This window comes from Cervus elaphus, chromosome 5 (assembly GCF_910594005.1).
Source record: "Cervus elaphus chromosome 5, mCerEla1.1, whole genome shotgun sequence".
NCBI lineage: Eukaryota > Metazoa > Chordata > Mammalia > Artiodactyla > Cervidae > Cervus > Cervus elaphus.
In genome coordinates, this window is record NC_057819.1 from 126,872,923 (window position 1) to 126,994,327 (window position 121,405).

The 121,405-nt window shown below is 54.6% G+C and overlaps 6 protein-coding genes, 2 long non-coding RNA genes and 3 other non-coding genes across 17 annotated transcripts; 5 read left to right on the plus strand and 6 right to left on the minus strand.

The window, feature by feature from the left end:
• Positions 1-10,680: 10,680 nt before the first annotated feature.
• Positions 10,681-29,658, plus strand: ST6GALNAC2 (ST6 N-acetylgalactosaminide alpha-2,6-sialyltransferase 2). 3 transcript variants are annotated; one of them, XM_043905425.1, is made up of 9 exons: positions 10,702-11,149; positions 15,020-15,083; positions 19,097-19,271; positions 19,898-20,066; positions 20,484-20,622; positions 23,030-23,133; positions 24,882-24,965; positions 26,689-26,788; positions 27,914-29,658. In XM_043905425.1, the coding sequence occupies exons 1-9, from the start codon at positions 11,025-11,027 to the stop codon at positions 28,079-28,081; spliced, it is 1,128 nt and encodes a 375-aa protein (XP_043761360.1). In that variant the 5' UTR covers positions 10,702-11,024; the 3' UTR covers positions 28,082-29,658. The 3 variants fall into 3 exon arrangements, with proteins under 3 accessions (XP_043761359.1, XP_043761361.1, XP_043761360.1); XM_043905426.1 differs by lacking the exons at positions 24,882-24,965; positions 26,689-26,788; positions 27,914-29,658 and adding exons at positions 23,275-23,320; positions 23,744-23,839 and having other exon boundaries at positions 10,693-11,149; XM_043905424.1 differs by lacking the exons at positions 24,882-24,965; positions 26,689-26,788; positions 27,914-29,658 and adding an exon at positions 23,275-23,804 and having other exon boundaries at positions 10,681-11,149.
• LOC122695480 (extensin-like) lies at positions 23,989-24,881 on the plus strand. The gene has a single exon (XM_043905429.1). The coding sequence runs from the start codon at positions 24,018-24,020 to the stop codon at positions 24,879-24,881; it is 864 nt and encodes a 287-aa protein (XP_043761364.1). The 5' UTR covers positions 23,989-24,017.
• On the minus strand, positions 29,396-34,034 carry LOC122695481. Its single transcript, XR_006341392.1, has 6 exons — positions 33,915-34,034; positions 33,308-33,390; positions 32,777-32,862; positions 31,125-31,221; positions 30,937-31,014; positions 29,396-29,930 (listed from the first exon to the last, which is right to left on the minus strand). It is a non-coding gene; the product is annotated as an uncharacterized LOC122695481 (long non-coding RNA).
• On the minus strand, positions 31,368-31,452 carry LOC122695879. The gene has a single exon (XR_006341616.1). It is a non-coding gene; the product is annotated as a small nucleolar RNA R38 (small nucleolar RNA).
• On the minus strand, positions 32,945-33,022 carry LOC122695878. The gene has a single exon (XR_006341615.1). It is a non-coding gene; the product is annotated as a small nucleolar RNA R38 (small nucleolar RNA).
• Positions 34,035-34,091: 57 nt separating the features above from the next.
• LOC122695484 lies at positions 34,092-48,100 on the plus strand. Of its 2 annotated transcripts, none has more exons than XR_006341394.1 (3): positions 34,092-34,147; positions 35,223-35,254; positions 39,687-41,193. It is a non-coding gene; the product is annotated as an uncharacterized LOC122695484 (long non-coding RNA). The 2 variants fall into 2 exon arrangements; XR_006341393.1 differs by lacking the exon at positions 39,687-41,193 and adding an exon at positions 47,705-48,100 and having other exon boundaries at positions 34,094-34,147.
• On the minus strand, positions 41,890-52,522 carry PRCD (photoreceptor disc component). 2 transcript variants are annotated; one of them, XM_043905433.1, is made up of 6 exons: positions 52,389-52,522; positions 50,075-50,246; positions 49,694-49,762; positions 47,267-47,347; positions 46,786-46,877; positions 41,890-42,391 (listed from the first exon to the last, which is right to left on the minus strand). In XM_043905433.1, exons 2-4 carry the CDS (start codon positions 50,146-50,148, stop codon positions 47,326-47,328), a joined length of 165 nt encoding a protein of 54 aa, XP_043761368.1. In that variant the 5' UTR covers positions 50,149-50,246; positions 52,389-52,522; the 3' UTR covers positions 41,890-42,391; positions 46,786-46,877; positions 47,267-47,325. The 2 variants fall into 2 exon arrangements, with proteins under 2 accessions (XP_043761368.1, XP_043761367.1); XM_043905432.1 differs by lacking the exon at positions 41,890-42,391 and having other exon boundaries at positions 46,400-46,877.
• Positions 52,523-52,639: 117 nt separating this feature from the next.
• On the plus strand, positions 52,640-62,401 carry CYGB (cytoglobin). 2 transcript variants are annotated; one of them, XM_043905431.1, is made up of 4 exons: positions 52,640-52,942; positions 58,061-58,292; positions 58,582-58,745; positions 61,135-62,401. In XM_043905431.1, the coding sequence occupies exons 1-4, from the start codon at positions 52,800-52,802 to the stop codon at positions 61,166-61,168; spliced, it is 573 nt and encodes a 190-aa protein (XP_043761366.1). In that variant the 5' UTR covers positions 52,640-52,799; the 3' UTR covers positions 61,169-62,401. The 2 variants fall into 2 exon arrangements, with proteins under 2 accessions (XP_043761366.1, XP_043761365.1); XM_043905430.1 differs by having other exon boundaries at positions 52,651-52,942; positions 58,582-58,719.
• Positions 62,402-83,180: 20,779 nt separating this feature from the next.
• Positions 83,181-83,253, minus strand: TRNAE-CUC. The gene has a single exon. It is a non-coding gene; the product is annotated as a tRNA-Glu (tRNA).
• Positions 83,254-84,320: 1,067 nt separating this feature from the next.
• RHBDF2 (rhomboid 5 homolog 2) lies at positions 84,321-109,146 on the plus strand. 2 transcript variants are annotated; one of them, XM_043905434.1, is made up of 19 exons: positions 84,321-84,442; positions 95,072-95,269; positions 99,327-99,492; positions 100,369-100,511; positions 100,960-101,155; positions 101,239-101,442; positions 102,316-102,444; positions 102,826-102,938; positions 103,094-103,288; positions 104,304-104,415; positions 104,636-104,710; positions 104,894-105,055; positions 105,552-105,661; positions 105,831-105,894; positions 105,989-106,083; positions 106,298-106,373; positions 106,508-106,608; positions 106,776-106,929; positions 107,770-109,146. In XM_043905434.1, exons 3-19 carry the CDS (start codon positions 99,349-99,351, stop codon positions 108,187-108,189), a joined length of 2,493 nt encoding a protein of 830 aa, XP_043761369.1. In that variant the 5' UTR covers positions 84,321-84,442; positions 95,072-95,269; positions 99,327-99,348; the 3' UTR covers positions 108,190-109,146. The 2 variants fall into 2 exon arrangements, with proteins under 2 accessions (XP_043761369.1, XP_043761371.1); XM_043905436.1 differs by lacking the exon at positions 84,321-84,442 and adding an exon at positions 87,332-87,454.
• An 863-nt stretch (positions 109,147-110,009) lies between these two features.
• AANAT (aralkylamine N-acetyltransferase) lies at positions 110,010-111,267 on the minus strand. The gene is made up of 3 exons (XM_043900805.1): positions 111,105-111,267; positions 110,656-110,810; positions 110,010-110,315 (listed from the first exon to the last, which is right to left on the minus strand). The coding sequence occupies exons 1-3, from the start codon at positions 111,265-111,267 to the stop codon at positions 110,010-110,012; spliced, it is 624 nt and encodes a 207-aa protein (XP_043756740.1).
• Between the last annotated feature and the right edge of the window lie 10,138 nt (positions 111,268-121,405).

The window sequence follows — 121,405 nt, forward strand, 5'->3', positions numbered from 1 at the left end:
CAGTATATATATATATATATATATATGTGTGTGTGTGTGTGTGTGTATGTAAGTTATTCCTCAATTTAAAATATGGTATGGCAAAAGCAATCAATCTAATTTGTACTAACAGAGGGAAAAGAGAGACCTAATAGGATTATCTCAATAATGCATTTGAAAAACTTTAAAATTCAACACCCATTTATGATTTTTAAAATTTTTAGCAAACTGGGAATGGAGGGGAATTTCCTTAACCTGATAAAATACAGCTACTACAAAATAAAGTCAGTAACAAATATCATTCTGAGTGGCAAAATATTGAAAACTTTCCTCCTGAGACTAAGAAAAAGATAAAGATGCCAGCTGTCATGACTACTATTCAGCACTAAACTGGATATCCTAACCATATCAATAAGCAAGAAAAAGCCATAAAATGCATAAAGATTAGAAAGTCATTATTGTCTAGCAACATGATTGTACATATAAAAAATAATCTAAAAACTACTGAAATTAATTAGTAAGTTTAGCAACATCTCTGGATACAAAGTCGCTTCAACAGATCTTTGTGTTTCTGTATGTCAGCAACAAACAAATAAGAAATAAAAATTTTAAAACAGCATAATTTACAATAACATCCCAAGGCATGAAACTCCCAGGAAAAAATCCTAAGGGAAAATGTGCACATATCTATACCGAAAATTATGAAACATTACTGAGAAATTAACGAACTCAAATAAATGGAACTATACACAAAGAGATATACTCAGAAACACTATAGATAGGAAATTCCCCAGTGGTTCAGAAGTTAGGACTTCTCGCTTCTACTCCAGGGAGTATGGGTTGATCCCAGGTTGAGGAACTAAGATTGGACCAGGCACTTGGCAAGGCCAAATTTTGATTTATAGATAAATCAAAGTAGACTGCTAAAAATAACACCCAGGCAGGCAGAAAAGGGTGGGGATTAGGGGCAGCAGGGAAGAACTGGGCTTCTCAGGTGGTGCTAGTGGTAGTGGTAAAGAACCTGCCTGCCAACGCAGAAGATGCAGGTTCTATCCCTGGGTTGGAAGATCCCCTGGAGAAGGAAATGGCAACCCACTCCAGTATTGCTGCCTGGGAAATCCCATGGACAGAGGAGCCTGGCGGGGCTACAGTCCATGATGGCACAAAAGAGTCAGACATGACTTAGCAACTAAATAACAACATGTATGACCACAGTGGCTAAGACTCTGAGCTTAGCAGGAAGTCTGATCCAATCCCTGGTTGGGGAACTAGATCCCACATGCTGTAATTAAGTAGTTCACATGTCGCAAGTAGGAAATTGCGTTCTGCAACTAAAAGATACCACATGCAGTAAGAAGATTAAATATTCCACATGCCACAACTAAGACCCTGCACAGTGAAATAAATATTTTTAAAAATATATGCAGGCATGTGTGCTAAGTCATGTTTGACTCTTTGTGACTGTAGCCCATCAGGCTCCTCTGTCCATGGGATTTTCCAGGCAAGAATACTGGAGTGGGTTGCCATCTTCCTGCAGGGTATTTTCCTGACCCAGGGATCGAATCCACATCTCCTATGTCTCTTGCAGGTGAGTTCTTTGCCATTAGTGCCACTTGGGAATCTGCTTGGCTTCACCAGTGTACCATATCTTCCACTGTGCCTGGTATCCTCCAGACCAAGACTCTATTTAACTCTTAGAGGAAAACAACCCTCTGGTCTTTTGCCAAGGATGAGGGGCAGCACGTGGTTGAAGAGTGTGTGGAAAGGAATTTCCTTAAATGTATTTCTATCAAGCCTCATTATAGTTCACACCCCTTATCCTATTTCTAGAGGTACAAAATGCCAAAAAATCCTAACCCCTTTGAAGCTTCTATAGCATAAATTAGTTTGGTTGTTGCCTCCCCACTAAAAGTTCATATGCAGCTATCTGGAGATGTTAAATCAGTTACTTCTTATCCTTCTGATTTCAATTTGCAGAAGTGTGTTGCTATGATCTCTAGTCCTCTCTCCCTCAACTTTGTGGGTTTATGCTTTCAAAAAATCCCTTTATTATCTATCATAGTGGTTTTTTAAGAGGGAATAAAAATAAATGCACGTGTTCAGCCTATCATCCTTATTCAGAAGCCTATGAGAAATGTTTAGTCTAGTGGTTTTCATTTTACTGTTTTCTTTTAAAAGTTTAAGAGAAGCCTTCCTGGTCATCTGGACACTGGTAAGTATTGCCATATGGTTTCAGTGCCCCATTTATATTGATGATGATTTACCAATCTCCTAAAATGTCATATTTTAACTTACTTCTACCACAATGTTTCTCAAACTAGAGGACAGGGCTTTTCTATATATATGTAGAAAAGTATCCTCACACTTTAAAAATTACTATCAGTGATATGGACCTGGGCTTTCCAGGTGACACTCGTGGTAAAGAACCCGCCTGCCAATGCAGGAGACATAAGAGCCTCGGGTTTGATCCCTGGGTCGGGAAGATCCCCTGGAGGAGGACATAGAAACCCACTCCAGTATTCTTGCCTGGGGAATCCCACGGACAGAGGACCCTGGTGGACTACAGTCCATAGGGTTGCAAAGAGTCAGACGTGACTGAAGCAACTTAAGCACACATGTATGATATGGAAACTGTGAAATCTTTTAAGCAGAAGAGAGGTATGTTTAGACCTCCATCTAAGTCACATTGGCAGCTAGCTGAGCAAAAGTTGAATTTGAGAGGACAAGATGGAAGGCAGATTGGTGATTAGAAAATAATTGTAACCCAATATTGTCCACTTATAGTAGGGGCGGGGGGATGAGCACAGATTTGAAAAATATTTAGGATCCAGATAGTAAATGGGTAGTAAATAGAGGGACTTCCCTGGTGGTCCAGGGATTAAGACTCCCAGCTCCCAATGCAACAGACCCAGGTTCCATCCCTGGTCAGGGAACTAGACTCCACATAATGAAACTAAGAGTTCCCTATTCCACTAAGAGTTTGTGAGCCACAACTAAAGATCCCACATGCCACAGCTAAGACCTGGCACAGACAAATAAATAAGTATAAATAAATAAATCTCTAAAAAACACTTTATTTTTTAAAACAAGGCTCTCCTCCCTTAAAAACAAGATAGCACATGGATTCAATTTGGATTCCAAACTAACAACAAAAAAAAAACCATAGTGAACTGTGTTAAGCATCATAGACAGAAAAATAGTAAATCACTGATTTATTTTGGAACAGTTAATTCATTATAATAAATACAGTATTATGACAGCACAATTGAGATTAATGATGAAATCACTTTTAAGTTTCATAATTTTAACATTTTTGTTTCGTATTATTCCCAGGACCAATTATAATTGTGCAAAATTTTATCAACTGCACTGTCATAACAAACAGACAAATTATCTATTGTTAAGACTAGTTCTCATTTCTGACAAAATAACATTTGTTTTCTCAAGAAGCTGACATTTTTCAAGGGATTGAAAAAAAATTCCCATTAATAGGTCTATAGAAAAAAACATAAAAAAAGAAACATTTTACATCTTGAAAAGCATTAGGCACTAATTGTTTGAATCACAAATGCTAATCCATGTTCTGACTGACCCAGAACATCCCAGCTGATATTCAAAATTTTGTCATCAACTGTATTTTCTTTTTGCAAGCTAAGTTTCTACTCAGCTTCAATTCAATGCATAAATTTCTCTTCTTATAATTTCTTGAATTAAAACTGGAACAATTTTCATCATGGCTTTTTTCATAAAATAATAATTAATCATCTAAAAATGGTTTTGATTGAAATAACAAAAACTAGTTTCTGATACATAATTAGAACATCTGATAAATTTTGATTAGGAACTTGCTTGAAATTCATGCCAATTCAGATACTGAAAAATAAATTAATTTTTAGTTAAAAAAACTTTTTTACAAAGATGCTTATAAAAGTTGTTTCAGAATGAAGAGCACTCGAAGTTTGATCTCTCAGTTCTGTAGAACATAATCTTAGGTGAAAAGTATGTATATATACTCTTCAAGATTTTAATTCAACTAAATGACATATTTCTAAGACAGCTAATGAAGTACATTTCACATGTAGACAAAAGAAAAAATTAACATTTTATTATGGAAAATTTCAAACATATACAAATTAGAAAGGAGAGTGTAGTGAACTCCTACCATGCAGCTCATATTAATAACAGTTAATATAAGTACTAATACAACATAATAGAAAAATTGGCAACTCTTAGCCAATCTTGTTTCATCTGTAGTCCTTATCCCCTTCCCACTAGGGCCCACACTCAACTAATTTAGGCAAATCTCATGCATGATTATTGTTTCATCTGCAGACATTTCAGTATGCATTACTAAGAGGTAAGAACTCTTTAAAATATTATTATTACACCTAAAAGAGTTAAGAATTTCTTAGATTCACCAAATATCCAGTTTGTATTCAAATTTCCCTGATTCAAACAATAAAAGTAAAGAATAACAAACCAACAGAAACACCAACATTAAGTTAAAAATCACGGCAGGGGATAAATTTCCACTATGACAGCCCAAGAAGTTCCACAGACCCACTCTGCAGTGGAGCTGGTGAAAAGTACAAAAAGATAACCATTGGGACTTCCCTGGTGGTCCAGTGGCTAAGACTCCACACTCCCAATGCAGGGGGCCCAGGTTCGATCCCTGGTCAGGAAACTAGATGCCACATGCCCCAACTAAGACCTGGTGTGGACAAATAATAAATAAGTAAATACATATATATATATATATACATATATTAAAAAAAAAAAAAAACAGAAGGCTGTGTTGAAAGGCAACTGAAAGGAGAGTGTAGAGTCCATGAAGATCAGGCTAATGCGTAAGTCAGCTAGTTTGCAGGAAAGAATCAGGGAGAGCAACAGGAGACAGTAACCTCAGGAGCTGTTCCTTCAAAGGAGCCTGAGTCTGTAGATCAATTTATGTGCCAGGGCATTGTTGAAAGCAACAGATCAACTGGCAATTAACGCATCTTGACAGCTGCATGTGGTCGGGGGAAGAGATGAAGAGGATCTAGCCCAAGTCACGGCTGACCCAGGGTGACAGTGGGCAGATCCCAAACGGCACTTCCCTGTGCATCAGAGGTTAACACTTCAGGGACCACAAAGATCAGTGGGAAAGAAAAAAGTCTTCAGAAGTGTGAGGAGAAGGAGGAGATGTGAACTGACACATTCTAGCGGTGGGTTGTGGTGGGTGAGAAGATCCTGCTTTCGCTGGCCGAGAGGGTGGAAGGTTCTTGGAGGAAAAACCCAAGGGGTCGTGGAGGGGGACTTTCCCCGGCCAGGCCATCTGGGAGGGCTTAGGAGGCCCTGTCTCTGCGGATGGATGTCCTGCAGGGTGGCCGTGGGCCAAGCAGATATGGAGTACAACCCATTTAGTAGGTTCTAGCTAATGAGAGAAGAGTGGACATCCATTTCTTGATCCCCAGGCCTGATCTCACCCGTAAACTGTGACTTTTCTGAGAACAGCGTTCATGGACTTTGTCGGTAGTGAGACCTGAAGGGATAAAAGGAGGACAAAAAGAAAATGGTAAAAGACCAAGTGAAATGTAGCATCTCAAAAAAAAATAGAATAAAGAAATGTGACATCTCCCAAGGTCCTGTGACCTTGGGTTACTTCTCAACAAAGTGGGGAGAAGGCGGTGGGTGAGGAGGGTGGCTTCATTAAAATAAGCCAGCCAGTCATAAACAAACAAGGGCGTTACAACAAGCCTGGGGGGGAGTGAGGCGGGGGGACCAGTACCCAGAGTTGCTACAACTCTAATGAAAATGTCCGGTTTCCAACAAAAATAGATGAGACAAGGAAATAAGCAGGCGTAAAAAACTAATAAACAGAAACCTCAGTTAAATAGAGTCAGGAGACAAAAGGGGAAAGCTTTCATGCCCAGCGAGGACAGCAGAGCCCAACAGGAAGAAGAAAGAGACCTCTTTCCTCCTGGCAAGGGCTCAAGTGAAAAGCCTTGGAATCTTTGTTTATGGTAGCCCTCCCAGATCCCGTTTCCTCTGTAAAAGCCACTTCCTTCCCTTGCCCTGGGAGACCCGCACATGGTCCTTAGTTAATAGATCCAGAATTCCGATTCTCTGCTGAGCTCAATGTTGTTTTTTTTTTTTTGGCCGTGCCAAGTGGCTTGCGGGGATGTTAGTTCCCTGACCAGGGGTCAAACCTGGTCCCTCTGCAGTGGAAGCACAGAGTCCTAACCACTGGGCCCCCAGGGGAGATTAAATATATTTATATATAACTCGTATCTGGACACACCTTTCCGCCAGCTACGAAATACAAAAAAGGAATCTGTACGGGACTAAAAATAACTGCATGCAGATGTAGAGAATGGACTTGTAGACACAGCAGGGGAAGGACGAACTGACAGAGTAGCAGTGACGTATACACGGTCAAGTGTAAAATGTAAGGAGGGCTTCCCCGGTGGTTCAGCGGTAAGGAACCCGCCTGCCACTGCAGGAGACGGAGGAGACAAGGGTTTGATCCCCAGATGGGGAAGATTCCCTGGAGCAGGAAATGGCAACCCACTCCAGTATTCTCGCCTGGGAAATTTCACAGACAGAGGAGCCGGGCAGGCTACAGTCCATGCGGTCGGGAGTCAGACACTCCTGAGCAACTAAGCACATGTGTAAAATAGATACCCAGTGATAAGTTACTGTATAACACAGGAGCCCAGCCTGGTGCCCTGTGATGACCTAGAGGGTTGAGACAGGGGAAGGGGAGGGAGGCTCAAAAGAGAGAGAATGTATACATATAATTATGACTGATTCACATTGTTACATGGCAGAAACTAGCACAACATTGTAAGGCAATTTTCCTCCGATTAAAAAATAAATTAAAAAAATAAAAATAATTGCGTGTGTACACAGTTGGGGCCAGTTCTGTACCCAGACGACACAAACAGACCAAAAAACCCAAGTGCCACTTTTAAAGACCGGATGTTGAGAACAAAAGCAGGGTACCGGGCACACGCCCTGCACACATCACCACCCAAGGGGTGGGCAAACCACCTAAGCCACCACTCCTCTGGCCCAACCCCTGGACACACCCCTACCCTGACCCCATGTAAGGAACAAGCGTGCCCCTCCTCGGGGATCAAGCAAGCAAGAGTTCCTTCTGGCCCCCAGTAAAGCTTTGCCTGAATTTCTTATCTGGCTTCTGATCAAATTTCTGTTGATTAAAGAGGCCAGGAACCCTGAGCAGTAACTGTTCCTTGTGCTATACAGTAGCTCAAATAAAATCAGTTTTACTGTTGAAATAGCTGGCCATCTGTTTGTTTCAGGTCCACACAAGAAAGCATGACTGTTAAACCGGAAAAAGGCAGTCAGCAGAAACTACCTTGTGGGCGTGGTCAGATGCTGGATTTAACAAACACCTAAAAGGAGTCCTAAAGATGACACTTTCATTTTTTTTTTTTCCAAAATTCAAATTCAGAGGCCGTCGCAGCAGGACTAGAACTGGAAAATGTCTGCTCCACTGTTCCACGGGTAATGGCGCAGGCCCTGGTGGCCTCCGTGGGACAGTTTCAGTGGGGAGGTAGGTAAAGAAACCAGCTTCAGAGAGAATTGGTAACAGCGTGGATGTCCCAACAAGAACGAGGATGAAAAGGAAAGGGTAGTTAAGAGTGTCAGCTCAACAGAGGTTTTGTTTGACTTTGTTTTGCTTTTTAGGATGAGCTCTTTGGGATATATTCATAGCCCAGGGGGGCTTCCTAGGTGGCAACAGTGGTGAAGAATCCACCTGCCAATGTAGGAAACACAAGAGACGAGGGATCGATCCCTGGGTTGGGAAGATCCCCAGGAGTAGGAAATGGCAACCCACTCCAGTATTCTTGCCTGGAAAATCTCATGGACAGAGCAGGCTAGAGCAGCCTGAGGGCTACAGTCCATGGGGTCACAAAAGAGAGGGACACAGCTGAGCGGCTGAGCACACACGCATAGGCCGGGACAAGGACCCTGTAGGTCGGGAAGGGACGGCTGCCAGAGGGCGACCCAAAGAGGTGGGAGCACACAGCAGAGAGGCCGGCTTTTACAGGAGGAGAGCTTGGGCGGGTGCAAGTGAAGTGGCATGGACATTAACACATTGGGAGCCCTCACCGGGTGAATCACATTTCTGCACACATCAGCAGATGGACTAACTGCCTTTTGTCCCAGACTCTCTTTCCAAGAATGTTGGTATACAGCAAACTGTCTTGGAAGATAAAGATAATACCCCCATCTGGAGCAGAGGACAAATTTTCTTACTTCCAGGCTAAGTTGTTTTTTTTTTTTTTTTTTCCTCTCTTTAAAAAAAGTCTTTTGAAAAGAAAAAAAAAAGTCTTTTGGCAGTGCCCTGTAAGGAGATCTTCATTCCCTGACCAGAGATTGAACTCGAATCCCCTGAACTGGAAGATCGGAGTCTTAACCTCTTCACCACCAGGGAAGTCCCTCCAGTATAATTTTTAATGCCTGCCTCGAGGGAAATGGCAGGTTTGCTTGCAGCCCATTGTAAAAGATTCTGGTTTCCCTTGTTCAAGGTTCCTCAGCAGTGGGGCAAACCCACTGTATGTGCAGCAAACCCGCTGTGTGGCCCCTTTTGGGTCCCTCTGCCTCACCTTCTTGGGGTCTGAGGAGCAAGGGGGCACCATCATGAAGTTCACGTTGCTCATTGTGCCACCAGTAATCAAGTCATTCATCTCTGACCCCAGAGTCTCACGTCTTCTGCCAGCATCCATAAAACTGTAGCAGGCTGACCTGTTAGCCTGATCACAGGGTAAACCTCAGACCCGTCACGTTCTGGCCAGGAGGTGCCTTTGTAATTGGGGGCCTGGGAAATTGAAGCTCCCCTCTTGGAGGTATGGCAGGGAGAAAGGAGGCTTGAGGTGACATCCTGGAACCCCTGTTGGGCAGGATGGAAGCTGGAGCTAACCAAGGACGGGGAAATGGCTGGTGTGGTGAGCCCAGCTGATGCCCAGTGGGTACCATTCTACTCTGGAATGAAACAGTCTGCAGCCAGCAGCTCCCAGCCAGGCCAGGGAGCGGGCAGCGTAGGGGAGGGGACACTGCACAGGCCGATCAGGGTGTGAATCCAGGTCGGAGTTCTGCTGGGCGGAAAGCCAGGAACACAGGAGAATCTGGGTTACGATGAAAGTAGCTCTCAGATTATGACCCCCAGGGGCCTGGCTGGAAAGGAAAGAAAGCTTCAGGGAGAGAACTGATGTGCTGGGAGACAGTGGAGAGGCGACAACACGGGAGGCTGCAGACAGGAAAGAGAACCCCACGTGGTAGATAGGAAGCTCTGGTCTTAGTGGAGTATTACCTTTTAAAAATATATATTAAAAAAAATTAAAAATATATATGTATATATTTATTTATTTGGCTGTGCAGGATCTTAGTGGCAGCATGCAGAATCTTTTTAGTGTGGCACTGGGGACCTTTAGTTGTGGTATGTGGGATCTAGTTCCCTGACCAGGGATCAAACCTGGGCCCCCTACATTGGAAGCTCAGGGTCTTAGCCACTGGACCACCAGGGAAGTCCTGAGGTACTTGCCTTTTAGTCACTGGAGGTGGACCCAAATCCTTAATACAGATGTGCTTGTGTGCATGTTAAGTCACTTCGGTGGTGTCTGACTCTTCACGACCCTATGGACTGTAGCTTTCCAGGCTCCTCTGTCCATAGGATTCTCCTGGCAAAAGTACTGGAGTGGGTTGTCATGCCCTCCTCCAGGGCATGCCTTCCCCACTGGGGGATCAAACCCCAGTCTCCTGCATTGCAGGAGAATTCTTTACCGTCTGAGCCACAAGGGGCTGGGGGTAGGTTTGGGACTTAGGGACTTAGAGGTCTGATGTTTTAATCAACCCCTGAGGAAATGGGAGAAGGTGCTGATCAAGGGATAAGTAACAGAGACAGGGATTTGGGGGATGGAAAACCATAAATATTAAAAGACTTGAAATCATCAGTTTAAGTCGGTCCGACAGGAGGGTAGCCAGGGGCGGCATTTTTTAAATAGTGTGAACTGAACCTGAAGGACCTGCTCCAGCCCTAGAGCAGAGGCTCCAGCAAGTTTTCCTGAAAGCCTTGCAATTAGACAGATACCTGTTGCTGCACCCAGGCTTGTCCTTTACATGAGGATTGGGGCACGGTTGGGGGTGGGTGGGTTGCAGGTGCCTGTCATCCTTGCATTTGCTGACAGTTCAGGGTCTAGGGTATTTCACAGGTTTCTGGGGTCGGGATGATGTCCACCAGAGAATACAGTTTCTCATCTACTGCTCACCCCTGGAAAGGCTCTGCTTCCAGGGCACGGGTGCCCGGGCTTCCCCGGGCCTTCCTGGTGACACCTGAGCCTCTGTTACACCTTTCAGGTGTCTCTGGGTTGCTGAGATCTCCAGGTTGCCCCGGGTTTGTAACAGGGACACATTATGACTGAAGGTTCTGGCCAGTCACCAAATGAGGGAGACGGACAACCTCAGCTCTCCCGTCCTTCCCATCCCGGGCAGGCCCCCTGCCTCACCCCCTCCAACTCCACCCGGGGTCTGAGCGGTCGGGGTTTAACCCTCCATGCTCCCCGCCCCTCCCACGGGCCTCGGGTACCAGGAAGCCGTGAGCCCGTGGAAGGGCGGGGTGGGCGAGGGCGCAGTGCGCGGCCCAGGCGGCAGGTGGCGGCGTCTCCCTGCGCCCCGCGGCCCCACGGAGCCCCCGGAGCGCGCGCTCGCCCGCCCTTGACCGTACCGGGAAGCGCCCTGCCCAACACCGGCGTCTCTGGGCTGGGCTGTCCAAGTTCAGAGGACAGACGGTAGCGCCTGAAAGGCGCGGGCAGCTCCGGGTGCCGGCGCGACACTCTCGCCTCCGGGACCCGCCGCACAGCCCCCAGGGGTGCGGCGGCGTCCGGAGCCCGGGAGCCCGCAGAGGGGGAGAGGCGGGGCGGGAGGCGCGGCGGGGCCGGGCGGGGCCGGACGGCCGACTCCGGGAGTCCAGCCCGGCACACCCGGGCCTCTCCTCTCCGCCCGGGTCGGTTGCCGACGGGACGCCCTCGGGCCGAGGCTGCATGGGGCTCCCGCGTGGCCGGCTCTTCTGGCCGCTGCTCCTGCTCGCGGCTGTCTGCTCCGGGATCCTGGTCGCCCTGTACTCCTCGGCGGTGGAGTTGCACCTGGGGCCCCGCACCGAAGCCAGGTAGGAGCTGCCGCGCGGGACCTGTCCGGAGGGCGCAGGGGACGCGCTGGGCGCCCAGCCCGGGGCCGGGCCGCCCTCTGGGGAGGCTTGCCGCGGGGACTTGGGCTGCGGCCCTTTGTACCCAGAGCCTCCACCCCGGTGTTAAACTCGTGCCACCGGGGGTCCCACAGCGGCTGCCGTATCCAAGAGGAGCTTCGCCCCTTGCGCACCGGAGATCCACTCCCAACAGCTTTCTGCTGACTTCCCTCCGGCCCTGCTTAGAAACCCTTTGTCCAGCTTTGGCTGGGACATCGGAATCAGATAAAGTCAGTCCCAGATTTCCATGAAGTGTCCCTCGCTAACGTCACATTTCTCAGATTCTACTTTGGGGGCAGGGACCCAAGTCTCCCAGGTCCGGCGCTGCGCGCGGCTCCTCAGCCAGGCGGCGGCAGGTCGCGCCTCTCCGGCTCGCTGTGGTCCCCGCCCTCCCCGCGCCCGGCTGGCTTCTCTCCTCCCGCTCTGTTCCGTTGTTTATTTTGATAAGCCCCGTCTGGGCGCGATCCGGTGAAGAGGTGGACAGGGGCCCGCCTTGGGCTCCATCCAAGTTTCCCTCCCCGAGCTGCTCCTGCTGCGCTCCGCTCCCCCTCGCTGACCCTGGGCACCTTCCTTTCACTTGTGCCCCAGGAGGAGAAACCTGAGAGCCTGCCTTTGGTAGGTCAGGGTTCCAGTTACTGAAGAAACCTTAAAAGGGATTTAGCTTTACTTCTGGAAGGTGGACCGAGCTGTGCCCAGCATCTGGATTTGTGAGGCCCCACAGGTACCTCCAGCCTGGTGCAGAGGCCTCTGGGCCCTGGCTTTCCCTTCCCAGTGCTTTTCCACACACACAGTCCTCACTAAAGGGAATGAAGTCAGAATGCGTGTCTGCTCTCAGGAATGGGGCTCTACAGGTGGCTCCGTGGTAAAGAATCTGCCTGCCAAGCAGGAGACCCAGGTTCAATCCCTGGGTCAGGAAGATCCCCTGGAGAAGGAAATGGCAACCCACTCCAGTATCCTTGCCTGGGAAATCCCATGGACAGAGGAGCCTAGCAGGCTATAGTCCATGGAGTCACAAAAGAGTCAGACACTCAGACAGGACTTAGCGACTAAAACACAAAACCAAAAACACTCAGGAAACAAAGTCAAAGGGCACCCAGTGTTGCAAAACAATATGAAACACGCTTGCCATTGATTATGTGTCCCCTCCGTTTAGAACCAAAGATGCTCTAGCTGGCAACACCTGAAGTTTACTTTGCCTCCTTGGAGTCAGACATTGCATAAGGATAAGGACTGAAAAGGACTGAAGGTATCAAGAAAGGAGATCCGTATCAGTTTTCTATAAAGATTTTTTGAAACACATTTATTTGAACATCCTTCAAAAGTAACTAATACCACTATAAATATGAAGTTGACTGAACATCCATTATACCTCAACAAAGCTTTTTAAAAAGACCTTTCATGTTTTAAAAATCTAGTACGACCTGTCCATATCCTTGATGTTTCGGTGATGTTTGCATTTTAGCTAAACCCAGGGGCCAGGTCCAAACTCAGCCTCATTAGGAGCTGGACAAGTAGAGGGGCAGGTGGGATGGAAATCTGAGCAGGGCGAGCAGGCTGTGTGACCCCCTCACCTGGGGATCAAAAGCAGCCCTCCCGGGCTACAGTGGGGAATCCAGGGGAAGCCGCTGTGCTGGGACCAGGCCTGGCACACTGGAGATGGGAGATGAGGCTCTCCTTACTGGTTAGTGGGTGGAACCGGTCCAATCAGTAGTTCCTGGGCTTGGGATTTCTAGACTTGTTTTAGAGTGGGTTGCCATTTCCTCCTCCAGGGGATCTTCCTGACCAAACCCTTTGTCTCCTGCATTGCAGGCGGATTCTTCACCACTGAGCCACGGGAGAAGCCTTATTCCCAGGGTGGTGTCTAAAAGCCTTTGGATTCTGGGGGAGGGTGTCGGGGGAGTCTCTTGAGCAGAAGGGGTGCTCTGGAGACGAGTTGGCCTTCCTGAGACCCGAGCGATTCAGGGCTCCCTCCTGTTTCTATTCCGCCCATTCAGCAGTTCCTCTGTCAGGTTCCGAGCCTGGCTGCACATTAGAATCACTGGGGAGGAAGGGATGACAGTGGGGGAAGGGGGGTTGAATCACTGGAGACCCAGAACCATCCAATCAGAATTCTGGTGTTTTTCAAAAGTTCCCTGGGGGTTCCTGAAGGCCACCTGGGCTGAACACCAAGGTCCCAGTTCCTCCTCCGAGAGGAGCTACAGGGTTTCGTGGTTGGCCGATTTGGGTTGAGTGGAGGAAAGGGGATCGCTCTGCTTTTTCTGGCCTGCTCTTCCAAAGTCTTTCACAACCCTGAAGGCAGGTGGGGTCCAGGCGCCCTTGTGGCTTAAATGGTCTTGGTGCCTGGAAGCAAGTCACTGGAAGCCTTTGTTTCCTTCGAAACTGCTGATCTCAGATCCTCCCCACCTGCTCCCTCTGGGTTGTAGGGGAGGCGGGAGGAGTCTGGGAGTAGCCTGACCACCCTCTTGAATGGATAGGGGCTCCTGTTCCTTCTTGTTTGCCCTCTGCCCAGGTGGCTCAGTGGTAAAGAATGTTACTGCTAATGCAGGAGCTACGGGTTTAATTCCTGGATCAGGAAGATCCCCTGGAGGAGGAAATGGCAACCCACTCCAGTGTTCTTGCCTGGAAAATCCTATTGACAGAGGAACCTGACATGTTACATACAGTCCATAGGGTGGCAAAGAGTCAGACACAACTAAGCGTGCGTGCACACACACACACACACGTGCAGGGACCACCTAGCACCTGGAAGGTGGGGGTGGGGCAGTAACCTAGACCCTTCCCTCCCTCCAGAAGGGTCAGGGTCGTTGCGGCTGTCACAGGGTCCCTTCCCTTTGCCCTTTAGGTAACAATAGCTAATATTTAGAAGACATTTCTTACAGAAGATAACACAGACTCTGTTTGAAGGCTCCCAACAACAATGCAGGCAGGACTTTATTGGGGCCCCTGCTGCAGCAATAGGAAGCAAAACCAGTACCAGGTTCTCTTGCTTGCTCCCTGGGGTTTGCGGGGGAGGGTGCGGTGAGTTGGTTCCTTCTACAGGGTGACAGTAGGGATGGGCCCGGGGGATCGGGCCAGAGAGGTGGCTTAGGTGGCCCACCCTAGAGGTGTCATGTGCAGGGCGCATGTGCATACCTGCTTCTGCTCAGATTTTGGTCTTTCTGTATCTCTTTGTTCATAATTTGCCCCAACTGCCACATGTACTCAGCTACTTTGAGTCCCTTGTAGTTTATTTTGCATTTTGTTGCTGGAGGAGAAGTTTGTCCAAGTGCAAGCACTGCAGCAAAGGGTCCCAGGCCCTAGCCTCTCAATCTGACCATCTTCGTACCTGCATGATCATCCCTGCTGACAGACACAGACACTGAGCTTCTAAGATCAGTGGCTTCCAGAGATCCTGGAACCCAAACCCACGGAGTCCGGCTTTGGCCCCACCCCTTTCGCCAGGTGAAGGGGGCCCAGGGCACCTGGGATCTCACACCTGTTTCTGGGGCCTTAACAGGGAGACCGCTCAGATGGTCACGAGCCCAGGGCGCTGGCAATCTTTCCTGTTTTGTATTTTCATCTCTTAACCACCATCTCACTCTTCCCATACATTCCACATTTCAGCCACTTGCCAAGGGGCTAGGCAGAACAGGTGATAATTATTTGTGCCCAAAGAGACAGAGATTAGCAAGAATCAGAGCATAGGGGAAAAAATAAAAAATCAGACCCTGATGGACAGTCAGGCTCCAGAGTTACCAGAGGAGCATGCTCCCCGGGCAGGTCAGACCCCGGCTTTACTTCCACCTTCTCCCCCAGGAATACCACGTCATCGTCTCAAGCTTTCTTCGGACCCAAGGCATCGAATTCTAGGACGAGAAAGGTACAGTGGTGGGCTAACCTGTGGCAGGGTAGGAGGGGAAAGAAAAATGGGAATGAGAACATTCTTGTGAGCCGGCTGGGCGGGAGCCCTCTGGAAACCCCTCCTCTTCTCCCCCCACCCCCTTACATCCCCCTCCCCACCCAGAGAATGGAGCGCAGAACTGAGGGGCCAGCCAGTCAGCACTCTTCAGACCTGACCACTGAGGTCCCTGCACCCCAGTAGCAGAGAAACATGACTCCATCTTTACTCCTTGGGGTATAGCCAGCAGAAAAGTTCTTGCAAATCTTGATTTATCTTTAAAAGTTCTCTTTTATATTCTACTCCTCAAAGTGTCTTTTTACTGTAAAACTCACATTTAAACTGTTTGCGTGCAGGCATGCTAAGTCGCTTCAGTCGTATCTGATTCTTTGCAACCTATAGACTGTAGCCCTCTGTCCATGGGATTCTCCAGGCAAGAATACTGGAGTGGGTTGCCATGCCCTCCTCCAGGGATCTTCTCCTGCATTGGCAGGAGGGCTCTTTACCATTAGCACCACCTGAGAAGTCCTTTAAACTGTTTACCATGAAGTAAACACGAAGCCCAGGGAGCTCCCCCGCTCTAACAGAGCACACTGACCGTGGCCCGACAGGCATCTCAAGCATCTTACCTGCATTCTCTCACTTAGACCTGTCGGCACGGCTGGGAGGCAGCTTTTACAGTAACATGAGGCACAGAGATACCCTGTCAGGTTACCCTTGGGGAAGAGGTGGCACAGGGATTCAAGCCTCTGGTCGGACCCCGGGGCTGGCTCTGAACTCCCTAGCAAGGCGCCCTCACCCTCTCTGTGGGCTACAGTCTAGTGGGATGATGACTGTGTAGTTCTAGCCTGATCCCGGTTTAAGAGTTGTTTTTCATGCCCAAGACACTGGAACTTGTTAACTGAGGTCTCACGGGGGCCAGATCTCACCACATGCAAGGCTGAGTGACTGCAGAGCTGTCAGCGGCAGAGCGAGCTGCCCCTCAGCAGGTGATGGAGACCCCACCCCCACCACCCCAGGAACAGAGGTCAGGTGGACGCCTGGCTGGCTGGCTGAAGAAAGGCCTCAAGTGTCTTAAAGCACTTGGCCAGGTCATCTTTACTTTTCCTAAAGTCCTTTTTGCCTTGAGCTACTTGATGCTAATTGACATATTTCCTCACCTGGTTTAAAAACAAAAGGATTTCAGCTTTTGTCTTTTGGATATATATGACCTGGGAGAAAAAAACAATAAAATGAAGAAGTGGGTAAAGGAAAAATAAAGATAAGAAAGTTAGACAGTGTCAGATAAGTGCATGGAAAATATGCCAGAGGGTGTCAGAGATGCACTCTGAGCTTCCCTGTGACGACAACAAAGAAGGAAAGCTTGCCACCCTGTCCATGAGATAAAAGCAAGCCAGCTGCCCAAGCCAAGTGCAGCCTTTCTGGATACGGAGACCTGAAGATTTTTCTCTTGGAGCCTTGTAAAGGCGGCCCTGGAAAACATCCCTACGATGAACTGAAGAGTAGTGAAACTGATGCAGTCAGTTCAGCTTAATGCTTGCTTTTAAAGCATGAATTTGGTCCATAAAGATTGCTATGGGAGTATAACAAGTTGAGCAGAACCCAAATTTCGTATGTGTTTATCAGTGATTTTGTCAGCCAGAACACTAGTAAATGCAGAAAACCATACTCCACCGAAGGGAATCATGTAGGAATACCCAAAAGGCATGCACGTGCACACTTCAGACAGCCATCTGCTTCATCACATGTTGTATAACCGGCTTCCCACCACTTCACGATAACTCCCAAACTGCCACCCTTCCGAAGCCCACATCCCCAAGCAAATGTCTGTTCTTTTCCAAGGTCAAGTGCCATATTTTGAGAACTACTTATATATTTCTTGGGCTTCCCTGGTGACTCAGACGGTAAAGAATCTGACTGCAATGCAGGGGACCTGGGTTTGATCCCTGGGTTGAGAAGATCCCCTGGAGAAGGGAATGGCTACCCACTCCAGTGTTCTTGCCAGGAGAATCCCATGGACAGAGGAGCCTGGCAGGCTGTAGTCCATGGGGTTGCAGAGAGTGGGACACAACAGAGCGACTAACATTTTCACTTTTCTAGATGTTTCTTAACCAGTGAATGGGTGTAAAACTGCTTCTATCTTCATTTTATGCATCACTGAAAAAAGAGAAATGGAGTCTCTCTCAGTTCTAGAGGCCAGAGGTCCAAAGTCAAGTGTCAGCAGGGCCAGCTGCCCTCTGAAGGCTCTAGGGAAGAATCTCTCCTGGCCTCTTCCAGCTTCTGGGGACTCCAGGTATCCCCCGGCTTGGAGCTGCATCACTCACTCTCTGCCCCCACCCCCTGCCATCAGCACGTGCCTTCTTTGTCTGATTTTATTTTTGTTTATTTTTGGCCGTGCGGCATCTTCATTGCTGCATGGGCCTTCCTCTAGTGGTGGAGAACGGGGGCTACTCTCTAGCTATGGTGCACGGGCTTCTCATTGCCGTGGCTCCTTTTGAGGCAGAACACAGGCTCTAGGGCGTACATACTTCAGCCGTTGCGGCCCATGGGCTCCATAGTTGCGGCTGCCGGGCTCTAGAGCACAGGCTCAATAGTTGTGGAGCACAGACTTCATTGCTCCATGGCATGTGGGATCTTCCCAGATCAGGGATCGAACCCATGTCTCCTGCATTGGCAGGTGGATTCTTTACCCTTGAGCCACCACGGGAAGCCTAGCACATGCCTTCTTATAAGGATACCAGTCATTGAATGTAGGGCCCACCTTAGTACGTTATAAGTTATACTCCATCTATGTGTGTGGCTCAGTCACTTCAGTCGTGTCTGACTCTTTGCAACCCTATGGACTGTAGTCAACCAGGCGCCTCTGTCCATGGGATTCTCCAGGCTGGAGTGTGTTGCCTAGCCCTCCCCCAGGGGATCTTCCCAACACAAGGATCGAACCCGCATCTCCTTCACCTTCTTACATTGCAGGTGGATCCTTTACCACTGAGCCACCTTATGGTATAATCTCACCTTACCAATTACATCTGCAAAGACCCTCTTTCCAAATAAGGTCATGTTCTGAGGTTTGGGGTGGACATGAATTGGGAGAGGGGACACTATTCAACTCAAGATAGGCACCGGCTGGTCAAAGACATCACAAATCTTCCCAGCAGCCCTTTCCACGTGAACCCTACTGCAGCAAGGACGGCCAGGGCTAGGGTTTGGACCAGGCTGATGGATTCCAAGGCCTGGGGTGGACCTCCTCCAACACATGGCAGGCAGATCTTACCCGTTTGTGGGAAAGTGCCCTCAAGTTCCCCTCAAGTGTGAGGTGAAGTAGTAGGCCAGAGCCGTCAGGCCCGAGAGACGTGGCATCCAGGGAGAAGGGCTCAGCAGGGTAAATCCAGAAAGCTCTCTGACCCCCACCGGGCCGCTGCGCTACAGGCCAGCTTGGCTGGAACATCTAGGGGGTGGCCTAAGTCTGGAGGGGGAAGGGCAGTGCTTCCCTCCCAGCCCTCTTGTGGGGTGTGCAGGCTCCCTGGAAGGCTCCCACCCACCCCACCTTCCAGAAACAGCCCTAGGGGACTTCCCTGGGGGTCCTTGGGCTTCCCTGGTGGGTTTGATCCCTGGATCAGGGGAGATCCCACCTAGTAGTAGAAAATGGCAACCCACTCCAGTATTCTTGCCTGGAGAATCCCATGGACAGAGGAGCCTGGTGGGCTACAGTCCGTGGGGTCACAAAGAGTCGGACACAACTGAGCGACTAACACTACAGGTCCAGTGGTTAAGAATCTGCCACGCAGTGCAGGGCACGCGGGTTCCATCCCTGGCTGGGGAAGGGGGATCCCACATACCTCAGAGCAGCTAGGCCCACGGTGCAACTGGAGAGCTCGCGTGCCACACCTAGAGAGGCCTGACCACGAAGATCCTACATGACGCAACTGAGACCCAAGGCGGCCAAATAAATAAGTAAATTAAAAAAAGAAACAGTCCTCTTATCTTGTCACCCACAGAACCTGCTCTGTCGACACCCACTTTCTCTCGCCGTTCAGCGGGACCCTCGCTTCCGGAATCTGTTTAACCTCTCCACTCCGGTGCTGCTGTCGGGGGACGTCTTCACCCAGCAGCTCTGGGACAGCCTGAGCCAGCACAAAGCCCCCTATGGCTGGCGGGGGCTCTCCCACCAAGGTAACCTTCAGCCCTCTGGCCCCAACTAGTCCATTCCTCCTGCATCTGGGCCACGGTGCCCCTCTCTCCTCACTTCCTCCCAGCCAGGCTTCAAAGCTCGACGCCACAGCTGGGAGACTCCCTGCCTCTACAAGCACCCTCTACCAGGGTCAAAGAGAGGGGCCTGGCTACCGCCCCACCCCACCCCTGCCACCAGCGGCTCTTGCCCTCCTGGGGCCTCCCTAGCATGAAAGATGGCCAGTGTCCAAAGGTGGCCGAGGATGGCAGTTGTGAGCCCTCAAACAGCCTACTGATGGCTGCTGCTGGAAGAGACCACCCAGAGCCCCCTCCACTTTAAGCCAGCCCCTCCACCCCATCCCCACAGGCCCCAAATTATTTCCTTTTGGAATAAGCAAAGTCTTGGGAGGACTGGTTATCTGAGTTCTCGAGATGACTGGGGCCACGGCCAACCCTCCTGCCCCACCACCCTCTTTGCAGGTGTCCTGCTCCCACGGACGTTTCACTGTCCTCCACCCTCTGTGCCTCTCGAGAGGGGGCTGGTGTCAGGGCTCAGGCAGGTGCGGGGTGCCAGGAAGAGTCTCGGGAAGGCCCCAGTGCCCCTCACGGTGCCCCACCTTGTCCCACAGCCATCGCCTCCACCCTCAGCCTCCTGAATGGCTCAGAGAGCGCCAGGCTGTTCACCGTCCCCAGGGAGCTGCTTCCTGGCTGCATCCGGTGTGCCGTGGTGGGTAATGGAGGCATTCTGAATGGCTCCCGCCAGGGTCAGAACATCGATGCCCATGACTATGTGTTCAGGTATGTGGGCCAGGGGCCAGGGAGGAAGTAGGAGAGGAGCTGGGTGGAGAGCTGGTCCCCAGCCAGCCCCCCGGGGGGAGCATCGTGGGTGAGGGCGTGGGCTAATGGAGCAGCAGCAGCCTCGGACAGTTCAGCAGTTGTGATGGGCGGGCAGGCGTGGACAAGGGTGTTAGGCAGACAGACCCTGAAGACTTGAGAGGCTGTGGTCAACCCAGGGGACCCGGGAGGAAGGAGATGCCAGGGCTGGCTTCGCCCATTTCACAGGGCATCCCTTCAGGTGCCCGGTTGTCAGGATGGGGCTGGCGACCAGGCACTGGGGCTGCCGTGGGTAGAGGGAGTGGCAGAAGCCTGGTGATGGAAGTCAACATGCAGTACCGTGTAGCCACAAGCAGGCTGACGAGCCTCTGTCTGGACCAGACTCAATGGTGCGGTGATCAAAGGCTTCGAGAATGACGTGGGCACCAAGATCTCCTTCTACGGTTTCACCGTGAACACAATGAAGAACTCCCTCATCTCCTACTCGAACGTGGGCTTCACCTCTGTGCCGCAGGGACAGGTGAGGCCCCAGTGGGCACCATGGTCCCTGACAGTCGGCGCCGTTGTTTCCTGTCCGCCCCCCCATCCCACCATGGGGCGGGCCACGGGGCTCCCAAGTCCCAGCCCAGTGGATGGGCAGGTTGTGTGCCAGGATCTAGGGCCTGTGTGATGGGGTGCCCTGTGGCTCAGGACCAGGAAAGTTCTGGAGTGGAGCATGAATGACTAATATTTACTGAAGGCTTAAGGAATGCTGGGAACTTTACAGAGGTTAGCCCCCTCTTACTAGGAAGGGCACTAAGGCTCCGGGCCCCTTCGTTCAGCAGAGCGGCAGTAGAGCCGGACTCAAACCCAAACTAACCCCTGACCCAGAGCTCAGCAGCACACAGCCAGCCAGAGGGTATTTACTGAGTGTCTCCTCCATGCCCACCCCAGACACACTCACCACAGCAGCCCCTGAGAACTGGAACCTGAGTCTGTCTGCTGCTTCCAGGCTCTTTCAACCACACCCAACTGCTCTAACACCATGCTTCCCCTTCTAGAGGGCTTCCCTGATAGCTCAGTTGGTAAAGAATCCACCTGTGATGCAGGAGACCCCACCTCGATTCCCAGGTCAGGAAGCTCCACTGGAGAAAGGAAAGGCTACCCACTCCAGTATTCTGGCCTGGAGAATTCAGAATGCCATGGACCATATAGTCTATGGGGTTGCAAAGAGGTGGACACAACTAAGCGACTTTTACTTTCTTTCCCCTTCTAGAGCAGGCTGGCTACCACATGCAGCGGGGAGGTCCTAGGATAAGGGTGCTGATAAGGGTGCTGTGGTGCTCAAGAGGGCTGACTTGAGTTTCCAGCAGCTTCCTCCTCCGACCAGGGAAGTCAGGGGTGTCCTAGCCACAGCATCCGTGCTCCGAGGCCTCTTTTAGCTCATGATGAAACAAGATGGCACAGTTTCATTTCTGGTGTAGCCACAGAACCTGTATGCGTGCGTGCTAAGTGGATTCAGTTGTGTCCAACTCTGTGCGACCCCATGGACTGTAGCCCGCCAGGCTCCTCTGTCCATGGGATTCTCCAGGCAAGAATACTAGAATGGGTTGCCATGCTGCCTCCAGGGGATCTTCCTGACCCAGAGATCAAACTCACGTCTCTCATGTCTCCTGCATTGGCAGGTGAATTCTTTACCAATAGTGCTACCTGGGAAGAACCTGTATGAGTTCTCCATAGCTGCATGACAAATGACCCCCAAACCTCATAGCTGTAAACAACAAACACTGCTTACCTTGCAGTTTTCATGGGTCAGGAATTCGGGAGCAGCTCAGTAGAGTGACTTTGTCCACTTTTTTTTTCTTAGCCTCCTCTGGCAGCATGGAAGTGCTAGTCACTCAGTCATGTGGTCCAACTCTCTGCGACCCCATGGAGTGTACCCCGCCAGGCTCCTCTGTCCTTGGAATTCTCCAGGCAAGAATACTGCAGAGGGTAGCCTTTCCCTTCTCCAAGGGATCTTCCCAACCCAGAGTCCAACCTGGGTCTCCCTCATTGCAGGCCGATTCTTTACTGTCTGAGCCATCAGGGAAGCCCTTCCCAGATGACAAAGCAGGTAAAGAATCTACTTGCAATTGAGGAGACACAGGAGATGCAGGTTCAATCCCTGGGTTGGGAAGAGCCCCTGGAGAAAGAAATGGCAACCCACTCCAGTATTCTTGCCTGGGAAATCCCATGGCCAGAGGAGCCTGGCGAGCTATAGTCCATGGGGTTGCAAAGGGTTGGACACAACTGAGTGACTAAGCATACAAACACCACCAGCATGTGGGACCCTAGTTTGCTGATGAGGGACTGAACCCACCTGCGGCCCTGTGTTGGAAGGTGGGGTTTTAACCAGTGGACCAGGGAAGTCCCTCATCAGAGTGGTTTTGGCTCAGGGTCTCCCACTAGTCACAGTCAGGCTTGACAGGGGCTGCCGGTCAGTAGAAGGCCCGCCTGGGGCCAGGGTGAAGATGGGCTCCCTCACAGCCCTCACCACGCCGGCCCCTCTGCAGGCTAATACACTGTCTCCCCGAGGGGGTAGCTAACTCGACCCAGAGCAAGTGATCCCAGAGAGCAAGGACGCTCCAGTGTCTTTTATGACCCCCTCTCCAAGGTGGGGGCACACACCCTTCCTTACTCCCACTTTTTCTTATCCATTAGAAAAATTCTTAGTCCCTCAGTCCAGCCCACTCAAGGGAATGGCAGTTAAGCACAGCTCCTTGAAGGGAAGAGTATCAGTGGGATTGAGTGCTGAAACCCTCAGTGGAACCTGAAAGAACAGGGCACCTGAAAGAGGAAATTACAGACTCAGAAGGGAAACGCTCCTGCCAGGGCAGGGGGCCGGACTGGGTGGAGGGCGGTCCACTCGGAGCAGGAAGCCCCCGTGATCTTGTCCCCACCCCCGACAGAACCTGCACTATATCTTCATCCCCTCGGACATCCGTGACTACGTGATGCTGAGATCCACCATCCTGGGTGTGCCTGTCCCCGAGGGCACCGATAAAGGAGACAGGTGAGCCGGCAAGCAGGGAAATAGGGCATGGTACTGCTCCCGGGTCCACTGTCGGATGGGAAAGGTGAAGGCGGCCAGAAAGGCCCCAGGAATCCACCAGAGCATTAGAAGAGTAAACTCTTCTTTTTATCCTACCCTCAGGAAGGCCCAAGTAACGCTGCTGGTCCCCAGGGACCCTCCTGACCAGGTGGGCTGCAGGTTCAAGGGGCTCCTTTTGGAAGGGGGCCGGCAGGCCTGGCCCCTCAGCTTCAGCTGCGGTCCCCATAACCCGCCCAGCCCCCCAGCTGGCCTGTCCGCAGCTGGCCCTGCTGTCCTGCGGGGTGCATTGTGTTTGGACACCAAGAGTGGGGGCCAGGGCCCATGCCACTCCTTGGCAGGCACCCTCCCAAGACTGCCCATGAAATGGGAGAGCAGGCTACGTGGGCCCAGTGTCCTGCAGAGTGGGAACAAAGGGCCCTCTGTTCGTCCTCCCCCACCTTCCTGGGCAGCAGGCCCGTGTCCGGCTCTTTTGAACCATGTCCGGGCCTCATCTGAACCTTCTCCCTGTGGTGCCGAAGACAATTTTTTGTCCCTGAGTCGGGTCCTCACAAATCTGCACCAACCCCTGTAGCCGCAAGGACCGGCCCTCCTGTCGCGCTGGACCCTGGACGTCTCACCCACCCTCAAAGAGCACCTTCTGAGGCATCCTTAGGGGTTAAGCCCTCGAGGGCCAGGCCGGCTCCGCCAGCCCCGCCCTGGGCCCCGCCCCCACCTGCTGATGACCCAACAATCGCCTGGGGCAGCTCCCGGGAGTGGGCTTTGCGACCCAGACGGGACTGGCTCCTGGGGGTTGGGGGGGGGCTGGCTCAAAGACATCGGGTGGACATTAAGCCTCCCCAACACCAATGAGCTCCCCCTCCCATTCCCCTAATCCGTCCCCTGCCCAGTCCCCCTCCCAGTCCAGATCCAACCACACTAACCAGCAGCCCTACGCCAGCTCTGGCGGCTCCGCTCCTTCCCCGTCCCCCACCCGGGGGTCTTCCCGTCCCCCCTCTCACCCTGCCACCCCAAATGCCTCACAGCCTTCTTCCCGGGCCTCCTCCCTGGCCCCCAGCCCTCATGTCCAGCCTCGGGGGTCTTCCCAAAACGCCACTCCACCCGCCTCCAAATCTCCCTCTCAATCTGGCTTGAAATCCCTCTCCCGAAACTCTTCCCAAACTCCCCCCCTGCCTGGCGCCAAGTCCCCCGCCCACAGCCCCGCGCCCTCAGCCTCCTACATCGGGCTCGGGCCCATCCGGGGCATCCCGTCCTACATCACCCCCTACGTGCCCCGCTTCATGAAAGAGACCCCCTACTTCCAGCCTCCTACTTCGCCCCTCCCGCAGAACCAGTGCTTCCCCTGCTCCTTCCCCTGCCGGGTCCGGGACCGCCCGCGCAAGCCCCCCGACTCGCTGTACTTCCCTCTCCTCCCGCCCCCTCCGCACCTCCCCCGGGTCAGCTGCTCCTACCCGTCTCCCCCCGCCCTGTTCACGCCCCCCTCCTCCCTCTCCTACACCCCGCCCACCGAGGTCCTGGTGGGCGGGAAGCCGCACGTGGTCCCCACGGTGCTGCCCGCCACCTTCTACACCCCCTTCTCCCGCTACTACGCCCAGCCCCGCCCCTACCGGTCCGCCCACCGCCACCGCCCCAGCTCCTTTCACCTCTCCTCGCTGCACAACCCGGCCTACGACGGCTCGGGCCGCTCTGTTCACTTCTACCGTGGGTCCTAGGCCTCAGACCTACTTTGGACCGGACTCCTCCGTCAGCAAATTCAAGCTACTCCATCCAGACTTCATCAGCTACCTGACAGAGAGGTAGGTGCGGGCAGGGGTGGTGCTGGGAGCAACTCCCCGCCCCCCTCGGACCCCCACCATTCAGCCCACACCTGCCCGGTAGCACTGGCTTTTTCCCCGGAAGATGAAACCCAAAGCTGGGCCATGTGCCGAGGACCACCCTGGCCGCCCCCCGCCCCCCACAGCACTTACACTGCTTCATTTACTTGTTTAGTCCCTCAGTCCTGTCCCATTCTTTGTGACCCCATGGATGGTAGCCCACCAGGCTTCTTTGTCCATAGCATCTCCCAGAAAGAATACTGGAGTTGGTTACCATTTCCTTCTCCAGGGGATCTTCTGGACCCAGATTGAACCCAAGTCTTCCGTTATTGGCAGGTGGATTCTTTACCACTGAGCCCCCAGGTTAAATACATTGATGGAGGTGATGTTCTATCAGTCAAGGTAGACAGGAAATAGGAAACTCAACAGGCTTACTTACCAAAAATGTTCACCAAAGCTTAGGCCGGGCATAAAGGGACCATAAGTGTGGGACTGTACGGGGACTAGTGGAAGCCAGTGTTCAGGCCCACACAGGATGACCCTGGGAGGAGCCTGGGGAACCCCTGCCTGCAGATCTCCACCCCCACCCCACCCTCCATCAGTGGCTCTCAGCAGGAGGCTGGTCCACTGTCCTATCTGGAGAGTTTTGGTTGTCACTAGGCGACCTCAGTGCCCCTAGTGGGCAGAGGCTGGGGATGCTGCTGAACCACCTACAACGCACAGGGCAGCCCCTGCAATGCACAACTGGGAAACCTACTGCATGCAGCCCCAGGCTAGCACCCTAAGACCCAGAGCAGGCCAGGGGCGGCAGGAGGGTCTGGGAGGCAAACTGAAGACCACTCAACAGAGGAAGAACGGGCTGAGAGGCTAGGCGATTTGCCTGGCAAGGCCTAGATGAGAACCCTGGGCTGAGGTCAAGGCTCATGGTCACCATACTGTGGCCTCACTTTTGGACCATCTGGGTGTCTGAAAGCATGTACGTGTGCACGCACACGTGTGCACCATCTCACTAGCGGCCCAGTCACAGGACCTACGTGTACTCTGTCATGTGTGGCTCCTGCTTGGCCAGTCTGGAGGTAGAAATTTAGGTGTCAGGTTAAATAACTATACCAACTATGCCCTAGACATTGTGGTGCGGGACGGTGTTGCAGAGAGGAAAAGTTGGGCTGGATTCAGGCTTCTAGAGAGTGGGAGAAAGGGAAGAGTCTCACCTGTGGTTCTTCGGCAGGGCCTGTTCCTCCTCACTGCTTCTATTACCTACGGTGTTATTTCAACCAAAGATTTTTGTGTATAATTCATCCTTTTCCAAATGACAGATGGGTGAGGGTAGAAGGGCCAGAAATTTTTGCCATTTTCCAACCTGCCTGAGTGGGTGTAACGGCACAACCCTCAAGCTGATGTGCAAGACCAAAAGTCTTGGTTGTTTTTATTTTTGGCTGCACTGGGTTTTCTTTACTGCATGGCTTTCTCTAGTTGTGGTGAACAAGGTCTACTCTTCACTGTGGGGTGCAGGCTTCTCATTTTGGTGGCCTCTCCAGAGTGCGGGCTCTAGGCACACAGGCTTAGCTGCTCCTCAGCATGTGGGATCTTCCTGGACCAGGGATTGAACCCATGTCCCCTGCACTGGCAGGCGGATTCTTAATCACTGGACCACCAAGGAAGTCCTCCGAAGTCTTTGAGTTCTGATGCTTCTTTTTGCTTCCAGGTTTTTGAAATCCAAGTTGATTAACACAAAATTTGGAGACCTATACATGCCTAGTACTGGGGCCCTCATGTTGCTGACAGCTCTGCATACCTGTGACCAGGTAAGAGGTCTGCTCTTTCAGGAGCCCACAGCAGCAAAGCTGGTGTGAATGGAACCTTATTCCATCCATGAGATCCTCTACGTGAGGCCTGCTAGCCCAGACCTGGGACTCTGGGCCTCCATCCCGTGACAGAAGGCTCCCCAGCTGCACGAGCCATCTAGTCTAGGGAATGGGGTGGAGGAAGTGCTCTCGGTCCCTTAGGGGACAGCCTTGGTCCCAGTCTTGCCTTCCTCCCCAGGGCCACCTTTCCCCGGGCTTGTCCTTTCGCCCTCTGCCCAAGGGCAGCCACTGCACATGGTGTTTAAGGCACATACGACCCAAGTGCTCTTGTGAAAGCAAAATCTCAACCAAAGTGGGTAGGGTCATGTGTTTTGGGAGGACTCTCAAACTGAGGTGGGCAACCTTCCACACGTGGAGTCTCTGAAATCACTCCATGAGCCAATTCTTGCTGAGGTGGTACCCACGTGAGCTGCAGAGAAAGAGGCTGAGAAGCAGTTTTCAGGAAAAGGTAGTGGTGACCCAGGCACAAAAGCTGGAGGCCAAGCACCACTGGGCTCTGGTCCCCTTTTCCATGTTTCAAACAGGACTCTCCGGCCTGCAGTCACTGTTAGAACAGGAAACGGGAGGTAAGGGGCTTTCTGCCTCCACCTTGAGCATAATGATCACAGCTTTGGTGTCACAGACCGGAGTTCAAAACCCAGCCCAGCTACTTACTAGCTTGTGACTGGGGACACATGTTTTGGTTATCTTTCTGAGCCCATTTTCCCATTTGTAAAATGGGGACAGTATCTACAATTATTTAAAGTTGGATGAGAAAATGTGCAGAAAGAGCACAGTGCAGGTATGAAAATGTGGGTGAGAACAGTTGTTTAACCTCACCTTCACACAATAAGTTCCTGTCACTTTATACACTATGCTCAGTCGTGTCTGACTCTTTGCAACCCCATGGACTGTAACCCACCAGGAACCTCTGTCCATGGGGATTCTCCGGGAAATACTGGAGTGGGTTGCCATGCCCTCCTCCAGGGGCTGCACTGCAGGCACATTCTTTACCATCTGAGTGCCAGGGAAGCCCTTCACACAGCAGCTCAAATGCTAACTCAAATGCTAACTGTATTTGTCCAGGTTAGTGCCTATGGATTCATCACAAGCAACTACCAGAAATTTTCTGACCACTATTTCGATCGAATGAAGAAGCCACTGATATTCTACGCAAACCACGACCTGTCCCTGGAAGCCACCCTTTGGAGGGACCTGCACAAGGCTGGCATCCTTTGGTTGTACCAGCGGTGACCCAAAGGCATCCAAGACCTTTATTTTTGCAGAGCTGTGGCCCTGGGACCCTCAAGTAACTAAAGCTACCTTCTTGTGTCTTCTATCCTTGATACCCACCTAACCCCTTCCCTACAGAGGACAGAGTGGATGTGTCAATGTTACTGAAGACTGCTCTTTGTGGGACACCCTGCCTTGTCCTTAGCTCATCCAAGGAGACTCCTCTGGGCCCAGGTAGACAACCCAACCTTGGTCAAAGAAAAAGACTGCTCTGCTGGGCTCATCTTTAAAACTTAAGAGAAAGAACACTCTCAAGATGAGACTGACCAGCGTGAGCATGCAGGCATCCTTCAGAGCTGAACACTTCCAAGCCAGCAGTGGCATGGACCAACTAGGTCAGTGGAGTGGCTCAGGGCCTCTCAAGCAGTAGAAACAAAAGCACTTTTCAGCCCAAATCCTCCCACTAGCATGTCCAGCCTCAGACTCCAAAGCAGTTCACCTGAAGGACATGCTGGAACAGCTTTTCTGAGAAAGGGAACTGACTGATTTCTGCCCCCTGATAAAGTGGGAGCACAAAAGGCAGAAAGTCATTTGAAGTTAATTGCATAAATGATGGATAACCATTGTGTCTGTGTTTGTATTGGGGAAAGCAGTGTATCACGCATGGTGTCTAGCATGGAGTCCGAACCATCGGAAAAGTTCTGGCCTCTGATTAAAGGCCCATTGAAGATGTGTTACCATCCCATCACCAAAAGGACATTACTGGGTAACAAACCCTCATCACCGGACATTGACTATCAAGGCTTCAGTCATTTGACTGGATACAGGCAGCTTTCTTTTAGATTATATAGGCTTCAAAGTGTAAATCAACTGAATGACCACTACAAAGCTCCGCACACAAACCCTGGGTTTGACTCGTGTGGTGTTGCCACACCCTGTAAGGCAGGGGAGCGGGTTGGGGAGGTCTCCCCAGGGCTGGCTGGCAAGAGCCTCCCACCCAGAACCTGGCCTCTGGGCCCTGGTTCTGAAGGGTCATTCCTCTCCGTACAACACTGCTGCTTTAGAAACTTAAGATGGGTGATTAAGAGAAAGGACATTTAGGATTTAACTACTATAGCAGCTACTCGAGAAAGCATGGCTTCCTGATGCCTTTCCCCCCGTAGTTTATTTTTTCCCTATTCCCATCACATCTGTAGCTAGCAAAACCAGTCAACTGTATAAGATCGATTTAGTGAGAAACTTGAAACTTTCATTTATAAAAGAATGAGCTGATTCACAGAAGAAATCATTGCTCTTACAACGGGTCTCAATCTGGAATCCACAAATGCTAGTAAGTCAACTTTTAAATGTTTTAATTTGCTTTAAAGTTAAACCCAAGACACACTGTAGAAATCCACTGAGAAAGGTTTTTTTAGGCTGAACACCTGTTTCCCCTTAGTCTTCAACAGAGCGTGTACATGTAAGTTTCATTGTATAATCTCTGCGGTCCCCCCACTGCACCAAGATCACCTCAACTCTGTGTGTGGTACTGCAAATGTTCTTTGTTATACCTTAATTTACAAGAGGCAATCCTGAAGGAACTCATTCTAAACAATCTATCATTTTGCCTGTGTGTTTGTGTGTGTGGAAGGCACAACCAGATTGATACAGTGCAGGCTAGTGGGTCCCAAATGCCTCTTTCCAGGAGACGGTGATCTGAGAGAATAGAATCTGGCAAGGGTCCAGTAAAGAGCACCCACCAAGTGCTGGGAGCATTTATATTCAGACGCCCTCTGAAGTCAAACATACAGGTTCGGGGAATCCCCTGGTGATCCAATGGTTAGGACTCGGCACTCTCACTGCCAAGGGCCGGGGTTCACGTGCGGCAGAGCTTAAAAAACAAAACACAAAAACCCCTCCAGGTTCACTTGGGTCCCGCAGAACTGTCAAGTCCACTCAGAAACAGACTGTAACCCAGCAGGTAGACCTTCCCACTTGTTAACACATCCTTTCACTATGTTTTGCTTTAGGCTGTAGGCTGCTTGGACCAGTTTTCTAGTTCTTTAAATCCCACCCCAAATATAGTTTCCTTGGTGACCAAATATGTGCCCTTACACATGAAGAGCTGCACATACCTCCCAACTTCAGCAGAAAAGAAAGGCAATCTGTGCCCACTTCATCATTGAAAAGCGTGGCATTTCAATGGGAACAAAGCCCAGTGCCACTCTGACACTCTCTCGCTCACAAGCCAGCCATGCCATTTAGACAAGAGCTGGGCTAACCCCAGGAGAGTGCCCTGTGTAAACAAGGCACCTGGAAACCATGCTAGTGCCATGGTACCCCTTCTTTCCTGACATTCAGGATATAGTACAAAGGCAAGAGAGAGATCAGATTGTCCTGAAGTGTGCTCACTGCCGCAGCCGGCATACATCTTCCATTGCCGTCTGTCTCAAAGAGCGCATTCGTTTTCTTGAACTATGTGACAAGCACTCTTTCATTCCACAATAAGAGCATAAGCCAAATCTGGGCCACTTGCCCATTTCTGCCACCTCTTATGGCCTGTGCCCTCAGAGCCAAAGGGTGACAGGGCAGCCCACCACTGGTTTTCAAGTGGCCAAGGGATGGGGTACCAGGACTGAGGTCTGGGCAGGGTATGTGAGCACAACTCCCTTTGGAGTGCATTCCGTCTGATCCCTTATAAAGCCTGAATTGCTTTTAAGAGCCCAGGGCCAGCCCTTAAGCCTCAGAACAGATTGTTTTCCCTCAGTCAAGATGTTCAGACAGGGATAACTAACCATCACAGGCTTGTGGGGATTCTTTCGGACACGTACGATAGAAACAGAAAGCTTGTGCTTGCTTCGGCAGCACATATACTAAAATTGAAACAGAAAGCTTACATTACAAACAATGGGAGACGAACGGTTTCACTTGCTTTAGGTAAAGCAGGTCAGTTCTGTTTCACACGCTGCAGACACCTAGCAAAGAAAACAGACCTATGTCAAAGTCTCCCTGCCACTCAGCACAACCCAAGGGCCAGAGGAAACAAAAAGAACATCCACCCAGGCCTGTTTTCTCTATTACACACGAGAGAAATTCCACGTCAGGTCCAGGGCAGCCGCCACAGCACTGCAGCCAGTGTGTTTTTCTGGAGTATCCTTTTCGGCCTCAAACTGAAGCTGTACCTGGAGAGGGGAAATTGCAAAGGAAAACCTATTCAAGAAGGTCCACATAAGTATCTCTCATATAGCTCACTGTTAATTCAGGCATTAAACAAACCAAATAAACCAGGCCTCAATCTTCTCTAAAGTTTCCCTTCTCTAAAGGGAAACTGAGTCTCAGATATCCAGATTCCACACTCAAAGGCCTTTTTTTGGCCTTCAGACAGGGATAACTTCACATCATCATAGACTCAGCTCCCCACCCAGCTGCCAATCCACAGCACAAGCAAACTATGTTTTCCTTACCAAATTCAGCTTTACTTCCTCTCCCGGGAACTCATTCAATCTTATCTACTTTATTAGAATGTGCTTTCCCTCAAGGGCAAAAACTTTATATCTAGTGCCTAGCTGTACCCAGCATCCCAGACCTGACACGGTGACAGTTCCTGTCCTTTTAAAGCCAAGGTCTCCCTGAGCACAAAGTGTCTAGTAGCCAAGTATATATTTCAGCATCTTTGGGCTGTCAGTAAAAATGCCTGAAACAGTGTGGATTATTCCTTTCAGCCAGACCACTGAAGGCAAGCTGAACAAAGGGTGCCTGATGCCAAGAAGAATCAACACCAAAGAAGGTCACTTCTCCTTTGCTCACCTGTGTGCAAAATGATACTGCAGAGCAACCATGTGGCTTTCAGTTCTTTAAGATAGGGATTATAGATCTGCCCTGAGAGCTACTTAAAAATAGCCAGTACTATAACCTTGCTGTAATAAAAATCCCTGAGCTAAAAGTAGATCAGATCATCTCACTGTTCCTCCACATCTGCTCTTAAATGGCCACTCGTGATTCTTGGGCCACACTCTAGAGCCATCTCACCCATCTTAGCATGGCTGGAGGTGGGGTCCAGGAACATTTTATAGGTGCAGAGCCAGGTCTGAAAAGCACCACTCCTGTCTTTTAGAAATGAAGAAACAAGGTTCTGGTGTGGTTACCTGGTAACCACAGTTAGTGGTTAGTCTAACACTGGGTTTCAACTTCAACTCTACATTTTGGGTGGGGAGTTCTTTGTCAGGGTGGTGGGGGACCTGTCATGTGCACTATGGGGTAATTAGGGGGCATCGCCTGGATCCCAGCAACACTCTCCACCCCTAGTTGAGAACCACTAGCCTAACTCAGTAACCAGTTGTTCAACTATATCTCAATAAAGCTTAATAATGTCCCCCTTCCAAAATCACTTATAGCTATATTTTTATGGTTCTTAAAAAAAAAAAAACCTAGTTGTGTAACTTTGGGCAAATGAAATCACTAATTCAGTTTCCTTACTCGGGAGCAACATAGGGAAACATCTACCTCATACAGCGTTGTAACAACCACTGTGAGGGTGCTTGGCAAGGGGTTTAGGAAAGAGTTCAAACTATTTCTCTTCTCTGGGCACTAAAAGCAAAAACTATTCAAGAAGGTCTACACAAGTATCTCTCAGACAGCTGTTAATGTGTGGTAAGACCCACACATCTCTGAAATATAACAAGCCAACACTTAAAGGAACCATAATCTATGCAATTCTGTGAAAGTTAAAACTCTTACCATTTATAGAAATCTCATCACACGGATCCTTACATCTCTGGATGATGGTTTTCATGTGACTTTTTTTCAAAGCCCACAGCCTACATCTTTAATTTAAAAGGGAAATATGGATAACACATTAACAGGAACAAACTTAAGATATTCATTCCTAAGAAGTTATTTAAAACGTTGAGCCTCAGCAAGTTAGAATTCCTCACAACAGAAGTCTTTTCAGACAGGGATAACTTTAAATCATCCTCAGCTCAACCAGTAACCAATATTTCTAAATCTCAATCAACTTTACAGCTCAAGTTCCAAGTCTCCCTTTTACCCGTGAATGCAGTGGCATCCACTTTGGTTTCCAACAGCGACACCTAGCGGCCCCAATTACACTGGCACAGAGACCATCCTTATTTCTGGATTCGGGGTAGGACCCGCAACTGGTCCACAGTCAGTCAGGATTCAGAGCTGCGGTGTGTGGCAGGCCTTAACACCATCTCAGCTTTCTCATTTCTGTTGCCCACACAGGATCCTGCCTACATGCATTCTTACCTATTTCAGATTTCCATTCGTTACTTCTAAGCTTCAACCTGCAGGTCTGCTGCTCACCGTCTCTGCAGATGCCAAAGAAAGGCCTGTGGGGAATAAAAACATAACCATGTTAAGGGTCGCTATAAAACTACAGCCCTCCAAACAAAGTCCACCACGCCACTGATTATTAGCTGTAGAATTAAATGAAAATTGATTGGGGCCGTCCTCAAGGCACTCCAGCAGGAAACCAAATATTTAGACGTTAATACCCTGGATGTTAATTGCGAGCTTGCCCCGTGGGAGGACCTGGGGACCAGCAGGGCCGCTGGGCCTGCAAGCTCAGCGCCTGGGTGGCCGTGAGGCCTGGGGGCTGCGCAGGATGGAAAAGCCGCTCTCCCCAAGGAGGGACGCTCCCGGTGCAAAGGTGGGCCTGGGCTCTCTCTCCCCTCAGTAACAAAAACTCGCGCCCTTTGGAAAGCGTTTTCTCCCCGAGTATCTCAAGTTAATCCTCCCAACCACCTATGGGGGTGGGGTTTGGGGGAACCAAGCCTAGCGTCACTATTCCGCCTTCGAGCAGCGGGAGACCAAATATGCTAACGCCGTATCAAGGAATAAGCTGTTTACCCACCTCCGCAGCCTTCCCTCGACAAAGGCCCGAGGTCGCTGGCCTTGCTGCAACCACAGCGAGGAAACCATGACTTCCAGCCATTGCAACCCGCATCGGAAGAGAGGGCGGGTTTCCGCCTGCGCGCAAGTCTTCACGGAAGTCTCGCCCGAACTCTCGCGCTATTGAGAAAGGGCTGCTGGGAAATGTAGTGTGAGCAACGGCCGCTGAGGGGCGCCCGCGGCTCTGGAACGCGGGTAAGATGGTGGCCGCCGCTGGGGACAGTAGAGATCCCAGGGCGGGAGGCTTGCTCTGTATAGAAACCCCGGCGGTTAGAAAACGGAGACCGACGGTCGTTTCGGTCACAAAGTCGCTATCTGTTGAATGAACAGGCTGTCCCTGGCCGAGACTGGCTGGGTGGTTGGGGCCGCAAAAAGTTCGAGGGGGCTTCGAGAGGAACGGCTGAGGGAACTGGGAACTACAAAGTCCCACCCACCGGACTTTGTAGTTAATTGCTCGGCGGATTTTATTAGAGTCATGGAGCGGGTGGTTGCGTTAGTGAAGGAAAAGGAGATTCCCGGGGAATTCGTCCCGCTCCGTTGCTCTTAGTTGGGGCGGAAGAGGGTTTGTCAGAGAGCGACGAGTCGGGCCCGGCCGGGCCGGGCTCTAAATTCCCCTGAACCCCCGGGGCGCCACGCAAAAATAATTATACTTTACGAAAAGAACAGTGGTGTAACACTGTCTGCTACTCCTGAGGACTATTTTTCAGGCAGTCACCCCTGCTTTAGTTTTTTTTTTTTTCCCATTTATTTTTATTAGTTGGAGGCTAATTACTTTACAATATTGTAGCGGTTTTTGTCATACATTGACATGAATCAGCCATCCTGCTTTAGTTTTGAAATTGTAAAAGGGCAAAGAAACAACTAGAGTCAGAGCCAGAATTGATACCTATTTGGAAATTAAATGTGCGGACTTCCCTGCCAATCCAGTGGTTGACTCTGGGCGTCCAGTGCAGGAAACAGTGGTTCGATCCTTGGTCGGGGAACTAAGATCTCACGTGCTGCATGTCCTGCGACCAGTAGTAATAATAATAATAGTAAAGTTGCAAGACCACGAAGCCTTTTCTGCATCACCCTTTCCCCATTGTCATCAGCCCTTTAGCAATGATCTCAGTGGCATTTAAGCCTGGATTAAATTGTTCTGTGTGTAGTAATATGTTTCGGGGACTTATTTTCAAGTTACCACATTTGTTAACGTTTGCCTTCCTTAATTTGATTGTAAGATCTTCATGGCAGAAGTCTAATTTGTTTTTTCCTTTTAAATTCTTCACAGACCTAGTTGGTATTCCATTGCCTCTGCTCACAGTAAGTACTCCACAAATACAATCATTAACTCAGCAATAGCTCCAATTGTGTGAAATTGGCCCCTAAGTTTCTCTGTTTTACCCTTGAAGAGAATTTATTTTGTACAATACCAAAAGAAAGAATGAGGTCTCTCCCTGCAGGCTAAATTTATTTCAGGCTCTAAGTGTGGAATTTGCCAAAAGCTGCTTGTGTGTAGGCAGGTGATCTGCTGGCAAAACAATAATGATAGCTAACGCTTTGTAGCACTTACTGTGAGACATTCACTGCTTGAATACTTTATGGATATTAATTCGTTTCATCCTCACCATTGCACAGTAAAGTATGTTATCACTACTCCTGTTTTTATAGATGGGGAAAGAGGAACATTGAAATGTTACATAACTTGCCCCAGTTCACACACTAGTAACTGGTGGAATCGGGGTTTGATCCTAGCCTGTAGAGTCTGTACTTTTATGATGAAGTTATACTGCACTGTGAGTATATACATATAAATTGATCTTATATAGAAGGGTTTTGGGTTGTGGGGAAGGGGAAGGAAAACAGATTTTGTGTGTTTTCATGAGTGGTTAGGGATGAAACTGGAAAGTGGGGTGTGGATGATGGGCACCTGTTCCACTGTTTCCAGCCATTTTCTGGCAGGAAGAATGAGGATGAGAGGCTGCAGGAGCTGATCTGTGAAAGACTGAGGGCTCTGGGCTCTGGCAGGGCTGTCTTGAAAAGTGGAAGCGTTAGTCACTCAGTTGTGTTGACTCTTTGCAACCCTGTGGACTGTAGCCTGCCAGGTTCCTCTGTCCATGGGATTTCCCAGGCAAGAATACTGGAGTGGGTTGCCATTACCTTCTCCAGGGGATCTTCCCAACCCAGGGATTGAATCCAGGTCTCCTACATTGCAGGCAGGGGGCTGTCTTGGGTCCCAGACTAGTTGCCACCCAGTGTGCAGTCAGGGCTGTCTGTCCCAGCTCGAGAAGGGCACCTGTGCCAGAGGACACAGTGGAGCTTTCACACCTGACAGGGCCTTGGTAGAACAGCAGCAGGCTCACGGCGGATAGGGGTGTCACGGGCTGCTGGGCTGTGGCCAAGTGACTGAGCAAAATGCAGTGAGGCCTTGTGCCGGAGTACGTGTCAGGCACACTGCACAGGCCATCCAGAAGTAACTGGGAAACACAAAATGCGCTAGCGTTCCTGAATGAGGGGGCAAGGGCTCAGAGCTCTTGAGAGGGAAATGCTAATGATGTTGTGACTTCATTTGCTGGTGAGGTCTAGGACATTTGAATTTTACATTATTCAAGGCCAGTGTAGACCTGTATTTGTTACATGGAGAGAGTCACACAGTCTAGAGATAAGTGACAGAAGTAGATCAGAAGCTTTACAGGGCAGGAGTCCCCAGGGCTGTGCAGGGACCTTGGCTCTGATTGCAGAGGGGAAATCTAGTCAGCTGACCTGCTGCGCTCAGGCAGTCAGCTCACAAAGTTCCATTCACTGATAGGATTTCAGTTCAGGTCAGTCGCTCAGTCGTGTCTGACTCTGTGATCCCACGGACTGCAGCACGCCAGGCTTCCCTGTCCATCACCAATTCCCAGAGTTTACTCAAACTCATGCCCATCAAGTTGGTGATGCCATCCAACCATCTCATCCTCTGTCGTCCCCTTCTCCCACCTTCAATCATTCCCAGAATCAGGGTCTTTTCACATGAGTCAGTTCTTCACATAAGTTGGCCAAAGCATTGGAGTTTCAGTTTCAGCATCAGTCCTTCCAGTGAATAGTCAGGACTGATCTCCTTTAGGATGGGCTGGTTGAATCTCCTTGCAGTCCAAGGGACTCTCAAGAGTCTTATCCAACACCACAGTTTGAAAGCATCAACTCTTCGATGCTCAGCTTTCTTTATATTCCAACTCTCAACATCCATACATGACTACTGGAAAAACCATAGCTTTGAGTAGATGGATCTTTGTTGGCAAAGTAACATCTCTGCTTTTTAATATGCTGTCTAGGTTGGTCATAACTTTTCTTCCAAGGAGAAGGGTCTCTTAATTTCATGGCTGCAGTCACCATCTGCAGTGATTTTGGAGCCCCCAAAAATAAGGTCTGTCACTATTTCCATTGTGTCCCCAAATATTTGCCATGAAGTGATGGGACCAGATGCCATGATCTTAGTTTTCTGAATGTTGACTTTTAAGTCAACTTTTTCACCCTCTTCTTTCACTCTCATCAAGAGGCTCTTTAGTTTTTCTTCACTTTCTGCCATAAGGGTGGTGTCATCTGCATATCTGAGATTATTGATATTTCTCCCAGCAATCTTGATTCCAGCTTGTGCTTCATCCAGCCCAGGGTTTCTCGTGATGTACTCTGCATATAACTTAAATAAGCAGGGTGACAGTATACAGCCTTGATGTACTCCTCTCCTGATTTGGAGCCAGTCTGTTGTTCCATGTCCAGTTCTAACTGTTGCTTCTTGACTTGCATACAGATTTCTCAGGAAACAGGTCAGGTGGTCTGGTGTTCCCATCTCTTGAAGAATTTTCCAGTTTGTTGTGATCCACACAATCAAAGGCTTTGGCATAGTCAATAAGGCAGAAGTAGATGTTTTTCTGGAACTCTCTTGCTTTTTTGATTATCCAGTGGATGTTGGCAATTTGATCTCTGGTTCCTCTGCCTTTTCTAAAACCAGCTTTAACATTTGGAAGTTCACGGTTCACATACTGTTGAAGCCTGGCTTGGAGAATTTTGAGCATTACTTTGCTAGCATGTGAGATGAGTGCAATTGTGCAGTAGTTTGAGTATTCTTTGGCATTGCCTTTCTTTGGGATTGGAATGAAAACTGACCTTTTCCAGTCCTGTGGCCACTGCTGAGTTTTTTAAGACTTGGTATTATTCGAAAACTGTGCCTTCCCAGGTGGCTCAGTGGTAAAGAATCCACCTGCCAATCTCCCTTCAGGAGACCCTGGAGACATGGATTCAATCCCTGGGTGGGGAAGAGTCCCCTGAAGAAGGAAATAGCAACCTGCTCCAGTATTCTTGCCTGGGAATTCCCATGGACAGAGGAGCCTGGTGGGCTACAGTCCATGGGGTCTCAAAGAGTGGGACACGACTGAGCAACTGAGCACACACATTTGAAACCCACATTAATAGAAAAGAGTCTTTAAATATTGAGGTTAATGTCTTAACTGGAAAGTTCTGTTTAATTTTATGAATAAGAACACGAAGGAGGAGCAGTATTTCCCGAGCAGTTGGCTGCTTACATGGGGAGCAGTTGCACCAGTGATATTCCCGGAAGTTCACCTGTGTGGCAGGCACCCTTAGCCCCACCACTGCCCTTCCTCCATGTCACAAACACCACAGAGCTGCTGGGAGGCAAGCCCCGGCCCTGCCCTGAGGAGTGAGTCTTGAATAGTCTGAACCAGGCCCATGAAAAATCTCTTCCCTTCGCCAGGAATTGGTTTAACAAATGGTCTGCAGTGCATTTCTGCCACATTTGGGAAAGTCTTCTAGCTTTGAAAAACATTAGCCTCCTTTCTGGTTTTGAGACCCCGTGAAGTGATGCCTGAGACCATGGGAGCCACCTTGTGTCCAGAAGGGCTGCTTCCTAGGAAGACGGAAGGTTGGCAGTGATGGACAGAACAACCTTGAGTCCTTGAAGATGCTTTTGAGCTGCTGGAGAAGCCAGTCCCAATGTCCCCAGCCTTCAGACCTTTAGTTTGATTCAGACACACATATTTTTACATGTCAGTATTTCTGAATGTGGGAGGCATCCTGTGAGCACTGGCATCTTAGTTTGAGTGAAATACAGAGTGGGAGATTTTAAAAAAGAAACCTCCTTATTGTTTAAGCCATCTTAAGCTAGGTGTTTCATTAGAATGATATGACTGTAAATGATAGGATTGACATATCCCAAGTCATTCTCTCTTTTTTGTTGATGATTATTCTCGGGAAGAATGGGTCATGGCAAAATAAAGAAGATGAACTGACACGAGCAAATTACCACCCTGAAAAAAATAATAGCTGGTGTATAGTGTTAACTCCATGCTAGGCACTGTTTTAAGTGCATTTTTAAAAAAACCCACTTTACATATTGGACCTCTGTAGTGGTCCACTGGTTAAGGATCTGCCTGCCAATGTAGTAGACACAGGTTTGATCCCGTGTCTAGGAAGTCTCCACATGCCGCAGGTCAACTGAGCCACAACAAAGAGTAGCCCCCTGCTCACAGCACCTAGAAACAGCCCATATCCACCAATGAAGACCCAGCACAACCAAAGATAAATAAATAGAAGAGTATACATAGTTTTAAAAACCTCTTTAATTGAGATCTGAGTGACATACAAAAAGCTGCCCAAATTTAATGTATAAAACTTGCTGACCCTAAGCACCTTCAGTTTGCTGTCTCATTTGACTCTCACAACAGCCCTGTCGTTATCCTTCTGTGTTTCAACTCAGGAGCAGAAAAATGAGTCATTAGTGTGTGAAGGCGCTGAGAACTCCTTGAGCCTCAAACCTGTGGTCTTGACCATTGTGCTGGGTTTCCTGGGAAGATACACCATAACAGTGGATCATGTTTTGCTAACTCCAGTGATTTCAATTCATCCGGCTAGAAAGCACATCCTCAAAGCATAGAGATATTTTCCACTTCAGTTTCTCAGGACTGTGAAAGAAGGTCACAAATCCCATTCATCAGAAATCTGGGACCATTGCACAGAGCTTTTAACTTTCTCGAGGAGAAGAAACAGGACAACGTGTACCCTGTGTATTGAGAATGGATGACCTTGGGTTGCAGTGGATTCCTTCCTGTGGTGACCAATAACACACATTTCATTTGCCTGCTCTGCAGATCTGTTGCCTCTCATAAAATTATTGCTTAAAAGGCTTTTTAAAAATAAGTGAATTTGAAGGGGACATAATATGCCATTGACCTTTCCTCCTGTTTTCTGGACGTGACTCCCCTTCCCAGAAACCCCCTTCTCATAACTGCTGCAGCACCCGCTCTCATGCTGCTTGTTTCCTTTGCCTGGACATTTCCTTCCCTTCGTCCTTCCCTTTATGCGTAGCAAATCCCGACTCATGCTTCAGCATCTCCTCTGCAAAGTCTTACCTGAGATGCTCAGACAGTCCCCTAGCTCTTTCCAACGTTCCTACGGCTGGCTGAGGTAACACATGCTCTGCAACCAAGCGGACCTGGAGTCGGGTCCCAGCTCTGCTGATTTGAGCTAAGTAACCCCTGGCGGATGACTTCACCTCTCTCTGGGGCTCCTTATCTGCAGCAGGAGGAGGTGGAGGCCCTCACGAACCTGGTAGGACTGTTCTAGGACTGTGCGTGCAAAGCACAGGGAAGCACACAGTAAGTGGAACTCTTATTATGTGAACACCCTTCTTTTAATACCCAGTATTTTATGATAATTTGTTTTCATGTCTGGCTTTTCCACTAGACCGTAAGCAAGACAAGAGTCAAAGCTTTATTCTTGGTGGTTTTTTTTTTTAAACTCTTTAAGTCATCTTTATTGAGGCATAATTTACATGAAATAAAATGCATCCATTTGAAAATGTACAGTGCAATAGTCCAATAAGTGTATACACCTATGCAACCACAACCCCATCACGGTTTAGAACATTTTCATCCCCCAGAGATCCCCGTCACACCCTTTTACAGTCAATCTCCATCCAACCCTGACCCCAGACAACCACTGACCTGCTTTGTGTCACTATAGCTTAGTTTTGCCCATTCTAGAATTTCCTATAAATGGAATCCTACAGCAGGTACTCTCTTGTGTCTGGCTTCCCTCAGTTACCCATGCTGTGGCATATAACAGTCGTTCATTTCCTTTTTAATTACTGAGTATTATTCTGTCAGATGAATATACCACAATCTTTTTATCCATGCACATGTTGATGGACATTTGGGCTGTTGGAACTATGATTAATAAAGCTGCAATGAACATTTTTATACAGATCTGTTTGTGGACATAAGTTTTCATTCCTCTTGGATAACTGCAAGGGAAACTGCCAAACTGGTATCCCCAGTGGTTTGCGATGCTTACATTCCCCCAAGCAACATATTTCAGAGTTACGCTGCTTCCACACCCTCACCAGGACCTATTACGGTCAGTCTTAATGTTAGCCATTCTTGTGGGTATGTCGTAGTATCTCACTGTGGTTTTAACATGCATCTCCCTGTTGACTGTGATGTTGAGCATCTTTCTGTGTATATTGGCCCTATGTGTACGTCTTTGTAACAAGTCTATTAAAACCCTCCCTTTTTTTTTTTTGGCCTATCATGTTACTGAGTTGTGAAAGTTCTTTATGTATTCTGGACACAAGGCCTTTCTCAGATATTTGCTTGTGAGATATTTTCTCCTAGTCTTTCCAGTTTTGATTTAGTGCAGTTTATCCATTTTGTTTTTATGGTTAGTGCTTTCTGTTTTCTGTTGTCAAGATTTTCCTTTCTCTGTTGAAGCACCTTTGTTCTGTCTTTGGATCCCATCGATCTGTGTGTATGTCCTTTGGAACTGCCTCCTCTGCCCACCCCCCGCCACACTGTCTTGAACTCTGATCATGCCTCCTTGCCCTAGTGAGACCAGCGTGGTCTGCATGTTCTGCGCCAACCCCCCCCCCCCCGCCCCACGCTGCAGGCAGGGAACTGTGAGGCAGATGCCCAGGAAGTCATGAGGTCACCATCCTGTGTGCTGCCTCTTGTCAAGTGTCTGTTTCTTATAGTTTGCTCAGTTTTCTAGTTGTTTGTGGCAGGAAGTCCTAATTCATTTCGGCATCCACAGTGCCTGGCGCACAGACACTCCATAAATGTCTATTGAGAGAGCGAGTCCTTGTTAGCACCTCCAGAGACAGTCCATCAGAGTCTCTTTTGATTGGGAGAAGTTCTGGGGCCCCCAGAGGTCATCTGATTGATCCCCTTCATCTTAGTAGACAGTTCTTTCCCTGAGGACGGTCATTAGTCCTTTACATCACCAGCACCAGCCCACCTGAGTTCAACACATTCCTGTTAAATGGGGAGATGGAGGTCCAGAGAAGGGACGGTCACATGGCCAGGCAGTGTCTGGGCTGGCAGAACTGGGTCTCCCAGGCCGAGGTCTTGGCGTTGTTCTAATTGGCAGGGCAGGCACTGTCTTTCTTCGCTGTCTCACTCCCAACACCTAATACAAGATTTGTATGTTGTGGGCTCCCAATATGTGCTTGTCAAATAAACAAGCAAATGAATACATTAATAGTCTCCTTTAATGCTTAATTCAGCTGGCTTCTGCATGTGACATTAAATGGACGTGTGTGTGTTCACCAAAGGATGCGACTGGCCCTTCCCACCCAGGCTTACAGGTCATGGTCATCGATTACTTCTGTTTTAATTTTCTGTCCACCCTCTAGGCTTAGTCCCCACTAGGGGGCATGTGCATCCCACAGAGAGGGTCTGTAGTCCTTATGTACCAGGACTTGTTTCCAGTTTAAATCAGGGGCTCCCTGTCGAAGCCACCTGCTCGAAGCCCTCCGCCTCCTCCAGCTCCCCCTCCAGCCAGGCTGCTGGCTATGTCCTCTCTCTTTCTGCCCTGGTTGAAGGGGACAGCAGATTGGCAGTGGCTCTGAGTGCTGGCCTCTGTCTGTCACCCCTGCCGGTGGCCACTGCCTCCTCCCCGAGAGGATGACAGATCCTGCAGAGCCCGCTCTTCTCTCTCCTGTCAGCTGGCAGGCAAGGACTGGCCGTTTCAGGACCAAGTGTCTACCCTTGAACCATGGGTTCCAGAAGAGAGAGCACAGAGATAACCCTGGCAGACCCCTCCCGGCCTGCCTGCAGAGGCACCGCCCAGGTTGGGCCACGACTGGTTCCTTATGCCTGGAGGCTGGGTCACCCTCGCTTTCCTCGAGACTCAGGCCCTTCCTGCCCTGCCAGCTCACGAGCTCCGGCATCACGTTGCCCGGGTGCAGGTCCTGGCTTTGCCACCAGCTGTGAGTGACCTTGAGTGAGTTCTGTGAACCTCTTTCCTTATTGGGTCAATGAGGTTAACAGCAGTTCCTGCCTCATAAATAAGACAGTGCTTATAAATAAAGCTCTTGGCACAGCGCCTGGCACAGAGTGTTTGAGACCTATTAGCCGTTATTAATAATAGTAGTAGTATCATTATCATCAAAGTAAACCTCGGTATCAGCCTCTTGGCTCTTCTCCTGTTGAGGCTCTATCTCAAGGTCTTGGGCTTCTCCAGCAGTGGGGTGCCTGCAGAGGGCGTCCCGGGAGCCATGGGGTCAGCTGGGCCCCCTGCTGTCGTGTTGTGTCATCATGGCTGCCTCAGATGGGGCTGTGTCCCGCCAGTCTAGGACCGGGCCTCTGCTCTCTGCCGCTGCCCAGGACCATCCTGTCTGTAGACATGTTTGGGATGGGCCGGTACCCTCCCCAGTCACGCCAGGCGCTGCTGCGGCTGCCTCCCTTGCTCGCCTACCCCACCCCCACCACGTTGTCAGCTCTCTGGTCGTGTCCCAGTCTCCCAGGCTCCAGGAGAGACTGGCAGCGGCCCTGAGCCTCAGCCGCAGAAGTCGCAGAAGACAGCACCTCCCTGCCTCCGGCGGCTGCCCTGCAGCTCCGAGCAACCTTTTCCCTGTCACTCAGGCTCCCACGGCAGGGAGATTAGCATTCAGACGGAGGGTGGAAGAGCATCAGGGCAACCGCCGCCTGTCTTCTCTGGAGCTGAGAAGCGGAGCCTCTGGGGGGGGCAGGTGTCCAGGCCAGAACCGTCCCCACCCCCTGGAGGTTGGGACGGGGTTCTAGGTACCCAGAAGCGACAGCAGCCAGCTCTTGTACTATCTCACTGGGTGCTAGGTCTTACTCGGTGGCCCCCACCCAGCAGTGCCACTCTCTGCTGTCCTCTCGTGTGTTTCAGAGTTGCCCAGTGCCTGGTGGTCGTCTATGTGGAAAGACAGGCCAGGAGGGGCCGTGGGAAAGAGGGGAGGGACTCTAGCTGTTAGATTTACCTACTGATTATTCTGTAATTGTTCAGTAACTGACAGTTTACAAACACAATCCCACTAGCTCACATACATTGAACACTTAGTAACATGGTAAACACGCCACACACATTATCTAATTGAGCATCAATCCTGTGAGACAGGAAACTAACTCTATTATCTCCGTGCTATAGATGAGGAAACAGGCACAGGACATTCAGTAACGTACCCAAGGCCACAGAGGTATGAAGTGGAGGTGGAGTCAAGATTTCAACCTGGTGCTCCGACCCTGGGCTCTCGCTCTCAAATCCCTGATAATTATTTCCTAACAGCCCACACCCTGGTCCAGGAGGGACCCAGCTCTCTCTCTCTCTCTCTCTCTCTCTCTCTCGAGTCGCCCTTAATCCCCTCCTTCTTGTTATAGCTGATCTACCAAGCTCCTGAACTTTTCTGCTCTCATTTCCAAGCAGCAGCTCTTTCTAAGGAAATGGGAGGGAGAGGGACTCAGTCTCTTGGGAACACTGGGTCCACCCCCTGCATGGGCTTCAGCCCAGCTGCTGGGATGGGAGATAGTGGGCCGAGGAAGGGGCACCTCAGCCCCGGGCAGCCTCCTGAAGAGGAGTTCTCGGCTGAGGGTGGCAACTCTGCAATAGGAGCTGCCAGCGTGCAGACTGTGCAGAGCCCAGGGGTGGGAGAGCCCTGAGAATAAGAGGCGAGCGTGGGCCGGGCGTGTGGGGAAGGTGTAAACACAATCTGCTCCCACCAAAGCCAGCCTGCTCCCTGGGGGAGAGAGCCCCTCCCGCCCAGCCCACATGGCACCCCGGCTGCCAGGGCCTGGGCAGCCTCCAAGCCCAGCAGACACCTCCCCCCACCCCAGCATCCCCTTCCTCTCGCTTTCCCTCCCTTCTTCCGGCTAGTGGTCCCCAGGGGCGCCTTCACCTCCTGGGCAGACTCTGAGATCAGGGCTGCAAAGGGGTGTCACTCTGTGGATGTGTGTCTGGGCGGTGAGCCAGCCCCGGTGCAGCGAGCCGACCTTGCTCTGACAGTTCCTCAGCCCAGTAGAAAGAGACAGGCAGAGAGCAGCAGCCAGGATGAAGTGACAGGAATATGGCAAAGAGATTAGAGAATGAATGCAAAGATAGGATCAGGGAACACAGGCCAGGTCCTGGGAACAGTGCCCTCTGGCCCTCAGCCTGTGAGTCCTGTCACCAGGATGGTGATGCCTCCCGGAGAAAGACAGGCTGACGGGAGCTGAGACAGGTGGTCACGAACTTGTGGCCCATGTCAGACGGGCAGTGGGGCTCTGACTCGGTTCCAACACGGAGCTCCTTCCCCTGGTGCGACCCTTCCCCTGCCTCCGCCCTGCCCTACTTTTTGAGGCCCCCACAGCACTACCAGGCTCCCTGCCGCAGGCTGTGCCTCCTCCCTGTCCCTTGAGAGCGGGTTCCCCGAGTCTGCGGCATCTCAGCCGTCCCTGTTGTCTACAGAGCTCCTCCAGCTCCAAAAGTCAAGGGGCGGGGGGCTGGCCAGACAGAGGCCTCGCTCCTAGCAGGGGGCGAGCAGTGGGGGCTGGAGGGGGAGGAGAGATGCACGTGGGAGGAGGGGGGCTTGGGAAGATGAATGGCCGCGAGGCAGTGGGCAGCAGCTGCCTGCCGGGTCTGCGCCTGGATCTCAGGGAGCAGAAGCGGAAATCTCCTTTTATCTCCCCTCAGGATCAGGCAGGATCGTAAAGAGAGAAATGGCAGGGCAGCTGGGGGCAAAGGAGGCCGCCGCCGCTGCTACTGAGCAGTCAGCAGACTGACAAAAACAAGTGTCACGCTTCTCCCTTCCCACACGCTGCTGCCCAGTTGGAACACAGGCTTGCGTGCACGCGCGTGCACACACACGCACGCACTCTGCGAGGACAAGCTGTGAGTTGCTTCCATCCAGCTGCAGGCAGACACCTCACAGACCCAGCCGGCCCTTCCTAGAGCTCTTTTCAGCAGAGCCGCCAGCAGGGTGAGCTCTGGGGACTGGGGAGAGGCAAATGTCACAGGATGTGAGTGCCACCGCCGCCAAGTGACACCACACAGCCCTGGATGGGCTGAGCTGCCAGCGATGGGTGGCCAGGCCAGCGAAACCGCTTCTTCCCCTGAGCAGCCGCAGATTCCAGGTGGTTTCAGGAGGCTTGCACCCCCTCCCCCTTATGAGCCTGGGGTCCCCCACTTTCTGGCTGGGTGACGCTAGGTAAGTCAGCAAACCTCTCTGCGAGTTTCCTCATTTCTAAACCGTGGATGATTGTGTGACCAGCCTCCATGGGTTATTGTGAGGGTTCAGCAGAGGACGACAGGCAGCCCCTCCTTGGCGAACATGAGCCACCGCTGTCCCTCACTTCTGGAGTCTCCTCACTCCTTACTGTTCCCTCCTGTTGCCCCAGAGTTAACAGGGCTGGGGCACCCTACTGAGTCCCTCTCTCTGGGTGGCCTCCGAGGAAGGGAGCCTGTCCCAGAGCTCAAGCTCCTCCGCCCTTCCCGCCTGCCCGGCCAGGCCCGCTTCTCCAGGAGCCTCATACCAGGGCCTGGGGCAGTGCAGACCAGCGGTCCGGGCCGAAAGGGGAGTCTACCTTCTCGACAACTGCTTTCCCTGGTCCCCCTCCTGCAGCTGCTGCTTCCAGCACATTGTCCTTCCGGGGTGGGGGGCACACCGGGACTTGAGCTGAAAGAGAAAACCCAGCTGATGGGCTGGCTGTCCCATCCCAGAGCAGGGGCTTGTATTTCAGAGTGGAATCCCAGAGCACTGCCTCTCCCTGAGAAGTCCTCTAGACAGCCCTCAGGCCCCCAGCAGGACTGCCACCTCATCCCCAGGCCTAGAAAATGCTATTGAGATGACCCCTTGTTCTCTTAAAACTAACCCTTATGTTGTGACCTGGAACACAACAGGCTCCGGGCAGGAGCCGCCAGAAGGAGTCCACCCTCCTACCCTCAACCTCCGTGGTGACCACAGCCTGCTCCGCTCCCACGCAGCCAGGCCTCGTGGACTCTGTGTCCTTCCCGCCGTGTCCCCAGCCCTGCTCTCAGCCCACGAGGCTGCAGACCCTGCCCTACCTGCCGTGGCCAGCTGATCCCAGGCCCTGGGGCTGAGCTCCGCCTCAAGAGACCAGGGCTTACTTCAGAGGCTCTTTCTCCCTAAACAGGAAAGAATACGGAGTCAGAGAACTGGAGGGATAGACCTGCCCTTGTTTCCAGTCTTCCCCTTTCTCCCACCCCTGCACCTAGTGATTCACCCTACAATAGAGGAGCAGGAGCCCCCCAGAAGCCAGTTGGAATTAACGACAGTGGAATGGAGAGCACCCCCCATCTTCCATGCCCCCCTACTCCCCGCCCCCAGGCCAGCCCTCCATGGAGCTGCCATCAGCAGGAGGGGTAGATGGGAGACCTGTTTCTCCAGCTAACTGAGTCCCAAAGAGTTAACAGTCCTGGCAAGGCCACGGCAGACCAGGCCCGGCCAGATGGTCCCAGATTTGGCCTTTTCTCTCCTTACAGAAGCTCCAGGGGCATTTCATGTGGAGGAGATGGACTCTGAAGTCAGAGACCTGCCAGTCCCACATCAACCACAAACTTCGCGGACGGCCTCAAGCAAGTCATTTCCATCTCCCTCTCCCTCAGTTTCCTGCAACCTTGACAAGACCCAGAAACACTTGAAGTGCCAGACCTCTGGGGCCAGGGGATCTTCTGAGTGAGATCCCCTGAGGAAGAGAGCCCCTGGGGAAGAATAAAGCACTGATCTTAAAACAGCAAGAGAGAACCTGGTGTTAATTGAGCAGTTACTCTGTGCCCAGTGCATTATAATGGTTATCTCACTCAAACCTCACAGAAACCTGGTAACCACTCTGTTATTAATCTCAGTTTACATATAAATAAAAAGATTACATAATTCGCCCACAGGCTCTCAGTAAGAGGGGAGGTGGGATTTAAACTCAGGCTGCCCCACTCCAGGCTTCCCTGGTGGTTCAGTGGTAAGGAATCCACCTGCCAATGAAGGAGACATGGGTTCGATCCCTGCATCGGGAAGGTTACCAGGCAGGGGAAACGGCAACCCACTGTGATTGCCTAAGAAATCCTGTGGACAGAAGAGCCTGGTGAGCTACAGTCCATGGGGTTGCCCAGTATCGGGCACGACTGAGCAACTGAGCACGCATGCCTGCCCCACTCTAGACCCAAACCCAACAGTGAGGACCACGGGGCTTTCCTGGAGGAGCAGTGGTTAAGACACCGCCTTCGGGGTTGGATCCCCAGTCGGGGAACTAAGAGGAAGGGCATCGCAGAAATGACTCTGCTTCCTGCACAGGCCCTGGGCTTCCTGGGGACCCAGGGGAGGTAGGGGAGACGGAGTTGGGGGTGGGCAGGGAGCCAGGGGACGTGGTTCTGACATTCCAAACCTAGAGGAATCCAAAGACTGAGAAGTCAGGGCAGAGACACCAAGAAAGACTCACGTTCTATTGCCCATCTCAACCTATCTGGGGGTCACACTGCAGGCACGTCCCCCACGCCTTGGACGAGACATGGGGCACCCAGACAAGCGTGCGTGCACATGCTGCCTGTCTCTACCATCTGAGCCCTGTGGGGAGACAGTCTCCTCCCAGGGTCCCCGCGGCCCAAGGCCATCACACTCTGTCTCTCACGGGGGAGTAAGAGAAGCAGTGCCAGGGGCTCCAAAGAAGCTGTTACAGGAGAGAACATCCCTCTTCAGCTAGGCCTCCACACCAGGTGGGCCCGCAGGCACAGACCCACATCTCCCGCAGTGTGTCCCTAACAAACATTGTTCAATTTTTCAGTGTATTGTTGGGCATAGAGCCCCTCTCATCAAAGGACATTAGTCACCTGGGGAAGGAGAAGTCCAGACATCCCCACCCCCCCCCCACACCCCGACCCTAGCTTCACCCCTTCTAAAGGCCACATGGCTTCAGAAGAGGGAAGAGTTAACTTTCTGGCCACTGGAGACAGCGTCCTGCCCGCAGGGGCTGCCCAGCCAATGGCACTCGGTGGCGGTGATGTCATGCGCCTCCCGCGCCTTCTATTGGGGACCGGACAGCGAATCCTGCTGGAGGCTCAGGCAGCGGAGCTGCCGAGACTGGGCGGGGGCCGGGAGAGGGAGGGGGAAGGGAAGGCAGGCCGAGCATCACAGAGCTGCTGCTGCCTCCTCCCTCTCTCCACTGCCCCTGCGCCTCCCAACAGGGGGGCCCTGGGGGCCACCCCACACTCGGACACGCAAGACAGAACAGTTTGGGTCCACAAGGGGAGGCTGGGACTCCCACACCCAGCTGGAGAAAACATACATTCAGCCCACCATAGGCACACAGGGAACAGGCGAGCTGGGGTGAGGGGCCAGCCTGGAGCGCATACACACACACACACACACACTCACACACACACACGTACACCCCAGGGCCTGGGCAGGGACTAGGGACAGTGGCAGCCTCCTTAGTGATGCCTGACGCCCTCCCTGCTCCACTCCAGGCTCTTCTGCCTTACCTGCCTGAGGACTGGAGGTCTGTTTCCAAGCTGCTGCCCGTAACTGCCCCATCGACTCCACTGGGCTCTCTGCAGGAGGGAAAAGAGGTCAGCAGAGCTGTGGGCAACACCTGCATCCCAGACCCCAGACCCTGGACCCCAGGCCCCTCTCCTGCTTCTCTGCAAGACCTAAGCCATATTGGGTTCTGGGGACCAGAGGCTGCAGCCAGCATCTTCAAAGAACTCCCAGTGTCCCCTACTCCAAGGGAAAGCCTCTCAGGGCTCCCCAGCAAGTCCCTCCCAGCCTCCCTGCTGAGTCCAGGCAACCTCTGCCTGCCTTCAGCCCAATTGTTTCCCCTCCCCCACCCCCACCCCCAGCCCATGGCCCAGTGAGTTTCTCACGGTTGGACCCGGTTGGCGAATCTGCGACGCCAGAGCATGGCCAAGGTGCTGAGCAGGAAGAGGGTGGTGCACATGTCTCAGCTGCCCCATCCCCTCCGGACCGAGTCTGTAGGAGAAGGCCAAGATGGCCCCCGCCAGCTCTCCCGAGCCCCTGCCCTCCGTCCTGAAGTTCCTGCTGGCGATGGATTAGGAGGCTCAAGCTGATTAGTGGGGTCAGCAGACCCGACCTTGTGAAGCCTGATTAACCTCACTGGGCCCAGGTTGTCCCCCCAGTGGCCGGGTAAACCGCCCTCTGCCTGTTGTGGATATAGATATGACTAAGCCCTGGGCCTGGCCCTCTAGGGGCTTAGAGTCTAAAACAAACTCCCTGGCAAGTTAAACAAATGGCCACCACCCACCGCGGAGAGACTCAGGCGATTAAAGACGCCTACAGAACTCTCTGGGAATTACAAGCATCAGGAGACACTTCAGAGAGAAGTTGGGCTCTCTCATCTTGGCTGAATTTGCAGGGGCTCAGGGAAGAGTGGGCCCCCAGACAGAAGACTCTGCCAGGGCTGCAGGCGTGAAAACTCAAGGCATGTTCCAGCAACTGGAATTCGAGTATTGGTGGAGGCATGATGTCACAGGGGAGGTATCAGGAGGGGAGGAAGAGAGAGGAAGGATATAGATGATGAAGCCAGAAAGACAAGGGAGGCCAGGGAGTGAAGGGCTGGGCTGGCTAAATGGTTCACTTCTAACCTCTGGACAGCCCTCGCCCAGTGCTTCCGATTACATACCCTCGTCAGTAAAAAGCAGAATTTAAGTGCGCACTCATGAAAGAAACATACGGGTGCACTTAAAAGGAATCATATGCATCCACTCATAAATTATACACCATATTACTGTGCAAACACAGTCCTGCCACCAGAGACATACATAAAGCTTGTAAAGGTTGAGATAAAAGTAATTTTCTCCTACTTTCTGTCCACATCCCAGGGGAATCTCTTGGGCCGCCATTTGGAAGGCCACTGCACTGGCCGTGGGAAGCTCTCAGAGGAGTTTCTGAGGTGGCCCAGCACAGCGTGCTCTGCCTTGGTCCAGGCAGCATGCGGAGCACAGATCAAAAGCGAGGACATGGGTCTAGAGTGGCCCAAGAAGCTGAGCCCACCCATTCTCCTCCATCCCTCTCCAAGACTCCCAGAGGAGGGCACTGGCGCTGCCCTCCCTCAGCTGAGACCTGTTGGCAAGAGACCTCCTGCCCAGGGTTCCAGCAAGGTACCTGGATCCTGGACTCCATCAAGGCCCAGACCTGGGGCTGTGCCAGGGCACTCTACTTGGAAACACGATTTTTTAAAGAAGCACATCAACCAAAGCTGAAGAGCCGTGCTACGCCTCTTGCTAAACTTGAGCAGTAGACAGAGTTGGATAGGCAGGGTCACCAGGAAGCCTTAGGGAGAACTGGACACACCCGACGAGTGCCCTCGCAGCTTTCAGATGCTTGCAGCCTCTGGCTTCAACTGGGAGTCAGAGGCAGGACCCCCACCATACGGGTGGCTCTCAGAGGTACCGTCCCCACCTCTGGTCCAATCGCGCCTCCCTGAGAATTCCACCAGGACAAGAACTTGTCTTCACCCACAGAACCCCTCCCTAACCCAGGCCCTGGCAGCTGAGATGCCTCCAGCGTCCTGGCCCTCCCCAGGACTACTTGACATCCCACCATCCCCACCTCAAGGCCCCTTTGCCCAGTCGGCTGCCTCTCCTTCAAACTTCGTTCCTCCAGGGCCAGCATTAGGGGAGCGCCAGGTTTTGGCCTGCCTGTGTAGTTGGTAAGTCACCCAGGGCCTCCAGGGCCTTCTTTCTGAGGCCACCTGCGTGCACCTAGGGGGAGGGGTACTGGCGGGAAAGGAAAGAGGGGCTCAGGCCTCTTGGCCGCTCAAGTTCGACAGCCGCCCTCCTGTCTCCGCACCGGGGTTTTCCTGTAAGGTGTTGGAGCAGGGAGATGACCGCAGTCCCAAACCCTTCGGAGTCTGGGGTCCGGAGCCCTGGGGGTGGCGCCAGGGCCCCGCGGCTGGCTCGGGGAAGGAGCGGGGTCTAACCAGAGCTCAGCTCCCACCGCGGCGCTGCCGGAGGGGCTCGCGTCCGCCCCCTCGGGCTCGCGGCCACACCGCAAACACCCGGGACTGTTTGACTCAGAGTCAGTTCCCCTTGGCGGGAAGGGTGCACACACGCCCCCAGACCCGCACCCGCCGCGGCGCACTCCTGTGCGGCCCGCGCGACCCCGCGCCGGGTGTCTGCCAGCCGCCTCCTCCCGAGACCCCCAGTACCCCCGCCACACCTACGCCCCAGCCCCACCCGGCCATCAAACTCCGGTCTGGAGGGCTGGCAGGCGCCGGCCGCGTCGCCCCCACCGCGCCCAGCCTTCACCTTGCTGGAATTGGCTCACGGACACGAGTTTGGGGGTTTGGAGCGGATTTATTTTTTTTTCACATTTTTTCCAGCAGACCACATCCCCGCCCCCCGCTCGCGGTCCCCCGCCCCCTGCACATATACCCTACACACACGCGCGCGCACACACACACACACACACACACACACACCCGGCGCGCACAGACAGACACGCTCCCTCCCTCCGGCGCGCTCTACCACTCGCCCGCCCGCCGCGCACGCAGCCGGCCCCGGCTCCCCGCGCCCCGCGCCCCGCGCCCCGCCGCCGCCGAGCGAAGCCGGGCTGGGCTTGAAGCTGCTCATGGAGAAAGTGCCGGGTGAGATGGAGATTGAGCGCAGGGAGCGGAGCGAGGAGCTGTCCGAGGCGGAGAGGAAGGCGGTGCAGGCGACGTGGGCCCGGCTGTATGCCAACTGCGAGGACGTGGGGGTGGCCATCCTGGTGAGGTAGGTGTCGCCCCGGCCCGGCCGGGCCCGGGGGAGGGACGGCGGCAGCTGCTCCAGGCAGAGGCGGGCTCGGCCCGGGTCCGAGCTCGGGCGCCACCTTCCCAGCTGCGACTGGGGCCCGAGCCGGTCGGGGGATTGCGGGTAGCCTGGGGCGGCTTAGGGTGGGCGAAGCCCTGGCCGAGCCCTTCTTAGCTCTGGGCGAGGGGCTCACCAGGAACTAGGAACCAGATACAGAAGGAAGGCACCTCCTTCCCCCTCCTCTCCCGGGCCTCAGAACTCCTGGTTCAGCCAGCCTTGCCTTCCTCGCCGCGACCCCAGCCACCCGCAGCTGTTTTGGACGCACATTTTACGGCCTTTCCAATGGGGGTCGTGGAGGCTCCCCATTCTAGAGGCAAGAAAACTGAGGATCAGCCAAGGAGGACAAAGAGGAGCAAACCCCTTTCTCCAGCTCAGCCAGCCCCTTTCCGTGTTCAAAGACTTGCTTGGAAGGGCTGCGCAAAGGGCAAAAGAATAGAGGTCAGAAGAAGTGGACCCCACAGGTCCTGTTTTCCCAGCTGGTCCCTTCCTGCCCCTGGGGCCAGGCCAGCAGGGAGCTCCCAGGTGAGATGCAGGTGAGTGGAGAAGTAAACAGTCCCCTCGGATACAGTCCCTGCTGAGTTTGATGGAGGGAAAGGGAGAAGCTTCAGAGACAGGGCCCCATCTCATCCTTCAGAGACAGAACCCCAGGTCTGGGGAGGAAAGGTCATGGGTCTTGGGCTCAGGGGTCATTCAGGAACCACATGCCCCCAAGGGATGCACACAGAGTGACACTGTTATTCACACTCCTACACACCAATGCACATGCACGCCATTCCCACAGAGTGCACACGCTAGTACCTGACTACAGCTCCAGATCACTGCTCTCTTCCCACACATGCTGGTCCCTGGGGGGTGCAGGCAGAGAGGCCCAGACCCACACTCACCCCCAACCCTCTGTCCTTGGCAGAGGGAAGCTGTCAAATCTAGGACAGATCGGGGCAGTCTTTTGGTTTAAAGATGGGGTGAAACCTCCCATTGGAAAGGACAGTTGAAGTGCATGCCTGTCTCCCAGGCTTGGCCCCATCTCTGGCTCCTCTTTTTCTCCCACACTCTCTCCCTTCTGCCTCCCCCAAGCCTGGGACCTACCCAGCTCCATAATGATGTGCCCTGATTCCAACTTAGAAACAGATTTTGGAGGAAAAAAAGAGCAAGCAGCACTCTTGAGGAGTTCCAAGAAGGCGCCTAAGGAAGAGACAGCTATTTGGGCAGCTCCCAGGCTCAGAAACAGCTGGGGTGGTGGGGAAGGTAAGAGGGGATTTCAGGTTCCCAAGCCATCAGACATGGGAGGTGCATCTCTGCACAATCGTGCACCCACACGGTGGGTCGCAGAGTCACAGATGCGCCAGACTGCATCCCAGGGGGGCAGCTTTCAGCTCTCAGGCCTCAGGATGCATGCGGATACTCACACAGGTCACCAGGAGGAAATGAGGCGAGGTTAACAGGACCATGGCTATTTTTTGTCCCGACACCCTGCCATTTGCCAATAAGGACATGTAGAGGAGGACTTGGCCACCCACTCCAGTGTTCTTGCCTGGAGAATCCCATAGACAGGAGCCTGGCGGGCTGCAATCCATGGGGTCGCAAAGAGTCGGACACAACTGAGCGACTAAGCGCAGCACAGGAGATGTGTCCACAATTCCGCTCCTGGGATCCCACCTAACTTCCCCAGGAGGATTGCCGAGGAAGGACCTGAACCCCGAGGTGTTTCTGGAGAGTCTGAGCTCTTGGCAAGGTTTTCTTTCTCTCTGTGTGCCCCTCTGTGTTCCCTGGGGGGAGCTAGTTCCTCAGAGGGGACTGGGTTGGGCTGGGGAGGTGTTTACCAAGTGCCAGGCCCACAATTAACCCGAGATAAAGAGCGGCTGAAGACCGAGATAGCAGTTAGATCTGGCTTGCTGATAACCCCGGCTACACTTCATCTGACCCCACCTCTGTTGCCAGGAACCCAGCCCAGCCTGGGACAGAAGCTGGCGGAGCAGACCCTCCCTCAGCCCACATCCCACCAGCCCCCCTTCTCTTTCACTCCTGCACCTGCTGTCTGCCCCAGGATGGGCGGTGTTAGGGGGCAAGACTGATACGCTTCTCAGATAAGGCCCCTCCCCAGATCCTGCACTCCCCCAGTTTTGTCCTGTCTTCACAGGCCATCCACAGGCCAGGTGGAGCCCAAGACAGTAGCCTTGGGGCCAGTCTCATCCCCTGAGGAGGCAGCAGACGTAAGGAAGGTAGCAGAGGGGCCACCCGGACCCCACACCCCCTCTCCCTGCCGGAGGAGACCAAGAGGGAGCACCCATGCTCAAGGAAGGCTCCCCTCCCAGTTGTAACTGCCGCCTTCCCCCTCACGTGCAGACAGGCCTATTTCAGGCTCTCTTGGAAGCCCAGATGCCCCTGGAAGCTGAGAAACTCCCCAAGGCTGGCTGCTGAGGCTTCTCCCAGCAGCAGCGCAGGCCGGGACTGAAAGGGTCAGGAGTAAACACAGGGGGGCTGGGAGAGACCCCAGGATGAAGGAGCAGAGCTCAGGCCCTTAGACTCTCATGGCTCAGAAGAGGGACCCGGCAGGACCGTCCTTCCTCAGGGCCATAACATGGCACTGGGTGTGTTGAGCAGCAGACCCACTGGGTCTCAGGCCACCATCCCCGGCAGAGCAGCCTCTGAGGTGGCCTGGGGAAGTCATCAATGTGGGGGCTGCTCCGGCTCCTTCCTGGTCCTGCTACCCACTCCACTGGGCAACCTTGGGCATCAGTTCCTCATTAAGGATATGGGGATAAAAACAGTGCCAACCTCAGGACAGTATCCCAAGGATTAATGAGATCTTATAGTAAGTGCTCAATAAATAGTCCCTGCTACCTCCTCGTCAGTAAAATGGACATAATGCCCACTTGGTTGTGGCATTAAAGGAAATAGCAAGTGGACATGCTCTGCATGTTGTTATTCACCCGCCAAGTCGAAATTGGTATTCTTGTTGCCGTGTAAGACCTCCAAAGTCAGAGATTCCCCATTTAAAGCCAGATTGCGTTTTTCATAGCTGTCCTTCACTGTGATGCTTTTTTCCAATGTGTTTTCAGACCCGTCACCTCATCTGTCCTCACCAGTGTATCTGTGAAGTAGCAAGCAGGGGTGCGGGGACTGCTCTCACACTTGTGCAGACAGAAGGTTGTGAAGTGGTTTGCCCAAGGTCACACTTGGCCTCTGAGAGGGGCCCTCCCAGCTCTCCATATGGACTGTGTCCCGGTCACTGCCCCGCCAGCCTCCCTCGTCGCCTGAAAGGGTGGCGGGGGCCAGATGCTCTCCCTCCATCTACTCCAGCTCTCAGATCTGAGACCTGCCCCAAGGGTCATTTTAGCAAATTACCAATTCTCTCTGATCACAAAGGGGGACACTCCAAAGATGTGAAAACAACCTGAAAAAAAAAAAAAAAAAACAGGTCCAAGACAGTCCATCCTTTTTCTGAGGCTTCAGTTAAGTTACGTAAGTTCTGATCGAGTCTGGCCACATACCTCCCTGTCCCGACTGGGAGATGGAGCGCAAATGTCATCACCACCATCCTGCAAACCGCAGGGCCCTGTGCCAGGGTGAAGGGTCAGAGGGTGCGTGAGACCCGGGCTCTACTCTGGGGCTGTGCGACCCAGACGGGTAGAAAGGGAAAAAGCCGTGAAAGGTGGCAGGGAACCCACTGATGGCCTTGGAAGGAAAACAGTCACCCTGGGCCGGGCCGTATGCTCCGGAAGAGGGCCGACTGACATGGGGAAAGAGAGAGGGAGGTGGTCCACTGTGTGGAAGGACAGGCCAGCTCACCCGAGGAATCTTTTACTGATGCTAAGTGATGCTGTTGGGCTGGAGCATGGGGCAAAATGTGGACCCCATGTTGGAGAAGCAGGTGTGGGACAGTTTCTAAGAAGCCTGGAATCTTAAGGAATTTTGACTGTGTCCGGTAGAACAATGGTGAGTAATGGAATGTTTCTGAGCTGGAGAGCGACCCAGTGAATGTGACGAGCTGTGTGCTTAGCCATGTCCAACTCTTTGCACCCCCTGGACTGTAGCCCACCAGGTTCCTCTGTCCCTAGGGATTCTCCAGGCAAGAATACTGGAGTGGGGTGCCATGCCCTCCTCCAGGGGATCTTCCCCACTCAAGGATCGAACCCAGGTCTCTTGCATAGTGAATGTGATATTTGGGGGGAATTAGACAATTGCAGATAAACCCGAGAGGGAAGGGGTAGATCACCCTAGGGTCTGCCCCAAGGCGTGCACAGGCTGGCTGGAGAGGACAAATGTACAGACAGACAGGAAGGACTTACAGAACCACACCAGGCAGGTGACATCAAGCCATATCTTTAATTAAATCAACCGATGACTGTTTACTGCAGGCTGAGGAGGGTGGCGGGGTAGTGAAGAGGGAAGGGACGGCACTGGGAGGAGGACTGAGTCTCATTTCTTCCCTTCCCTTCCGTGACTGGAGTTAAGTCATAGTTGGGGCCTTTCCTTATTTAGGAAGAGAGCTCTGACCTTATCATAACAAAGGCCTTTACCGAGCACCCTACATCCACACTGTGCCCGCGAGCTCCCTCACTGCCTCCTCCCAACATCTCACAAGGACTCTCAAGAAAGAAGCAGTGATGCCCATTTCATTGATGAGGAAATTGAGGCTCAGAAAAGTTAACTGCCCCCAGATCAACACCAGCCCGTGATTCCCAGAAGGCAGGCTCTTACCCTCTCGGCTGCGACTGGAGCAGGCCTTGAAGAGCGTGTGGCATTTGGGAAGAAGGCAAGAGGCAGGGGAGCAAGGAAGGCAGAGACCGGGAGAGGATGTGCAGATCTCACTGATGCAAAAGTCCGGGACCCAGGGAGGGGCTTCATGTCAACCAGCTTGGCCAGAGGAAGCGCTGGTGTTTGAGGGACGGCTGCACGCGGTGGCATGGGAGTGGGTCCTGCCTCTCCCCCATCACCCTCTTCCACCTGTGGACCAGGCTCCCCTCCCCATCATCCGGGCACTTCCGGGGGGGCCCAAGGCCGCCCCGCTGCTCAGCGCCCACCTGCTGCCTCCTGCAGGTTCTTTGTAAACTTCCCGTCAGCCAAGCAGTACTTCAGCCAGTTCAGGCACATGGAGGAGCCCCTGGAAATGGAGCGGAGCCCGCAGCTGCGGAAGCATGCCTGCCGGGTCATGGGGGCCCTGAACACGGTGGTGGAGAACCTGCACGACCCCGAGAAGGTGTCCTCTGTGCTCGCCCTGGTGGGCAAAGCCCATGCCCTCAAGCACAAGGTGGAGCCCGTGTACTTCAAGGTGGGTCCCTGGGTGGGTGCTGCCACCCAACACCAAACCCCATTCAGCTCCCGAGCCCCACAGCCAGCGACAGTCAGGGGGGCCACCCATCCTCGTCCCCCGGCGTGGCTGTCCCTGGGAGGGGCAGCAGAATGGGGCTGGGTCCTGAGGGTGTCTGGTTCCCAAAGCTGCCAGGCACTTGTGTCCTGAATGATGCCCTCAGCCAACCACAGGATTCTGTGGGCTGCAGGGGGCACGGGGGGGGTGGACCCCGGGGGTTCACTCCCCCCTTCCTTCTCTTCATTTTCAGATCCTCTCTGGAGTCATCCTGGAGGTGATCGCCGAGGAATTTGCCAATGACTTCCCCCCTGAGACGCAGAGAGCCTGGGCCAAACTTCGCGGCCTCATCTACAGCCATGTGACCGCTGCCTACAAGGAAGTGGGCTGGGTACAGCAGGTCCCCAACGCCACCACGTGAGGAGGCAGCGCTCCCTGCCGTGTCCTCCCCTGTCCCCCAGCCTCCCACCTCTCCTGGTGCCCAGGGGCTGACCGCCCTCCAGGGCAGGGACACTCCCAGGGCGGGTGGCTCTGGGGTGCACACAGAGAAGAACAGGCACAATAGGAAAAGGCCCACTCATGCCAAGGGCCCCAGACAGATTCTCCTCAGGCAGAGCCTCCCCCTCCCCTAGAACTGGGGGGGGGGGCACGCAGAGCACCCCAAGACCGAGGCTGCCCCAGCAGAGAGGCTCGAAAGGTTCCTGGCAGGAGGCTGGCTCATAAGATCCAGAGGCGGTCCAGGCCAGCTCTGGCCACTTCCTCCCTGGGTACCCATCACATGGGGCTGTTTTTCATCTCGTGCTGACCAGCGCTCCCTCCTGCCTTGGCCTCCAAGCAGGCCGGAGCCAGGAGAATCACGGGGATGCACGCACGTGCCGAGCCCACCCGGGCCAGCGTGGATGTCCCTCCCACACACACCAGCAGGGCGGGTGTAGGGGGGGTTGCTTCCGGGCTGACTCCAGAGTCCACGTTCCCAGTTCTGGGGTGAGGGCCCCGGGGACGGGCTCCAAGAGGGTGGCCAGCGGCCTCCCAGTGACTCCAACTGACTTGGAGCACGCGGGGAGGGCTGGCCCCCAGACGTGGCGGCTGGGAACACTCCAGCCTCCCTGGGCCCCCGTGGGGCTGGGGCTCTGGGAGCTCAATGGAGGGGCGGAGGCCAGGCTGGGCTGGAGGCGGGAGGGGGGGAGAGGCACGGGGGCGGGAAGGGAATGGGAAGCAGGGGTCAGCCAGAGGCTCGGGACACGCGTTGGAGAGAAACAGTCCCAGCAGTTTCCCAGGGAAGAGGTGGCGTCCCCACCCCCACCCCCGGGGTTCCAAGCTGGGAGCTGGCCCACGGGGCCGGCCGGACCTCTACCCGCAGACATCCCCGCGCAGCTCAGGTCCTCCGAGGGCAGCCTGGCGAGGCCCTGCCTCCCGGCCTTCCTGCCACTGACCACCCTGGCCCCCCTCCCCCTTCTTCCCTGACTCAGGACCACTCAAGGGAGCGGAGCCCTCGGGGATTGCTGGCAACAGCCAGGGGGCCGCTCCAGATGTTTGCAGCTGGGCCCTGGCCGGGCCCAGACCTCAGAGCGGATGGACAGGAAGCCGGCAGGCGGTTTTTTACCTGACCAGGAGGTGCTGGCAGGGCCTGCAGAGCTTCCGGAAGCAGCCGGAGGGGCCGGGAAAGGGTCAGAAGGGGGAAGGGGGCTTGCCCTCCCACGCCTCTCCCCAGGCAGGCTCTGCCGCCAAAGATGAGCTTGTTTACAGCCAAGAGAGGAGACTTCCTGCTTCTAGAGAAAAGGGCTTTTTTATAGGGGCCTGGAGGGCCAGGGAGAGAGAGCTGGCCGGTGCGAGTGAATCAGAACCACATGGACAACATTTCCCGACACGAAGCCCCGTCGCCTCCCCTCTCTTGCCTCAGCCGGACCCCTGGGACCAAAATCTTGCCAAACCCTAAACATTAGGAAACCGCCGAAATCTCCCGCCTCCCCCCTTTCGGCTCCCGTGGGCTCCATGGAGAAGTGCCGCTATGAGGACTGGTCAGGGCCCTGCGCCCTCCTGGGCCCCAGCACCCCACGTTTCTGAGGGAATCCCCTCATCCCTTTCCACACTCGAGTGCCGCCCGTGATCTCCGCGGGGCACAGATGCAGCCCCCAAGAGGGTGTGTCTCCCTGGGCCCAGGGCCTGCAGACCCAGCTACTGCTGGGTCCAAACGGGTTCAGAGGGCGGGACGGAGTTCCAGGGCAGAGATCTAGAAGGCCTCCATCCAGCCTCTCTTATCAGAGACTCAACAGTGGGCCAGACGCCACTGTTTATTGAACTGTCTCTGCTTCAGGGTGTGTGTGGGTGTGTGAGCGTGTGTGGGTGTGTGTGTGGGTGTTTGATGGGGGGTAGTGGGGGTGGGGGGTGGTGAGTGCAAAGGGGACGCCCGTGGGTGGCCCGAGAGGGTACCACAGGCCAACCCAGGAGTGTGCGCGTCTCAGAACTGAGGACAGGCGCTCATGTTTGTACGGTTCTTTGCAGTTTGTGAAACACTTTCAGCAGTTCTAGCACTCCATTCTCACAGAGGTGGGCACTGCAGGCAGGACTCAGGATTTAGAGAAAAAGATATGAGGTTCAGGGGGCTGGTGGAGGTCGTACCGCAGGTTCCTGGCAGAAGAGGGCCTTAGAAGCTGGGTGTAGTGGGCTCCTTTCAGGGGTCCCGCGTGAGATTCCGGGAGGGTAGTACCTGTCTCACCAGTCCCTGACTCCTGGCCCCTCCGCGAAGGTCCCCTGGCCCCACACTGAGGCCCTAGTAACCTGTCACCTCCTTCTGTCTCATCCGCAGCCCGCCGGCCACGCTGCCCTCTTCGGGGCCATAGGACCCCCTTCTTCTCCCCCATCCCTGGCAGCACCTTGAGCAGAAGGCCGAGTTCTGAAGACCTTCCTTGACCTTCCATCTCTGGGTGCCAAGGAAGCTGGAAGAATCCCTGACTCATCTTCCTGGAAAGAGGCTGCCTCCGCCTGGGCCACAGTACCCCCTGGAGCCACCAGGAGGTGACGCTGGCTACCCGGATGCCGACTCCAAGGGCGCCAAAGCGGGTGGCCTGTGGGGATGGGGGACCCTCCCTCCTTGAAGAGCCGGGCACACCCTTCTTAGCTTTTCTACTCACTGTTAGAGACCAGCGGGGATCAGGGACAGGTCTGTGAGTCACTCGAGGAACGAAGAGGCCTATTTCTATCTGCCTGGCCACACGCGGGTCTGGTCTCCGCATCACTTATCTAGAGTACCACGCACACGTCTACCGCATATACAGATATATTCTATATACAATCTCTATATAAATATATATATATATACATACATATCTTATAATGTGTATAGTGGGGCCCAGAGGCGCGTATGAGGCTTCGGTTCTGCCCACCAAGGGGTCCTGGCAGCTTCTGGGCAGAGATCAGAGTGTTCTGGAGGAGACGATGGGGGTCCCACAGAGGCACAGAGAAGATCATGTGGCAGGGCGGGGGTGACGCAGCTCGCCAGCAAAGCCCAGACCCTTCTCTCTGACCGGCTCCCTACATCCCGCTCTCCACTCGAGGCAGAAAGGTTTTGGTGCACCCTACCTCTGCCCCCTACAAAAGGAGGTGGCTTCCTGACTTGCCCCCAGATGGGCCAGGGCAGGCAGAGAGGGCCAGAAGTTCTGGATGGGGTGACTGCAGCCAGCAGGGGAGGAGCCGTGGTCAAGAAACCTGGAATGCCAGGCTCCATCTGCCTTTGCCGCTAAGACAGCGGGAGGGAATCCAGGCTGCTTGTCCGCCAGGCAGGGCAGTGGTGATGGGCCCAGATGCCTCTGTCTCGCCTTCCCTCCCCTGCTGCTGGCTGGCGGTCAGTCCTGTCCATCCATCTAGGTCAGCATTGCTGGGGGTTCCCCCCACCCATGTGTACCCCTGGGTCGTGTGTGTCATCCTCAAGGATGTTTTGCTACTGTGGTTACTGTGCCTGCCTCCTCCCGTCCCGTCTTCGTGCAGCCGTCCGTGTAACTGCCTGTCCTCCTTTTGTAGTTTCTGACGTTTGTAACCAGACCCAGCCGTGTCATTAAACAGACTTGTTCTTCCTGTGTCTGTGCACGCTCATTTGGTCTTTTCCTGCCATCTGCCCCTCGCCTCTGTCTCCCCAGCCTGAGTTCAAGACCGGGGCATTTTTCTTGGAAGGTGACCTCCCCACCAAGGTCCCCCTCACCTGCGTCTCAGCCTTGGCTGGTCGCGGGCCCCTCTGATTGGGGCTCAGGACGGTGGTGCGGGTCCCCCTGGTGGTTCAGTCGGGATCACAGAGCTGCAGACTGGAAGCTGGGCTCTTGGGGGTGGGGTGGGGCAGAAAGGGAGTCTGGGCTTGTTTTAAAATGTCCGGGGGACTTTTCACCTTTTGTTCTGGAAATCTCCCTGGTGTGGATAGGATAAGCAAGGGAAGACTCCAGGGAGAGATGTTCGGAAACGAAGGTCCTGCTTGTTTAGTGAGTCAAGCAAGCCAAGGGCGAGGCCTTGACCTTCCAGACCTGAGCTGGGTGTCCCATACCCTGCTTGCCGCTCGAGGTTCATGGGTGGGGCAGGCTGTGGGCATTTGAGAAAGTCTGCCCTTACAAGCCTTACCCCCCCAAGACCACCCTGAGCCCTCAGCTCCCAGCCCCTTCTGTCTCCCACTCCACAGCCTCAGGCCAGGCCTGCCCAGCCCCCACCCCTGACGGCGGCCACAGTCAGCAGCACAGCTCCCTGAGGAGCCACCAGGAGGTCACCACCCCCGGGGTGGGCTGCAGGGGAAGCAGGAAACAGCGTCTGCCCCTGGGGAGGGCTCCGGCTGCCTGGGAAGATTCAGCTGACACACAGGGAAAGTCTCCCTGGGCCGTGAACTCCTTGAATGCAGGCCGAGCCTCCACGGCCTGGACCTGGCACAGCAGAGGTGCTGACTGCAATCCAGGGAATAAATAAATAAACTCCGCTCTTAGAAAGCAAGACCAGTACCTGGGGCCAAAAGTGAGCTGGGTGCTTCACTGACACAGGGTGGAGAGGATGGAGCGAGGGCAAGGCTTTTCCAGGGACAGAGCGCCCGGCTCTGCAGGGACGGTCTCCCTACGCTGTGTGACCTTGGGCAAGTCACTCAGACTTTCTAAGCCACAGGTCACCTCTAATTTAAAATAGGAGTGTAACGTGAGACCTGTCTTGCAAGGCAGGTACGAGGAGAACAAGGATGCACGCCATGGTCCTGGGGACGTGGGAATGCTCAGGGCAGAGTGACCGCCAGGTCATTGGGAAGCAACAAATAGAAGGACGGGGTGGGGGTGGGCGGGGAGCTGGCCAAGATGAGTGATGAGTCTTGGAAGAGACTGCCAGACTCCCAGGTTTCGGGCCTCGTGGTCCCTGGCCGGCTCAGGCTGAGCCAGAGGGCTCTGGGTGGGGGTGGGGACCGCGAGGCTGTGGTCCCCACGGTGGCTGTGACTAAGAGAAGAAGGGGCATCTGTGGTTGGAGGTGGGGGGTAGTCTCTAGAAAGAAAAATCCCTCCCCATTTCACTTCTCTTGACCGGAGAGTGGTGAGGGGGCCTGGGAGATGGGAGTTTTTCTGGAACGCGGCCCTGGAGAAAGATTCTCTCCACTGCCCACCCCACAAAGAGGGGACATTGGCAACTGGTGATTTATCCTATAGTTGGGGGAGGGGTGCTGCTTGAGGAGGGGGCTGATAAAAGTCTGAACAGAGGCGATGATGCTGGGCAGGGCTCACCGGGTCCTGGTGGGCGGCAGGCTGGAGGCAGGGGGCTACCGGGTGCAGGAGCACTGACTGGCGCTTTGTTTTCTGCTGTGTGCTGAGGGATAACCTTGTCGCCGACCGAGCGGAGCAAGTGGGTCAGCTCCCCTTGGCGGTGAGCGATGGGGTGTCAGGGACGCGGGTGCAGAGGCTGAGTCTCCTTACTGCCAAGCGGACCGGTGAGGCAGCCCTACAGTGACCCCTACTGGCCGCGGCGGGAACGGCATGCGAAAAGAAGCCTCAGCCTGAGCGGGTGGGCCAAGTTATTCCTATTTTCCTTCCTCTGGGGCTCACATTCCTCTGTCGCTTTATTTATTTATTTATTTATTTTTGGCCGCGGGTGGCTTATTTCCCCGACCAAGGATCGAACTCAGGTCCTCGGCAATGAAAGCCCAAGTCTTAACCTTTGGACCAGTGGGGAATTCCCCCTCCCTTGCTTTAGAGGAAGTGGTGCCCCAACCAAGCCTAAACCCAAAAGAAAAAATTGGCACCCCGTGTATACTTATGAAAATATCCTCCCCTGTTTTGACCCAAGTGGGAAAAAAATAAATTATTTTTTAAAAGACTATACACAAAGCCCCACATTTCCTAAGCGGTTAGGTTACCTACATCAACAGATAAACTCACGTAATTGGTGACCAACAGCCACGCAGGGGTTATTAAAACAAGCATCGGGGACTTCCCTGGTGGTCCAGAGGTTGAGAATCCACCCGCCAGTGCAGTATGCGTGGGTTCGATCCCCGGTCTGGGAAGATCCCAGGCCCGTGCCACAACCCCTGAAGCCCTCACGCCCTAGAGCCCATGCTCCGCGACAAGAGGAGCCACCTCACTGAGAAGCTCAGGGACCGTGACTAGACAGTAGTTCTGCGGGCGGCACCTGGAGAAAGCCCACGTGCAGGAACAAAGGCCCAGTGCAGCTGGAGGAGGGGGGAAAAAAATACAGTGGCCTGTCTTTGTTTAAAATTTTGGATTTTTTTGTCCATCATGGATAGTTTTGTTTTAATAAAGATTTTTTTTAAATATTGTATTGAAATTGATTTCCTTTGATTACTGCCTCCACCCTTAAATATTGTGTCCCAGGCAACTGCCTCATTCATGTCTCTCTATTCCCAGCCCTTTCTTAGTACATCCTTTAAGACACCCCATCTGAAAAACACTCATCTTTGGCCTCAAAAGTTTCCCCCCTCCAACCTCCCAGGGCAGTGGGTTTCAGAGCAGCTCATTTGATAACATTTGGTAAAAGCACTGTGGCACCAGGGTAAGAGCCTGGACTGGAACGGTCCCTTAGGGTTGGTGACACTGGGTCGGAGGTTTTGGTATCGGGAAACAGAGGTCCACTCAGGCTCCCCAAATGAGAGGGGCTGGGAAATGCACTGGCGGTCCAGAGGTTGGGAGTCCACGCCTTCACTGCCAAGGGCTGGAGTTCGATCCCTGGTGGGGGAACTAATACCCCACAAGCTGTGCAGTTCAGGGAGTCAGGCCTCCAGGAATCAGGAAAAAACCACATGGCCCAGCCTTGATGGAAGGAGGGACCCCAGCATAGCTGCCCAGGAGTCTGTGAACGGACCAGGGGCCTGGGAGAGGGCAGCTCCAGGTCCGATGATCCTTCGCGAGCAGATTCACTTTTCCCGGCTCTGAGGCTCTTCTCACCCTCCCTTCTTGCCTCCAAGCCCCTGGGCACCTCATGCACACTGGCTTCTCAGGGAACGACCTTAACTCACGCGTCACGGAGACGCCTTCGCCCCCCTCGTCTTGTCTCCCACCAGAGGCTCAGCCCGCCTCTCCGTCTCCCCAGGTGAGTCCTCTAAGAGCCACCCCCTCCCTCTGGAGCACTTCCCTCCTGCCCTCCTGGCCCCTGCTCTGTCCCCCTCTCCTGACTCGGGGTCCCCCCCTCCCCGAGTTCCATGCCTCCTGGCTTCCACTCCTCCACTAGGGGTCAGGCTCCCCCATGTCCACTTTGCACCTGTCTTCACCTCTTCACCGCTCGCTCTGGACCCAGCAGCAGCACTGACCTCGCTGGCCAAGCCCCCCCAGGAATACTCTCTGGGCAGTTTCTGGTTTTGTCCCACCCCCTCAGCCCACCCCCCACCCACCATGGCCCCTTCTCAGCTCTCCCCTTGACCCCTGACCTCCGGGGTCTCTTCCGATACTGTCTCATCCGTGAACTCACCCAGGCCCCAAATTTAAGCCCCAGCTCTGACAGCACCATTGTGCTTCAGGCTGCAGTGTCCAGCTGCCCCCTGGACGCCCTACATTTCACCTGGATGAGCCAGAACTGTTGATGTGCCTCCTGCCAAATCCTGTTCTTCCTGGCGATTTTCCCCTAGAAAGTGGCCCTTCCACTCGCCAAGGTAAGCAGACCAGAAACCTCGGACTCATCCTCACTGTCCTCTCTTCACCCCTCACGTCCAATCCTCCCATGAATCATGTCGGACCAACTTCAAAACTAAATCCCGACTGGGTCTCCCACCACCTCTGCTGCTACCCCTGGTCCAAGCCTCTGCCCGCTCCCTCTGTCCCCTCCACGCTGCCTCCCGCAGCCATCATCCTCTCCGCCACCAAGCCGTGGCTTTAAAGATGTTCTGCCACTGGGACTTCCCTGGTGGTCCAGTGGTTAAGAATCCACTTTGCAGTGCAGGGGATCAGGGTTCGATCCCTGGTAGGGGAACTAAGATCCCACTTGCTGAGGAGCAATGAAGCCCGAGCACCACAACTACTGTGCCACAACAAAAGGCCCCACGTGATGCAACTAAGATCCAATGCAGCCACACAAATAAGTATTAAAAAAAAAAAAAGCAGATTTTATTCACAACTATTGCAATCGGGGGAAAGAGAGCTCAGTTTAGAACCAGCTCAACTCTAACACCTGGTGAGTGAGTGGAAGTTTCCAGCCAAGGAGCGGGAGTGGGAAGGGGCGGGGGGAGTGGTGGATGTAAGACTACTAAGAGGCAACATTGGGAGGCGGGTGTGGCTTCAGTGACGGGATCCTTGCTGGGGTTTCAGACATCATGGAAGGCGGGGGGAGGGGGGAGTGGGTTGTGGAAGATAAGGATGTACCAGATTCTAGCTAAACCAACTGAGCCAGAGGCTAGCTAAAATTGGACAATACAGATGAACCCAGAAGTCCAAAGGTCAAGCCTAGTAGTAGAAAGATCAGGGGATTCTGAGTAGAATTAGAGCCTCTTTGTCGCTTTCTCCCTCAGACCACAGGCTTCCCTGAAGGCTCAGTGGTAGATTCTGCCGGTAATGCAGGAGAAACAAGTTTGATTCCTGGGTCAAGAAAATCCTCTGGAGAAGGAAATGGCAACCCATTCCAGTATTCTTGTCTGGGAAGTCCCATGGACAGAGGAGCCTGGCCGGCTGCAGTCCACAGGGCTGCAAAAGAGTCTGATATGACTTATTGACTGAGCACACACACCCTCAGACCACAGGGGAGCAGCAAGTACCCCCCAAGAGCCAGGGATGAGCCCTGAGTAACTGCTCAAGGGCAGGTGGGCAGGCCTAGCCCTGGGTCCTCCAAGTGGACTGGCCTCATGGAAGGGGCAACACCCTCACAGCCCAGAGTGTCCTCAGAGCCCATCCTGTCTCACCCATCCCTCCCTCCAATGTGGACGAAGGGAGATGGTAGTGGGGAGGTGTGGGGGAGAGGAGGGAGGAGAGGGGAGGGGCGCGGAGGGGGGAGCCGAGGGGAGGGGAAGGGGGAGGGGAGGGGGAGGGGAGAGGAGGAGGAGGCCTCCATGGGCAGGTGGGGAAGTGAGCCCTTCACCTCCTGTAAGTCCAAAGACAGAACTTGCAATACCATTCCTTGTCAAAAGCAACAGTTTTGTTATGCAAAAACCAAAAAATTTAAGTGCGCTTCAGAAAACGTAGGCTCACCCGGAATCCATCACCAATCTTCCAGATGTCTTTTGTACACATTAAAAATTTTATAATGCTTGAAATTTTTATATGTAGCTTTAAAAATAGCATTCGCGGGGGTTTTGTATGATTATGAAAGCATTACGTGATCATTGCAGGGAATTTGGGGACGAAAGGAAAACACAAAAGAAAAAAGTCACCTGTGATCCCGCCAAGCAGAGGCGATTCATTACTGTTAGCATTTTGGTCTAAATCCTTGCAGCCTCTTCCCCGTGCTGACATACCTCACACCCAGCATTTACGTCAAGTTGGGATCCTATGGTTCGCGTTGGTTTCACCAAGATCTCTTTGCTAAACGGAGCCTCTTGGAGTTTGTGCAAATAAATGGTTTATGTCCGGGTCACATGGTGACGATGACAGCTGACTCCACAGTGGCACATGGGCCAGACGTGTTTCCAGGGAGATTCTGACTGGCCCTTAGTTTGTGTATTTTGGTTTTTTTGTTTGCTTGTTTTATTTTGTTTTAAATTTATTTTGGCTGCACTGGGTCTTCGTTGCTGCATGCGGGCTTCTCTAGCTGAGGTACTCAGTCTTTAGATCACACGGGCTCAGTAGTTAACAGCATGCAAGCTTAGTTTCGGCTTGTGGGATCTTAGTTCCCCGACCAGGGATGGAACCCGGGCCCCCTGCGTTGGGGTTGGGAGCGTGGAGCCTCATCCAGTGGCCCACCAGAGAAGTCCCTGGGTCCTCAGTTTGAAATGAGCCAGGGAAGGAGGGTACCGTCTCCTCCCAGGCAACCAACCACAAAACCCCGTCCCCAGCCTGCAGCTTCCACTCCCACCGCTGCGTCTTCCTCTCCACTCAGCACCCCAAGGATGCTTTCATGGTGAATAAGATTGTGTCAGCCCTCCACTCACCCCCCCCACAGCTTCACACAGTCACACTCAGAGCGCAGAGTCCTGGCCTGGCCCGCTGGGTGGCACCATTCACCCCGGGGTCCATCTCTCCAGCCTCAGTTCCGTCTCCACGCTCCAGCCCCACTCACCTCCCTGATGTTCCGGAGAGGCACAGGTGCCCATTCCTGCCTCAGGGCCTTTGCACCTGCTGTTACCTGTGCCACAGTGCTTTCCCTCGGCCTCATCTCACGGCTCTGCCCTTCGCTTCACTCAGGTCTCTGCTCAAAGTTCATCTCCTCAGAGAAGCCTTCCCTGACCCCATCCCATCAGTCTCTCTGTGCCCTGGTCGACGTTTCCTGTGGCTCTGACCATGACCTGATGATGTTGCACTTTGGATTGTCTGCTTCCCTCACTGGCACAGCCGGCCGTGAGGGCATGAACCTCACGTGTCAGAGCCGGACTAGGATGAGGCAAGTGAGGCACTGGCCTCAGGGGCGAAACTTACAGGGCATCTCACACCCCGAAAATCAAGAGAACTCTTTTTTTCTGTCCACACTCAGAGGCATGTGGGATATCAGTCCTCCAGCTAGGAAATGAACCTGCATCAGAAGTTCGGAGTCTTAACCAATGGATCACCAGGGAAATCCCAAGAGAAATCATATTTTAATGCATTATTTTTCCTTTTGGCCATGCCCCTCGGTTTGTGGGATCTTGTTGCCTGACCAGGGACTGAACCCTATCCTCCAGTGCAGTTAAAGCACAAAGTCCCCTGGACCACCAGGAAAGTCTCTCCTGCAATATTTTTTTTTTTAAGATAGAAGTTAATGCCCACAAAATGGGAAAAAATCAACATTTTTAATGAAGACAGGATCCATTTTCCCTGCCCTTCTGCCCTGCTTAGAGCCACAGCTGAGGCTGGGAAACATTCCTGAATGAATTAAGAACAGCCGGGGAGAAAACGGAATCCGGTGGAGGCGAAAGACCAGAAGCAGGTGGACAGAGGGAGGAAGGACAGAGAGGAGGGGTCGCCCCCCGAGGGGCCGGGCTGGGAGTCCAGAGAAGCCCCCTGCCGGGAATGCAGCTGGGGCAAGAGGTTAAGTGGAGTCCTGAGAACCGGGCAGGGATGAGAGGCAGGGAGTTTGTTACTAGAAAACTGGGCTCGACTCGGTGGACGTTGAGCCAAGAGACACAGTCAAGCCAAACAGCGGGAGAAGGAAGCATTTATTACTTGCAGCAAGTAAGGAGAAACACTGGGGAATCTTTCCCAAAGCAGCAAAAATTGGGATATTTTTAAAGCTAACGGTATGCGTATATTCATGAAGGGATTGGGTGGTTGGGTGATGTGTGCATATTCATGAAGAGGTGGGGTTGAGTGGTATATGTATATTCATGAAGGGGTTGAAGCAGAGGAAAAAGAACACATCGAATTGGGTCAAAGGTCAACAGAGACCAAACTTTAGCTGATTGAAGTCATGAGGGTCAGAAAAGGTCACGAGCATCATTCTTGAGGTTCTGGTTGACCTTGTGGCTGAGGGGTTTAAATTCTGTAAAACAGCTCAAGAAAAGGCTCCAAGCTAATCTTTACCATTGAAACAAAACCCAAAGTCTTTGCAACTGATTTATTATCTTTGCTTTTATTACTTCTCTTGCCTGATAACATTTTTGGGGGGGGGCTGCATTGGGTCCTAGTTGTGGCAGGCAGGATCTAGCTCCCGGACCAGCAATCGAACCTGGGCCCCTTGCATTGGGTGCGCAGTCTCAACCTCTGAATCACCAGGGAAGTCCCTTGCCTGCATTCTTTGTTCTCTTAAAATCACTAGTTACTGAGACCTGTTCAGCAAGCACTGTGGCCAGGCTTAGATCACAAAATGACTTTTCAGCCAAAAATAGCATCTCTTTTGTCACAAAAGTCATGCCTGGTTCCGGGGACCCCCTACCCTATCTACTAATAAGTTGGGCTTCTTAAAGGAGTGAATGACGCTCTGATGAGGAGAGTCAGAGCTAGAGCTGGTGATGTGGTTTTGGTGGTTGTTGTTCTAGAACTTGAATAACTCAATGTGTTGGTTTCCTGGGCTGCTGAAACAAATGACCACAAACTGGGTGACTTAAAAAAGCAGAAACATCTTTTCTCACAGTCTGGAGGCCAGAAGTCCAAAATGAAGGTGTGGGCAGGGCTGCACTCACTCTGATGGCTCAAGGGAGAATCCAGGTTATCGTTGCTGTTCAGTCACCCAGGCGTGTCCGACTCTTTGTGACCCCATGGGCTGCAGCATGCCAGGCCTCCCTGTCCCTCACCATCTCCCGGAGTGTGCCCAAGTTCATTTCCATTGCATCGATGATATTGTCCTGCCATCTCATTCTCTGATGCTCTCTTCTCTTTCCGCCCTCGACCTTTCCCAGCATCAGGGACTTTTCCAATGAGTCGCCTTTACTCATCAGATGACAAAAATACTGGAGCTTCAGCTTCAGCAACAGTCCCTCCGGTGAGTATTCAGGGTTGACCTCCCTTAAGATTGACTGGTTTCATCTCCAGGCTGTCCAGGGGAATTTCAGGAGTCTGCTCCAGCACCACAGTTCAAAGGCATCAATTCTTTGACGTTCTGCCTTCTTTACAGTCCAGTTGTCACAACCGTACATGACAACTGGGAAGACCGTATCATTGACTATACAAACCTTTGTCGGCAGAGGAATGTCTCTGCTTTACAACTCACTGTCTAGGTTTGTCATCGCTTTCCTGCCAAGAAGCAATCGTCTTTTGATTTCATGGCTGCAGTCACCATCTGCAGTGATTTTGGAGCCAGGATATAGGGTCCCCTCCAAAAATCCATATGTTGAAACCTAATCCCTCAGGGAGGTGGGACCTTTGGGAGGTGATTAGTCATGAGAGTGGGGCCATTGTGATGAGACAGAGGGATGCCAGAAGCTCCCTTGTCCCTTCTGCCCTGTCACCTGCTGCAGCCCGTCTCCGCCCAGCAACACTTTCTTAATCATGTGGCCCCAGTTCAGACCTAGATGAGTCCTGAGATCTCACAGAAGCAGCAGCTGATGGCCGGGGAGGGCGGGGAGTTGGTTAATGAACTGGATTAGGGGCCCTGGATCTGAGAGTGAGGGGTGCTGGCAGGAGATAGCGAGTGTTTGTAGACTTCCTGTGTTCAGCTTCTTCTGATAGCGTGCAAGACCCTGTGGGGCTTCTGGGCACAAGGCCTTTCTGTGTTCCCCCATTTCTTTGATTCCAGGAAACTGCCTTTATTCAGCCTCCATGATCTTTCCTGAGTTCCAATGGGCAGATTCAAGCAGTTGTTGATAAGGGAAGAGGATGGGAGAGCAAGGAGAAACAGTCAAGAGCAGCTTGGGGCAGGGTCCTGTTTCTTCTTCAAGGGACACACACAACAACATCTTTGAGCTGTTTTGCAGATACTAAAACCCCTCTCCAGGTGGGAGAAGTCCATGATTAAAGAAGTCATGGTATGCTGCCCACAAGCATGGAGACCCCTGACCAGTTGGACCCAAAGGTTGATGATGCTGACTCCTACTTACCTCACCACCAACCCATCAGAAGAATGTCCACGAGCTGATCATGCCCTCTTTGGGGCAATTAATATAAAGCTCCTCAGTATGTCCAAGTTGGGACACATAGGGATACATGAGTCCATTGTGTCCCCCTTTGCCTGGCAAAGCAATAAAGCTATCCTTTTTTATTTCACACAAAACTCTTTCTCCAAGATTTGATTTGGCACCAGTGTACAGAGAAGTGGAGCTTCCAGCATCGCTTCTTGTTCTTCTTCTTTTAATCTTTATTTATTTATTTGGCTGCACCGGGTCTCAGTTGCAGCATGCAGGATCTAGTTCCATGACCAGGGATTGAACCTGGGAACCCTGCATTGAGAGCATGGAGTCTTAGCCACTGGACCCCCAGGGAAGTCCCAATGTGCTCAGTTTCTTATTTCCAAACTGAGATCTGGGCTGATAGGGGATCCAGGTGTTTATACACACACACACACACACACACACACACACACATCTTAGCTAAACAAAGTCATACTTGAGGCATTATTCTGCAACTTGCTTTTTCACTTTGAATATCTTAATATGTGTTGCAGATGGTCTTAATCCATTCAAGCTGTTATAACAAAATGCCATATAGACTGGTGGGCTTATAAACAGCAGAAATTTACTGCCTACCGTTCTGGAGGCTAGAGGTCTCAGATCAGGTGCCAGGTTCTGGAAAGAGCCCTCTTCTGGGTTGAGAAGTTGGCAAACTTCTCATCGTACCGTCTTGTGGTAGAAGGGGCAAGGGAACTCGGGGGGTCTTTTTATATGTATTTACTTATTTGGTTGGGTCAGGTCTTAGTTCCAGCCCATAGGATCTTTCATTGCCGCCTGCAGGCTTCTTGCTAGTTGTGGCACATGGACTTAGTTGCCCCATGTCATATGGGATCCTAGCTCCCCAACCAGGGGCCGAACCCATATTCTCTGCATTGGAAGGCCAATTCTTAATCACTGGACCACAAGGGAAGCCCTCTTAATACAAGGGCACTAACCCCATGCCTAGGGCTTTCCTGGTGGCTCAGTGGTAGAGAACTTGCCTGCCAGTGCAGGAGACATCGGTTTGATCCCTCGGTCAGGAAGATCCCCTGGAGAAGAAAATGGCTACCCACCCCCGTATTCTTGCCTAGAGAATCCCATGGACAGAGAAGCCTGGCGGTTAACAGTCCCAGGGGTCACAAGAGTCAGACACGACTTAGCAACTAAACAAGAACAATCCCATGCGTGAGGGCTCTGCTTTCGTGACCTAATTATCTTTAAAAAGCCCCACCTCCAAAGCCTCACCTTAGGAGTTAGGTTTCAATATATGAATAGGGGGAGGTGCAGACAATTATCTGCAGCAGAGATCTTTCCATCTCAGGGGGTGGAGTCCTACCACATTCTTCAAGAGTGCTATTTGGTGCTTCCTTGTGTGGATGCGTTTTAGGGAAAATCACTCATTCACTGTTTCCTTCTGCTTACGCTTGCAACAGTTCTGACACCAAATGTGTGGGTTTTCACACCAGGCAATTCTGACCCTAATGGCCTGGGTTAGCAGATACCCCATAGGTTCAAAGTCCCAGTCCCACAAGACTGCGAGCCGTGGGTCCTGAAGTTACCTACAGCTTGTGTCTGACTCAACTACCAATCAGAGGCTCCTAGGACCCCCTCTTTGGGTTTGAAAATTTGCTGGAGGCTCATAGAACCCAGGAAAAGAATTTACAAACTGTTGCCGATTAATTACAAAGATATATATTTTTCATTTTATTTTATTTTTCACTTTTTTTTTTTAACATTGGAGTATAATTAGCCCCTGGGACACTGGACACCCCAATACTTCCCCTGGGGGACAGGTGATCGGGCCTTGATGGGGGCTCATGGTAGAAACGGCTCATGATGTTGACCTCGCAAACAAAGAATAAAATCACAATGACCCTTGAGACTGACCAAATTGCCCAAACGACATTTTGTTTTGCTGATGGTGCCTCCCTTCTCAAGGCTACAAGACCACTGGATTCCAGACCTCTGGCTATGTGACTGCAAGACTCAGCTACAGGCTAAAAATTAACCATCCCTTCAGAGCATTTTTCATTGGCGGGGTATAAGAACGCCATCAGAAAGGGAGGACACTGGTTGTCTTTAAGGGTCAGTTGCCCTCTCGTTTTCCCTCTAACAAATTTCCTTTTCTTGCCTGACGGCCCGGTTTGCTCTCTTTTTCTCCGCACTCGCCTTCCATTCTTTGAGGGAAGACCCACTGCAGCGGGGTGGGCTGCTCTCACAAGCCCACCTCCGGTGCACCCACCCACCCCCAGCCATGGACCTTGCCCAGAAACTGAGGTGAGCTCCGGGATGGGACTCTCCACTTGCCTTGCCGGACTGACATCCACACACCGGCCCACAGTTACACCGGCCCATCAGTTACAAGGGTGAGTGAAAGGGTGAGTGAAATTCCATTATCTCGGGATGCCCATTTCAAAGCAGACTATTATTACTCTCTGAGAAGGTCCTGAGAACGGGGATGCCTTTTCTCTGGGACCTTTCTCCTCACTTTCTCTCACCCTTGTCTAACCTCCCTATTCGGCCACAAAACGGGAAATTCTCTAATCCCAGCCCTCAATGATTACTCCTCTAGGATGCCTTCTCTGAAACCTAAAAGCCTTGGGCTTCCAACGGGAGATAAGACCAAAAAGACTTATTTACAATTCTAACACTAGCCACAATACAGACTTGATAACAGGTCCCAAAGGCCCGAAAACAGAACTCCCAATTACAATACTTCTGCAAGTGTCAGAGATCCCTTCTGTTCAGGCTTTCTTCGCTCTCTCTACTTTCGACCCTCCCTCTGTAAATCCCGTTCTACTTCTCAAATACTCTTAGCCCACTCTGGGCCACATCCTCCGCATACAGTGTCTCCTGATCCCTGTTCAGACTTTTCCTCTTCTTCCTTCGACCCTTCCGACCAAAGCCCACCCCTTGTCGCTCCCAATCCCCTTGTAGCCGCTCCAGATCCAGTTCCACAACCTCCACCTTACGCCCCCTTCTCCCTCCCTCCTTCTCTAGCGCAGGCCGCCGCTCCCGAACCCCCTCCCATGCCTGTTCCAAAGGCACGCTCTGAGACCCCAGCCCCACCCTCTACTCCGAGGGTCCCAAGGCTCTACCTCCTCCCTAGATGCCCTCCCCATACCGGGCCCGAACAACTTTAAAACAGGAAACTTCCCCGCGGGACCCCGCTCCTTCCCCTGCCCGACTCCACTTTTCCAGGAAGCAGCTGGAGCAGAAGGCTTTGTTTGGGTTCCTGTCCCAGCCTCCCTCACCAATTTATCTCAAATCAAAAAGTGTCTTGGCTCCTCCTCAGACCCGGATAATTATCTAGAAGAATTCAAGTATCTTTTCCAGTCCTACGACTTAACCTGGCATGATGTTTCCATCATCCTTTCCTTCACTCTCCCAGAAGAGAAGGAACGAGCATGGCAAACCTCTCAGGTGCAAGCTGATGAGATACACAGGAGTGATGGCACGATGCCCGTAGGGGCCACGGCTGTCCCCCCAGAGGTGATCCCAACTGGGATCATCAGGCAGGGAGACCTGGGCCAGCAGCCTGTCATCACGTGGTTACTTGCCTCATTGTGGGCCTTCTAAAGGCAGGGCATAAAGCTGTCAACTTTGATAAGCTCCGGCTAATAACTCAAGGGCTAGACGAAAACCTGGCACAATTTCTAGAAACGTTAACAGAAACCCTACAAAATTATACAAGATCTGACCCCACTTCAGCAGAGCGCACCATTGTCCTTAACACCCATTTTATCTCCCAATCGCCCCCAGACATCCTAAAGAAACTAAAAAAGGCAGAAGAAGGCCCTCAAAGCCCTCAAAGAGACCTTTTAAATTTAGCCTTTAAGATTTTCAATAATTGGGAAGAACAGGCAAAGCTAGAGAAGTCCCAACAAGATCAGGCCAAATACCACCTTTTAGCCACTGCCCTACATGGCTCCAAATTTCCATCAACCAACAAAGGCAGGAAGTAACCTGGGCCCTGCTTCAGATGGCCCTGCAAAGAGGGCCACCAGGCCCGCTCATGCCTAAAGCCGAGGCCCCCTCCAGGCCCGTGTCCCAGCTGTGGCATAAAGGAACATTGGAAGGTCGACTGCCCAAATCCCCCTCCTGGGATCCGGACATCCCCTCCTGGTCCAAGCAGGAGTCCTCCGACCCAGCTCTGCCCAGCCTTCTTGGACTCACCGTTGATGACTGAAGATGCCCAGGGCTCCAGGCCCCGACTCTCACCACCTCTAAGGAGCCCAGGGTAACATCGACTCGGGGGCCACTTACTCTGCTCTGCCTGCCTACTCCGGAAAAACCAAGGTCTCCCAGGTCTCTGCTGTGGGGGCTGAGAGTTTAATATCTACACCACGAATAACTGAGCCTCTACCTTGCACACTTCAAGATACCCCATTTTCCCATTCTTTTCTCACACTCCCCAAATGCCCCACTCCTATTCTTGGAAGAGACCTTCTCTCAAAATTCAAAGCTTCTATTGTTACCCCAACCCACCTTCCAATCTAGCCTGCTCCTTCACACCCACCACCTCTGATGTTTGTCTGCAACAACAGGCTCCTTTCTGTTTTTCTAGACAAAACTCTGTAAACAATTCTCACCCCCAACTAGGAACTATACCACCACACCTCTGTAATTACACTTCACATCTCTCCTTCCCATCAGGCTGATCGGTCTACCACGTCTCGGGAACTGCAGGACATTCTTTGGCTTTCTCAGGGAGACTCCCTTCTACTCCTCTTGTAGGGGCTACGCTGGAGAGTTCACTGTCAGTTTCAGAGACTACTAACAAGTTCTCAGAAAGACTCCTATTTGCTATCGATTTCAGCTGTTGTCTTCTTACTGCTGGACTGTTTTTCTTATGTGGAGCCATCGCCTATTTATGTCTTCCCATTAACTGGACAGGAACAAGCACCCTGGTATATCTGACCCCAGATACTTCTATCGCCCCTAACAATCAGACCCTCCATATCCCACTAACTCATAACCAACCCCAGACGGGCAATTCAATTCATTTCTCTGTTGATCAGTTTAGGAACAGCGGCGGGGATTGAGACAGAGACCGCAGGACTCACAACCTCTTTAAATTACTACCAAAGCCTTTCTAAAGACCTCACGGAGAGCCTAGAAGAAATAGCTACCAGCCTTATCACTGTCCAAAACCAGCCAGATTCCCCGGCAAAACAGCAGGGGGTTAGACCTTCTAACGTCAGTAAAAGGGGGCCTTTATCTATTTTTGGAGGAGACTTGCTGCTTCTACACCAACAGATCAGGCGTTGTAAAGGAAGAAACAAGAAATCTGACAGACAGGGCCTCGAGCATACGTCAACACCTCAGTAATTCATGGGAAAACTGGCTGAACAATTGGAATTGGATGCCCTGGGTCCTACCTTTTGCAGGCTCTCTCCTTCTACTTACCCTTATTCTAACTTTCGGCCCATGTCTAATGCGTCTCTTTTCAAAATTTCTTCAGGACCATTTACAAGGCTTCACCAACCAAACTATCCACAGGCTACTTCTAACTCACTCAAATTATCAAAAACTTCGCCCCCACACAGATCCCCTTGACCCACATTCCAGCCTTTTCTTATCTCACCCCCATGATGCCCCTGTCCCGAAGGAAGCAGTTACAGAAGATTGACCTTCGGCCCTTATCCTAAATCAAAAAAGCTGGAATGATAGGGTCTACATGGGGGCTCATTGTTAAGATGGCTCACTCTGCTGACCTCGCAAACAAAATAAAATCACAGTGACCCTTGAGACTGACCACATTGCCCAAACGACTTTCTGTTTTCTCACAGGCGTCTACCTTCTCAAAGCTACGAGACCACCAGATTCCAGACCTTGGGCTACGTGACCAGAGGACTCAGCTACAGGCTAAAAATTAGCCATCCCTTCAGAGAATTTTTCATTGGTGGGGTGTAAGAAAGACCCTGTCTGAAAGGGAGGACACTGGTTCTCCCCAAGGGCCAGTCACCCTCTCGTTTCCCTCTAATAAATTTCCTTTTCTTGCCTGACTGCCCACCTCACTCTCGTTTTCTCTGCACTCACCTTCCAGCAGGCAGTTCTCGGGGTGCCCTTGTAACCCTCAAGCACCCCTGTAGAGGGTCACAGGACAATCTGAAAGACAGTCAGGATGGCAGGAGAAATGTTACATAGACTTTAGCATCTTACTGACACTCACAAGCCCTCCTAAGAGCGAGCCCAAGGCCTTCTGCCGGTAACCTTTAACCGCGACTGCCAAGTGTATACATACAGACAAAAGGAAGTCCCCCTGCGGCCCTTTGACCACAGGTGGCATCCCTTAGTGCAGTACCCCTTAACGCCACTAGATGGAGACTCTGCACCATCAATGCCAGCCGCCAGCGGACAGAGATGCTGGTTCCCTTCCCTGGAAAACCCCTCAGTTTCACCCACCCAAGTCCATTCTTTCCTGACTTTGTCCTGTGGAGCCCGTGAACGAGGGGAGTTAAACCTGGAGCATAAATGGAAAGGAAATCTAGGGTCTTGTGTTGGCTAAATTCTGAAGAGAGAGGATGACTTTCTCAACAGACCCCATCATTTGGGTCTCCAGGTCCCGCCCTCCTCGGGTCCCTGGACCCTTGGCAGCCTCTTCACTGGCCTCCCCATCTTCATCCAAACCAGTCTATTACTGTGTGGTCCATGGAAAGAGCTGGGGGCTTGGGTCCAGCACTCTCCTTTGGGCTCCACCAGCCGTGTGGCCTTAGGCACAGCCTTAAACCTCTCTGAACCTCAACAAGAAAGTGGACATATCCTTCATTCAATAGAACTTCATTGTGTTCTAAAAAAAGAAAATTAGAGGGAGGGGATGTATGTATACATATAGCTGATTCACTTCCTTGTATAGCAGATTAACACAGCACCGTAAAGTAATTGTGTGTGTCAGTCGTTCAGTCATGTCTGACACTTTTTGCGACCCCATGGTCTGTAGCCCGGCCGGCTCTTCTGTCTGTGGAATTCTCCAGGCGAGAATACTGGAGTGGGTTGCCATTCCCTTCTCCAGGGGCTCTTCCTGACCCAGGGATTGAACCTGGGTCTCCGGCACTGCAGGCAGATTCTTTACTGCCTGAGTCACCAGGGAAGTAATTATACTCCAATAAAATAAAAATAAATGAGCCTGTAGGAAGAAAAAGAAATTTAGTTTAAATCCTAGCTATGACTAACAAAGAAACCGCTAATATTTTACTCCCCAGGAAAAGTATGTGAGTTTGTGAACTGATGACTTCAAGGTCCTTTGCCCTTCTCTCCCGAAGGTCACGATGTCTCATCTCCTTGATATGAATGTCACGAGGAAGCCTTGAGATTGCTCAAACGTGAAAGGAAGCCTGTCATTCTGCTGGGTTGGGGAACTGGCTGGTGGTTTCTCCTCTCTGCTGCCTTTCTGCAAAGCAGTGCATACAAAGGGCAAAGCGTCTCATTTTAAAACTGAGTGTGTGGTCTTTACTCATAAAGCCTGTTTCCTCATTGTAAAACTTGCCCTGACCTACCTTGCAGGATCGCTGTCAAGATTGAAAATGTAAACATGTCTGACAAAGCCCCCTTTCACAGAGGGCTATATGAGTATAAAATACTAGAGTGCAATTTCTCAATTAAAAAAAAAAAAAAAAAAACCCTCCATTGGGACTTCCTTGAAAGTTCAGTGGTTAAGACTCCATGCTTCCAGTGCAGGGCGCGCGGGTTTGATCCCTGGTGAGGGAACTAAGATCCCACATGCTTCACAGCACAGCCAAAAAATAAAAAATAAACCAACCTCCATTACTTACAAGATAAAATAGAAACACTTTATCCTGATCCATCAGAGTCTCCAGCACATGCCCACCTGCCTGCCCAGTCTTGCTGCCATCCATCATCCTCCCAACAGATCCTGTGATGCAACTGACCCCAGAAACCCGAAATCTTCCCCCCAGAATCACTCCGGTGTCTTCCTGCTTGTTCTTTCCACCTGGAATGCCCTTTCCTCAGTCCTACCCATCAAGATCTTTCCTATACCTTTAGGCCTATTGAAAGAAAAGCTTAGACTCTGCTTTTCGGTTAGTTAGAAAAGTAATACGTGCATATGGTATGAAATGAAAAACAAGTCTCTGTTTTTCTCCTCTTAATTCCCCTCCCTCAAATGCAAGGTCACTCCACAAACACACTTCCAGAAGTTTACGTGGATCTATCAGCATATATATGTACATTCTCTTTTAATGTAGGTAAATGGAATTACCGCTTCCCCGGTGGTTCAGTGGTAAAGAATCCACCTGCCAATGCAAGAGATGCAAGAGACTTGAGTTTGATTGATCCCTGGGTTGGGAAGATCTCCTGGAGAAGGAAATGGCAACCCACTCTCATATCTTACCTGGGAACCTGCCATGGACAGAGGAACCTAGCGGGCTACAGTCCATGGGATCGCAAAAGAGTTGGACATGACTTAGTGACTACACAACAACAAATAGATTTATACTTACATATTGAGTATGTAAGTATAATTATATATATACATGTATCTTGGATGTATTCCAAATCAGCACAGAGAGAGGTGGGCTCCCTGCTTTTAACAGCTGGGTGAGGGACTTCCCTGGCAGTCCAGTGGTTGAGACACTGCTTGCAATGCAGGGGTCACTGGTTCCATCCCTGGTTGGGGAACTAACATCCCACATGTTATGTGGTGTGACTGGGGTGGGGGGGAAGAGCAAACAATTGAAAAAGATCAGGAAAAAAAATAACTGGGTGACATTAGCACAAATTACCCCCCGTTCTATTTTAACACCCTTCCCTCAAACAGGTGCTTGCTGTTGCAGCCAAGGCTGCCATGAGTATCCCCGCCCCATGTGGCCGGGCAGTGTGCCGTGTTCCCATGGGACGCATCCATGACGTCAAACTCCACTGTAATCCCTCCCCTCCCGGGGGCTCCTGCAGAACTTTCCTTGGAGTTCCTGGGCTGAGCATTTGCCAGAGGCTACAGTCAGATGGTGATTAGGTTCAAATACTAGTTGCTCCACTAACGTCCCTCCCTGCGTCAGTTTTCTCACCCCTACAAAGGAGGCAATAATTATGGTACCACTTCCGGAGTTGTCTTGAGTATTACATGCAATAACGTGTTATAGCCCCTGGATCAGGGGAAGGACTCAGGATGGCTAGCTGCCCTCTCCTTCCCCCTCTGATATCCCACCTACCCTATGGAATGCCAAGCTTTGCATGTGGGCCCTGGTCTAGCCTAGTCTGCACCCCGCAGCTTCCCCGGATGTGGAGGTGGTGGGTGCACAATAAATAAATGGCCCCTGCATGTGCCGTGAGGAGAAATCCTCCAGCTTTGGCCCGACCCCCACTCCTCAAGGCCTGGGGGATGGGGAGGAGTAGAGGTGCCTTTCTCTGGATGATCCACAGCACCCCAGAGTCCCTCCCCCTCTTTCCTTACCATTCACCCCCATCTGGGTCAGTGATAAATAACAGGAAGGTGGGGGTCAGGAGCTTCATGAAAAGCCAAGGCCCCAGCCCACCCTGGGACCAACACCACTGCCTGATTCTGGTCCCCGCAGGGACCAGACACCGCCTGCCTCCCCAAGCCCTGGCCGGTGTTTCACTTCAAACTTGGCTCCTCTGGCCCAGCCATGTCTCTCCAAGGGGTGGGAGTCGGGGGAATAAGAGCCTGCTCAGGGCTGAGAAAGGGGCGTTTGGACACTGGAGCTCACCCCAGATCTCACCACTGTCCCTGTGCCCCCCACCAATGATTTTGTTCGCCTAGTCTACCGCAGGAGGCTAGGCCAGAACATCAGCATTCGGAGGGGGGGAACAGGGGCACCTGGGCAGCCAGACCCCAACCAAGGGGTGGGAAGGCCAGGACGGAGTCACTGGGCACCAGCAGGGTGTCAGTTGGAGCCACATACACCCGGGGGACCAGTTAGGTGGGTCTTGAGGATAGATGCCTCTGGGAAGGGAAGGTGCAGGGGTTTGGGCCCAGGTACAGGGCACATGCTTGAGATGTCTTGCAGGAGTGGGCACCTGGGGCGGAGGGGACTCTGCCTGCCCCCACCCCAGGGGAGCTATAGGGCCAGGGGAGAGGCTGCAGCAAAGGAGGGAGGCTAGGAATCAAAGCTGAGATCCACTGGGCTGAGAGCAAGTAGAGAGACTGCCTCAAAGTTGAGGAGACATTGAGGTCCTCCTGTGATAACATTAACAGCACTAGTAGTTAACAATAGCAGCTGCTCACAATTATGAGCACGTGCCTCCTGCCCTTCAAGGGGCTTCTTACAAGAGACAGGGCCTATTTTTCAGTTCAGTTCAGTCGCTCAATGGTGTTTGACTCTTTGAGACCCCATGGACTGCAGCACACCAGGGTTCTCTGTCCATCACCAGCTCCCTGCTTGCTCAAACTCATGTCCATCGAGTCGGTGATGCCATCCAACCATCTCATCCTCTGTCCTCCCCTTCTCCCACCTTCAATCTTTCCCAGCATCAGGGCCTTTTCCAATGAGTCAGTTCTTTGCATCAGGTGGCCAAAGTATTGGAGTTTCAGCTTCAGCATCAGTCCTATTTTTTATCAGGGCCCATTTTTACCTCCATTTTTATTTGTTTATTTATGCAGGATCTTAGTTCCCTGACCAGGGATCGAACTTAGGCTCCCAGCAGTGGAAGCACAGAGTCCTAACCACTGGACTGCTGCGAAATTCCTTTTACTTCCATTTTATTTATTTATTTTTAAAGTGAATTATTTATTTAATTCATTTATTTGGTTGTACCAGGTCTTAGCTGTGGTGTGTGGGATCTAGTTCCCTGACCAGGGATTGAACCTGGGCCCCCTGCGTTGAGAGCACAGAGTCTTAGCCACTGGACCACCAGGGAAGTCCCTTACCCCCATTGTAAACAGAAGGAAGCCACAGGCCCAGGGAGGTTGAAGGATTTGAGGTACAGTGGCACGCCCAGGATCCGAGGCTCCTTTGGCGGTAGAGATGCCACCACCAGTGGTTTCACAGGTAAAAAGGTGGGACCGGGGTGGCTACTATGTTGAGAACAGGCTCAGACAGGCTCCGCGGCCCGGAGGCTGACCCCGCAGTCCAATCTCCAGATCTTGAATGCTTTTCCTCAGATGCAGGCATCCGTGCCAACGAAGGTCCTGCCCCATTAGGAAGGTTCCGTGTCATTGGGCCAAAGGCCACACGGGTTTGGTTTTTTTTAACTGGGTCTCCCCTAAAGGAGATTCCTGGAATTTTCCAGAGACCCCGCCACCACACAGGCACTCAGCGAGGGCTTCTCCCAGAAGCAAACCCTAGGTCCCCTTCTTTCCTCGGCGCCAGGCCTGGACGCAGTGCCGGGGGCGGGTGGGCGGGGGAAGTTGAGTAAGACCGGGTCTCGGCCCGGCCGGGAGCCTTCGCTGCGGCAGGATGCGGGGGAGGGCGCGTTCGCGGTGGACGAGAGTCGAGAGCAGCGATGGAAATCAGAGGAGGCGTCCCGGAGGCGGCAACCGCAGCAGGACTTGCAGGCGAGACTCTCCAAATGAGTCTGAAGGAACGCCTGAGGGCTAAAAGGCCCAAGGGAACAGGCTCTTTTGATTCAGGGATGAAGGCTCTGGGAGGGGGCTGTTATTGGAGAGGCTTTTCTTGGGAGTTCACGGGATGTTGGCACTTCAGACCTAGATTATACCTAGATTTTATCGGGCGAGGAGAGGACGGCGCCCGGAAGAGAGCAGCTCCGGCGGAAAATAGGGCTCTGCCCAGTACAGCACTGGAGCGACCGAGGAAGGGTAGCGCGACCCTGGAGCGGCTCTGCCTAGGGGACCGAGCGAGGCCCCGCCCCCCAGAGCTCGGCCCCGCCTCCAGGACCTGGGCCCGCCCCCAGAGCTCGGCCCCGCCCCACCCAGGGCTCGGCCCCGCCTCCAGGGCCCGGCCCCGCCCAGGCGTCCGGCCCCGCCCCCGCCGACCGCGCGCAGGTAGGGAAGAGGCGGAACGCTGGGGCCCCGCCCCCGGGAGCCACTACCCAGCGGCCGGCCGGCGCTGCTCGGAGCTGAGTCCCGGGAACTTGGGGCCGCAGGGAGGTGAGCGCGGGGCGCCGGGAGGGGCCGGTTCGCGGCAGCTGGGCGCCGGGTGCCAGACGGGCCGCGGGGTCGCGCCCGGGGCGGCGGTGCGTGACCGGCGAAGGGGCCGGCGCTGGCCCCACGTGGGCCGATACCGGAGGCCGGGGCTGGACTGGGTCGGGGCCCCTGGATCGGGTCTGTCGGTCCCTAGGCTCAGCTCGGATAAGACACCTCCCGGGTCCCTGGGCCACGGGTCACCAGAGGCGGGGACAGGATAACTGGGCCGCAGTTTAAAGTCCCGGGAGGAAGAGCAGGGGGAAAGCCCCAGGGCAGGACCGCGCAGTCCCGCCTCGCCCCAGAAGCGCCCGGAATTCAGACCTTCCCCGCCCCGCCACTTTCTCCTGGGTGAGCTGCAGCGGCCGGGGCGGAGTTTGTTCGGCCTCGCCGGGGTGGAAACAGGTGCCGGTGCCGCAGCCAGGCCGGACCGGAGCTCAGAAGTTGGACCCAGGAGTCCTGACTTCTGGACAGAGGGGCTTGGGAAGGTGCCCCCCACCCCCCGCCAGTTTCTCCGTTCCTCCAGGGTACTGCGTTGGGTTAGAGAGGAGTATGTCTCTAGAGTATAAGCCCCTAACTCCGGGGGCAGAGGGGAGCCCGGGGTGGAAGGCCAAGGGAGAAGGCCTGGAGTTGGAGCCGAGAGTTGGAGTGCCTGAGGAGGGGAGGGCTTGCGGACTGACCCCCACGTGGACCAGCTGCTCTTCCCCAGTGGCTAGCCTTCGGACCCTGTGTGGGTGGCTTTTGCTGAAATGGAATGGGCCCAGCATCTGTGTTATGTTACTGTCACTTGCTGTAGGTGAGGCAGAGCAGAGTGGAAAGCGAAGCTTCTTTCAGAGCAGTGATCCTCAAAGGGGCCTGGGGGAGTGATTTTGCCTGCCAGGGGACATTCAGCCGTGTCTGGAGACGTTTTGATTGTCACACCTGGGGGTGGGGTGGGGAGGGGGAGTGTTGTGGCTCCCAGCATCTAGTTGTAGAGATTGGGGACGATGCTAAACACCCTGAGGTGTGCACAACAGGACAGCCCCCTACCATGAAGAGTTACCCAGCTGGAAGCGTCAGGAGTGCTGCGCTGAGCTTGGCGTGGTACCCGGTCCATCAGGTTGCTTCTCACTGACTGCCCCTCTCTGCCTCAGTTTCCCCAGGGTTAGAGGAGGAATAAACCTGAATGAGATAAGCGGTAAGAAGGCGTGAGGGCAGTCCTGTCATAACAGCAGGCCGCCCTTGGTGCCACCAGCCTCTTCCCTACTTAAATCCCGGGCCCTGCATTAAGCAGTTCTGGGTGCCATGGGGGAGGGGCTGGAAACAGGGGCTCTCTCACAGCTGGGCCCTGGAGTGCTTCACCCCCAGGGCACCTCCCACGCCGGGTGAGCCAGGGCAGCCCTAGGGGTCAGACATCGGCACAGCGTGGAGGGTGGGAAGGGGGCGAGCTCTGTTCTCAGAGACTGTCCCAACCCTTGATCGCTGGGCGGGCCTGGATGCCTGACACCATGTGACCGGCTGTCATTTTCCCTTCTGAACCTACTCCTAACTCCTCAGTTACTTTATACCAGGAAAATAACAACCGAGGAATAACAGGACACATTCCTTGCCACTTCACAGTCTGCTTCCCTCCGGCAGTAAAAAGTCCCGTGGTGGCTGTGGGAACTCTGGGTGAGATGAGAGACCCAGGGTGGGCCCTGATGCTAGTGCAGCGAGGCCCCCCCCCTGCTCATGGTGTTAGCAGAGCCCCAGTGAGAGATGGGGGTCATTGGAGCCACAGGCCAGGGGGTTCCCCGGTAGGGACAACTCTGAATTAACTATTTGCGTTGGGCTCCCCGCTGTGCAGGGGGTTATCATAGAGAGGGCAGGGTGGGATGGAGCGGCCATCCACGCCCAGGAGCCCAGGCCCCCTCACTGCTCTCCCTGCCCACTTCTTGACAATCTCCATTCCCACGCCTACCCTCCATCCTGTTTACCTGTGGTCCCTGGCCTCCTGACCTGGAAACCCTGGTGGGGTCAGAGGGCAAGTGGCAGTTTCTGGTTTGACTTTTGCTTTGGGGGGGCTTCTTTTAATCTTTTAACTTTAAAAGGCTGGAGTGAGGCTTTCACCTTTTCAGCTAAAACGAAAACAAACAAATAAGAACAACCTGTAATAGCGACCTCCCGTCTTCTGTGTGCCTCTGAAGGCACAAAGCAGCAGTCAGACTTGCACAAAGCTGTCCAGGAAGTAATCAGCAGGGCCTCACATTGAGCCTGGGCCGCCTCTTCCCAGGCCCAGCCCTCAAACCCTATGCCACCAGCTGGCAACAGAGTACCAGGTGACTTCTACCTCACTTACTCATTTCTGAGTTGCAGCAGTACCTGATGTAACACACATGGACACACACACACACACAGGCACATGCTCACTGCCCAAGGTGGGGGCTCCTGGTCCTCTAAGAGGAGGAATGAATCACGCCATAAATGCACTGTGGGGGTCACTGGGGTCCAAGCCCAGCTCCGGGTCAGTGGTGGTGGCCAGACTTCTCTGCAGGGTGTATGACTTGCTGTGTAAACTCTTCCCCCAGGAGAGACCTCAGATGAGAACAGGAAGTCAAGGGATGGTATGTTTGTGCCTGTGACTTGAATGAGCCATCTGGCACTTCCCTGTGGGTTGGGATGAGGGGTGGCGGGATTAGGGTGGCCCCAGCCCCCTGCCTGCCCCCTTGTGGAACTTCGAAGGGGATGTACACTCTGGACTGCAGGTCCCCTTTGGGTCTCCGTGACACCCAGTTTGGAGCAGACCTTAGTGTTGCCCTGGCCACCCTTGGGGATTTCCAGAGTGAGCTCACGCCTCTGCTCCCGGTTTCCCATCCAGCTGGGCCAGTCTGGGGGAGGAGTGGTGACCACGCCGGGGAGGCTGTGAAGCAAGGGCTGCTCTCAGGACCGGTGTAGAGAAAGCATTTTCTTCTCCGCATCAGAGCAGTACAGACAGGCGCTGTGTCCATGTTCCCTCATTCAGTAAGTTTATCTAAGGGACCCAGATGCAAGGCTTGCGGTTTCAGAGCCTTGGGAAGGCACATTCTGAGCCTCCCAGGAAAGTTGTTGTTCAATCGCTCAGTTGTGTTCGACTCTTTGCGACCCCATGGACTGCTGCGCACCAGGCTTCCCTGTCTTTCGCCATCTCCTGGAGCTTGCTCAGACTCATGTCCATTGAGTTGGTGATGCCATCCGACCATCTGGGAAAGTTGCTGGCACTAAGTGGGCAGCGCAGACAAGGTGGGCCCATCAGGGATGCTGGCCGGGAGGGTAGGGGTGGCAGTGAGACGGGGTGATTCCCAGCTGGGGGAGTCAAAAAGCAAGGCCCGGATTCTGCCAGGTGCCTGGGCTATGAGAGTGTGGTCAGTAGGATGGGGGGAGGGTCACTTAAATAGTCTGTGCCTCAGTTTCCCCAGCGGGGTCACAGTGGTCTGCCTCAGAGGATTCCAGTGGTGGTTCATGTGAAGCTTGGGCAGGTGTCTGGCTGCGTGAGGAGCGTGGTGAGGGAGTAACAGAAACATCACAGTAACAGGGACATGTCCATGTGTCCTTGGGATGACTCGCGATGAGGCCAGAGGTCTTACCTCATGGCCTGTTGGGGGGACGAGCTGAGAACAGGCTGTGAAATGGCATTGAGGCTGTGTCATCCTCTAGAAGTGGCTGGGTCCGGAGTGGGGGACCTCAGTGTCATGGAGGCCATGGGAATGGAGGGTGGTTTTGGAGGGAGGGAAGGGAGGACCAGGCTGTGAACTGCTGGCCCCCACCTTCTAGCGTGTGCGTCATGTTGCTGGGGGGCGGGGGGCGGTTGTGGAGGCCGTGACCCTCAGCCCTGCTCCCCGCTGGCCGGGCTGCCTGGAGCCGGGAGCCAGGCCAACTTGGCTTTCTTTACCTCCCACGTATGGCCCCAGAGCTTGTGCCACGAGGATCCTCGGGTGGTCGTGCCCTCTCCTGGTGGCTCTCCCAGGGTCCTGCCCCCTGGTGCAGACCCCAGAAGGCCTGGAAGGAAAAGGGGACCTGCACGGGACTGGATAGAAGCCGGCCTTGGAGCTACAGTCTGCCCCGAGTCCTGGCTCATTAGCTGATGGCTTTATCAGCCAATGACAATCGTAAGATAAGGACAAGGATGAGGGAATGTTTGTGAAAGCCCTAGATAAGCTGGGAAGTGCCACCAAGCGTTAGATGATGTCATTTCTACTTGTGGGGGCAGGGAGGGGCTCATGAGTCAAAGGCCTGTGCACCCCAAACTCGCCCCAGCTCCTGAGTCACCACCCCCTGCCCACTCTTCTGCCACTTTGCCTCACCAGTTCCCAGATGACAGGAAGCCACAGCCCCACGGCCTAACTGTGTAACCTCGGACAGGTGCCTTCACCTCTCTGAGCCTCAGTTTCCCTACCTGTCAGAGATCTGCTGCCTCTGGGGTGCTTGGCTCAGATGTAGAAACCAAGTCATCTATGGTGGCGGAGGCCAGCCGGGAATAAAAGAAGCTACACATTAACCCTCCACCAATTTTCCCAGGCGCTGGGCACTCACCATCTCATGTCATCTCTGCTGCATCACCCCATTTCACAGCAGAGAACACTGAGGCTCAGAAGTCATACCTTGCTCGGTCTCCCAGCGGGTAGGTGGCCAAGCTAGAGTGTGAGCCCCCTCAGCTCTCACTTCTCAATAAGAGGACCTCGGTGGCTCCAAAACGAGGTGGAGGGATGGAACTGGTTATCTGTGCAGAGAGCCACTCTGGTCTGAAGGGCCTGGCTGGCCCACGTCCACGTGTCCCAGAGCCCTTGCAGCAGGCGTCGGGACTGGGGCCAGCTTCTTCCAGGGATGGAGCAAGCCCCAGGGCAGGATTCTGGGAAGTCTGGTTTATTAGCTCCTTAGTGACTGTTTACAAGCTGAAAAGTGTTTGCCTGGCATCTTCGCTCGGTGCTGACGGCCGACCCCAGCCTCCAGGGGTAAGGGGCACCCAGCATCCCATCAGGAGCGTGTTGAGGTGAGCAAGCCCGGGCAGCCCAGGGCCTGACAGTGGGTGAAGTGCCTAACCTCTCTGTGGAATATCAGGCTTTGTCCCTTGGCTCCCCAGGCTCCCAGGGTGACCCCTAGGTGACAGAGCCTCAGATCTCAAGAGGCTCCTTAGCCTCTTATGCATAACACACCGAAGCTCAGAGACGCCAAGTGGCTTGCTCAGTATCCCACAGCGCTTAGGGCCGGGCCTCTGACCCCGTCTCCCCGAGTGGGACAGCTTTCTCATTGTCTGGAGCCAGGCCGCAAGGCGTGGGTGGAAACTGGGTGGCCTCCGCCCTCGAGAGCACGGGACAGAGGCCTGTTCTGTGTGCTGGGGTTGGTCGTGTCTGGAAACGCCTCGGGGTCTGGGAGCCCCCAGCAGGAGGGACGTGGCCTCTCCTCCTCCCCCACCCTCATTGCATCCATCCCCCCCCACCACTGAGCATGTGCTAGGTCCTACCGGTTCCGAGGACCAGTGGAAACCCAGCTCCCAGTACCTGAAGATCCTGAGAGAGGCAAAATCCTCACGAGTGTTCGGAGCAAAGCCTGGTTCGTGCCAGGCCTGGGTCAGCATGGTGCCCAGTGGTGCATGTCCCCCCACCCCCCCAGGCTCCCTCCTGTGCCCTGGTATCCAGCCTGGATGGACCAGAGCCTTCTGGCTGTGCTCCGGGAACAACAGAACCAGGAGGGAATAGACCACCTTCCCAGAGGAGGCCAGGCTGCCAGGCAGAGCATCCCAGGATCAGCCACTCCATCCCTTCCCGCTGTTGTCCTTGAGCGGCCTTCAGCCCCCAGCCGCTGGAGGCTGTGACTTGTCTGAGGTCTGGAAGGTCTCTGCCCAGCTGCTGCCCCTGGTCTGCTTCCATCAGCAGCTCCTGGAGGCCAGGGATTCCCAGTGGGGCCTCGGGGAGGGCACCGTGGTGGACAGGGCCCAGCCTCGTGGTCGGTTGGGGCCATCTGGTGGCAATTCCCTCCCAATAATGCCTGTCCCCGCATGTTACCACACCTTAGGATGGGGGTCTGTGGGGCTTGGGCAGTTCCAGCTGGTTTCTGGAATTGGGGTCCCCACAGGGGATGGGGCATTCACATGTCTGCCAGCCAGCCCCCCACTGGTGTGTGGTCCTGAGCAAACCTCCGGGTGGTACAGGGTGGGGACTGGGAACACGGCAACCTGTCCTCCTCGCCCCTACACGCTCTTGGCAGCAGCCTGGAGCTCGGCGCCCGCTTCCTGTGTCTGTGGTCGGCCGTGACTCCCAAGCCTATCCAACTGGGTCACGGGGAACCCAAGCCTGGTTTCGGATGGGGAAGGTCACCAGGTCCTTGAACCTGCGTTCAGGTTCTTTATCTTCTCTAGTTTGAGCAAAAAGCAGGATAAATCCGGGCCTCCCTGGGCCAGGGCCCTCTGTGAGTGGGGCCTCTCCCTGTGGTTGGGGTGCCAACCCACAAGTGGTTTCATTTTTCCTGTCTGTTGGGGGGAGCTGGGCTGAAGGGCGTCCTGTGAAATAAGTCTGCCAGCTGGCTCCCCTGGGAAAGTGGGTGCTTGCCAGGAGGAAGGGGCTCCTGGGGAGGGCTCCCGCTGGCCTCTGGAGACAGATGGGCATCCCTTCCCGACTCCTCTAACTCTGATGGTGGGGTTTGCGGCCTCCACCTGGGACACTTGCCTCCCTCCCTTTTCATCTGGCCGTTTTTGGTCTTCCTGATCCTGTCTGACCCTCAGCTGGCCTTCTTGGCTCTTTCCTGCCAGGCTCTCCTATTCGCACTCACTCTTGCCGGGGCAGGGAGGCATTCAGGGTGAGTCACTGGCTGCTTGGGCCAGTGTGGGGCCGCGGGTAGGGAGCCCGGCCAGGTGGCACCTTTTACACAAGCTGCCCCTTGCCAGGCCTTGCGGCAGCCAGAGCAGCCCCCTGCTTCCCGCCGGCCCCCACCCCAGCTCAGCAGAACCAGGGCTTTCGCTGGGAAGTTGCACACTGCCTGAGGGCCTGCTTCCTCCTTGCCGCTTTCTAAAACTGACCCGGTTCCCAGAACGGCTGTGGGGAGGAAAAAAGCGGGTTTCGGTTTCTGTGACAGGGAAGCAAGGAGGGGGGAGAGGCCACTTCCTCGCCCCCGGCCCTCACCCCGACATCCTGTGATTCAGCGGGGGGGACAGGCAGGACCCAGCCGCCTGGCCGCCTCCCTTCCCTCCAGACTGCCCGCCCGCCACCAGCTGGGGGGAACCTCTGGGCCAGATGGTGGTTTCTTCTTCCTCTGTTTGGGGGGCCTGGGGCCCTCGCTTTGGGGGATCCCCTAACCTTCCTGACCTTATCTCATGGTTCAGAAAGCCCCTCTCGGGAGGGGCGGCTCACCCTTCCTCCCCTGTGTCCCCACGTCTGGCCACACGCAGGCAGAGTCGTGCCTCAAGTTGCCCTGCCTGCTTCTGGCTCGGGAGGTCCTCAGAGCCCCGGGGGGTGTGGAAAATCCATCCACCCTGAGCAAGACCCGGGGTTGGCTTCAGAAACCAGCTGGTATGTTGGGGGGGTGGGCAGGTGGAGAGAGAAACAGGACACCAGAGTCAGACTCCCAGGGATGGAGCCACACCTGGGGGCAGGTGGGGAGGGGACGGTGGGCCCGTGCAGCCTGGGGAGGGGGCAGCTGCCCACTGTGGGGAGGCCTGGCTTGTCCTGGCTGTCGCTGCCAGGACGGGGCTCAGCTGGCAGTGCCCGGCCCCACCCTGTGGGGAAACCGGATTCCCTGGCGAAACCAGCGTGCAGTGTCTGAGTCTGCGTTTCTGCCATGGGTGTCTGATCCTAGGCTATGCCTCTGGGCGTGGAGGTGGTGGGGTTTCAGACCCTGGGTGTTCCTTGGGGTGACTTGAACTCTGTACTGCACTTGCTCTGGGGATGTACCCCCCTACTCCAGGCTGGACCCCCTTCCTCTCCCCAGGCCCCTTTGGTGTCTCCTGGGTACCCTGGGACTGAAGGCCTTTTTCTGGGACAGGCCCCCACCAAGGCCAGAATTTTTATAGTCAGGTGGCAGTGGTCCAGCCAGGTGGGTCAGGCCCTCAAACCTCTCCGCCCCCGATCCGTGGGCTGGATGCTGCAGCAGGCCTGGGGGGGGTCTCAGAGAGCAGCGGATGTGACTGGGTCAGGAGGAAGCCTGGTCCCAGGATGTCACAATTTCCTCTGCAATGAGCAAGCACTTTTGGGGTGCGGGAGATAAGCATTGGGCGGGGCAGGCGCTCCCAGCACTCCAGCACTTTTTCTGCCATCTGGGCTCCTCCACGCCCTAGACTTGGGTTATGACAGGCGCCCAGAGCTGTCCACGACCCCCGAATCTACCCCAGACACCTGCCACCCCCAGCTCCTCCCTCCCTAAGTCCGGATGCAGGGGCTGGGCTTCTGGTACCCCCGCCCCCCGTGTCTGCATCAGCTGGGGCACACCCCCTCTACAGGGGGAGAGTGACCGAGGCAAAGTGGTGTTTTTATGCCCAATATGTGGGCTCAAGGATGTCATGGCAGGTCATCATTTTGTCCAACCGCCTTGCTTAACGAGAAGGAAACTGAGGCTGTGGAGGTCACGCTGCTTACAGGCCAAGGCTCTGGGCACCACGCTACAAGGACAGTTAAATGGCTCCATGTGAAAATGCGCCCCCGCCCTGCCTCTGCTCTCTGGAACTGGCCACTTCTCTTCGGGACTGCTAGGATTTCCCCGGGGTGGGTCCAGTCCCCCCTCCTCCCCCAGCCTTGGACTGAGTCTGCCCTTCTTCTCATCAGGAGCTCCGAGTCACCCAGGGATCCTACCTATTTGGTGACCTTACTGAGCTCAGGCTGGGCAGCCCCAGACTCCCCCCAGCTTCCCCCACTGCCTCCCCTCATCCTTGGTGCCAGTTTCCCAAGGCGGTGCCCGCCTGATGCCCTCTCACCGCGCCCTGGTCCCGGGGTGGCCCAGCAGGAGAAGTTTCCGTGCCGGGGCCCCAGGTGAGGCTGTTGTCATGGAGCAGTCCCCTGAGTGGTGCCAAGTGGCTTCTGAGGTGCCTGCTGACAGCCCCTCTGCCCTGGGGTGTGGGTCAGAACTCCCCACACGTGGGATAGAAGGAAGGATGCCCAAGTCTTGGTCGAGCCTTAAGCAGGAAGCGTCCTGGGCCCCCAGCTGGGCCTCAGATAGCTCTCTGGCACCCCTTCTATACCCAGAGCTCCTCTCATCTGCAGTTATAGGACTGGAGGTGAAAGGCCCTGCTCAAAGCCAGAGGACTGCTGCCCTGTGGAATCTAGGGGGTCCCAGGCCCTCCCCCAGCCTCCAGTTAACCCCATGGCAGCCCCTTGGGCACCTCTGGTGACCCCAGGCCACTGAGGAGCACAGCTTGCAAAGAGCTGAGATGTTCGACCAAGTTTCTCTCCAGGCTGGGCTCTGCTCTGTCTCCCTGATAGGAGGCTCTCTGGCCCCGCGTGTACTCCGGATTTAGGGAGAAGGGGCTTCTGTTTCCAAAGAGGCTTCAGGCCCTGTAGCCAGAGCAGCCTGAGTCCCAGCTGCTCCCCATCCTGGCTGTGTGAGCTTGGGCAAGTTACTCAACCCCTCTGAGCCTCCATTCTTACCCACAAAATGATAGTTGATAACATCTACCTCGAAGCAAGTTTCGAGGACTGAGTGGGATAATGCACATAAACGGTCAGGCAAGGCCTGGCCCACCTGGGGTCCTGACCCGGTCCTGCCCCCAGCGGCCCTCAGGGGCTCCATCAAGGGGCCCCTACTCTGCTACACCAGCGTGTCCCCTATGCAGGGCTTCTCAGAAGCAAAGGCATGCCCTCAAGTTGTTCACTTTTTTTTCTTTTCTTTTGGCCGCAGCACACAGCATGTGGGATCTTAGTTCCCCAGCCAGGGGTCAAACTCGCACTCCCTGCAGCAGAAGCACAGAGTCTTAACCCCTGGACCACCAGGGAAGTCCCACGAGTTGTTCACTTTTTAATCCTTTTATGGTGTGTGTGTGTGTGTGTGTGTGTTAGTTACTCAGTTGTATCTCTTTGTGACCCCACAGACTGTAGCCCGCCAGGCTCCTCTGTCCATGGAATTCTCCAGACAAAAATACTGGAATGGGTAGCCGTTCCCTTCTCCAGGAGATCTTCCCAGCCTAGGGACTGAACCTGGGTCTCCTGCATTGCAGACATAGATTTCACCTAAACTAATTGTTAAAGAGCCGAAATGACAGCAAAACATGTCTGAATCCTTTAAACACTGCCTTGAATATCTGGCTTTGTCTAATTGAGAAGAAATCTTGATCAGAAGATAGCCAATAATGCCTGCACTTTTAAAAGTTCAGTGTTTCTAGTAAAGTTCTCTAGAAACAAGAAAAGAAAGTAGGAAGTGTATTGATTATGGTTCCCAACCCAGAGCATGGGTCTTTATGTGGTTTTGTTAAGTACACGCCCAGAGGCCCCTGGCGTCCGGGCGCCCTGAAGAACCTAGCTCATCACCACAAGGGGTGAAGAAGAGGGGGTTATTTCTTAATCCCCCACCTTTGAAGCTGGTGGAATGATCCCCATTTCATAGATGAGAAGACTGAGGTCAAGAAGATGGAAAGATGCATTGGTCCTGACATACCCCCTTGAGCCTGCCTTCCCTTCCTTATAGGCTGTGAGCACCAAGGAAGCGACCCTGCCTGACCTGGAGTCATCTGTCTTTCCATCTGTCTCTGCATCCAGCCACCTCTCCACAGAGCTGAGACTTGACCCCAGAGCATCTCTGCAGAGTGAGGAAAGGACTAGAACATGCTCTAAAGTCCTCAGCAACAAGACCCAGGGAACTGCGAGCTCAGCCCACAGCCTGAAGGTAGGAAGCTGGGTAGCCGAGTGGCATGGACCCCAGCTACCAGCTGCTCTCCTTGCTTGCTTATCTGACTTTCAACAAGTCTGTACTGATGCTACCCATGGGCCAGCACTCCACTGACGGTAGAGATGCAGCTGTGAATGAGGCAGAAAGAGGGAGACAGGCAGGGTGAAGTGATGGAGACACGTGGGGTGGGAGGGGTGCTGCCTCAGGCAGTCAGGGAGGGCTCTTTGAAGGAGGTGGTGCTCAAGCTGGGACCTGAATGACGAAAGGAGTCACCTCTGTGCACAAGTGCTAATTGATCTGGGGAGAGCCAGCAGGGTCCCAACCAGAGGCCCAACATTTATGGAGCATGCACCTGTAACTTTTTTTTTTAACCGCCTTTATTGAGATATAGTTGACATTTGATTTATACAATTCATGTAAAATTCATCTACTTTAGGACATTTTCATCATCTCAGAAGGAAACCCCCATCCTTTAGCTGTCACCCCCAGCCCTAAGCCATGACTCATTCTTCTGTCTCTCTAGATTTGCCTCTTCTAGACTTGCATTTGGACCCCTGGAGTATGTGGTCTATTTGTGTCTGACTTCTTTCATTTAGCCTAACGTGCTCCAGGTTCATCTGTGTTTAGCCTGGCTCAGTGAGTCATTCCACTTCGTGGCTGAGTAATAGTCCCTTGTGTGGATTTAGTACATTTTGTTTACCCATTTGTATGTTTTTTTCCCCGCAAAGATTATAGTACACTTTTTTTTAAAACCTTTATTTTATATTGGGGTATAGATGGTGTATCATGTTGTGTTAGTTTCAAGTGTACAGCAAAGTGATTCAGTTATACATGTACATATATCTATCCTTTTTCAGATTCTTTTCCCATATTGCAGAATTTTTTTTTTTTTTTAATTACACTGGGTCTTCACTGCTGTTCACGGGCTTTCTCTAGTTGTGGAGAGAAGTGGCTACTCTCCGTTGTGGTGTGCAGGCTTCTCTTTGCGGTGGCTCCTCTCATGGTGGAGCACGGGCTTCAGTAGTTGCAGTGCGTAGGTGCGATAGTTGTGGCTCAGAGGCTCGAGAGAGCAAGCTCAGAAGTTAGGATGCACCGGCTTAGTTGCTCCGAGATATGTGGGATCTTCCAGGACCACGGTTCAAAGCCATGTCCCCTGCATTGGCAGGTGGATTCTTATCCACGGTGACACCAGGGAAGACCCACTGCAGAATGCTGAGCAGAGTTCCCTGTGCTATATGGTAGGTCCTTGTTGATTGTCTATTTTGTATATAGTAGTGAGGAAGGAAGGAAGGGGTGTGTGCTCAGTCATATCCGACCCTTTGCAGCCCCGTGGACTGTGTAACCCGCCAGGCTCCTCTGTCCATGGGATTTCTCAGGCAAGAATGCTGGAGTGGGTTACCATTCCCTTCTCCAGGGGATTGTCCCAACCCAGGGATCGAACCCTTGTCCCATGAGTCTCCTGTCAGGAGCATTCTTTACCTCTATGCCACAGGGAGCCCCAGGTATAGTAGTGTGTATATGTTAATCCCAAGCTCCTAATCTCTCTCTCCCTTTTTCCACTTGTATTTTGATGAACATTTGGGTTGTTTCCACCTTTTGAGTTCCAGTGAACGTGGCCCTGTGAACATTCCAGAATGGCTGTCTGTGGCCGTGCCGCCTAAGTGCGTGTCAAGCGTGCAATCATGTGATGCCCAGGATGTCTCTTTAGGGGAGGGGGTTATTCCCCCTTAAGGTGAGGACCTAGGTGACCAGTGATCAGATGCAAGTCAAGCCCCAGGCCACCCAGCTCCAGTCTGTGCTTTTGACCATGACCCCCCAGCACCTCCTAATAGAGCTTGGCAGGTGTGGGGCAGTGAGGGACCCCAGGTGGCCTGATTGGGGTGAGGAGGGGGACCAAGGAGGAGATGAAGGGACGAAGGTCCCAGAGGCCCCAGTGAGAAGTTTGGACTTGGTTTTAAGTGAGAACTGGAGATCCTGGCCTAGTGTTGAGCATGGTATGATTTGTGCTTTTAAAAGGCAAACTCTGCCACTAGGGGGAAATGGTCCTGGGGTGAGGGCTCGAGGGGGCAGCAGGTCAGGAGGAGTCAGGAGGCTGCTGGGACCCTTCAGGTGAGAGGCGGTGGTGCCTCACCCGGGGGCCGGGCAGGGTTGGGAAAGAAGGCAGACTCGAAACAAAGGTGTCCGCTGTGTTGCCCTGACATCCGGCACCTTGGCCACATGTGTCCCCACCCCGATCAGAAGATGGATGTGAGGGAAGGGAAATCAGACCTGCCCCAGCAGCCTTGGGATGCAAGGAGAGGAAACAGCAAAGGGTTTTAGCAAGACAGAGGTCACAGGGCAGAGTGAGAGGTGAAATGGAGAGACCGGTCAAGTCAGAGGATGTTCGTTCTGTTGGGTCAAAGAGGGAGTGGGAGTCAGCGTCACCTGTGAGGATGGAAAAGCCCCAGATGGGGGTAAGTTGCCACTTCCTCCTGGCTGGGCCATTTGGAAAGTTCCTCTGAAATTCAAGACACACTTTTCTTCAGTCCAGTAGTTCCCCTTCGAAGTTTGTCTTGTTATAAAACTCAGAGGTGGTGCTAGTGGGAAAAAACCTGCCAATGCAGTTTCATGAGACCTGGGTTCAATCCTTGAGTCAGGAAGATCCCCTGGAGGTCATGGCAACCCAATAGTATTCTTGCCTGGAGAATCCCCATGGACAGAGGAGCCTGGTGGGCCACAGTCCACGGGGTCACACAGAATCGGACAGGACTGAAGCAGTGTAGCATGGCATAACACACGTGATATAGGCAAGGGTGTTCCTTAACACTGGACACAAATCTAAGCTGCCATCAGTCTGGAGTTAAGTAAATCTTGGTACATTCCGTTCTTAGAAACCTTCCCAGTCTTCAAGACAGATCAGGTAGGCCTGTCTGTCTGCATTGACAGAGAAGGATGTCCACGCTGTAGAGAAATATGAGTGCATCTAAAGTGTTAAGCGGCCTTCCCTGGCGTCTCAGTGATAAAGAATCTGCCTGCCAGTGCAGGAGATACAAGTTCGATCCCTGGGTCGGGAAGATCACCTGGAGAAGGAAATGGCCCCCTACTCCGGTATTCTTGATTGGAAGAATTCCATGGGCAGAGGCGCCTGGTGGGCTACAGTCCGTGGGGTCTCAGAGTCGGAACGACTTAGCAAGTAAACAGCAACAATGAAATGTTAAGTACTGTGTCCTTTTCCAGATGCACAAAAGCACCTGGAGATGTGCACACCAAGCTCTTTCCTGGAACACGGGGTGACGGGCGGGCCAGCAGTTCACTTTCTTCTTTACTCGTCTGAGTGTTTTTCTCTTGCAATCCTCGTGTGTCATTTTTATCATTAAGATGTAATATTCTTCCTTTGTGAAAAGAAAAGAGTAACAGACAGATGGCAGTTTCACTTACTTTTGAAAGAGGAACTTGGCAGTCCAGGGGGACAGGGACTAGCCCGGTGGCTTTCTCATGTTCCCAGGAGTTAGGCTGGACCTTCCCTTCCTCGCTCGCAGCCCAGGGATTCCTTCTCTGAGAACCACCCGCTCCCTGCACGGCTGCGGGTCCCTTGTTTGTGGGCGGCCTGGAGCCTTCTCCCCGTCCTCCCCAAGCCCTGCCCCAGGGACCAAGGCAGGGCCCTTTGTCCAAGGAATCTGCCCTCTGGCCCCCTGGCCTGCTCTAGCCAGACCTATGGGCAGGCCAAGATCACAGCCGCTCTGCATCCCTGGTCCTCACATTCCTTTCTGGGCGTGGTCCTTGCCTGAAGCAGAGACTAGAAACGGAAGGAGGTGACAAGTTGGGGACCTCCCAGGCTCCTGCTGGCCAGAATGCAAATGAAGGATGAAAATAGACCTTCTCACCCCACCCAGCCCTACTCTGTGCGGCTGCGTGGTTTAATATCCGGAGTCAGGTTTGAACCAACTGTCCACAGGTTTTCAATCTGGGCTGCCTGCCGTGGCACACCCTGACACCCTGCACTGTCCCCGTGTCCCCCGCCCCCGTCCTGCCGCCTCTCGACGATACACCTGTGCCCCCTCCGTTTCCCTTCCAGCTGCCCTGCCCCCTCGCCCACCATGGCCTCCGATGACAAGAATGGCGAGAGGGTCTCCTCGGTGTCCAGCAGCCGCCTGCAGAGCCGCAAGCCGCCCAACCTGTCCATCACCATCCCTCCGCCCGAGACCGCGGCCCCCAGCGAGCAGGCCAGCATGCTGCCCCAGGTAAGAGGGGCCCCCGCTGTGCCCCCAGTACCCTTAGGGCAGTTTCACTTCCTGGAAGGGGGCCCTTCTGGAGCCTGCTGGAGCCCCTGCCGTAGGCTTCACCCCCTCCTTCCTGGCCCCCATGTCACTGGGAGTGACTCCTGAACTCAGAAGCTCGGTCTCATGGCCGGCAAGGGAAAATAGGAAACTCTCTCCAGTCTCACTCGGGAATCGGCTGTTTCCAGCCCCAGTCCCTTCTTTTACTTATTTATTTTTACTTGGCTGTGCCGGGTCTTAGTTGCAGCATGCAGGATCTGGTTTCCTGGCCAGGGATTGAACTTGGGGCTCCTCCGTTGGGAGCACGGAGTCTTAGCCACTGGACCACCAGGGAAGCCCGCCAGCCCCGGCCGTTCTGCGGGCGGTGGACTGTCTGTGACTCGGGAAGGGACACCCCAACTCACAGCGCTCCGCTCGTGCAGGAAGACGGGATGGATCACTGTTGCCAGCATCCCGACCAGCGCTCCATAAAGAGTCCATTGAGAACCCGCTGCTCACAGCATGGGCTCCCGCGCAGTCAGGGGCCCCGGGGAGGCCGTCTCGTGCCACCCACGCGGCCAAGGGCGCTTTCAAACACGCAAAGCCGGGCCAGCCTACGGTTTAGCCACGGCCAGGACAGAGACGGAGCTCTGGATGGGGAGCTGGGGAAGTGAGTGCTGGGCTCCCGAACACCCTAGAAGAGGGCCCATCTGACCCTCAGAATGAGAAAGCGGCTCGGGGTCAGCTGGGGTCAAGGTTTGTCCTCTCCGGGTTTTCACATCAGGAGCAAGAGCAGAGGCAGCTGGGGGTGGAGCTCGGGGCTCCGTGGAGTCACAGCCCGTCTCTCCCTCCCGCCTCCAGGAACCCGGAGGGCAGAGGCCCAGGAACCCGACCCTCCTGAAGAGCGTCAGCCTCCAGGAGCCGCGAGGGCGATGGCAGGAGGGCAGCCCGGAGAAGCGCCCTGGCTTCCGCCGCCAGGCCTCCCTGTCCCAGAGCATCCGCAAGTGAGCATGCGTGCCCTGCCAACACGCCCCCCCACCCAGCAGACCCCCCACCTCCACCACTCGTCGGACTCTGACACTCTGGGGCCCCAAGCCCCTTTCCGGGGGGCGTGGACAGGCAGCCCATGTTCCAGGCCGGAGAAACTGAAGCCCGGGCGGCTTTGTGCCTGGCAAGAAGACCTGGCAAGGAGGCTGCAGGGGGTCAAGGGGCGGGGGGTGAGCCTGTGCCACACCGCTGCTCCCCGGGGCCTCCCCAGCTCAGCTCTCAGGCCCTGGCCTTTATGCCCCCTCCTCTGTCCATCCAGTCTCTGGACACTGAGTGGGGGTGTCAGTCTGCCTCCCCACCCCCGCTGCACGCACACGTGTCCTGTCACCCCCACTGCACACACTCGCAGCCTGCCTTGCTTCTGCCGCCGAGGTGACGCGCGCCCTGTGCCCTCCGCCCCCGCAGGGGCGCGGCGCAGTGGTTCGGGGTCAGCGGGGACTGGGAACTGAAGCGGCAGCACTGGCAGCGCCGGAGCCTTCACCACTGCAGCGTGCGCTACGGCCGGCTCAAGGCCTCGTGCCAGCGGGACCTGGAGCTCCCCAGCCAGGAGGTGCCCTCCTTCCAGGACACCGAGTCTCCAAAGCCCTGCAAGATGCCCAAGGTGGGCTCCAGCCGGGGGCGGGGGCACCAGGGGACTCGGCCCAGCGCCCGGCGGCCTCTGCTCACAGCCTCCCTCCCGCCCAGATCGTGGACCCCCTGGCCCGAGGACGGGCATTCCGCCACCCGGACGAGGTGGACCGGCCCCACGCCCCACACCCACCGCTGACCCCCGGGGTCCTTTCCCTCACCTCCTTCACCAGCGTCCGCTCCGGCTATTCCCACCTGCCCCGCCGCAAGAGGATCTCTGTGGCCCACATGAGCTTTCAAGCTGCTGCAGCCTTGCTTAAGGTAAGGACACCGCTGCTCGGCCCGCTCCCTCTCTCCCCCATCCCAGGCTCTTCCGTCTGCGCCGGGGCAGTGGCTGCTCTGGGATCCCTGGGCGGAGAAGGGGGCTACAGCCCAGTAGGCAGACTCACCCACATCCTTCTAGCCCCGCTTCTCCCTAGTGTGGGCAGCTGGTTTCTGTACCAACACATAGGCGGGAGAAGTAGGAAGTGAAATGTACAGTCACCGCTCCCTGACCCATGTTTGCAGAGCCCCCGTTTTGTGCTGGGCACAGGGGCATCGCAGAGAGAATTGAGCCAGTGTCCCTGCCCTGGAGGAGCCCTCAGCTCGGGTGAGGGGAGATGTCACCATGCGTTGTGACAGGTGCTGGGGCCCACCCACAGGAGGGGCTGCCCCGTCTTGCCCAGGAGAGGGGCTGATGTCAGAGAGGGCAGTTGGGAGGTATAAAGAAAGTTTCGCCAGGAAGGGAACAGCATTCTCAGCAGAAGGAATGGCCTATGCAAAGGCCTGGGGGTAAGAGGCAGTAGCAGGTAGTTTTAGTGAAGGGTGGTCACAAAAGGAATGGCGGGACGTGGGATCAGAAAGGGCAGCAGGGGCCCCGTGTGCTGTGCCAGGAAGCCCAAACCTTGGGAGTGAGGGTGCAGGGTGAGTGGTGGGGTGCCAGGTACCCAAGCCCGAGAGCGGGAGGTCGCCAGGAGAAGTTGGCAGCCAACCGCGGAGAGAGTGCTGTGTGCAGGCCAGGGGAGGAGCTGGAGCCCAGATGCTCCTGCTCTGCGCAGGGTCCCACCTCCCTGGGCGGATGGCCTTGACACCCCTTTGGTGTCGGGGCAGGACCACCTCCCCTGGGCCTGACACCCGTGCCTCTGCCCCACATAGGGGCGCTCGGTGCTGGAGGCCACGGGACAGCGGAGCCGGGTGGTCAAGTGCAGCTTTGCTTACCCCAGCTCTCTGGAGGAGGACGTGGTCGATGGGGCGGAGACATTCGACTCCTCATTTTTTAGTAAGGCAAGCACAGGGTGTGTGGGCCCTCGGGGTTGGGGGGCTGGGGTGGGCGGGAGCTGGGGGAAGAGACCCGGCCTCCATCACGCTCTGCCGGGAGCCCCTCAGATGTCCAGAGGCCCGTCTGTGGGATGGGGGTGCCACCTCTCGGAGCTCCCGGGCCCTCCCATCTTTTGTTGGCAGAGTGTGGGCCTGGGATGGGGCAGGTGCCAGCCAGGAGAGTCACCATCAGGGCCCACAGACATGTGCCTTCCCCTCCCTTTCTCCCCGGGAGCCTGTCCGACCTTGTCCTGCCCTTGAATTGAGCTGTTGGGAGGGGGGCAGGGTGGGGGACAGTGACTCCTCACACTGTCTCTTTCTGTGTCCCCGACTCCACCCCCACCCCAGGAAGAAATGAGCTCCATGCCCGATGACGTGTTTGAGTCGCCCCCACTCTCCGCCAGCTACTTCCGGGGGATTCCGCACTCGGCCTCCCCTGTCTCCCCCGAGCAAGTCCCCCTGTGAGTTCCGGACAGTCCTCCTGGTGGAGCGTGGTAGCAGCCCCCGGGTGTTGGGGGTGGTGTGGAGGGCTTCCCCAGATCACAGGTCCCTCCTGGTCCCCCCTCGTGGGACGGAGGGGGTGAGGGTACCCGGCTGAGACTGCCGTCCTCACCAGGAAGGAGTCCAGCCGAGCCCCGGCGCCCCCCACCAAACGCGGGAAGCGCATCGCCTCCAAGGTGAAGCACTTTGCCTTCGACCGGAAGAAGCGGCACTACGGGCTGGGCGTGGTGGGCGCCTGGCTGAACCGCACCTACCGCCGCAGCATTAGCAGCACGGTGCAGCGGCAGCTGGAGAGCTTCGACAGCCACCGGTGAGCCGCCGGCCAGCCGCCGCTCTGAGACCTGGCGGTGCTCCCTGTCCCCGGAGGGCTGCTCCCAGGAGTAGGCCCAGGGAGAGGGGCTGGGAGCCAGCCAGGAGGGACTGGGAGGCCTCCAGATCCCCCCGGGCCCTCTCCCGGAGCATCCCTTCTTGTTCAGCGAGCCTTTGATGAGCACCTCTCATGTGTCGGGGGAGCAGGGACAGTCCCCGGGGTCACCCTGCAAGCATGCACGTCACCCAGGAGGAGTCGTCGGGTGTTGCTGCCTCTTCTTGTTTTCTGGGCCCGCTTTCTCCCTGGGTCCCAGACAACAAGCGTTCACTCAGCGCCATGCAGGCCCTGGGACAGCAGAGCAGGGCAGGTGTGGTGGATCAGAGGGGTGGTTAAAAGCGGTGACCACGAGTGAGGGGCCTGTGGAGAGGGACTGTGCACAAGACCTTGGAGGAAGCCAGAGGATTGCAAACAGGCCATTTTTTGTGTACAGTTAGCAGCAACCTGATAGACACTGAACCCCAGATCACAAAAAATTAAGTGATAGCAGGTGTGGAGTGTGTCCCGGGAAGGAGGACAGAGAGGGAGTGAACAGAGGGTGGGGAGGTGTGTGGTCAGGAGGAGCAGCGATTAGCTGGGTGAAGAGACGGGCAGAGCATCTCAGGCAAAGGACGCGTCATGTGCAAAGGCCCCGCGGCTGTAGGGCATGGGTTGCATTCCCAGAACTGCAAGAGGAGGGGAAGGAGGCCAGGAAGGTGGGCAGGCGCAGCAAGGCCTGGCAACCAGTGGGAGTGGGCAGCATTAGACTTGATTCTCAGAGCAGCGAGAAACCACTGGGAGGGTTTCAACTGGGAGAGAAAGGCGTAGAGGTGCGTGTTAAGAATTGCAGTGGTAAAGGACGAGTCTAAGAAGATAGCGGAGGGTTGGGAGCAGGTAAGAGCTGTCAGCAGCTGGATGTTGCGGGCCTGAGGGTCAGGCTGTGAGTCCGGCTCTGCTGACCGAAGGCCCCTGCCCGCAGGCCCTACTTCACCTACTGGCTGACCTTCGTCCACGTCATCATCACGCTGCTGGTGATCGGCACGTACGGCATCGCGCCTGTGGGCTTTGCCCAGCACATCACCACCCAGCTGGTGAGTGGGGCTCGGGAAGGGGGTCTCCATCCTGGGAATCCTAGCCTCCCCTCCAAGAGGCTTCCTTGTCTTGGGCCACCCGGTCCCTCCGAGGCACAAACCTGGCCCAGGCGGGAGGGGGCTCTGGGCTCTCCCCTGCTCTGCCTCTCAGCCCCTTGCTGGAAGCCCTTCCCTGGGACCCGGGAAAGCCCTGACCCGCCTCCTCCCACCCCTGCACCAGGTGCTCAGGAACAAAGGTGTGTATGAGAGCGTGAAGTACATCCAGCAGGAGAACTTCTGGATCGGCCCCAGCTCGGTGAGGGGCCCAGGCGCGGACGGCATCTCAGCCGGGAGCCCCCTGCCCGTCACCCCCAGCTGGGCAAAGAGGGGGTTGTGTCTGACCTGGAAGCCCCCCTCAGCAGGAGGACCCTCGGGAGGAACGCTCCAGCCAGGTCTGGGCCTGAGCTCACAACCCCCTCCCCGGCTGCCCCCTCCCCAGATCGACTTGATCCACCTGGGAGCCAAGTTCTCACCCTGCATCCGGAAGGACCAACAGATCGAGCAGCTCGTGCTGCGGGAACGAGACCTGGAGCGGGACTCGGGCTGCTGTGTCCAAAACGACCGTTCAGGCTGCATCCAGACCCAGAGGAAGGACTGCTCGGTGGGAGCGTGGGCCCTGCAGTCCCGGCCAGCCCACCCTGGTCCCCCACACAGGCTCCATTTGCCCCAGCCTGGGGGAGGGGCCCTTCAAGGGTGGTGTCTACACATTGCATCCATCCTTCCTCTGCCCTCCCTGGCCTCACACCCGCCCCCTGGGCTCACACCCCCCTCCCTGGGCTTACACCCCCCTCCCTGGGCTCACACCCTTCTCCCTAGGCTCACACCCCGACCCTGGCTTCACACCCACTCCCTGGGCTCACACCCCCCTCCCTGGGCTCACACCCAATGTCGGCAGCCTGGCACAGGGAGGGTACCAACCTCCCCAGCCCCAGAGAAGTGAAAGCTGAGTCCTGGGAGTCTCAGTGAGGGGTGGGGGTCTGGGAGGTGAGCCAGAGACCTGGACAGCAGGGAGTGAGCCCCTGCCCTGGAAGGGCCCCTGCCCACTCATGGGCATGACCTGTCCAGCCCACCATGACCAGCCCCTCCCCATCCTCCAGGAGACTCTGGCCACTTTCGTCAAGTGGCAGGATGATACGGGGCCCCCCATGGACAAGTCTGATTTGGGCCAGAAGCGGACTTCCGGGGCTGTGTGCAACCAGGACCCCAGGTACCCACAGCTGAGCTCTCTGAGAAGACGGGGCTGAGTGTCATATAGTTGGTGTCACCTGTGGGAGTGCTGGCCAGTGGGCGTGGCCGGCTGGGGGTGCTGGCGGTGGGCGTGGCCGGCTAGGGATGCCGAGGCCCCACATTTTGCCCCCTCCAACCTCTGCTTCCAGAACCTGCGAGGAGCCGGCCTCCAGCGGTGCCCACATCTGGCCCGACGACATCACCAAGTGGCCGGTGAGTGTGCGGGGAGGGGAGCGGTCCGGGAAGGGCAGGGAGGCACGCTGGCCGCTGCATAGCCCCATTCCCCGCTCCGTGCCCCTCCCGGCAGATCTGCACGGAGCAGGCCAAGAGTAACCGCTCGGGCTTCCCGCACATGGACTGCCAGATCCGGGGCCGCCCCTGCTGCATCGGCACCAAGGGCAGGTGAGCCGGCCTGGGTCCCGGGCCCGAGCCCCTGTGCGCCTCCTGACACCCCCTCCCAGTCTCTGTCCTCCCTGCCCGCTCCGTCCATGCTGTGAGGGTCCCTGAAGAGGGGCACGCATCCTGCCAGCGATGCCTGCTGCGGCCAGGTGCCGGACACCGGGTGAGGGGTCGGGACTCAGTCCCCTGATGTCCGCTCTTGCCTCCCCGTCCCCAGCTGTGAGATCACCACGCGGGAGTACTGTGAGTTCATGCACGGCTATTTCCACGAGAAGGCCACGCTCTGCTCCCAGGTGAGGCGGGGCCCTGGGCACGGTGAGCAGCCTTTGCGCCCTCCCGCAGCGGGTGTCTGGTCCCAACCCCCCCACATCAGGGCCCCCCCGCCCCCAGCCTGGTCCCTGGGACTGACCGCCGTGTGCGCCCCCAGGTGCACTGCTTGGACAAGGTGTGTGGACTGCTGCCCTTCCTCAACCCCGAGGTCCCCGATCAGTTCTACAGGCTCTGGCTGTCTCTGTTCCTCCACGCTGGGTAAGAGGCCCCTCGCTGCCCACCCCCCAGGCCCCCATGGTGCCCGCCCACCTGGACCCCCGGAGGAAGGCCCCTGAGCCAAGGCACAACCTGCCAGGCCCCGGTGCCCCCCAAGTGCCTGGCTGGTGGCCACGGGTGGAAGCCGATGCCCATGTGTTCCCACCCAGCGTGGTCCACTGCCTCGTGTCTGTGATTTTCCAAATGACCATCCTGCGTGACCTGGAGAAGCTGGCTGGCTGGCACCGCATCTCCATTATCTTCATCCTCAGCGGCATCACCGGCAACCTCGCCAGCGCCCTCTTCCTCCCATACCGGGCGGAGGTGGGGACTCGGGGCCCTCTGGGGACTGGGCGGAGGTGGGGACTCGGGGCTCTCTGGGGACCGGGCGGAGGTGGGGACTCGGGGCCCTCTGGGGACCAGGCGGGGGTGGGGACTTGGGGCCCTCTGGGGACCAGGCAGGGGTGGGGACTTGGGGCCCTCTGGGGCCTGGGCGGGGTGGGGCTAGCCCTGCTGCTTCCTTCCTCGCCCCCTCCACTGCCACCACCACCCAACCCGGGTTGGCCAGAGGGATACACAGCCCCTGCCATGTCAGGCTCAACAGTCGATGGACAGCTAAGCTGGGGGCTTCCTGGCCAGTTCTTTAGTCTGTTCTTGGGCACAAGGGAGCAGCAATGCCCCTGGGTCATGTATAGAGATCACCTCCAGAAAGACCTTCCTGGCCACCCCACCCCACCCCTGCTTCATTTCTCTCGGTGACCATGGCCACTTGCCAGCACGCCCCTTAGCCACAGGCTGGGCCCTGTGAAGTCGCCCTCGTGTGGCCGTTCTCGATAAGAAAGAAGGGTTTGTGGGTCAGTTCCCCCTCACGCTCCGGGCTGGTTCAGTGTCTGTCCCCGCCACGTGCGCTGCCCGGAGCAGGCTGTCTGTCCTGCTCACTGTACCCGCTGCACACGTAGTTGGTGCTCCGTGTCTGCAGAAAGGGTGGGCGGAACGAGTCCAGCTGGGTTCCGGCAGCTCTGGCTGTACCTCCCCCTGCCCCCTCGGCCCTCAGCTTTGGGGTCCCCACCCTGGGAGGGGCTCACGGGGAGGATGACCCGGGTCCCAGGGCTCCCGCCTGGCGCCTGGAAGTGACGGTGTCCCCGCCCCACCCGCCCACCCCAGGTGGGCCCTGCAGGGTCGCAGTTCGGCCTCCTGGCCTGCCTCTTTGTGGAGCTCTTCCAGAGCTGGCAGCTGCTGGAGCGGCCCTGGAAGGCCTTCCTGAACCTGTCCGCCATTGTGCTCTTCCTCTTCGTCTGCGGCCTCCTGCCCTGGATCGACAACATCGCGCACATCTTCGGCTTCCTCAGCGGGCTGCTGCTGGCCTTCGCCTTCCTGCCCTACATCACCTTCGGCACAAGTGACAAGTACCGCAAGCGCGCCCTCATCCTGGTGTCGCTGGTGGTCTTCGCCGGCCTCTTCGCCTCGCTGGTCATCTGGCTGTACGTCTACCCCATCCACTGGCCCTGGGTCGAGTACCTCACCTGCTTCCCTTTCACCAGCCGCTTCTGCGAGAAGTACGAGCTGGACCAGGTGCTACACTGACCGCCTGCCCGGCGGGGCCAGCACGGCTGCTCCCACCCAGCTCAGAGGACGCGGGGGCTGTGTCTGGACCGAGCTGTCCACCTGCACAGCGCCCCCCCACACACCCCAGAGACTCCATGGGGCCGGCCCTGCTCCCAGGAGCTCCCTCCCCCAGGAGAGACGGAGTCCGAGGGGAGACGCTCCTAAAGGCGGGCTTCTCGGGGGGCCAAGGCCCCCCTTCCTCAGGCCCGGGCTGGGGAACACTCGGAGCCTGTGCGTCTCTGCAGCTCGGGGCCCAGGCCCTGATAGCCCCCCCGCTGCCCGGCCGTCGGGACCCCTCCTGGGTGGGGCGCTCCTTTCTTCCAGGGTCCTGGGCTGCTGCTCAGCCCCTACCTCCGGCTCCGCTGGTACAGTCCCCGCCCCGCCCTGTTACTGTGAGCGAGCTCCTCCCGGGGATGAGGCCGGGGTTCCCGCCGGGTTCCCAGCCCTGCCTGGCCATGGCCCCTCCCCTCTCGGCCCTGTGAGTCCATGCCTGGCTTCCATCAGTGGCCCGGTGAGCCTCCCCATTACGCTCCTGAACCAGACCTCACGGGAGAGGCTTTGGCCGTGGTCTGGGGCAGAGAAGGAGCAAAGAGACACAGCTAGACTGGGAAGCTGAGAGCCTGGGCTGTTATCCAACAGAAGCTGAACCTGCCAGCCCACCCCAGGGCCCCCAGTCCCTCCCAGCCAGCCCTTCCCCTCCAGTCCGTGTTCAGCCTCCTGGGGCTGGACGGATGCCAACCAGCTCCCCACCCTCTGCCTCCCTTCTGCCAAGAAAGGGGCAGGGCCACCCCATGGACCTGCGCCCAGGGGTTGCCCAAGGTCAATCAGGACCTTTTTTTTTAACCAATTTATATCATGGTCCTAACTTTTTAAAGTAACGCTAACTTTGTATGGACAATGTCTGAAATGGATTAAATGATATTCTTTAAGAAAGGATTAGCTTTTGATCTGAGGCCTCAATAAAATAAAAGCTGGAACTTTACTTTGAGGGTTGGGTGGCAGGGGTCAGCCATGAGGAGCAGGGGACGGGCATGGCCCAAAGGATTTGTGGAAGCTTGGGGGAACTTCGAGGGATTTGTTAGGGGCAGTAACCAGGTTGGGGTCACCTGGAGGGTTTCAGGAGGTGCACTGAGACGATGCTGGTAAATCCTTGGACTCCCGCGGTACCCCAGCCCCAGCTGCTTGTAGAGAGAGTCAGGGGTCTGGCTGGGCAGAGTGGAGGGCCTGGCAAAAGCCATGTTGGGTGTGGGGGAGCAGCTCTTGGCCTTTCACTGCAGCTCCCCCCAGCCCTTCACCCCACACGCGATGTGGCACAACCACGGTTACTGTGGGCAGAGGACCCGGGGCACCTGGGGTGTGGGGGAGCTGAGAGGTGGCCCCTGCCCTTCCCTCCCCCCAGCTGCCCCCACTCCAGGGATGAGGACCAGAAGGGGTAGCCCTGGGTCTGGGGGGATAGGGGCTCCTTTGGTGAGGACGCAGAGGCAAGGCTGCAGGATGCCTCCCACTGTCCCCAGTTCACAGACCCAGCACGTGTGGGTGCAGTTTGGATGCAGGGGGTCCGGAGGGCCTGGCGTGGACAGAGAAGAACACAGAAGTACTGTGCCCCAGGAGGGCACCCGGGCTGGGAGCAGCCGCCCCGCCTTCTCTTTATTTCACCCATTCCCCCTGCTCCACCATCCGCTGGGAATCACCATCTCCCTTCAGACCAAGCGAAGCAGGGGGACGGCAGGGCAGAGAAGGGGACCGACTGGGGATTGGGTAGGAGTCCCTGACCGTGGGCTCCCCAGGGGGGCAGCAGGTCAGGGGTCACTGTTCCGGCGCAGGGCGGTGTGGCCCCGCAGGGAGCAGTGCATCTCCGTGAAGGTCAGCGAGCCCACGACGATGGCACATGGGCCCGCGGGATGGAAGCCAAACCTCTGGTAGAAGGGCACCAGCGCGTCCTCGCACATGAGCACGGCCCGGCGCACGGCCGGCTGGCCGCCCACGTGGTGCAGGTAGCGCCAGAGCAGGACGGAGCCCTTGCCCTGCCGCCGGAAGGTGCGGTGCACGGCCAGCACGTGCAGGTGGGCGGTGCGCCCCCCGGGCCTGTGCAGCGTCAGCGACTCCTGGGGCGAGAGACGGACACGAGTCAGGGTCGCCTCTGTGCACCCCAACACCGCCCGCGCTGGGCCAGGAGCAGCCGCCCCCGAGAGTCTCCAATCAGGCCCCCTTCTACCCAGATTAGGAGCTATGACCCCAGCCCCTTTGTGGTCCCTTTCATGAGGGTCTTGAGGCCCCGAAGGACTGGGCTGTCTTGCCAGGAGAGAACCAACCGTGAGCTCCTGTGTTGGATCTGGAGGAAGACATCCCAGCCTCCTGTTCCTCCCCCACCTTCTGCCTCCATGGGAAGTGGTGGCCTCTTTTCCTGAGGCCTTCCCGGGACAGAGCAGGTCACCCCATCCTCACCTGAGTAAGTCTCTCCTCGTCCCACAGGGAGCCGATGATGAAGGCCACGAGGCGGCCCTCCACGAACCAGCCCAGGGACAGCTCGGGACACAGGGTCAGGAAGTGCCGGACCTCACCCAGATTCAGGGGGCAGTTGCCGGAGACAGAGACGAAGGCTGCATCAGGAAGCACAAGTGGGTGACCCCCCCCGTCCACTGAGCATCTTCTCAGATGCTGGGTGGGCTCCCCGGGTCCCCAAGCCTCCCCTGGGAAGCATGGGATTCAGGGCTGCTCTTCCTCCCACTCGCCTGAAACACACATGTGCTCCTGCACACGCACAGAAACACACCATCAGATACTCTGGGGGCCCATCTGCCAAGGACAGGGGACTCCAGGGTCTTCTCCCCAAGGGCAACGGCGGCAGAGTTCAGCAGAGTCCCAGACCCTGGGGGGCCGGGGGGGCTGCTCACCCTCTCGCTCAATCTCAAACACGCCGGCAGCGTCCTCTGGGGTGAGGCAGCGAAACTCGTTGGCGGGGAGTGTGTGGCGCCGCTGGCAGCCTGGGGACCCTGGGATGCCAGACGGTGGGTGCAGAGCCGAGGGCTTCAGGCAGTGGATGCTCAGCGTGGACATCCTGGATGCGGCTGCCACCCAGGGGGTCCCCAGCTTCAGAAGTGGCCCCTGTGACGAGGAGGGTCCCTCCACACCTGTTGGAGAAGGGTGATGGTCAGGGGGCTGGTCCTCATCTCCCAGGGGGCCGTCCAGGGCGATGGTGCCTCTTGCCTCTTTTGCAGGAGACCTAGAGTGGGGAGTCTGGGCACTAGGGTAGAGCGGGCATGTAGGGCATCAATTCCTCCCGCCTTGTGCCTGCTCACTAGCTCCCTGGGTCCCTTTCTGTCTCTCTCCCTGACCCCCGTCAATGTGCAGATCCTAGAGGCAGCCATGCCTCCCTTACGAAGCCCGTAATCTGCGAGTTGCCCTCCCCTCCCTCCTCCACCTTCTCTCCCCACGTCTCCAAGCCCCAAGCAGGGGACTCCTGTTCCTGGGAGCCTGTGAGAAGATCCCACTTACCACAACCACAGGGCCAGTTACCCCAGAAGCCGTCCTTGGGCTCAGGAGCCAGGGAAACCCAGGACCTGCTTTTGTAGCAGGTGTGGCCGGGCAGCGCATGACAGTGTCCTCAGAGATTTCTAAGGCAATGCCCCACCTGCACGTCAACCCAGGCAGGATGAAGCCAGCAGGGCTGGGCCCTGTCCCCAGCCTCTGAGGGCAAAACCTCAGGCTGGCATGCCGGACACAGAGGGGATTATAGCAGCTGATGAGGCCCCGGAGTTCGGGGAAAAGATCACTTGGGACCACTCAAAAACAAAAGTCAACCGAGTCCGTTCTAAAATCAAGTTGGCTTTATTCAGGGATTCATGAGTCAAGCACCATCCCACCTGGCAAGTAGAAAGGAGGTCCAGGGCTTCCCTGGTGGCTCAGTGGTAAAGAGTCCGCCTGCCAAGGCAGGAGACCCGGGTTCGACCCCTGATCTGGGAAGATCCCACTTGCCGTGGAGCAGCTGCATCTCAACTGTTGAGCCTGTGCCCTACAGCCCGGGAACCGCAACCTCTGAGCCCAGGCAGCATAGAGCCTGTCTGTGCTCTGCAACAAGAGAAGCCCCCACAATGAGAGGCTTGTGCACCGCAACTAGAGAGAGCCTGTGTGCACCCACGAAGACCAAGCACGGTCCCAAAGAAATAAATATTTAGAAAGGAGTTCCAAAGAGTTGTACAAAATCGGAGACCTTCAAAGACTGAAGGGGCCAGGAACAAGGAGAGAGCTGATGAGGAATTCCTTGATGGTCCAGCGGTTGAGACTCGGCTCTTTCACTGCTGGGGCCTCTTCAATGAAAGAGCAGATGATGTCTATCAGGAAGAGTATGTCACTAGTGCTGACCAGGAAATTCCAGACTGACTGGTTTAGCATTCCAGATCTGAGAGAGGCAGAAGCTGCTGAGAGGTTAGGTATTAAAACCTCAGTTTGGTGTGGCTTAGCACTAGAGACTCCATTTTGGGCCTGACATTGATTTCTAAACAGGGTTAAGCCTCAGGAGTCAGGCTCTAACCTCTGCTCTGGTGTTCACTGGTTGGCTGGGGCATCACCCTCTGTCCCCTGGGGACCTGGGCATGCCCTCCTCTGAGGTTCTTCCAGCCCTGGCAGCCCGAGATTGCTACATTTATAGCACTTGATACCTGCCGAACCCTGGATCAGAGTCTCCTTTAATCCACACGACAGCCCTGCCCAGTGAGTATGAATCCCATGTCAGAGAGAGGGAAAGTGAAACTCAGAGAGGTGAGGTGACCTGTGTGTTGCCCCCAGGGCTGCTGGGCCCCATGGATCTTCGAAATGATCAGTTCACAGCTTTGCATCTCTCCTCAGTCATCAGTGTCCTCCAGTCAGGGTCTACCAAGCCAAGGGAGCTAGTGAGTCACCTGTCAGCTCAAATCTGGTTCTCGGATGGGCAGGTGGGACCAGTGAGCCTGGACACACACACGTGGCTGCTACTGCGCTATTCAGACCTTGCTGTGTCCACAGGGACAAGCCTCTGAAAGGGTTCCATCACTGACAAACCCCGGAGGCCCTGTCTGCATACATCACCTCCTCCATGGTATAGGCACCCAAAGTCTGGTTCTGCACGTATGCCTCTTTCTGAGCACTGGGGAAGATCTCCAAATGCAGTGTGTGCTAAGTCACTTCAGTTGTGTCCGACTCTGTGTGACCCTGTGGACTGTAGCCCGCCAGGCTCCTCTGTCCATGGGGATTCTCCAGGCAAGAACACTGGAGTGGGTTGCCATGCCCTCCTCCAGGGGATCTTCCTAACCCAGGGATGGAACCCAGGTCTCTTGGGTCTCCTGCATGGGCAGCTGTGTTCTTTTACCACCTTGGAGGACCAGTGCCTGTCTGGGGCTTTTTGTTAAATCCCAGCTGTACCCCAAGCGGTGTGTAGGATCTTAGCTCCATGACCAGGGATGGAACCTATGCCCCCTGCAGTGGAAGCTCAGAGTATTAACCACTGGACCACCAGGGAAGTCCCCTCAAATGGGGCTTTTGGGGAGGTGCTGGAAATGTAATGTTACATTCTTAAATTTAACTTGTGTGATTTTGTGCATATTTGTTCTACTTGAAGTTTACTTAAATATCCGGAAGACTGCTTCACCTAACAGGTGCACTCCACAGAGTTCCTTGTCTACCAGTGGCTTCGCCCCATGCCCAGGGCTGCCCTCTGATCTTAGTATCTGACATGAGCTTTCCCTCGGAATCTAGAGTCTCAGCAAACTGCCTCCTGCTCCCCTCTCCTTTGCCACTACCCCAGCCCCTCTTCAGGCCAGCAGATGGCCCCTGGCTTCCCTTTCCACCTCCCAATTCACACCCCTCCTGCAGCTCTCGGCCCCTCCCTAGCGAGCACCCAGCCCTGTCCTTCATTGACACACACCGCCATCAGCCCTTAGCTTCTACACCCGCACAGCAGAGCTGACCCCTGTCCACACACCACAGAAGGAGCCCCTGCTCTCGCCAGGATCCGGGAGGCGCTCCAGTGCTGGCCCGGCCAGGTGCTGCTGGGCCTACCTGCCTGATGCTGGAGTGACCTCAGACCAGCCCGGGTGCCCCCACGCCCTTTCACCCAGGGCCCCTTTGCTGTCTGCGGCCCAGCAGAACCCCCAGAGCTCACGTGCCCCCCCTGCTCACCACATCTGCCACTGGGCAACTTCCTGTCTTTCCCCTTCTGGGGACCCACGACTGACTTTTCAGGACTGACCAGAAGACTTCCTCAGGTTTGGCCTTCACATCTGCTGGGGCAAACATGTCCAGGACCTGGGCTGGGCACCCCCACCTCCAACCTGGGGTCCCAAAAAGGCCTCCTCTGTTAGGTGCTTCCCAGGTGGCTCAGTGGGTAAAGAATCTGCCTGCCAAGCAGGAAGACGTGGGTTCCATCCCTGGGTTGGGAAGATCCCCTGGAGAAGGAAATGGTAACCCACTCCAGTTTTCTTGCCTGGAGAATTCCAGGGACAGAGAAGCCTCACGGGATACAGTCTGTGGGGTTGCAAAGGGTCAGAAACCTCTTAGCCACGAAACAGCAAAGCTCTTCTTAGAGCCTGTGGCTCCACCTCGCCCCCTGGTGGCTGATCACAACAGCCTGGAGCCGTGAAGAAATGCAGGCTGCTGAATGGACCTCTTTTGTTTGGACACCATATGGCCTATGCTTTCTGGAAAACCCATCTAGGCACATGGATCCTCAGAGAACAAGACCAGTGGGATACAAAGCACAGCTAAACGGGGGCATGGCCCCCATGGTGGGCAGGGAAGGGCAGGGAAGGCTGATCACGAGGCCTCTCTCCTGGTCAACAGGAGGAAAATGACAATACCCCACTACAGGGAGGGGGCGCCTGGAACAAAGATGAGGGTGCCCTCTGCAGAGAAATCAACATCAAGAGTGACAGCAATAGTGTCTGGTACCAGCCAGAGTAAAAATCTGCTGAGGTTTTTTTTTTTTTTTTTTTGGCCTAACCCCAAAGCACGCGGGTTCTTAATTCCCTGACCAGGTATTGAACCCAAGCCCCCTGAAGTGGAAACGCAGAGTCTTACCCACTGGGCTGCCAGGGAATTCCCCACTGAGGCATTTCAGGCCACTAGACTCGCTAGTTGGAGAAGGCAATGGCACCCCACTCCAGTACTCTTGCCTGGAATATCTCATGGACGGAGGAGCCTGGTAGGCTGCAGTCCATGGGGTTGCTACGAATCGGACACGATTGAGCGACTTCACTTTCACTTTTCACTTTCATGCATTGGAGAAGGAAATGGCAACCCACTCCAGTGTTCTTGCCTTGAGAATCCAGGGACGGGGGAGCCTGGTGGGCTGCCGTCTATGAGGTCGCACAGAGTCGGACACGACTGAAGTGACTTAGCAGCAACAGACTCGCTAGTGATATGTCCTCCCCCTTTCCTGGGCTGTAATTGAATTCATCAACCAAGGGAGTAGCCTCAGGTGATGTCCATTAAGTCTGTCCAATTTAGCAAATAAAAATGCAGGACACCTGGTGAAATTTGAACCAGGTATACAACAAATACTTTTTAAAGAATGAATGATTCCCAGGTGGCGCCTGGTGGCAAAGAACCCGCCTCCCAGTGCAAGTAGACTAAGAGACATGGGTTCGATCCCTGGATTGGGAAGATCCCCTGGAGGAGGGCATGGCAACCCACTCCAGTGTTCTTGCCTGGAGAATCCCCGTGGACAGAGGAGCCTGGCAGACTACAGTCCACAGGGTCACAAAAATTTGGACACAACTGAAGTGAGTGAGCATGCACGCATACATGTGATGTGTAGAACATTTTTATACTAAAAAGGAGTTTATCTAAAATTTCAATTTCACCAGAGGTCTTGAATTTTGTCTGGCAACCCCATTTGTGAGGTATGAGAAGGGACGTGGTCAGCCTGGGCCGGTAAAGGGCCGTGAGGGAGCCGGGGAGAATCGCAGGTCTGCACCAGGCATAGGGCACAGGGAAGCAGCTATCTGAGCCTTGGGCTGGCTGGACCCTTTGGCTACCAAACCTCATACAGTTATCGCCTTCTTCTCAAAAGTCCACTTTCTGCCATTTCGCTTTTATGAAAGGCTTACATCAGTACTTGTTTTCACTAACCAAAAGAAATCTGAAGATGATTTTCACTGTTACTTGAAAAGAGGTGAAAATCTGGAGAAGGAAATGGCAACCCACTCCAGTATTCTTGCCTGGAAAAATCCATGGACAGAGGAGCCTGGCGGGCTGTGGTCCATGGGATTACATGACTGAGCATGTGTGCGTGAGGGTGGAGGGAGATGGGTTGGTAGCAATAAAGTGGTAGAACTGAAAAAAAAAAGAAAAAAAGAGAGGTGAAAATCGAAAACAGCATTGGGGAATTGTTTGGCAGCGAACAAACTGAACGCGGTTGTAAAAGGCCTAAGGGAAGACGTCAGGAACTGGAGAAGCCCTTGACTGAGGTTTTCACTGTGATTGCCAGGGCTGCAATGATTAACAGGAAAATAGGACTAATTTTGAAACAGCATGTAGGTTTAGGGCGGCTTTGCACATTGACTGCCTACTGAGGGTTCTATGATAGGAAAATGCGTTAAGCTAAGCAGCCAAGCTTACTGTTCTATTCCCAGCCTTCCTCACCAGCCACACCAGCCATATCAGCGACATCAGGTACCGCAGACAGCGACCTTGACCTTTGACTTCAGGCAAGCAGACGTAGAAGACGCAGCTGTCAGAGACTTGCCTGCCCTGATGGATTCAGACGGTGGTGAGATGTCATTAGATGAACCTTTCCTCTCTGTCCTGCACCCCAGTCTCAGGTACCTTCCTCCTCTGCAACCACCAAGACTGACCCTAACCCACTGTCATCACCACCTCTTAGCCTCTTAGTCTATCTGTCGTACATTATTTCTGTTTGATAATCGCTGTGTGATTATCTTATGATTCCTGCCTTCCCTTTATGTTAGTGTCATTTTAGTTTTCATGTGTTATTTGGTATGATTTGGAAGATTATTTTGGGGGTCTGGGAACACTCAAAAGTGTTTCCATATAACTTAGTGGTAATCGCTTCTTCGCTTTATGCCCTTTCAACTTACAAAACTTTTCATGAGAACTCCCTACTTTCCGACAGTGGGGGAAACCTGTAATGTACACCCTGGTTTGATGCCCCCGGCCATGACTGACACCTGTCCAGATTTCCCTGCTTCAGAACCGTGGTCCTCATGCCTGGCTGCCCATTGGAATCCCATGGGAGCTTTAAAAATGTTCCAATACCTGTCTCATCCTCCGAGATTCTGATATTAAAGTCCTGGGATGGGACTCCAGGCCTAGGTGCCTTCCCCAGGGGATTCTCCTGTGCAGCCTGGGCTCAGAACCACTATTCAAAGTGCATGTTCTCCCAACAGCCTTTTGGTCATGACTTTGAAACCTGTTTGTCTTCCTGTGGGGAAAGAATGTGGGTCACCCCACACAGGTACCCAGCCCGCCGTGCGCACAGAGCAGGGGAGTTGCAAACCTCTGTAGCCCCAGCCATTCTTTCCAGTGGAGTCTGTGGCAGAGGGCGAGAGTGGAGACGGACCAAGGGCTGCCTGGCTGGAACTTATGGCCGTCCGCACGTGGGTTGGAAGAGAATTTCCAGACACAGAGTATTGCAGAAAGGAGTGAGTTTAGTAAGAACAAAGGGCAGAGATAACATGGGCACGAGAGCGCAGCAGGCCGACACCTTCTGACAGCCCGGGAGAGTTGACCGAAGGGAGAACAGAGTTTATGACTGGGAGACGCTGTTAGAACAGTGGGCATGCTCGAGGGAGAGATGATGTTTTTCGTGGGTTGTTGTTGCTGTCCAGTCACTTAAGTCGTGTCCAACTCTCTGAGACCCCCTGGACTGCAACACGCCAGGCTCCCCTGTCCTTCACTATCTCCAGGAGTTTGCTCACACTGATGTTCATTGAGTCGGTGATGCTATCTGACCATCTCCTCCTCTGTCGTCCCCTTCTCCTTTTGCCTTCAATCTTTCCCAGCATCAGGGTCTCTTGTGGGTTAGTAGACAATTTTTAAAGCCTCAAGACAAAGAAAATTCCTGCTGGAGAGCTGACATTAGGTGATTGGTTAGGGTGCTATAGGGTAAGCACTGGAGTGGACATTTTTGACTCGTCTGGGGTCAGGAAGCTGGCTGGTGATTATCGGGCGGCTTTTGGCAATGGTTACAAAAGGGTTCAGTCTGCTTTGGAGGCGACCGTGGTTCTGGACTCTGTTTCTGTGGCCTTGGGGCAGGACTCCACAGAACTGCTAGGAATATGTGAGGTTCCCCAGAGGATCCTGCTAGAATAATGGGGGGCATGATGAGGGCCCCCACAGGGACCCTGGAGTGAAATGGAATTCCCGCAGAGGCCTAGACCCACAGTTCAGCCCCCTGGGCCCTTGGAAAGCCCACCCCACACGCCTTCCCTCCCTGGTCATGACACTTATCTCTTGTGCCTGTTCCACTGCCCGTGGCTGTTCAGAGGCCTTCTGAGGAGGAGAAAAGGCCACCTACCTGTGAGGCAGTCACAGGTGACACCACTATCACGCCAGTGTAGAGATGAGAGGACAAGGCTGGGTACGGGATGCAAAGTCAACGCCATCAGATGTGTCCAATGGGGACTCTGGCTCAGGGGCTGCGTCCCAGGCCCCTAATGATGGGGTTCTACTCTCTATGGCACGGACTCCCTCAAGCACCAGCCCCCTTGAGAAGGTCCCAAGACCACGGCTCCCCCAGCTCTGACTCAGCTCACCTCTCGCCTCTTCTCCCCAGCTGCTCCCCTTTAGGGGTCCCATTGTCACCTATTCCACCAGATCTCCTCTGGGCGCCCCCAGTCTACACAGCAGGGCTACACACATCTGGGTACCAGCTGTGGCTGCCCGTCAGGTCTCTCCCACAGGCTCTGTGGTCCCAGGCAGATCCTGGGCAGTGGTGGGCTCCTGCTCCAGAACATTCTATGACAGTGGAACCAGGTTGTCCAGGCCACACGGAGAACCCCAGAGGACCATGGGACCTGACTGCCCACCTGACCCAGCTGAGCCCGCACCGCGCTAACGCTCTGGAGCAGTGAGATGACCAGACAGACTTGGCTGTCCTCACGAAGGAGAGGACATTGGAGTGTCAGTATGGGAAGGGCGTTCTGAGGGGCTGCATGTCCCCACAGGGAAAGTGGGGGCTGAGCTGGGGGATGTTCTCTCGGGGCCGAGGGTGGGCAAGATGAGCCAATAACCAGAAGAAAGGTGAGGAGACGAGCAGATCCAGAATCGGGAGCATCACAGAACCCAAGGAGGAGTGGCCAGTCGCATCTCCTGCAGCCAAGAGTGCAGAGAAGAGCTCAGCTTCGCCCTGATGGCCGCTGGGAGTCCTTCCAGGACTGCTGGGGGCGGGTAGGGGCCAGAGGCCCCAGGGCTCCTCCGGGGGACAAAGCAGAGGGAGCAACAGGGCAGAGGACATCGGTGAAAGGTATACTGACCCACCAGCGTGGCCGAGGCCTGGAGGAGTCTCCCCCACCCCACCCCCTGCACCCTGCCTCCAGCACAGAGCTGGCAGTAGCTCAGGGCGCCTAGAAGGCCTGGCACAGGGTGGCTGACCATTGATCTGGGCAAGGGCTGCGTTGGTGTCAGGGTCCCAGGGAGCTTCTCAAACGGGGCCCACCTGCTCCCTCTCTTCCGTGTGACAGCTGCAAGGTTCCCACTGCTGATTCCTTAATCCCCGGATGAGAGGAAACAGCCGAACTCCTGATTCATGCTCCAGGGTCACCTCCATGCTGGGACCCCACCCCTCACTCCACCTCTTCTCTGCTTTCTCTCCGTGACCTTGACCACCGCCTGCCAGCACATCCCACAGCTATGAGTTAGGCCAAATGAAGTCACCCTTGTGTGACCCTTCTTGACCCTAAGAGTCAGCAGTCTGTTGATCAGTTCCTCCTCAGGCTGTGGGCTTGTTCAGTGTCTGTCCCTCCCAACGTGCACCACCCGGAGCAGGCTGCCTGTCCTGCTTACCGCCCTGGGCATGCACACAGTAGGTGCTCAATGTTTGCAGAAAGGGTGGGAGGGAGGAGTCCAGCTGTGTTCTGGCAGCTCCAGCGGCACCTCCCCCTGCCCCGAGGCTCTCAGCTTTAGGGTCCCCACCCTGGGAGGGGATGACACATAGGATGACTCGGGTCCCAGAGTTCAAGCCTGGATATGCCCAGTCCTCCCCGCAGGCTTCCAATTGGACCTGGAAGTGACCCTGTGTCCTCCCCACCCACCCTGCTCATCATCAGGCTACCCCAGGTCTACCCCTGGCCCTCACCTGCCTACCCTTCACCAGCTGCTTCCTCGAGAAGAGTTTCCCTGGTGGCTTAGAGGGTAAAGCATCCGCCTGCAATGTGGGAGACCTGGGTTCAATCCCTGAGTCAGGAAGATCCCCTGGAGAAGGAAATGGCAACCCACTCCAGTACTCTTGCCTGGGAAATCCCATGGACGGAGGAGCCTGGAAGGCTGCAGTCCATGGGGTTGCAAAGAGTCGGACATGACTAAACGACTTCACTCTCACTTTCTGCGAGAAGTACGAGCTGGACCTACACTGACCACCTGCCCAGTGGGGCCAGCACGGCTGCTCCCACCCAGCGCGGAGGACACAGGGACTGTGTCTGGATGGGGTTGTCGACCTGCACAGCACCCCCGCACACACCCCAGAGACCCCATGGGGCCGGCCATGCTCCCAGTAGCTCCCTCCCCCAGGAGAGGCTGAGTCTGAGGGGAGACGCTCCTGAAGGGGGGCTCCTTGGGAGACCGAGGCCCCCCTTCCTCAGGTCCGGGCTGGGGGACACTCGAAGCTGTGCGTCTCTGCAGCTCGGGGCCCAGGCCCTGACAGCCCGGCCATCAGGACCACCTCCTGGGGGTGGGCTCCTTTCTTCCAGGGTCCTGGGCTGTTGCTCGGCCCCCACCTCCGGCTCTGCTGGTACGGTCCCCTCCCCACTACGGTGAGTGCGCCCCTCCTGGGGACGAGGCTGGGGTTCCCGCCGCGTTCTCAGCCCTGCCTGGTCACGGCCCCCTGCCTCTTGCCCCTCCCCATAGGAGAGTCAGGGTCCGCTGGGTGGAGGGGAGGCCTGGCCGGGCAGAAGCAGTGCTGGGGTGGGGGTGCAGCACTCGGTCATTCACTACGCCTCCCTGTTGCAGCCTGGGGGAGCAGAGACCAGAACCTGCCCTGGGACTC

Bases quoted from the DNA above. Each gene is read 5' to 3' on its own strand.
- ST6GALNAC2 (XM_043905424.1), top strand. From the start codon at position 11,025: ATGGGGCTCCCGCGTGGCCGGCTCTTCTGGCCGCTGCTCCTGCTCGCG. The intron at 19,272-19,897 runs GTAACCTTCAGC...CTTGTCCCACAG, and splicing joins GCGGGGGCTCTCCCACCAAG to CCATCGCCTCCACCCTCAGC. The intron at 20,623-23,029 runs GTGAGGCCCCAG...CACCCCCGACAG, and splicing joins CCTCTGTGCCGCAGGGACAG to AACCTGCACTATATCTTCAT.
- LOC122695480 (XM_043905429.1), top strand. From the start codon at position 24,018: ATGAGCTCCCCCTCCCATTCCCCTAATCCGTCCCCTGCCCAGTCCCCC.
- PRCD (XM_043905433.1), bottom strand. From the start codon at position 50,148: ATGTGCACCACCCTCTTCCTGCTCAGCACCTTGGCCATGCTCTGGCGT. The intron at 49,763-50,074 runs GTGAGAAACTCA...TCCCTCCTGCAG, and splicing joins TTCGCCAACCGGGTCCAACC to AGAGCCCAGTGGAGTCGATG. The intron at 47,348-49,693 runs GTAAGGCAGAAG...TTTCCTGTTTAG, and splicing joins GACCTCCAGTCCTCAGGCAG to GGAGAAAGAGCCTCTGAAGT.
- CYGB (XM_043905430.1), top strand. From the start codon at position 52,800: ATGGAGAAAGTGCCGGGTGAGATGGAGATTGAGCGCAGGGAGCGGAGC. The intron at 52,943-58,060 runs GTAGGTGTCGCC...TGCCTCCTGCAG, and splicing joins GGGGTGGCCATCCTGGTGAG to GTTCTTTGTAAACTTCCCGT. The intron at 58,720-61,134 runs GTACAGCAGGTC...TCTCATCCGCAG, and splicing joins CCTACAAGGAAGTGGGCTGG to CCCGCCGGCCACGCTGCCCT.
- RHBDF2 (XM_043905434.1), top strand. From the start codon at position 99,349: ATGGCCTCCGATGACAAGAATGGCGAGAGGGTCTCCTCGGTGTCCAGC. The intron at 101,443-102,315 runs GTAAGGACACCG...TGCCCCACATAG, and splicing joins CTGCTGCAGCCTTGCTTAAG to GGGCGCTCGGTGCTGGAGGC. The intron at 106,084-106,297 runs GTGAGCCGGCCT...CCCCGTCCCCAG, and splicing joins TGCATCGGCACCAAGGGCAG to CTGTGAGATCACCACGCGGG.
- AANAT (XM_043900805.1), bottom strand. From the start codon at position 111,267: ATGTCCACGCTGAGCATCCACTGCCTGAAGCCCTCGGCTCTGCACCCA. The intron at 110,811-111,104 runs GTGAGCAGCCCC...TTCCTGATGCAG, and splicing joins GTTTGAGATTGAGCGAGAGG to CCTTCGTCTCTGTCTCCGGC. The intron at 110,316-110,655 runs GTGAGGATGGGG...CTCTCGCCCCAG, and splicing joins ACGAGGAGAGACTTACTCAG to GAGTCGCTGACGCTGCACAG.